This window comes from Salmo salar, chromosome ssa23 (genome assembly GCF_905237065.1).
Source record: "Salmo salar chromosome ssa23, Ssal_v3.1, whole genome shotgun sequence".
Classification (NCBI taxonomy): domain Eukaryota; kingdom Metazoa; phylum Chordata; class Actinopteri; order Salmoniformes; family Salmonidae; genus Salmo; species Salmo salar.
The window spans coordinates 6,832,587-6,967,328 of NC_059464.1; the positions used below are offsets into that span (position 1 = coordinate 6,832,587).

At 43.5% G+C, this 134,742-nt stretch overlaps 1 protein-coding gene and 1 non-coding gene across 9 annotated transcripts; both read left to right on the forward strand.

The window, feature by feature from the left end:
* Positions 1-656: 656 nt before the first annotated feature.
* Positions 657-117,105, forward strand: LOC106584009 (myomegalin). 8 transcript variants are annotated; one of them, XM_014168750.2, is made up of 39 exons: positions 657-947; positions 8,509-8,561; positions 12,874-12,947; positions 42,876-42,986; positions 50,429-50,505; positions 55,090-55,213; positions 55,427-55,599; positions 56,816-56,930; positions 82,495-82,632; positions 82,870-82,989; positions 83,179-83,271; positions 83,645-83,854; positions 83,991-84,149; positions 84,240-84,344; positions 84,545-84,682; positions 84,774-84,953; positions 86,741-86,935; positions 87,165-87,432; positions 90,055-90,161; positions 90,350-90,519; positions 91,434-91,803; positions 91,940-92,129; positions 92,266-92,382; positions 92,578-93,088; positions 93,363-93,610; positions 94,366-94,420; positions 100,470-100,723; positions 100,859-100,984; positions 101,210-101,440; positions 102,109-102,360; positions 102,928-103,059; positions 103,184-103,303; positions 112,392-112,581; positions 112,664-112,908; positions 113,154-113,431; positions 113,681-113,821; positions 114,135-114,273; positions 114,765-114,811; positions 116,646-117,105. In XM_014168750.2, exons 1-39 carry the CDS (start codon positions 904-906, stop codon positions 116,700-116,702), a joined length of 6,357 nt encoding a protein of 2,118 aa, XP_014024225.2. In that variant the 5' UTR covers positions 657-903; the 3' UTR covers positions 116,703-117,105. The 8 variants fall into 8 exon arrangements, with proteins under 8 accessions (XP_014024225.2, XP_014024228.2, XP_014024227.2 ...); XM_014168753.2 differs by having other exon boundaries at positions 55,090-55,195; XM_014168752.2 differs by lacking the exon at positions 657-947 and adding an exon at positions 6,251-6,766.
* Positions 50,546-50,622, forward strand: trnas-uga (transfer RNA serine (anticodon UGA)). Its single transcript has one exon. It is a non-coding gene; the product is annotated as a tRNA-Ser (tRNA).
* Positions 117,106-134,742: the final 17,637 nt, after the last annotated feature.

A 134,742-nucleotide genomic window follows, 5' to 3' on the forward strand; every position in this document is an offset into this window, starting at 1 on the left:
CCGGACTATCTGCAATGACCCTTTTTGCACAAACTAATTTTACTCATCACATACGCTGCTGCTACTGTTTTATTGTCTATCCTGTTGCCTAGTCACTTTAATCCTACCTACATGTACATATCTACCTCAATTACCTCATAGGCCTACCCCTGCACATCGACTCGGTATTGGTGCCCCATGTATATAACCAAGTTATTATTAATCATTGTGTATTTATTCCATTCCTCATGTTCTTATTTTTCTATTATTTCTCTTTTTTTCCTCTGCATTGTTGGGAAGGACCAGCCAGTAAGCATTTCATTGTTAGTCTACACCTGTTGTTTACGAAGCATGATAAAAAATACGATTTGATTTGAGTCTGTGAATGCAAAGGTAGGCATAGGAACACTGAGCAGAGCAGTAAAAGCTTATAGACTAACATTAATTTAGGAACATAGCCATACATTAGGCCTAGTACGAAATCCATGTTTGTCAAATGTAAAGGTAGATCTGTTATTATAACATTTAATTCATAGAACTAGTAAAAAGTAATATCATTTGAAAACATGTGATCCTTTTTTGCACTCTCATGGATGAGTCTTTGTCATGCGCGCAATGGTCCTCGCCCGCGCGCGAATGGACTGGGTCCTGGGTCCGGCTTCCTTTGATCTCGGTGCACGTGCACAGACGAAGTGCATAGTATGACTCATGCGAAATCAGCCAGCATTTATTGGACCGTGGGGGCCACTGGCAGCTACGGATCAATTATAACGAACTGAAAGCATCAGCCGCTTTTGTACAACATTTCGCGGATTCCGTGAGATATTCGGTACCTTGCTTGGAGAGATTCAGTTGGGATGATACAGTATTAATGGTTATTAACAGGAAGATTCCAACGTGAGGATTCCCCCGTGAAAAATCAGTATGGATTGGACAGTGTCAGAAAGCACTTTGAGAGGAATTGAAAGGTAATGTAGGCTATGCCATCTAATCAGTCATTGCAATGCTGTAAATATATGATTGATGATTCAACTGAGCAGATATTCATTGCATTACAAAGTCATCTGTGAGTGCATTGCAATTCGTTTTTTTTCATGCAAAGATGCTCTTTTCAAAATGATACATGTTGGACTCTGAAATGCAGAACAATAATGTTCTCCTAATTTATCAACATTAATATTACATAGAGGATTGTGCCCAATGTGGTTGTGCAAGTTTGGAAGCTACATGAAGAGTGTTTCCTGTTGTAATTATTGACGTTTTGAAGCTGCTAACGATCTCTTGCATTTTTGTCATTACTTTCCTTGTTCAAATCTAAAAGGGTAGCATACACTATATTCCAAATAATGTTGCATTATTATACAGATGCATTGTTGTATAAAAGGAACATTAATATCATTTTGATAGTGGCTTCCCTAAGCCATATATAATTTACTGGCACACTGGGCTAAAACACTCAGGTCATGCTGTTCCGATGGTGAATGTGTATTCACTCTGGTGTTGTCAGTACTAGAGGGGAGGTTTAGGGTCTGTTTGTCTAACCCGTGGCCATTAGATCTCCGATGTACTTTGACCTGGTCTGGCCCCTCTACCAGCTAATCTTGGAACCTAGAACCTGTGTCCTGGCTGGCCCGCACTACTAGCCTATCCACTGCTTGTTCCCCTTGTCTAGGGCCTATATCAGTCAAGAAATCAATTAGTTGATTGGTTGTAGGGTCTATAGGTGATAGCTGTCATCAGACTTCAAAGGAGTATATGTTTCCATTAATGACAAAACTCCCCTCCCCCCACCCATTTTAATTAAACCTGGTTTGAAAACAGATCAGTGGTACTTATTGAACTGCCAAGTTTGCATTTTGACAGTTGGCTAACATTGATGCAAACCTTGTTGTTGTGCACTTGTCATCGTAGCTAGCTCTCACCCATTACAGCTGTATGGAGCGCCACACATTGGAAGTGTTAAAAGCTCTCATTAACAGCTTGTTAAAATGTGACACAAGGAATTAGACAGTAGGCTACATCTCCCCCTCTATCAACACAGGGAAGGTAGCAGTAACAGACCTAGCTGGTTCTAATCAGTAGGCGCTACGCGAGCCATCCCATCGTCTGTTTGTCTGGGCTTCATTCGGTACAGATGGCCAGACACACAGCTGAGCTCAACTCAGAGAAGGATATTATCTACTGTACTCAGATCAGGTGTGTGTGTGTGGGCTTGTAGTAAAACATGTGCTGTGTGTGGGCTTGTAGTAAAAAGTTTGTGTGCTGCTAACGATGCTTGATGGCAACATATTGGTACTGCACTGTCTGACTCCAGCACATATAAATAACATAACCTCATTCTGTTTATATGGTCCAGACCAGAGCCATATATGCAATAGTATTATGGGATTGGTCCAGACTGTCATTTCTCATGGCAGTGTCACTCTGAATCCACACTTATTAGCTTCTTGAATAGGAAGTTGTTCTTTTTCTGGAAACTTTTGGTGACTCAAGGTTTTCTGTCTGTCAGTGGGCTGCTGTCATAGCAGCTGGTTCAGAGCAGCTGTTTAAACACAGTAGGAGAGGTGTTGGGGAAGAGGGAGGGGGAAGGAAATAATGGGGGAGGAAGAGAGGGAGGGGAGGGGGTTAAGTGGTCAGGGTAATTACAGTGTCCTTGTTGTCGTAGAGCCAGACCAATACATTGCTCCCTCTCTCTCTTTCTCTCTCCTTAGATTTCTTTATTTCTCTCTCGATCTCTCTCTCGCTCTCTCTTTCTCTTACGACAGATCATAGGTTGACTTGCACTATTCGAACTTTCTCAGTGCAATGACTGATCAGTCATTTTGGTCAGTCATTCTGATCAGTCATTTTGAACCGATGTTGGTTCAATAAATCATGATATCATGTCTCTGAGAATTAACCAAAGGTCAGTAGTGGTTTTTCACACCTTACCTCTTGTCCTGAATTGACCTGACCTGGTATTGGATACTCTTCTCAGAGCTATGTGTGAGATTCCCCATGGCCAGCAGAAACACTGCAGGCAGGGAGTGTAACCATGATTGGGATGAAATCAATAGTGATGGTGATGATGATGATGACAATGTCTGCAACGCAACGGCGATCTAACATCACGAAAGGAGAGAAAGAGTTGAAGGAAGGGGGAAAAACCACAAGACACATGAAATCATATACACAGTGAGTTGTTTTGATGGTTACATAACATGATAACAGCCCAGCACAAAAACAGTGCAAATAAATCACAATGTTCTCCTCCTCCTCCCCTGTACAGACATGCAGTGCAGCAGGGGCATAGCTATCTGGAGCCTGCCCAAGCTGCATGTGGGAGCCTCCTCTCTTCTCTCCCTGTTCCACACTGGTTAGACTTGTGGAATGTCAGACAGGTATGTGAGTTAGAGAGGGCAGATGCGTCAGAGGGGAGGGGGGGAGAGAGACAGACATACAAAGAGAGATAGATAAGGAGAGGATAGAGGGTGGATGAGGGGGGTGAGTGAGAGAGAGAGAGAGAATATTCATAATATGCATAATCTAATTGACTGCTCCCCGCATATAGCTATTCCACTGACCACACCCTGATGTTTTTATAAAATTTCAATGGAATGGCATAAACCCAGTGTAATGAACCCCTTTGTCTTCTCAACGGTTTTATCAGTATAGCGTGCTTAGGTGACAGTCATAGCTTCTCTTAGCCCGATGACAAAAGACATGATAAAAGGTCAAGAATAAATTGCTGGTTTTTCCACCTGTATTACGTAAGGTATTTTTAGTGAAAGGTTTCTTTAGAGCGACACCAAAGATATGAAACCTTGTCTGTGCCTAACTTGCAGTGAACCATCCAGCGCTCACTGTTTTCAGTTGGAGAGGAGATCATTTGCTGATCCCCTGTTTTACCTGCGGCCTCTCTGAACCTGTCTTGTTTCATACACACACACATACATACATACAGTGGCTTGCGAAAGTATTCACCCCCTTGGCATTTTTCCTATTTTGTTGCCTTACAACCTGTATTTAAAATGACATTTTGGGGGGTTTGTATCATTTGATTTACACAACATGCCTACCACTTTGAAGATGCAAAAATGTTTTTTTTATTGTGAAACAAACAAGAAATAAGATTTTTTTTTTAAAACTTCAGTGTGCATAACTATTCACCCCCCCCCCCCAAAGGCAATACTTTGTAGAGCCACTTTTTGCAGCAATTACAGATGCAAGTCTCTTGGGGTATGTCTCTATAAGTTTGGCACATCTAGCCACTGGGATTTTTGCCCATTCTTCAAAGCAAAACTGCTCCAGCTCCTACAAGTTGGATGGGTTCTGCTGGTGTCCAGCAATCTTTAAGTCATACCACAGATTCTCAATTGGATTTGACTAGGCCATTCCAAAACATTTCGATGTTTACCCTTAAACCACTCGAGTGTTACTTTAGCAGTATGCTCATGGTCATTGTCCTGCTGGAAGGTGAACCTCTGTCCCAGTCTTAAATCTCTGGAAGAGGGAAACAGGTTTCGCTCAAGAATTTCCCTGTATTTAGTGCCATCCATCATTCCTTAAATTCTGACCAGTTTCCCAGTCCCTGCCGATGAAAAACATCCCCACAGCATGATGCTGCCACCACCATGCTTCACTGTGGGGATGGTGTTCTTGGGGTGATGAGAGGTATTGGGTTTGCGCCAGACATAGCATTTTCCTTGATGGCCAAAAAGCTCAATTTTAGTCTCATCTGACCAGAGTACCTTCTTCCATATGTTTGGGGAGTCTCCCACTTGCCTTTTGGCAAACACCAAACGTGTTTGCTTATTATTTTTCTTTAAGCAATGGCTTTTTTTCTGGCCACTCTTCCGTAAAACCTAGCTCTGTGGAGTGTACGGCTTAAAGTGGTCCTATGGACAGGTACTCGAATCTCCGCTGTGGAGCTTTGCAGCTCCTTCAGGGTTATCTTTGGTCTCTTTGTTGTCTCTCTGATTAATGCCCTCCTTGCCTGGTCCATGAGTTTTGGTGGGCGGCCCTCTCTTGGTAGGTTTGTTGTGGTGCCATATTCTTTCCATTTTTTAATAATAGATTTAGTGGTGCTCTGTAGGATGTTCAAAGTTTTGGATATTGTTTTATAACCCAACCCTGATCTGTACTTCTCCACAACCTTGTCCCTGACCTGTTTGGAGAGCTCCTTGGTCTTCATGGTGCCACTTGCTTAGTGGTGTTGCAGACTCTGGGGCCTTTTAGAACAGGTGAATATATATACTCAGATCATGTGACACTTAAATTACAAACAGGTGGACTTTATTTAACTAATTATGTACCTTCTGAAGGTAATTGGTTGAACCAGATCTTATTTAGGGGCTTCATAGCAAAGGGGGTGAATACATATGCATGCACTTATTTTCTGTTATTTTTTACATTTCACTTCACCAATTTGGACTATTTTGTGTATGTCCATTACATGAAACCCAAATAAAAATCAATTTAAATTGCAGGTTGTAATGCACCAAAATATATACATACACACACATACACACTTAGGTGTTTTCTTACTGCTCTGTGCTCTGCTATGGGGTGAATAGGATTGATGGTTTAACTGCATGTTGCTCAAGCAAGAGCTGGAAGGCCCTGGATGTGTGTATGCACAGTACTACACACACACACACACACACACACACACACACACACACACACACACACACACACACACACACGTTATGTTCTTCTGTTCTCATCAGGACCTAAAATGAATTTACATTCAAGATCTTATTTCCCCTGACCCTAACCTAAACCTAACACCTAAAAAAAATGTACAAACAAATTAGCATTTGTATGTACATGGAAGGTAAAAAAATTCAATACCAAGATACATAAAGAACAAACTCTCAGCTTTAGGCACATACGGCAGATTTAAACGGTGTCAGCATTGACAACTCAGTACTGAACTAACGCCTCTCCCTTTGGGTCAACGTCAACAGCTGAAGGTGGAACAGAGGACAGCAAATGAGAGAATCATATTCCTCACCTTTACCCTAACCATAATTGTAACCCTAACCTAACCCCTAAGTTTAAAATAGCCCTTGTTCTCATGGGGACATGGGAAATTTTCCCACGAGGGAGATTTTAGGTCCCCACAATGATAGAAGAACCATCCCGCGCGCACACACACACACACACACACACACACACACACACACACACACACACACACACACACACACACACACAGACAGTGCCTCATACTGAAGTGCCTGTTTGGTGGGGAGTGTGCTGGAACAGATATGTCTTTCATGCTGAGCCAGAAGCACACACACACTTTACCTCTTCCTCCCTCTCTCCTCCCTCTCTCTTCCTCACTCTATGAGTGTTTGTGTACCTTTGCTCTGGTGCTGTTTACCACTACTCCTCCGTGTGTGTGTGTGTGTGTGTGTGTGTGTGTGTGTGGAGAGGACCTGTGTGTTTCACTGGAATCCTGTCTTTCTCTGGCTGGCCTGCCACGTCAAATGACAGTCTGGAGCCCCGTGTCCTCAGGGAGCTGTGTGGCCGAACAGCCTGGCTGTGGTCTCTATTCTGGAGGTATGGACAGGAACAGGACTGGCTCTTACTGAGGTCTGAGGAGGACAACACTGATCTCAACTGAACTGGAGTAGCCATTGAGGAGATACTACTGCTCTGGAGGAATATTACGGGAAACCCTGCCTCTTGAATCCTGTGGAATCCTCCCAGTGCTTTTTTTAAGTCTGTTTTATTTTGATTTACTGTGAACCGTTGGTTGGTTTGGCCTGGATATGAATGGATTTCTGTACAGGGGCAGGTAAGGTGTTCAATCTGCTGCCGACGATATACACTCCCCTACATATTTATTTGGAGAGTGAAGCTAAAACTTTTAATTTGGCTCATAGAATATTTTTCTGAATACTTCTACATTAATGTGGATGCTACCATGATTACGGATAATCATGATTGAATCGGGAATAATGACGAATGAGAAAGTTACAGAGAATATCCCCCCCCCCCCCCCCCAAATGCTAACCTCTCACCATTACCATTAACAGGGGAGGTTAAATATTTTGAGGTGGTATGATCTTTATGCTTCTAACTTTTTCACTCATCATTATTCACTCATCATTCATGATTATCCGTAATCATGGTAGCATCCACATTAATGTAGAAGTTTTCAATAACATATTCTATTCTTATTTACAATAAGTGACTCGATAATGACACAATTAATTCTTTACCAACAATTTATATTGGGCACAACATAATCCGTAACACAACCAAAAGAAACTGCAAAGGTATCCAACAAGTTTGAAGAGTCACAATCAAATGGGGGGCACTACATACATAAAGTGCGTACATTTTTTTTACGGAAAAACAGATATGTATGAAAATACCCTCAAATAAAAGGTGACATTCTGTACTGTCGCCTCATATAAAACATTTAATCTCAAATCCAAAATGCTGGAGTATAGAGCCAAATAAAAATGTTTAGCTTCACTGTTCAATAGATACGCAGGGGAGTGTACATGTGGACTAGACTGAATAGTCTTACAGTTTGTCTTTGAGCGGTTTGGTGTGCTTCTGTTTGTTTTGAAGGCTTTGTTGCGTTGTGTGTTGATCTAAGGCTATCAATATACTGTATTATGTAATCAAAGTAATCATTCTCATGGGAGAACAGACAACCCCATGTCATCAGGTTTTTTTGGTTAGTCATTAGTCACAACACTGATTGGATGATTCGTTTTATCTACTGGGAAAGTTTGTTCCTATAGGAAGGACTACATTTAATGACAAATAGAAATCCTAGTGGCAGCAATACACATAGGAAAATACCAAATTATATTGATGTAATAATAATGAAATGAAGTATACTCATTATTTTGTTCACCATGTTGATTACTCAGACTTCCCTGTTGGTCCCCATGGCAGGTGCTGATGAGTAAGGGCTTTTTCAATTCAGCTTTGTGGGAAGACCTGCTGTTGTTGTTGTAGTGGCCTGGTGGTCTGTCTGTCTGAATAGTCATTAGGCTTCTTCCACGGTTAGAACTAACACACACACACACACACACACACACTCAGATGCTGCCTATACAGGCCAGCTGTTCCCCCAGGCGCAAGGTTAGGAGAGGGTTTGGCCGGGGGCAGGCCGTCATTGTAAATCAGAATTTGTTCTTAACTGACTTGCCTAGTTAAATAAATAAATAAAAATAGAAGTGTGTGTGTGGTTTGAAAATCAGAAAGTGTAATGTTCAGTATGTGCTTGCTACATGTGTGTGAACACATTCAGCTCAACCCAGTCTCTACTCTCACAGCTCACTGTGTTCCACCTAGTTTAATTGCTAGTGTTATTTCATTAGTAGGGAGTAGGCACAATAGTTTTCCCTGATCACGTGACCCGACTGGGAAATACTTTCTGGCCCTACTCTCAGCTCAAACAGTTTTAGCACTTTTGTAAGCTTTGGATGTGAGTAAAACTATATTCCAATCTATCCGAGGTAATAAAAACCGGATGTTCGATGTTATGTGCGTTTGACAAAAAAAACTCTGTTTCAGGCACTATGCTGGTGATCGGCAGGCCCGTACCAAGAGTATAGGACACATGGCTGGTAAGTGGAGATTCACACTGGCGTTTATCACACGCACACAATATTACATGCACACAATATTACATTCACGTTCTGTGACTGTCTCTCTCTCTCTCTTTCTCTTTCTCTCTCTCTTTCTTGCACTAAAGGGACTTTTCACCCTCTCTTTCTATCCATACAAGGACATGTTTAGACCATACAGCTGTTATTAAAGACACTTAACAAATATTGCCTCTGTGAATTACTCTTGAGTACAAAAAAGTGTTAGAATGTGTTTGGATGTGCCCCCCTTCCAAGTTCCTGTGTGTACACGTTTGGCACAGTGCAGTCGTCAATCAAATGGGTATTGTGTAATTTCTCGTAGCCTGGCCTGGCCTGTGTACCAGCAGTTAAACTTTAGGCCCGGGTCCAGGACATCTTCTGTAGCCTAGCCTACACTCTACACAACGCAAAGCTCTTTAATAACCTGTAATGAGCTCCTACTGCGATTTTAAAGAACTGTCAGAAATTTCAGCTCTGCCAATGGTTCTGTGATTAAGCCCCTCAGGACCTAAACCCGCATCTCCCCACTCATTCTATACCCCCCTCCAAAATCCGCCAAACACCCATTCTCAAGGAACAAATCACACATTATTGTATCCCTGCGTGGTTTTCCTGGGAATGTTCCTGGTATTTAGTCGTTTTAAAGAGAAGTTTGGCATTAGGTCATTTGGAGCAGTTTCAGCTGTAACGGACTGTACCGTGTTGGCTAAGTACTTAACAGGGCCCTGGGGTGATACAGTGCATTCAGAAAGTATTCAGACCCCTTGACTTTTTCCATATTTTGTTACGTTACAGACTTATTCTAAAATGTATTCAATTAAACATGTTCCTCATCAATCAACACACAATACCCTATAATGACAAAGCGAAAACAGGTTGAGACATTTTTGTACATTTATAAAAAATATAACAGAAAAAACGTATTTACATAAGTATTCAGACTCTTTGCTATGAGACTCGAAATTGAGCTCAGGTGCATCTTGTTTCCATTGATCATCCATGAGATGTTTCTACAGTTGATTGGACATGGTTTGGAAAGGCACACTCTTGTCTATATAAGGTCCCACAGTTGACAGTGCATGTCAGAGCAAAAACCAAGCTATGAGGTCCAAGGAATTGTCCATAGACCTCTGAGACAGGATTGTGTCGAGGCATAGATCTGGGGAAGGGTACCAAAATATTTCTAGCAGCATTGAAGGTCCCCAAGAACACAGTGGAAGAAGTTTGGAACCACCATGACTCTTCCTAGAGCTGGCCGCCCGGCCAAACTTAGCAATCGGGGGAGAAGGGCCTTGGTCAGGGAGGTGACTAAGAACCCGATGGTCACTCTGACGGAGCTCCAGAGTACCTCTGTGGAGATGGAAGAACCTTCCAGAAAGACAACCATCTCTGCAGCACTCCACCAATCAGGCCTTTATGGTAGAGGGGCCAGACGAAGACTGTTCCTCAGTAAAAGGCACATGACAGCTAGGGCTGTTACGGTGACCGTACTTCCGCCGCATGATAATAGTCCATTCTAAATCAAAACTAATTTCACACATATATATTATTTAGTATATGTAAAGACAAGATTAAATCAAGAATAGTCTGATGGGTGTCTATATTAGCCTATCACTTGTGAATGATATATTATCACTTGTGAATGATGCCCAGCATAAGGCAAGAAACAGTGCCTTCTTTTATGCAACTTTTTCAAATTATAATTGCACGCCTGATGTAGCCTAGCCCATAGGCCTAAATGTTTTGATGAGATTTGTATCACAGCTAAAGGGGCCACAACTTCTTAAAATGAAGCATAATGATCCGCTTTTCAAAATGGGGGAAGATCATTTTCACCATAAAAATGCACCTTTTTAATAAAAGCATTACATGCATAATCGCATTTGCGTTCACTTTTGAGAATAGTGTTTTCGCATATAGCCTACTGCCGTGTGCGCATTGCGGCGCTTATAATTTGAAAAAATAGCCTAATAGTTCAGCAACATTTTAAGCTAAACATTCTGATCTGTTGCGTCAGGCTCATTGCTTAAAACAGTGTTTCTTTATGCTAGTGGTTGTATTAATTTGGGTCTATCGCATCCCACAACTGTCCTAGACTATGTTTGGAATATTTATTTCTTGCACAGAGAGAAAGAATATAGTAGATTGACATAGGCTAGTGCTTTTGCTGTTCGTTATGCTTACTCATCTTGTTGGCTGACAAAAAGTAAATGTGTCCAATATTTTCAATATGTGCCTCGGAATTGGATAAGGATGCTCGCAGTTGCGTCCTTGATGTGTCTGTTTTCACTTGTAGCCTTCAAGAAAGACCCGATCACGTGACGGAGAGCCATGTGAGTGAGAGGTGCTTCAGCACGTAGCCGGGAGAAGGGAATTATAATGATTATATTCAGCCCAAGTGCACAACGGCCACTAGCTGCAAAAGGTATGGATTTTTTTGGAGGGCTTTACAGCCACACAAAGGGGATGCAGCCAGGAAATTCGAGGCATTATCAAGTGCTTGTCAAATTGTGACTGATGTAGTGTGTACAGCCTGAGTTTAAAAAAACAAAGCAGAGCTCGTGTCTTTCATGCGACTTTTTTCAAATCATCATTAGAGTTGCATCATGCAGCCATAGAATGTATTAAAATCAAAACATATTTGATTGATTTTACATTTGTATCACAACTAAAGTTACGTAAATAAGTATAAAGCAGTACCTGTTTCTTTGTTAACCGCTCAACACCAAGTAGTAGCACGTGCGCACTCCCTAAAATCGTTTGTAGAAAATATCCTTTCTATTTTATTCAGCTATGTTCAATTGTATTCTTCAAACTATAAAATAATATAAAATAATGCCATGGAATTCTAAGCAAATCTTGTCTGCTAAATGAACTAGTGTAGCCCACAGCCATATGGCATAGCCAGATCAGGGCCTAACATGCTATTCTGTTCTTCTAAAATAGACTACATTTTCTTGATGTTTCTTTAGACCTGTCTAAAAAAAATAATGGATTTATTGTGATGGTGTAGGCTATATTACATGGATTTATTCAACTTTTTAAAATGTACATGTCCTTAATGTGGGGAAGCCAGGAGATGCTAAGTGTGTTTATGTTAATTAACAGTCAATTACCGTTATTTGCATCGGCTGACAAAATGTCATGACCGCTACAGCCCTAATGACAGCCCGCTTGGAGTTTACCAAAAGGTACCTAAAGGACTCTCAGACCATGAGAAACAAGATTCTCTGGTCTGATGAAACCAAGATTGAACTCTTTGGCCTGAATGCCAAGCATCACGTCTGGAGGAAACTGGGCACCATCCCGCCGGTGATGCGTTGTGATGTTAGCATCATGCTGTGGGGATGTTTTTCAGCGGCAGGTACTGGGAGACTAGTCAGGATCGAGGCAAGGATGAATGGAGGAAAGTATAGAGAGATCCTTGATGAAAACCTACTCCAGAGCGCTCAGGACCTCAGACTGGGGTAAAGGTTAACCTTCCAACAGGACAATGACCCTAAGCACACAGCCAAGACAACGCAGGAGTGGCTTTGGGACAAGTCTCTGAATGTCCTTGAGAGGCCCAGCCAGAGCCCGGACTTGAACCCGATCGAACATCTCTGGAGAGACCTGAAAATAGCTGTGCAGCGACGCTCCCCATCCAACCTGACAGAGCTTGAGAGGATCTGCAGAGAAGAATGGGAGAAACTCCCCAAATACAGGTGTGACAAGCGTCATACCCAAGAAGACTCGAGGCTCTAATCGCTGCCAAATGTGCCTCAACAACTGCCTAAAGCATCTGAATACTTATGTAAATGTGATATTTCCATTAATTATTTTTTTATCAGCAAAAGTTTCTAATAAACTAGTCTTTGCTTTGTCATTATGGGGTATCGTGTGTAGATTGATGAGAAAAAAATTGTATTTAATCAATTTCAGAATAAGGCTGTAATGTAACAAAATGTGGAAAAAGTCAAGGGGTCTGAATACTTTCTGAATGCACTATATCTCAAACACTAATTAGGGTTTAATGAGACAACGTAAGTTCCACACCGTTACTAAGGCCGGGATTCAATTAATTGCAGATTGTGACTTTTCAGGATAGCAGCACACGCATGCTGTTGTTTTGCAAATCAATCACACTTCTGCAAAGTGCAAATCAATTCACTTGATCCTGACAACCCTGTTAAGAGTTCTGACTGAGTGATGGCCTGGTGAGAATCCAGAGGTGTTTTTCTTAAAACTAAATATGATTTTTTTTACCTGACAATTATTGCAGCTTTCAAGTGTTTCATTTTCTATTTTCTAGATTTCTTGTGTAATGAGACAGAGAACGGCCCTCCTCCTCCTCTCCAGACCCACAGCCTCAGAGAGTTTGAACAGGTAAGGGCTTGTCTTCCTCTCTCCTGTTCTTATGGTCTGGTACAGTGTTGTAGTCATTGGAAAGAGGTGTTCAGGCCTGTCAGAATTGTCTGATAATGTGTTTCTAGGTGTGTTTGTGATGATTATGTGGTAACTGAACCTCTGACTATGAGTCAAGAAGACTATGGGTAAAAAAGATTCCAGTCTCCTGTAATTTCCCCCAATCCCTATCATTGCTCTCCTCACCTTATCCTTCCTGCATAATGGCCACGTAGAACTGGACTGTAAATAGCCCATACACTCAAGCACACAAGTAGAGAAATCGAAATAAATGATATTGTGTTTGTGACGCAGTGCAGCTCTGGTATACTACTATACAGTTAGTGGTGTTTATGGTTGTGGATGGAGGAGGTTGGTTTTCCTCTCCTCTAGTGCTCAGACATTGTAATAGGTTCTGGGCTGAGCGCCAGGCTATTATGGTTCTGATATAACTCTAGAAGTGCTTGCTTCAATTACCATAGTCTTGGTGAAGGACAGGACTTCAGGGAAGGGAGGAATGGGGAATCTGTGATTTGATATGGGGGTTAGGGGGAAAGGGTGGTAGTGGGGGCTGGATGGCTGAAGTAATGTCAATAGGGAGGGATAACATTGTAAGGGTGATTTTTCTGGAGCTTACAGTGTAGTGGTTTGTTTGGGGGTTAATCATTTTGGAAACCAGGAAGCCATTGGCGTAGTCTAGTCACTCGGGGTAATCCAAGGCTTGCTTTTCCCAACGAAGTCGACCGCGTAGCAGAGTCCCCAAACCAATCTAGCACAACGCATTGAATCCTGGGAAGTGATGTGGGGGCTGACTGATCCAGTGTGTTGTCTCTGGAGGCGACTCCGGCTGCCTTTGAAGTCTGTCTGCAGCCTGCAACTGGCTGCTTCATAGAGGGGATAGGATTAATCACGCTATGCAGATGCTTGAAAACCAGACCCTTGGCAACAGAGACTCTTAAGCTAGAGCATTTGAAAATTGTGGGAGCAATGTGGATATGTAGAGAGACTACTATACAGATACAGACCCAGTTACTGGGAGAACTATGCTAACTCGGTCTCAGGCTAGACACACCGTGGTACTGCATTTGAACTGGAGAAGATAAAAGTAGAGACAGAGAGAAGTGGGGACAAATTTCAGTTCAGGGAATGTCATTTCCTGAGATAACCTAGATAGCAAATCTTGTACCATATGCTCTGGGTGGTAACAATGGATTTTGTATGCCGGGGTTTGGGTTGTCAAGACGGTCGCCTCCACCGTTGGGGTTTTGTTTGCATGTCATTTCATATGCAAAATATTGACAACGGAAACCACTGATTTCAAAAAAGCGGCTTCACTATGTCAGTCATAGTAACAGCAGGTTCAATCTGTTAAATACACCTCTTTATCTAAATATATTTTTTATAGAACTTTCTGTGTCACTGGAAGTGCTATAGCAGTGATGGGGATTTAATATAACACAGTATCTGTTGAACTGAATGTGTGTTTTTATCACTAAGCTCACAGTAGAGCAACAGAGACTAGTGCTGTTGTCTTAGCGTAGGGATCTGAGTAAATATATTCCAGGTTACAGAACGGCCTGTGTGTGTGTGTGTGTGTGCATGTGTGTCCATGCGTGCGTAAGTTTGTCCTCTTTCCAAATTTGTGTCAGTTTAAAGAGTCAATCTTTCCCCCCTAGCTCAAAGAAACATGAACCTGCCAGACTAGCATTTGTAACTGTCAAACATCTCTGGACTACAATCCTGAGGTTTCAAGGGAAAAAAGTCAGAAAGTCAAAATACCCTTTCTCAAATAGCATTTATTAGTCCATTTGAGAAATTGAAGGCATATGCCTGCCTATAAATGTGAATTCAAACCGACCACAGAAACACTTAAATTGATATAAGAGTTGGGTATAATTTAGACCATTAAAACCTCACGACAAATTACAATTGCTAATCTGTTATGTTGCCCTTAGTCTGAATGTGCCGTACTCCAAAACCACATTATATGAAAGGTCTTTTAAAGTAGAATTACTGTAGAGTGGAGTGGCAGTCGTATACAGTCTGTCTGCCATACACCCAAACAATCCCACCCAGACCCACAGCCCATAGAGTTCAAGACGGCAGAATTCGGTGCCTATTTTTCATTCTTAATCTCCATAGCTTGTTCTCTTTCTCTATCACTCTCTCTATGTGTGTCTCTCTCTCTCTGTCTCTTGCTGTAGTTTTTGTTCGCCTTGTGAAAATAGGTCAGTGTTCTCTGTGACTAGCTAGCTAGCGCACGGCTCATATCAGCCCCCAAGATGTCGGATGGGAAGCCATCGCTTCGTGAGCCCGTTTCTCTAGCTGCTCATTATAATGCTGTAGAATACAGAGAGAGTAAAACACTGCTTGAAAGGTTATTGTTTAGTAGACAATGTAAATCATGAGTGACCTTCATATTTACAGTACACTCTTACAAAAAAAGGTGTAGGAGAACCCTTTGAATAACCATTTTTGGTTCCAGGTAGAAGAACCCTTTTGGGTTCAATGTAGAGCCCTTCTACATGGAACCAAAAAGGGTTATTCTATGGCGACAGCCGAAGAACCCTTTTTTTCCTAAGAGTGTATACAGCTGATTATGACAAATGTTTTTATTCTGCTCTTGAATAACACTGGGGGAAAAAAATATTCTCAAGGTTAGTAGTGTATTCATGTCAGTCTGTCTGTGTCCTGACTGAGCTGACCTGTCTCAAGTCGACGGAACAGTTCGGAAGAGTTCGTGCATATATTATGACAACATTTTGGGACGTTTTTGTTAGCTTTGGACTTTGGTAAGGTTTTTTTGGGCTGTTTGGGCACACGTCATTTTTTTCTCGAGGTAAGCCGAAGTCTGTAGCCGAAGTCTACGCCCCTTTGTTGGTGATTGGTCAAAAGAATGTTTTAAAAAATTTTTTATTAAGACTTTGTTTTCATTCAATGAGTGACGACTCGTTTTCATGCACATTTTTTCAATGACAAATACTCCACCAAACATATTAGTTAGATGTAAAATTGCGCGACTAAGATCTCCTCTGCAAAAACGTGAGAATTAATGACCGATTTCTTGGGTTATCTTAGATTAATTTCAGTCTATTTTGAGGAAATGTATAGCTATGGCATCTCCATGGACAAACAGTAATATTGCTGCTTTTTTCTTGTTTTTCAAGCAAAGGTCTTTTAAGGGAGTTTGCGAGCACACTCATTTGGTTTCGCCTAGCCGAGTTCGACTAGCTGAACTGAAGCATGCTCACTCCTATAGTCTTCCCTCCACTGATTAGACTAGTAGGCTGGAGTTGTGTTCCCTTGCGCAGGCGAGACGACGCAACAACCAATGGGTAATTTCAAATGTGCATCCAGGTATACTTAGGTGAGTGAGTCAACTTATTTGAATGACATACTGTAAATAATATGATTTCGTACATGATATTAACAAAGTGTGCTCTATTTGAAGTAGAAATGGACAATATACTTTATTACGTGAAACAAAACATTTAATATTTTTGAGACTGGTTGACTGCTATTTTAAACAACTGCTGTCATGGCTGCTTTGGTTGTCAATAGCCTTCTGGCAATTGTAGTCTTTTGGCCGTAGAAAAACAGGAACCTACCAGGTGAGGCAGGCATGCGAGGGAGGAGCAACTGCGACTGCGCAATGAACAGTCTGAGGAGGAGAATGCACACTATGTCTTCATTCACACATCGATATGGATGGTAATTGGTGTGCTTACGACAGATGGCTCAGGTTTCTGTGGAGCAGCAGTAGCACTCTGGCTGTGTGGCACAAGATCGATACATAGAGCCTAAACATCAGCTCAGCTCACCTTTCTAGCTCACCGTGCTACATTCTCTCTCTAATATGTATGGTTAGCTCTTCTTCCCTTTACTCTCTCTCTCTCTCTCTCTTTCTCTCCCTCTCTCTCTCTCTCTCTCTCTCATATAAGAGAGAAAGAAAGAGAGAGAAGCCTACAGTACAGTAGAGTGTTTAATAGTTCTCAGGGCAGAGCTGTAAATCTGTGAAATACTTATTTCCCTCATTAAAATGCAAATAAATGTATAACATTTTTGACATGCGTTTTTCTGGATTTTTTTGTTTTCTGTCTCTCACTGTTCAAATAAACCTACCATTATAATTATAGACTGATCATTTCTTTGTCAGTGGGCAAACGTACAAAATCAGCAGGGGATCAAATACTTTTTCCCCTCACTGTACTTAGTGGACCGTTTATTAGGTACACCCATCGAGTACAGGGTTGGACCCTCCTTTGACTCCAGAACAGCCTGAATTCTTTGGAGAATAGATTCTACAAGGTGTGGCATTCAAACGTTGCTCAATTGGTATCAAGGGACCTAATGTGTGCCAGGAAAACATTCTCCACATAATCACACCACCGCCACCAGCCTGTACTGTTGACACCAGGCAGGATTGGGCCATGGATTCATGCTGCTTAAGCTAAATTCTGACTCTGCCATGAGCATGACGCAACAGGAACCGGGATTGGTCGGACCAGGCAATGTTTTTCCACTCCTCAATTGTTGTACTGCGTCGTTATTTGCCTGTTTATGGCTTTCACGATTCTTGGCATTCTCCTTCGACCTCTCATCAACGAGCTGTTTTCGCCCACAGGACTGCCACTGACTGACAGGATGTTTTTGGCTTGTCGCGCCATTCTCGGTAAACCCTAGACAACGTCATGCCTGAAAAGCCCAGGAGGCCGGTCGTTTCTGAGATACTGGCACCGACAATCATACCACGCTCAAAGTTGCTTAGGTCACTAATTTTGCCAATTGTAACATTCAATCGAACAGTAACTGAATGCCTTGATGCCTGTCTACCTGCTTTATATACAGTGCATTCGGAAAGTATTCAGACCCCTTTACTTTTTGCACATTTTGTTACGTTATAGCCTTATTCTAACATTTATTTAAATTGTTTTTTTCCGTCATCAATCTACACACCATACCCCAAAATTACAAAGCAAAAACAGGTTTGTAGAAATGTTTGCAAATGTATAATTTTTTTAAAAACAGATATCACATTTACATAAGTATTCAGACCCTTTACTCAGTACTTTGTTGAAGCACCTTTGGCATTGATTACACCCTCGAGTCTTCTTGGGTATGACGCTACAAGCTTGGCACACCTATATTTGGGGAGTTTCTCAAATTCTTATCTGCAGATCTCTCAAGCTCTGTCAGGTTGGATGGGGAGCGTCGCTGCACAGCTATTTTCAGGTCTCCAGAGATGTTCGATCGGGTTCAAGTCCGGGCTCATGCTGGGCCACTCAAGGACATTCAGAGACTTGTCCTGAAGCCACTCCTGCATTGTCTTGGCTGTGTGCTTAGGGTCATTGTCCTGTTAGAAGGTGAACCTTCGACCCAGTCTGAGGTGCTGAGCGCTCTGCAGCAGGTTTCATCAATAATCTCTCTGTACTTTGCTCCATTCATCTTTCCCTCGATCCTGACTTGTCTCCCAGTCCCTGCCGCTGAAAAACATCCCCACAGCAAGATACTTCTACCACCGTTGGGATGGTGCCAGGATTCCTACAGACGTGACACTTGGCATTCAGGCCAAAGAGTTCAATCTTGGTTTCATCAGACCAGAGAATCTTGTTTCTCATGGTCTGAGAGTCCTTTAGGTGCATTTTGGCAAACTCCATGCGGGCTATCATGTGTCTTTAACTGAGGAGAGGCTTCTGTCTAGCCACTACCATAAAAGCCTGATTGGAGGAGTGCTTCAGAGATGGTTACCCTTATGGAAGGTTCTCCCATCTCCACAGAGGAAGTCTGGAGCTATGTTAGAGTGACTATTGGGTTCTTGGTCACCTCCCTGACCAAGGCCCTTCTCACCAGTCTTGGTGGTTCGAAATGTATTCCAATTAATAATGATGGAGGCCACTGTGTTCTTAGGGACCTTCAATGCTGCACACATTTTTTGGTACCCTTCCCCAGATCTGTGTCTCAACACAATCCTGTCTTGGAGCTATAAGGGCAATTCCTTCGAACTCATGGCTTGGTTTTTGCTCGGAAGAACCCTAAAGAAGGCACAGTGATGCCGAAACGTTGGTGATTTCCCCAATAAATTACTGGGAATTTATATATAGTGTGTGACTGTGTGGCTTTTGGTTTTTGCTCTGACATGCACTGTCAACTGCGGGACCTTATATAGACAGGTTTGTGCCTTTCCAAATCATGTCCAATCAATTGAATTTACCATAGGTGGACTCCAATCAAGTTGTAGAAACATCTCAAGGATGATCAATGGAAACAGGATGCACCTGAGCTCCTGAGCTCAATTTCGAGTCTCATAGCAAAGGGTCTGTATACTTATGTAAATAAGGTATATATGTTTTTATTTATAATACATTTTCAAAAAACCTGTTTTCACTTTGTCATTATGGGGTACTGTGTGTAGATTGATGAGGATTTATTTTTTATTTAATCAATTTTAGAATAAGGCTGTAACGTAACAAAATGTGGAAAAAGTCAAGGGGGGGGTCTGAATACTTTCCGAATGTACTGTAACAAGCCACTGCCACGTGACTCACTGTCTGTAGGAGCGAACCATAATAAGACGGTCATCGCAACAGCCATAGCTTATGTGTGTGTTTCTGTGTGTGTGTTTTCACACTCCGAGAGAGGACATTTATGTTGTGCATTTCAACATTTATTCATATTATTACAAATTATTACAAACAAAAATGTAAAGAAAAAAAGTATTTTATAAATCGCTCTGGCACTTAGTGGCTGGCTGGGGCCTGCAGTTACTCTACAATAAATTCAACCTTCTTTACCAGGGTCTGAGAGACAGAAAACCAAATAGACTATACATTCAATCAATCTGACCTATCAAAACAGTACACTAAGTAAATCTGACCAATCACTGATGAAAAACTAGAGTAAGAGTCACATCTGCCGATTTAACGAGACACGGGCTATTGAGTGACCTGTTGATGATGACACCCATGTAACAGATGCAATTATGGTAGTTTGTTAGTTAGAGGAGAAAAACGTCAAGCTTTTGAAAATCTGAAACACAGTGCGTATGACTAATTGAATCTTGTGTGTTTGGTATGCCAGCCGTAATATATCACAGACCTCTGAATCAGAGTGTAAATATATCACAGAGCTGCGAGGGCTGACTGCTGGCCTGGCCAACCAAGCACTGACTGTTACACTGTGACCTGGATACATTTTGTTTGGACATCTAGATATCAGAAGGCTCTCTATCTAGATTTTATTGGTTAAAGGAGAAGGAAATATCCAATGCAAGATAATACATGATATCCTGTAGCTATAAGCTCTCTGATGTTCTAGAGACAAATATGTGCTTTTATGTTATTTCAGGGAGGCACACACCCCATGGTTGTGTCGCTAGCAATGTTCCCTGAACGTTGTGATAATTCTGTAGAACTTCCAGCCCGCGTTTGCTGTGAACACTGAGGCTGTACCCGCTTTAAGTTACAGTTTTAACAGTGGCCATGTAGGCTACTGTGGCTATTTGATCATAATGTAGGCCTACCAGAGTGACCTACCATAAAAAAAACAAAGGAGAAAATGCATCCCATAACATTTTAACATGGAAATAGCTGTTCTATCATTCAAGCTACAGTAGCAGCCAATGTGCTGTGTTCAATGTAGGCCTAAGTTCCTTGAGTCTTTTGAAAAAAAAACTTGCAGGGCTTGACATTAACCTGTTTATCCACTTGTCCTTCAGACAATAAGGTGACTGAAAATGTTGTTGTGTTGTTTGATGCAAGAAACCACTTTACAAAATAAATGCATTATTATTCCCACAATTATTACAGAAAATCAGACAAATTATGCTACCCTCTGCCGACTGGTTATTTAGCTTATTCAAGCCTGTCTCAAAATACAACGCTGCCCCTTTCAGACAAAAGATGCTCTTTACCTGACTCTCTTTTCAAAGATGTCTAGAAAGGTATGCATTTTGTGCTCTTGTAGGAAGCAATCACTACGCAATTGCTGACTACAAATGATCTATAGCTGGGCTAATAACTCACTAACTAGCAAAGGATATTAACAAAATGTGCACACGTGGCTACATGCAGCTCTCGTTTTTATCTCAAAACAAGCGCATCTACTCACGACCACTCATTCTGTAAACACAATCCAGATCAAAGTAAATGGCACAGATCCATGTATGGCAATAGTCTATTTGCATATAGGCCTACTGCGTCTCTGATTGTTTATGCCGCACTGGTCTGTGTAGAGTTCAGGCTGAATAGCGCGTGTCAATGCAATAGAATCCTACTCCATTCTGCCTACAACAAAATCGCTTGCATAGTTCGTTTTGTTTCGGTATGTTGCATTGAGAGTTGCTAATATTGCGTGAATTAAAAAATGTAAGCCTATGCAACATTAACCAATTAAAACTGTACTGTAGCAATGAGGTTTGTGTAGTCCCTGTGGCTCAGTTGGTAGAGCATGGTGTGTGCAACGCCAGGGTTGTGGGTTGGATTCCCATGGGGGGCCAGTACAAAAATGCATGAAATGTATGCATTCACTACTGTAAGTCGCTCTGGATAAGAGCGTCTGCTAAAATGTAAATGGAGTAAGCTGTAGGCCCAATACAATATCACCGCATATTGGCTTTGCTTGAATTGCCTTGCCAATGCATTGTTGTTCGGGCCATTTAAAAAAAAAAAAAAGTATTTCAAAATTTGAGATAGTCCATATGATCACATCTGTAATAGATCTGTTGTTGTATTACTTGTGAAAGCACAGCTGAGTGAGCAAATATTTAAATCATTTACTTTTTATTTCTATTTTACTGGGTTTATGGTGCCTGCATCTGATGGTCAGTCTCAGCGGAAGGAGGGAGAGAGCAGGGTCTGCCTCAACATCCCTCCTCTCTCCCTTTCCGCCACTCACACTGACCAAAAAGTGACACCGTCTTTCAGATGGCGAAACTCGAGTTGCATCGCATTATTTCTACCTCATGCACAAATTCACGTTGTCACTACTATGAACAGAGAAAGTGAAATATTCCTTGATATTAAAAAAGATCCAAGCCGCTAATAATAACAACAACACAAGCCTATAGATACACTTCCCTGCTTATTCATTACTGCTGCAGTGCTTGTTGTAGGAAGAATGTGCTTTTTATAGCATACAAAAGTGTTGAATACAAAGGTTTGACAGTGCTAAGTAAGAGCTAAAAGATGAACACACTCATAGAAACAGCATATCTTTGCTATATTCGTTGACGGTCTCTCTCTAGTCATGGTTTTAAACTTTTAGAAATCTCACAGCATCAACTTTGCTTCCGTAGCTTTCTTTTATGCCTGCTACGTTATTCCAGACACGGTCATCTGAGCCATTTGATTGGCCAGAGGTAGGCCTATAGTGCACTTGATTTGCTCTCTGGGCCTGTGTTTGTACCTTCAGACACATGAAATGGTTCAGAATGGCAACAGTTTGCCTACCCGGCACGCAGGGCAGCAGAATCGGGTGCATCTACCGACAACAGCCCGAGACAAAATAAATAAAATATTAACACAATGCTTTATCGTTGTGTTTTTTTGCGGAAATGTTTGGCGATTGACTAGGAATGCCTTGAAGATCGGCCAGCCGATCGCGATGACTGGTTGGTGACCACTGCTCTAGAAAGTTGAGTGAAGTTCAATCTGGTGCTTCTCTCTGTGGGCTGATATTTCTGCGTGGCAGTCCCGGGGCTACTGCGTGCGCGCTCGCAGCTTAGAGGGAACATTGGTCTCTAGTTGGGTTTTAGATCAATATGCCGCTTGTACTAACTCATTACTGATGGACTGTTTGATGCTCTCCATTTGTTATTCCTTTCTATAGCTAGTCTCTCGCTGGGCTGGTAATGACCAGATCTGTCTGTAATCAAAGACAGATCTGGGATCAGATATATGCTCTGAGTGTTGGGTTACACATGTGCACAACAGGCCCCTGATAGACAGAGAGAGATAAAGAGAGACAGAGGGAGAGAGCTAGCATCAGTGAGAGAAAGACTTAGAGAGAGACCGAGAGAGGGAGAGAGACAGAGAGTGCACTCTCACGCCTTCTCCAGTCCTCCTCACATACCAGAGAAAAACCACACGCTAGCCAGAAAATAAGGACAGCGAGAGAGAAAAAGAGAGAAATTGAGAGAGTAAGACAAAGAGAGAGAGAAAGGAATTAGAGAGTCAAAGTAAAAACTTGGAACATTGTGCACACCACTTATTCCCAGTGAGAGGTTCCTGAAAGATTAGAATGCTGTGGTGTTGAAATAGTGGGGTTGTGCTGGTTTGACAGACAGCCCACTGGGCACAGACATCAGTTCCACAAGTTATCAACTAACGTGAATTCAACATGAAGTCAACAAAACATTTCAGCATGTTATTGGTTTTAGGTACCAAAAAAAAAGACACAATTCCCATATGTTGACTTTTTGCAAATCCAGTCAGTTTTCTACATTAATTCATCATATAGATTTTATGTTGCTGAAATGATGTTGAAACAACGTTAATAAAAGATATGTTTTAATTGAAAAAAACTTGATTCAACCAGTTTTTGCCCAGTGGGAGGTGCATCTAGATAAAGTAAGCATCTATGACTGATCTGTTAGGATCCTGCAGTGTATATTGTGTGATTGGTTGTAGAGAGAAAGATGAAGACCGGGAGCAGAGCAACACCTGACTCTCATCAACATCCGACTTCTATCTATCTATCCATCCATCCATCTCACTCACTCAGACCCGTACTGCAGTGCTGACTGAGTGAGGTCATAGGTAATGGCCCTACATTTAACTCACAGGACTTTTTAAATCCTGCATGGGGATACTTAAGTGGCATGAGCTCATGTTTTTCTGCAATCCTTCTCCCCGACCGGGTCTTGTGAGTGAAATCACTGGCCTGTGAGTCTCAGAAATGGCAGTAATCCCATTTTAAAACATATTTCGAAGTTGAACTTTTTCTTTAACAACTTTGCTCAAGTAGCCTCCACCCCTGTGAAAATATTTTCACTGCCTATGAAACATTAGAATTGAACCAGCAAACTCCTTGTTAAAGAGGATGCTGAGCCCCTGCTGTGGATGTTTTGCAGGGCAGGGGTGGACTGAATTTCTTATGGGTAGGTACAGTATATAACATATCTGACCCAGTCCAGCTCAGTTCAGCTCAGGGTCGTGTTCAAAAGGCACAAAACGTAAGAAAGCGGTTCGGAAATGGAATGAATCGGGGACTTTCCATTTGAAGTCATCCAATAAGAAAAGTTAATTGTTGTTTTTGCTACGTGTGCCCTAATGAACACAACCCAGCTCAGCCCAGGCCATGCAGTCAGAATTGGGTAATGCTGTTTGTAAATACCAGCCCGATTATCCCTAACGAGGGCCTAATAGGAACCAGATGAATGCTTATTTAATTTGTCAGAAAAAAGTTAGGGAAAGAGAAAAGGAAGGCCAGCTTTCCCCAGAGCTCTGCTCCCGGCAGGATGAAGCATCGCAAGAGGAATAAAACACAGGCCCCTCTGGGCACAGAGGGCACAGAACATATGTTCTGTCTAGTTTTGATTTACATTTGGTTGAGTTGTCAATGATTGTGAATTCAACGTGAAATCAACAAAAATATCACCATGTCATTGGCTTTTAGGTTTAAAGGTTTGGTGAAAAAAAGACAAAATTCCCTCATGTTTATGACTTTTTTGAAATTCAATAAGTTTTCCACATTGATTCAACATTATCACATAGAATGTTCTGGATGAAATTACGTGGAAACAACCTTGATTCACCAGTTATTGCCCAGTGGAGCGTGCCAATTTGTTGCGTAACGTTTAGCCTTTTTATACCATGTATACAATATAGACAGACATTTCACAAAGTAGGGGATGTACAGACCGAATATGTCTTAAATGTTTGAAATTTTAATATTCTACAGTAGGCTATTTCTGGAAACATTTTGTCAGTGTCCCTCAGTACAAATAATGTGCTACCCAAATGTTTTTCAAACCATAAAATCTCGAACATTCAGAACATTCAAAGCCACTAACTGTTCATTGGATGCAGTGTCCTAAAGTGGCCTTACTCCCAGATTGTACTGTTCTTAACTTAATCATATGGTGGCCAGGCAGAAACACACAGAGAGAGTGACTAACTGTTGTTTTGACAGCACAGCAGTGGACCAGAGGTTATGAGAACTGGTTTAAAGAGATTCTCCCGTACTTTTGCCAGTAGTTATAAAAGTAGCACTTGAGCAAAAAGTGGTCCCCGAAAATTGTGTACTATGGCACATACACTAGCAGTCAAAAGTTTGGGCACACCTAATCATTCAATGGTTTTCTTTATTTTTACTATTTTCTACATTGTAGAATAATAGTGAAGACATCAAAACTATGAAATAACATATGGAATCATGTAGTAACCAAAAAAGTGTTAAACAAATCAAAATATGCTTTTGCCTTTGCCTTGATGACAGCTTTGCACACTCTTGGTATTCTTTCAATCAGCTTCACCTGTAATGCTTTTCCAACAGTCTTGAAGGAGTTCCCACATATGCTGAGCACTTGTTGGCTGCTTTTCCTTCACTCTGCGGTCCAACTCATCCCAAACCATTTCAATTGGGTTGAGGTCGGGTGATTGTGGAGGCCAGGTCATTTGATGCAGCACTCCATCACTCTCCTTCTTGGTCAAATAGCCCTTACACAGCCTGAAGATGTGTTGGGTCATTGTCCTGTTGAAAAATAAATGATAGTCCCACAAAGCACAAACCAGATGGGATGGCGTATCGCTGCAGAATGCTGTGGTAGCCATGCTGGTTAAGGGTGCCTTGAATTCTAAATAAATCACAGACAGTGTTACCAGCAAAGCACCCACATACCATCACACCTCCTCCTCCTCCATGCTTCAAAGTGGGATCCACACGTGCAGAGATCATCCATTCACCTACTCTGCGTCTCACAACGATCATTGCTCGTCCATTGCTCATGTTTCTTGGCCCAAGCAAGCCTTTTCTTCTCATTGGTGTCCTTTAGTCGTGGTTTCTTTGCAGCAATTTGACCATGATGCATTTATTTGGGCTGAAATCTGAGCTGCAGCTAACTCTAATGAACTTATCGTCTGCAACAGAGGTAACTCTGGGTCTTCCTTTCCTGTGGCGGTCCTCATGGGAGCCAGTTTCATCATAGTGCTTGATGGTTTTTGTGACTGCATTTGAAGAAACTTTAAAAGTTCTTGACATTTTCCGTACTGACTGACCTTCATGTCTTAAAGTAATGATGGACTGTCATTTCTCTTTGCTTATTTGAGCTGTTCTTGCCATAATATGGACTTGGTCTTTTACCAAATATGGCTATCTTCTGTATACCACCCCTACCTTGTCACAACACAACTGATTGGCTCAAATGCATTAAGAAGGAAATAAATTCCACACATTAACTTTTAAGAAGGCCCACCTGTTAATTGAAATGCATTCCAGGTGACTACCTCATGGAGCTGGTTGAGAGAATGCCAAGAGTGTGCAAAGCTGTCATCAAGGCAAAGGGTGGCTACTTTGAAGAATCTAAAAACACTTTTTTGGTTACTACATGACTCCATATGTGTTACTTCATAGTTTTGATGTCTTCATTATTATTCTACAATGTAGAAAATAGTAAACATAAAGAAAAACCTTTGGATGAGTAGGTGTGTCCAAACTTTTGACTGGTCATTTCACTCACTCACTCACTCACTCACTCACATACACTACTACACTACATACATCACTCACGCACTACAACATACACACATACATACTACATACACACACTACTACATACTCACATACATACATACATACATACATACATACATACATACATACATACATACATAGCATTTACATAGCATTTACATAGCAGGGTAGGATAACTAATGTGGCAGGTTAGGATAATTAACATGGCAGATTAGGTGAATTAGTCTGGCAGGTTAGGAGGATAAGGGTTAGGCTTAGCTACAATGCTACAGTTGCCAACAACAGTTGTCCTCGACGCGAAAGAAATGGCCAATGACCAATGGCGAGCATCAATGGGTGTATATACAGTATATTACATATACATCACATGCGACTCGTAATAATACTAAGCAGTTATCCTATAAAAAAGTATATGACGCCATAAGATAAATAGCAATATGAAAGCGACTATGTGAACCATGTTCAATCAGTTATTATGCATTTAGCTGACTAAGATTAAAGAATGGTCATGAGAATGGAGTTCTAAATACAAGTATTATTTAATAACTTTGTAAAATGAATCGATTCACATACAGTACAAGGCATGAAGGTTAAGTTACAAAGCATTATCTCCAATCAGATATCAGAGCTACAGGATGTAACCGCTGCTTCTCAACATCAACACAGAGAATGCTGAATTCCGAAGACAACACAGAGGAAATTCTTGGATACAGTTGATAAGAGTCACTTCGGGGGCTGGGCCGCAATACATACCGTAATTTCCGGACTATTGAGTGCACCTGAATATAAGCCGCACCCACTGAATTAAAAAAATATAAATATTTTGAACATAAATAAGCCGCACATGTCTATAAGCCGCAGGTGCCTACCGGTACATTGAAACAAATGAACTTTACACAGGCTTTAACAAAACACGGCTTGTAACAAAAATAAATAGGCTTTAACTAAACACGGCTTGTCACAAAAAATAAAAAATTTGCAGTAAGCTTTAGTTGTCTTTTTGCACTGAGTCAATTCCTCACGCTGCTGTTTCCAACGTCTTATCATCGACTCATTAAGACCAAGCTCCCGTGCAGCAGCTCTATTTCCTTTTCCAACAGCCAGATCAATCGCCTTCAACTTGAAAGCTGCATCATATGCATTTTTCCGTGTCTTTGCCATGATGAGGGTGACAAAATGACTAACGTAATCAGAATGATGGGAAGTTTGAGAGTGCTCGATTTAATCTAAACAGTAAAAAAAAAGTTGTTTGACCTTAACCCGTTCGGCAATTTCATTGGTCTAATGAAAGCTTCATGCCGCCAAAAAACTGAGCACGTTTTTTGGAGAATTTTTTTTTGAAAGCAGGAAAAATCCATATATTAGCCGTGTCATTGTTTAAGCCGTGAGGTTCAAAGCGTGGGGAAAAAGTTGCGGCTTATAGTCCGGAAATTACGGTAACTTGACATCAAGAAACGGCAATATTAGAAAACACCTCTAATTGCAGTCTGCAATTACACCCTAATCAAAATGTAGGGAAAATGCTGTGGCACAGCTTCAAGAAAACGGTCGCTTTCAAACTAGAGGTTTCGTGCCTAATTGAAGGTAGCTAAGACAGTAGTTCTGCTCATAGATTATGTATGTATGTACTACACATTGACATATCCATCCCACCAAAAATAAAAAATAAAAATACTTTCTTAGACGCCAAAGTACCGGAGCATGCCATTAATGTTAGTGAACCGCAGCTCCCAGAAAGACAGACCGAGAGAGGCTTGATGTTAGTGAACACAGCTCAGCGAAAGACACACAGAGGAAGAGATTCCCTTAACATTTATAGGGATCGGCAAAGCTTTGATCCTTCCTAACAATAAACTTGAGTCTTTTATTGTTTGAATGCTGTGGTTAGGTGTGTGCGTGTGCGTAGTTCAGTCATTGAGTTCTACAGATGTGCCCTTTATGGAAAATAATGGGAGCAGAGACCGTGCCTCTAACCCCCCCCCCCCCCTACTATTCCACCCTCTCCCTCCACTCACCCCAGGCCCCTTTACACAGTAACGTTACAGTCCCATCCTGCCAACTGATGGTTCAGTGCAGTCAATGGGGCCCTCGGGCACAGCTCTGTGTCCCTTTGATTTATTTGCATAGACAATAAAGGAGGGCATGGTTCCAGCACACACACACACACACACACACACACACACACACACACACACACACACACACACACACACACACACACACACACACACATATATATAGTATACATCAGATAGATACTGGACACGTGTCCACGCATGCATTACTGTAGAGTACTGTAGAATACAATAGAGTAAAATATTATGTGACTTCACTTACTGTCCATCCGAAGATGGAAATTAGCCTTTGGCATCACTTCAAAAAGAACACATGTTTACATCACAGCACACGTCATATATCCATTCATCCATCCGTCCATTGATCCATGATGAATCTGACATCAGTGCTATACTAGTAGACCTTTTCATACTGTACATTACATGGCATACTCTGCACAGTATCTTAAACATATGCATACATACAGTCCATCCATTTCAGACACCGAGGTCAAGTTCAGCCAGGCTCTTCATGGGTTTACATATTTTACATTACAACCCTCCTGTCTCGTCACACACAACACAAGCCACACATGTTGTCGTGCTAACACGCATGTTGATCAGAGAAGGTGTTTACAGCGTAAATGTGTTTGTTCACCACGCTAATTACAAGGGTAACACTGTCGTACCCACCATATGCCACCATACAGTACCACCTGTTGCCATCTCTCTCCTGTTGCCATCTCTTGGACCTATTGGGCATTGCACTCTTCAATGAGAAGCACAGTTTCTACTTGGTTTGTGAGTTCAACCGTAGTCTGACACACACACGTCCACTCACACGCACGCGTGCACACACTTTTTTTACGCTGCTGCTTCTATCTGTTTATTATCTATGTCAGTTTATGTACATATTACCTCAATGACCTCAACTAACCTGTACCCCTGCACATTGACTTGGTACCGGTATCCACTGTATATATAGCCTCGTTAATGTTATTTTATTGTGTTACTTTTTATTTATTTTTTACTTTAGTTTATTTAGTAAATATTTTCTTAACTCTTGTTTTTCTTAAAACTGCATTGTTGGTTAAGGGCTTGTAAGTAAGCATTTCACTGTACTACACCTGTTGTATTCGGCGCATGTGACAAATTTTATTTGATTTGACACACAGTCACACACACACCTATATACACAGACAGGTAAATGTTTATGGCCCTGGTACCCTATCCCTATCTGTTCTGTTTGTCAGCTGGGCTTCATTCACAAAACTGTTCCGCCGGCGGCGTTTCCTCCCTCCGATTTCTATTTGGGGCGAAAACACATCATTTTGTTCAATCAGTTTATGTTTGTTTTTTCAAAACTGTTCTCCCTGTTCGGCCGAAATGAATTCAAGCGAAGAGAGAGAAACTCTGGGAAAGATTTGGTTACACGTCTGCGAGAGACAAAAGCGGCCGGTGGGAGGGTTCATGACAGTTGGCAGTGGTTTGGAGAGAACTCGATACCATAATTTAGACCCTCCATAAACACACTGAATCAGAGACAGATTTACTCTGTGAAATATGGCTCTGGGAACAGCGGCACTTTTCCACAAAGCAGACCTTTCCCTGTAACATGAAATGCATGCTTTTATGATTACGTGCAATGTGTTTATGGTTGCTTACACAAACCTATGGAAAGTATTTAGTTGAACGTAACAGCACGGACTGTGTAGATGAACTGTCATAAATTAGAAGAGCAGCTATTGACTGTCTAGTCTGAAAGATTGTGATGTAATCAACTCTATTTAAAAATAACATGTTAGAGTTAGTAGGGTAAGGGGTGTGTGTGTGTGTGTGTGTGTGTGTGTGTGTGTGTGTGTGTGTGTTCACCTTGTACTTATATATCCTGTTTCGACCCTCAGACTTAGCAAAAGATGACCTAGCGAAAGAGTAGCTTAGTGGGATTATTTCCTGACGCTCCAGCAGAAATCAAGCCTTTTCCAATCAGACAGCTAATAGTCAGCAGACAGCACAGCACAGCACAGCAGCAGCATGTAACTACAAATGGTTAGCTCATCTTCTCTCTCTCTCTCTCTCTCTCTCTCTCTCTCTCTCTCTCTCTCTCTCTCTCTTTTCTTTTTCTCTCACTCACCATATTACCTCATCTTCTCCCTATGTATTTGTCTCTGTCTCTGTCTCTCCCTCCCACCCTCCTCTCTCTGATCCTGCCTCCCGGTGGAGAGTAAGGGGAGCTGGGGTGAGGTGTGTGTGGAGGCGGAGGCTCAGAAAGGTTCATTTGTCGACTGAGATTGACACAGGAAGATATTGATTGGAGCAGCAGGAGAGACAGGGGCGGGGGTGTTTCACCTCCTCTGATTCATATATGATAGATTACTATGTGTTGGTGTGATGGAGGTTGTCAGAATGGTTGGACGTGGGGGGGGGATATGTCTGTCTCTTTATTCACCCCTGTATTGATATGATCTGTGATCTGTCAGGAAAAGAGAAGGTGAAAAGAAAGGCTACTGCTACCGTCTAAAGGGACGACTGAAAATCGCTCTGGATAAGAGCGTCTGCTAAATGACTAAAATGTAAAATGTAAATGTAAAATATCGCCTGGATAATTGACCTGAAATGGCTTCCTAATCACTCTCAGTCGCATTGTGTCTACAGCTAAAATGACTCTTGAGGGAATTCCTCAACTAGGCCATCAGAGAGCCATCGAAGCTCTATTTGTTTTCTTACTTGATTCGTTGATGGAGTCACTCTCTCTCCTCTGGAAGTGCCTATTGTCCTCCCTACTCGCCATTACTACAGACAGAAGATGCATGACTATATATGGAGGGTGATGATTGAGTGGAGGAGATGCAGAGATGGAGGAGCTCAATCAGATGTTTATAGGATTTGAAGATGTGGTCTTTAACTTCTTAAGTACACTAGTCATCCTTTTGTTCTGCAAGTGAGTTTGTGATGAAGGTAACATATCCCCCCTCGTCTTCCCAACTCCCCCCCCCCATACTCCTCTCTGTTTGGCTCCCAGGCCTCATCTGGTGCAACAAATCTTAATGGAATGGAGTGGTACTTAGCTCTTTTTTTCTCTCTCTCTCTCTCTCTCTCTCTCTCTCTCTCTCTCTCTCTCTCTCTCTCTCTCTCTCTCTCTCTCTCTCTCTCTCTCTTTCTCCCTCTAACTCTAACCTCCCAATCCCCAAATTTTCTGCTTTAATCTTAGCATTGATGTTGAGTGCCCCCGCTTTCCCTCCCTCCTAGACTTAGGTAATTTCCTGTCTGGCTGACTCACAGCAGTCACACCTCTGAATGGAGGGGGCGTTATGAAAGAGTGGATGGAATGAGCGGTAAAAAAGGGTGTGGTATGTCAGATCTGTGTCCATACTAGTCCACGTTGGCCTCAGCCTCTTTCTATCTCCCTCCCTCTCTCTCTCTTTTATACACACACACATACACCGCCCTTCCACAGACACACACGCAGACAAGTATCTCTCTCATCCGCTCGTTGTCCCTTTCGTCTGTCTAATCGTGTGACAATCTTGAAATTCCCAGATGCTTGACAATCTTGAAATTCCCAGAACTGAGCTGGCAGCGTTCCTTTCCTGTCTAGTCCCTACCCAGTAGCCGTAGTGTTAGCTACATCAGCTGCCTGAGTCAGGGCACTGCTGCCCTCTCTGGGAGTATCACTCTGCGCTATTGACCAGAGCTCCAGGCTAGGGGCCATCCGTCACAGTCTGCCCAGGGAAAGGTTCACGTCCGGGGGTCGGGTATCACAGACAGCCTGGGTCAGGAAGACCGGCGCTGGAACTACTGATCCCAGGCCAAAGAACGCTCCATGAGTCCGGATTCGGTTCCAGTTTATTAAGTCACCCGTTCAGTAAATAGTACGGTCTGGTACATCTGAGTTCCACATGGTGAGAATACGCCATCCAGTACCTAGCAGGGGGTTGATATAAAGCATGAGGTTAATGTGGCGTCGACAGAGAGGTGGACTTCTCCATTCATTGATTACACCCAGTAGGTTAGTATCCAGCTACAGAAGATGTTGTGAGACCATGCTGCCCTGCATTAGTTACACTATTGATTACTCTCTTCCCCCTACAAAATACATGACATCAGCTGTGTGTGTTCTACTCAGAGAGAAGCAGTAATTCTAACAAGTAAGAGCAGCCAATAGCCTCTTTAACCTAGCATCAGTCTCTGGTCGTATGAACTACAGCATCCAGATACCAAGTGTTTGTGTTTTCTGGGTTTGTATAAATCCTGTTTTATTCGTACCTCTTTCCCACTTGGCATAATTAAGCCCAAACAACAAATGTAGAAGTACTGTAAATACCCATGGAAACGCAGCGATGCCTGTAACCAAACACTGCCTGCGGCGGCGATGGCTCCCTAAGCCCTAGCGTGTGACCCGCTATTTTCCACCACTGCTGTGTTCTGCCCCCATCTAGGCTCAGTGTGTGTGGGTGTGTGGGAGTGTTTATGTGTGAGAGCTATAGATGTTGTGTTGCAGGGGTTGTGGGCAGCAGCATATGGGTTAGTGTTTGATTGGGTCTGTTTTTCTGGTCGTCATTGCGAGCAAGGAAGGTGATGTGCCATAGGGGCTCTTTTTGGAGCGCAGTGGGGTTGTCAGGCAGGCTGGAAAGTGTACGTACCCCTGATGGGAGGCTGGCACAGGGAGAGAGCCCCCCTCCTACCGCCTTTCCCCCCACCCACCAACGTTACACTACTTCATCCTCCACTCACATACCACTGGCACCCTGCTCTGCCTCCTCATCTGGGATGGATTTAACAGAGAAAAGGATGGCGAGAGGGATAGATGGAGAGAGGGAGGAATAGGGAAGAGATAGGGAGGGGGCATGATGCTTGATGAGAGAGGGGGAGAAGTAGAAATTGAAAGACGATATCCACCCCTCACCCTCTCGGTGACGTCCTCGTGTTACCATGGCAACCGAAGTCGACTGACAGATTGAGGCAGTGAAGAAATGGTTGATCTAGCTGGTATTGGATCAATGATGGATTATATGTACGTATAGCCCGTAAGGATCTGCACATATTGCATTGCATTGGGGTTACTGATTCAGAGTGCTGTCACAGGTTCCGTTTTTTTTTTTCTTCCCTTGGGTTACTGCTGGAGGACAACCTTGTCTTGTGCTCTAGTTTCCAGGTTACCCTAATTATTACTTATTGGTTTCACCTGGTTTTGATGACCTTCTCTGTTCACCTGGTTGCCTTGCTATTTAGGTTCCTCTGTTGCTTGTATCTGTGCTCAGGTCTTATCTTTTGTTTAGTGCACTCTTGTGCTGTTGCCTTGTTTTTGTCAAGACTAAGTAAAGAGCTGAATTTACGTTTACCTCTGCTTGCTGTGTTTCTCAGCGACTGGGTTCGAGTTCGTACAAGCATCATTGTAACAGGAGATCTAAGCCAACAATGGACCCAGCAGAGATTTCTCCGTCGTCCGAGGAACATGCTGAACTCCACCCTTTACGGTCGGCTGTCACCCACCATGGAACTGTGATTGGCCGCCATGAGGCGTGGCTGCAGGCATTGTCGGATGATTTAAGAACTCTTGTGCCCACTCTTCATTCAGCCTTTCTGAACGGACTCAGCGAGGTTCTCAAGGATGAACTGGCTTCCCGGGACAACCCTGACACTCTAGATGAGCTCATCGTTCTGGCCATCCGGATTGACAACCGGCTCCGGGAACGTCGTCGTGAGAGGACGGAGGGATTCCAAGTGGTCTCCAGTGTTTCGGGTCCCGCTGAGGGAGTAGATTCTTTGGGTGTCCCACAGCCCTATGCTGCGCCTGCTTGTTCTGTACCACGTCAGAGTTCTCAATTCGGCTCTGGTTCCCCTTCATATCCTTCAGAGGAGCCGACGCAATTGGGATGCACCAGGTTTCCGCTCTGGAGAGAAGGCGCAGGATTAACGGGCAACTCACCACTCCAGGGAGCTACGTTTTTTTTTAAATTGGACTTCTGCGAGTCAGACAGGGAGACGAGTGGAAAACAGCGTTCAACCCTCCTAATGGATATTATGAGTACCATGTCATGCCGTTTGGACTTACTAATGCTCCAGCTGTTTTCCAGGCCCTGGTTAATGACGTGCTGCGCGACTTCCTTCACCAGTTCGTCTTTGTATACCTGGATGACATTCTCATCTTCTGTCGGTTTTCTTCTGCACCCATTCTAGTTCATTCTAGTTCCTTCTCTTCGTGGTAGGGGTGGATGCCTCTGACGTTGGCATGGGTGCGGTTCTGTCTCAATGCTTGGCTAAAGACCAAACTCTTCACCCTCGTGCCTTCTCCAGACGTCTCACTCCAGCGGAGAGGAACTATGATGTCGGCAATTGGGAGATGCTTGTGGTCAAACTGGCTTTGGAGGAGTGGCGGTACTGGTTGGCGGGTTCGGAACATGCTTTTACGGTTTGGACGGTCCACAAGATCCTGGCCTACATCCAGGAGGCTAAACACCTCAATCCCAACAGGCTCGTTGGGCTCTTTTTTTCACTCGGTTCAGATTCACGGTATCTTACCACCAGGGGTCTAAGAATGTGAAGCTGGATGCCATGTCTCGCCAGTTCCCTAGCTCCAGTGAGGATTGGCCACTTGGATCCATCATCCCCAAGTCGCTCATCCTCGCGCCGGTGTCCTGTGGTATAGAGACTGTAGTGAGGGAGGCGCAAGGTAGGGAGGCAGTTCCTGACAAGCTGAGGGACTATTGTGTACAATGTTATATAGTATTTGTTAATGCTACACTTTAAGTTAATTAGCTCAATTCAAATATTTTCTGTCTGTACTGCACCCATTCAAGCATACATACTCATGTGACCGACGGGCTGGATTCGGTCTTGTGTAGCAAAATTTGAAATTGTATTTTTTTTTTACATTGGATGAAAGTAGAGACTCACCTAGAAAATGGTATATCATACACTACAGTTGAGGAACAATGGGAAAGTAATTCTGCTTTGAAAGTTGATAAACTTGATATACTTTTGAGAAAATGACCCTTGAACGTTTTGGTGAACCTACTAGGAGAGCTCTTCTTTGTCTACACCCATTCAGCATCGTTCACACCCTCTTAAGCCTTAGCTCCACCCATCTCTTTAAGGATTCACATGTGACGCCATATACTAAACAACCAAAGATTTCAAGACTTAAGGCTGGTTTATATTACATCTATCGACAGTTGTCGCAGTGACATCATGAACATTCTGTTGTCGTCCGACATAAAACTTCTTGTCATTATGAAAAAGTATAAATACAAAAACTACGGGCTGCATGACATCAGCAGCCTGGTGGTCCGAAACAGCATAACTAGTGTATTTGTCACGACTTCCCCCGAAGTTGGTTCCTCTCCTTGTTCGGGTGGCGTTCGGCGGTCGGCGTCGCCGGTCTTCTAGCCATCATCGATCCACTTTTCATTTTCCATTAGTTTTGTCTTGTCTTCCCACACACCTGGTTTCAATTCCATCATTACATGTTGTGTATTTAACCCTCTGTTCAACCCCCCCCCCGGAATTGTTTATTGTAAGTGCTTGTGCACGTTTATCTGGTGTGCAACTGGGTTTTGTACCCATTTGATTGTTTGTTCTGATTCCGGTGGTTTTTATTATTAAACTGCTCCGTTGTAAACACAGTTTTTGCACTCCTGCGCCTGACTTCTCTGCTCCCCTTACAGTATTTCAACACCGATAAACCGACCCATTTAAAAATGAATTTAGTATATGCCAATCTAACATACCAGGCAACTAAAAGAAAATGTTTTGGTTAGTTTCTAGCTTGTTAGCTGGCTAGCCAGTTCAAATAATGACCATATCATATAGCTGACAACGTCTTCACTTTATCTCATTTGTCTTAATTACATGAAAATAAACTCACAACAAGATCATTATTTACAAGTTAATGGTGAGCCAATTACAGAAAATAGCTTGCGGCTGTGAGTGTGACGAAATAAAAGCAGGGTATTCTGACAGGAGAATTTTAGAACTTGGACACAGGCCAACGAGATAAACGTTATATCCTAATTTGACTTTGGTGCAGGTCATGTTCTTCACATTACCGTCTCTGGTAAACACATACTATATCCAATAAAATAAATAAAAAATTGTCACATGCACAGGATACAGAAGGTGTAGAGAAATGGTTACTTGTATAGTGGAGTCTTTTGTTTAGACATGTAGATAGCTTGCTAAACAATTAACCATAATCTCAACTCATAACGTTACTACCCTGCATGAATCTGCAGGTACCTAACCAACCAGGTTAAATGTTAGCTAGTTAGCTAACATTAGGCTATAACTAGCAATGCAAATGGCTTTGAGATAGTAATAATATTACTACACAGATCAGTAACTCTGATCACTCTTAGCTATGATGTGGGTGTGCCCCAAGGGTCAATACTGGGGCCCCTCCTGTTCAGCCTGTACATTAATGATCTGTCTTCTGTCTGTACTGGGTCTGAAGTTCAAATGTATGCAGATGATATAGTGATATATGTGCATGCAAAGAGCAAACAACAAGCTGCACAAGAACTCACTACTGTAATGGTCCCGGTTACAAAGTGGCTCAGTGACTGGTGTTTGCATCTCAATGTGAAAAAAACTGTCTGCATGTTCTTCACAAAGAGGGCAACATATGCTACTGAGCCAGATGTCTATGTGTCAGGGGAGAAGCTCCAGGTGGAATCTGATTTTAAGTACCTTGGCATCATACTTGATTCCAACCTCTCTTTTAAAAAGCATGTGAAAAAGGTCATTCAAATAACCAAATTTAATCTAGCTAATTTCCGATTTATATGAAATTGACTACAGAGGTAGCAAAACTGGACTTCAAATCTATGATACTCCCCCACTTAACATACTGCTTGACTAGTTGGGCCCAAGCTTGCTGTACAACATTAAAACCTATTCAGTCTGTCTACAAACAGGCTCTCAAAGTGCTTGATAGGAAGCCCAATAGCCATCATCACTGTTACATCCTCAGAAAGCATGAGTTCCTGAGTTGGGAAAATGTTGTGCATGTCTTGTATTCAAGATCCTAAATGGCCTGGCTCCCCCTCCACTCAGTATTTTTGTTAAACAGAAAACCCAAACATATGGCAGCAGATCCACAAGGTCTGCCATGAGAGGTGACTGTATAGTTCCCTTAAGGAAAAGCACCTTTAGTAAATCCGCTTTCTCTGTGAGAGCTTCCCATGTCTGGAATACACTGCCATCAGACACACACAACTGCACCACCTATCACACTTTCACAAAAAGCATGAAGACATGGCTAAAGGTCAATCAGATCTGTGAACATTATCCCTAGCTGTGTATTGCCGCTTTCCATGTTGTCTGTTGTCTGTAGCTTGTGAGGTGTGGAAACACTTTGTTGCTTTTATGGATTTTGTCTTGTTGCTTTTTGTTCTATGTTGCTCTGTCTGTATGCTACGTCTTGCTTGTCCTATGTTGCTCTGCGTGTGCTCACTGCTCAATGATTGTCTATATTGTAATTGTTTTTAATAACCTGCCCAGGCTCTGCGGTTGAAAATTAGCCGGCTGGCTAAAACCGGCACTTTTACTGAAACATTGATTAATGTGCACTGTCCATGTAAAAGTAAAATCAACTCAAACTAACCAGGAAGCTAACATTAGCTAGCTAGCTCACAGTACGCTTTAATTTGAAATTAAAATAACTTTCTGACAAAATTAAAAAAATGTAATATCTGAAAATGTAGCTAGCTATACTATCTTACCCGTGTACATGGATATACGCTTCTCCCTCTCTGTCACATATACTGTATGACATGACATTTACATTACATCACAGTAAATAGAGAGCAGATCACCACCGTGCCTCTGAAGTCAGTACGGTTGCCTTGGCATTTGTTTCCCTGGATACAGTGAAATTGAACATTTTCTGCTTGATTTATATCCCTTGTAGATAATCTACAAACAGAACAGTGGCATTTATGCTTGTCAGACCAATTTTTATACGCATAATTATGAGCCTTGCGGTGTAAGATTGGACAAATTGAAATAAACAGAATTTTCTTTGATTACTTTCTTTGAGTATTTTACATGGTTGTTAAACATTGCTTGATATTATTAACTGGTGTTTTTGTTAACAGTGTGAGAACAGTAGCACACATTGCCTTTTGCATATTATTGCAGATATATTGGCAGGTTGGAAAATTCCACATCAGACTATAACTCATTTAATGATGAGGATTTGGAGTGAAAAGTGTTTGTTACCTCAGGATCCTCTCTTCCGGTGCTGTGTGGTCTGACTTTATTTGGTTCATATTCAGGTGGTTGTGTCATTCTACTTTTAGTGTTGGCCCTCCAGAATTACATCTTAGAACTAATTTAGTAGGATGGACAAACTCAACTAGCTAGTTTTAAATGGCTCAGTTGGTTGAGCATGATGCTTGCAACACCAACGTTTGTGGGTTTGATTCCTGCTGCGGCCACCCATATGTAAGTCGACGTAAGTCGATTTGGATAAAAGTGTCTGTTAAATAGCATATATATATATATGTATTATTTATTAGTGTTTCCATTCACTTAGGTGAACAGAAAAGGAGAGTGAAGCTATAGCAAAGTAGAGTTACAGCCATAGCCCCTCACATCACGACTTTACTTCCTCGAAGATCCTTTTCCCTTCCCTCTACTTCTCCTTCCTCCCAAGCTCTTCTGTGGTTAGTTCTTGGTCTCTTGTTGCACATTCAGTTTGAAAACAACATCCTAATTAAAGCACCATGGAAATGCGCAGCATGCAGCTTGGCTCTGCTTGGCGAGGGACGTCACCGTTGGAAAATGTTTATGAGCTGTGGCTGGTGTGACGTAGGAACCTTTCACTACCCAGATATTTATCTGCACGTCTTTAATCCAGTCTGATTGTAATAATGGATGTTTAGATACACCCCAATAATATAAATCAGTGGGGTACAATTTAGAAGTTGGTACGGGAGTCTGGAAAATGTCTGGATGTGCTTTTTTCCCGATGTGCTAGAGCCACTAGACTATGAGCAGACGTCAGAAAGGGAAAGTACAGTGAGAGAATAGGGACGATTTCATTTCACATGCAGCTCGTTTGGTAATAAATTCAATGATTTCTTCTGAATGAGACCTAATTGGGTTGTAATCGGTTATGGGTGTACTGTTGTTCTCTCCAGCTCTGCCGTAGCCTATCCAGTATGCTGGAATACTTAGTTTTTTATATTTTATTTAACCTTTATTTAACTAGACACGTGAGTTAAGGACAAATTCTTATTTAAAATGGTGGCGTAGGAACAGTGGGTTAACTGCCTTGTTCAGGGACAGAATGACTGATTTTTACCTTGTCAACTCGGGGATTGTATCTAGCAACCTTTCGGTTACGGGCCCAACGCTCTAACCACTAGGCTACCTGCTACCTGCTGGCTACCTGGACTGGACTGGGGTTCTCTCCTGGGGTTCTCTACCTATTCAGTGTTTCCCAACTCCAGTCCTCTAGTACCCACAACAGTAAACATTTTTACTGTAGCCCTGACAAACATACCTCGATCTACTTGTCAGCTAATCACCAAGGCCTCGATGAGTTGAATGAGGTGTGTTTGTCCAGGGGTAAAACACAAATGTGTACTATTGGGGGTACTCCAGGACTGGAGTTGGGAAACACTGACCTATATGATGGAATACAGTGTTACCACTGGCGATGATCATTCTCTGACCTGTTTGTGTCTCAGCTACTCAGTCACTGGCCTGGCCTAGCCATTGCAGTCTTGTTTGGTTAAGGTTTGAGTCTGCTAAATGGCATATATATACAGTGCCAGTCAAAAGTTTGGACACACCTACTCATTCAAGGGTTTCTCTTTATTTTTACTATTTTCTACATTGTAGAAAAATAGGGAAGACATCAAAACTATGAAATAAGACATATGGAATCATGTAGTAACCAAAAAAGTATTAAACAAATGAAAATATAGTTTTGATTTTAAATTCATCAAAGTAGCCACACTTTGCCTTTATGTCAGCTTTGCACACTCTTGGCATTCTCTCAACCAGCTTCATGAGGAATGCTTTTCCAACAGTCTTGAAGGAGTTCCCCCAATTGCTGAGCACTTGTTGGCTGCTTTTCCTTCACTCTGCGGTCTAACTCATCCCAAACCATCTCAATTGGGTTGAGGTCGGGTGATTGTGGAGGCCAGGTCATCTGATGCAGCATTCCATCACTCTCCTTCTTGGTTAAATAACCCTTACACAGCCTGGAGATGTGTTTTGGGTCATTGTCCTGTTTAAAAACCAGATGGGATGGCATATCACTGCAGAATGCTGTGGTAGCCATGCTGGTTAAGTGTGCCTTTAATTCTAAATAAATCACTGATAGTGTCACCAGCAAAGCACCCCCACATCATCACACCTCCTCCTCCTCCATGCTTCACAGTGGGAACCACACATGCGGAGATCATCCATTCACCTACTCTGCGTCTCACAAAGACACGGCGGTTGGAACCAAAAATTCTCAAATTTGGACTCATCAGACCAAAGGACATATTTCCACCGGTCTAATGTCCATTGCTTGTGTTTCTTGGCCCAAGCAAGTCTATTCTTCTTATTGGTGTCGTTTAGTAGTGGTTTCTTTGCAGCAATTCAACCATGAAGGTGTGATTCACATAGTCTCCTCTGAACAGTTGATGTTAAGATGTGTCTGTTACTTGAACTCTGTGAAGCATTTATTTGATCTGCATCCGAGGTGCAGTTCATTGCCGATTTCTGAGGCTGGTAACTATAATGAAGTTATCCTCTGCAGCAGAGGTAACTCTGGGTCTTCCTTTCCTGTGGCGGTCCTCATGAGTGCTAGTTTCATCATAACGCTTGATGGTTTTTTTCTGACTGCACCTGAAGAAACTTTAGACATTTTCGATATTGTCTTCATGTCTTAAAGTAATGATGGACTGTCATTTCTCTTTGCTTGTCACAATACAACTGATTGGCTCAAACGCATTAAAGAAGGGAAAAAAAATCCACAAATTAACTTTTAACAAGGCACACCTGTTAATTGAAATGTATTCCAGGTGACTACCTCATGGAGCTGGTTGAAAGAATGCCAAGAGTGTGCAAAGCTGTCATCAAGGCAAATATAAAATGTATTTTGATTTGTGTAACACTTGTTTGGTTACTACATGATTCCATATGTGTTATTTCATAATTTTGATGTCTTCACTATTATTCTACAACGTAAAAAATAATAAAAAATAAAGAAAAACCCTTGAATGGGTAGGTGTGTCCAAACTCTTGACTGGTACTCTATATATCAGTGTTTCCACTCACTCAGGTGAACAGAGCAGGAGAGTGGAGCTATAGCACCCCCTTATGGTCACAAAGCATGTAGTCACTCCGTAGTTGTCAAGTGTTGATATTCATATCTCATATGCTTCATTGGAGATATACATGCACGCATAGAGTTGTTTCAGTATTTATGGTTCCAGTTCAACTTGTTTAGGTGCTTTGCCTTTTCTGCCTGTATGTCTACTGATATGAGGTGGAGTGTTGGGGTTCTTGGAAGCAGCTGTTGTGCCTAGCTCAGTGAGGGCTAACTTTTGGGTGATACAGAGTGGTGGGAGGATAGCAGGGCACTAACCATCAACTTGTCTCCTAGATCAACACAGTATGTGATCTCAAACTAGTTAGCAACCTATTTCTTTCCATTACAGTTCCAGATCAAATTGAAGGCTGCTGCCCAAGTGTAGTTGCATACAGTATGTTTTCCCTATCAGCTACAGTAGCAGCACACCACTTGTGTCTGTGGTCTGTCTGTGCCACTCTCCAGCCCATGTCAGATCCTGGGACAACTTCACAGTGTTAAAAAAAGAAACTCTGACACAACTCTTTATCAACACACTCCCTCCCCCCCACTGCTCATGCCACCCCCCCACAACCCCTCCTCAATGTTGAAAAACGAGGAGGCAGCTCTACTCCGGTTGTGATTGTCATTCACTTCATTCTTGATTGTGTGTTGGACATCAGTGTTGTTGTTCTACAGTTAGACAGCAACTACTATTCTACTGATAGATTTTGAATTATTGTTGTTTATGTTATTACGTTTTTATTCAGTGCTGCTTTATGATGCAGGACTGAATGGGGGGGCTCTGTTGCCCCCTGTGAAAAACCTGGCACCATGTCTAACAGTTTCCGCGGTTACCGCACTATTTCTCAGCACCTGAAAGACCTGAAGAAGGAGAACTTCAGCCTGAAGCTGCGGATCTACTTCCTTGAGGAGAGGATCCAGCAGAAATACGAGGACAGCAGTAACGATGTCCACAAGAGGGTGAGTCTCACTGGGGCACCGAGGGACATATGAGAGGGGGTAGGAGCAGTGGCGATTTCCACAAGAGGTTGAGTCTCACTGGGGCACCGAGGGACAGGGGAGAAGGGGAAAGAGCAGCGAAAATGTTCACAAGAGGTTGAGCCTCACTGGGGCACAGAGGGACAGGGGAGAGGGGGTAGGAGCAGCGATGATGTCCACAAGAGGGTCCTACTGCGACATGGAGGGGTGGAGGAGAGGGGTGCAGGAGGGGACAGGGGAAAGGAATTGGGAAGGTGGCCATTTGTCGCAGTTTCATGTGCTGCTTCTGTTGTGTGTGTGTGTGACAGAGAAAGAGGGTGAGAGAGTTTTGGTCTTTGGTCTTTGCTGCATGCTCTAGGTTCATCATACAGTTGTAGTCAGAAGTTTACATACACTTAAGTTGGAGTCATTAAAACTCGTTTTTCAACCACTCCACAAATTTCTTGTTAACAAACTATATTTTTGGCAAGTCGGTTAGGACATCTACTTTGTGCATGACACAAGTAATTTTTCCAACAACTGTTTAGAGACAGATGATTTCACTTATAATTCACTGTATCACAATTCCAGTGGGTCAGAAGTTTACATACACTAAGTTGACTGTGCCTTTAAACAGCTTGGAAATTTCCAGAAAATGATGTCATGGCTTTAGAAGCTTCTGATAGGCTAATTGACATCATTTGAGTCAATTGGAGGTGTACCTGTGGATGTATTTCAAGGCCTACCTTCAAACGTAGTGTCTCTTTGTTTGACATCATGGGAAAATCAAAAGAAAGCAGCCAAGACCTCAGAAAAAAATGTAGACCTCCACAAGTCTGGTTCATCCTTGGGAGCAATGTCCAAATGACTGAAGGCACCACGTTCATCTTTACAAACAATAGTATGCAAGTATAAACACCATGGGACCACGTAGCCGTCATACTGCTCAGGAAGGAGATGCGTTCTGCCTCCTAGAGATGAACGTACTTTGGTGCGAAAAGTGCAAATCAATCCCAGAACAACAGCAAAGGACCTTGTGAAGATGCTGGAGGAAACAGGTACAAAAGTATCTATATCCATAGTAAAACTAGTCCTATATCGACATAACTTGAAAGGCCGCTCAGCAAGGAAGAAGCTACTGCTCCATAACCGGCATAAAAAAACCAGACTACGGTTTGCAACTGCACATGGGGACGAAGATTGTACTTTTTGGAGAAATGTCCTCTGGTCTGATGAAACAAAAATAGAACTGTTTGGCCATAATGACCATTGTTATGTTTGGAGGAAAAAGAGGGAGGCTTGTAAGCCAAAGAACACTATCCAACCGTGAAGCATGGCGGTGGCAGCATCATGTTGTGGTGGTGCTTTGCTGCAGGAGGGACTGGTGCACTTCACAAAATAGATGGCATCATGAGGGAGGAAAACTTTGTGGATATATTGAAGCAACATCTCAAGTCATCCTTCAGGAAGTTAAAGCTTGGTCGCAAATGGGTCTTCCAAATGGACAATGACCCCAAGCATACTTCCAAAGTTGTGGCAAAATGCCTTAAGGACAACAAAGGTATTGGAGTGGCCATCGCAAAGCCCTGACCTCAATCCTATAGAACATTTGTGGGCAGAACTGAAAAAGCGTGTGCTAGCAAGGAGGCCTACAAACCTGACTCAGTTGCACCAGCTCTGTCAGGAGGAATGGGCCAAAATTCACCCAACTTATTGTGGGAAGCTTGTGGAAGGCTCCCCAAAACGTTTGATCCAAGTTAAACAATTTAAAAATACTAATTGAGTGTATGTAAACTAATGACCCACTGGGAATGTGATGAAAGAAATAAAGCTGAAATAAATCATTCTCTCTACTATTATTCTGACATTTCACATTCTTAAAATAAAGTGGTGATCCTAACTGACCTAAGACAGGGAATATTTGCTAGGATTAAACGTCAGTAATTGTGAAAAACTGAGTTTAAATGTATTTGGCTAAGGTGTATGTAAACTTCCGACTTCAACTGTACATGAAAATGCATAGGCTTTTTAACTCCAGATGATGGGGTCATGCTAGTCACATCGTTGAATGAATGAATGAATACTGTAATCATGGTTAACAGTAAAATCCCAGGCCCAAGTATCTCCTATGGCAGTTTGCTGTACACACTGTAGTTTGTAGCTCTCTTCCTGTTGATTGTTTATGCTGCAGTTCCCAGCATATAATGATAACTACATCTGACCGCAGGTCTCAGACCAGTCTCTGAATGTTAACAGAACCTGTCAGTCACACAGCCCTGTCTGTATGTATATATAAACCTAAAATGCTGCTTTTCATTGCTGACCTGCAGATTTCACTAATGTGCATTGAGCTAAAAGCTCTGAGTAAATAACCGTTTTTTGGCACAATTTGGTGAAAGCCCCAAAGGCTTCAGAAAGCCTCGGTTTCCCATCACTACCTAACGCGCAAGTCAGTCTTCTTCTATGGTATCATGCCGGTCCGCAAACAAACGTTAGAGGAAGGGGGAAAATAACATTAATCCACAAAAACCGAAAAAAATATATAATACCAATTATCAACTAAAATCTTCCCACCTCTTCAGTCATTTGATAATTCAAACTTCCCTAATCAGGCTCTGGGGCCTGAGAGGCTGGGACCGCTCTAGACAGTACTCCAAGGACCTCTTCAGATGTGAAATCTTTTAATCCCAGATATCGTTTAGCTGCAGAAACAATGTCGATTTTTCTTATTTTCAACTTGAGCAGTACCATGTACTACCATTGCTATAAAAGAGACAAAAACCACCTTCTTTACATCAAGCATTTCTGGATCCTGTTAGCAGTACTCATGCTGAAGTGTAGGCCTACAGGTATTCACTACCATTGGACATTCAGAGATACTCAATCTTTCTACCCTTTTGACAGCTTCCACACATAGGAGACTCTCTGAACTGCTCTGATTTTGGCAATCTCAATCTCTTTCACCCTAATCGGGCATTCCAAGGACTTCACTTCATGGTCTCCACTACAGTTACAGCACTTTGCTCCTTCGCCATTTTCTTCTGCTACACATTCACCTTCATAGTGGTTTTCCCCACATATCCCACACCTTGGCTTCTCACTTTGGCAGATAATACATTGTAAAGGCCTGTATATAAACACCGATAGGGTAGTATACTTATCCCAGCTGCACACTGATAGTGAGAAACTCCACATCAAAAAACACAAGAACAGACAAACTCTTCTCCTTCATGCCTTTTACCACATGATTCATCCTTTGTGCATCGACCACTCCAGCTGTATTCTTTAATAGAGCAATGGCGACTTCTTTCGAAACTCCTTAAATGTCACCCTTTACCGGTGCCCTTCTCCGTAGATCAGGCCCGCGGATCAATTTCCCCACTATGAACTCTTACTGTTGAGAGTTAGAATAGTAGAATACACAAGGTGCAATTTCGAAATTTGGTTGTGCATCAGCAATTTTTATCTTGTTACAGTGAGGGAAAAAAGTATTTGATCCCCATTAAAATTAGCTGTAAGCACTAATCGCTCAGCACTACCAATTTCACTTTACCTAAAGATTTCTTCAACAAATTTCGGACGGATTCACCAAGTCAGGCATATATCTGTTTTCTATAAATCGTACTCCTACCAGATACGATAGTCCATTCGTCCTTGTTTCCACCACCATCAGATTTTTGTTCACCATCCGCTTCCGCTATTGTTCGCGTCCATCCACTTCCCATAATCCTCCACTCCGTAAACCGTCATGAGTCCAGAAGTCTGTCTTCTTCTTCTTCTTTGAGATTGGGTTGGTGGATCGCACCCAACTTTTAAGGTGCATACACTTCCACCTATTGTACTAAATTGTGAGGCCAGTCACGGCCTACCTACATGTTCCTCTGAAGAAAGTGAAATAGAGCCCTAGACACCACTTCCCTTCCCTTTCCTCCCCACTACACCACCCCAACCCTGTCCAGCCTCTCTAACCCTTTCACACAATCTCTCCCTATCTACGTCATACAGTTAACAAAATATCAGCACATGCTCCACCGTTTCCTCTACTAAACACTCATCACACAGACCTGTTTCATGTCTCCCTATCATCCACAATGTGGCATTCAAATTCATATCTACCAGCTCTCTCCTCACTGTACTCTTAGCCACCACATCAGCATTCTCATTACCTTCCACACCCACACGGGCGGGAACCCAGCAAAAGCTTACCACCACTCTCATCCTCTCCAATTCCATTAATGCCAAGAGTGTGCAAAGCTGTCATCAACGCAAAGGGTGTGTCACGACTTCCACCGAGGGTGGTTCCTCTCCCTGTTCGGGCGGTGTTCGGCGGTCGGCGTCGCCGGCCTACTAGCCGTCACCGATCCATTTGTCTTTTTCTGTTTGTTTTGTCTTTGGTGTTTTCACACCTGGTTTCATTTGCTTTAATTTCTGTGTGTATTTTTTACCCCTGTTGCCTGCTTAGGTTTGTGTGGGGTTATTTGTCTCAGGTTGCTCGTTGAGGTTGTGCCTCATTTTATTTCACGTATATACGTATATATTGGGGGTAAAGCCCTGCGATAGACTAGCGTCCTGTCCAGGAGGTGTACTTATACATCAAGCTGCTTCACGCTATAGAAACAGAAGATAGGGACCTGCCTTTTGAGATGTTCCGGCTCGTGCAAGGCTACTACTATCTATCCCCATCCACAACAACCTAGCAAGCCACGAGTCTACTACGTGCTCACCAATTATATACTATATATACACCAGATGACTGACAGGGGGCACTGTCAGTCATTTTGAGAATCCAGCTGAGAATACCACAGCGAGATTAATTCACAATAGCTGGACTCTCTGGAGGCTAGACTGTCACAGTTTTATTTGTCGTCTCTCAAGCTGGGCTCACTCGCTCAGAGGAAGATGTAATCGATTATTTGTCTGGATAGGCCAGAAAATGTGACACATCACTCCCTATGCAAATGTGGAATCTGAAACCTTACACTTCTAGTCAGCTCCAGTTAGAGAGTGGAAAGGAGAGCAGACAGATGGGGCTTTTTGGCATTATAAGGCATGGGACCCTACGGCGTTCACAGAGCACTTTGTACACCAAAACACTCCAAGCTAGAATCCTTAGTTGCTACATCCATTTTTGGACTCATAAATGAATTGCATACTGTATACCCATTGATTCTCGAAGCATACAACTTATTAAGGTCTTTTGAAATACTGTAGAATTCCATTCATTCTTATGGAGGACTGCTCCTTCTGAGGAGTATCAGTAAGGCTGACCGGTGGCTTCAAAGCTTTTTATTGGCCAATACATAGCATCAGAAAGCTAGTTTATATACATATAATGTATAAACATATACATTAGTGCTCACATTGCCCCTAGCGGACGGTATTGAAGCCATCTCCCGACATCCTGGGGACCTGGACAAACGTTAAATACTGAAGTCTATCTGATGTGATCTTGCTGAATAATTATAGGCCCACTTCCTACTGACCTAAATACTAATGTTGGCTGGAAGGAACTCCAGCTTCAGGCCCCTTAATATGATCACAACCAACATCCAGGATAGCAGGATAGGGAGAGACATTGCATGTGTGTGTGTGTGTGTGTGTGTGTGTGAGAGAGCGAGAGCTTGTAAATGTGTGCATGGCTTTGTGTGTACGTGTATGTGTAGGTATGCGTATACACTTTACAGAGTAACAGCTTGGCATTTCAACATGTCTTGGTTACAGTGCATCCAAACACACTCTAATAAGCCAACATGAGTACGCCCATATTCATCCATTAACTGACTGTTGCTGCCCTTGTCCAGTGCCTAGAGTTATAACTGTCTCTGTTGCTCAGGGCTGGCGCAGTGGAAGGGGGAGAGGGGGTTAGATAGGGGGCCCTGCAGTTAAAATGTATTGGTCACACATATTTAGCAATGTTATTGCGGGTGTAGTGAAATGCATGTGTTCCTAGCTCCAACATTGCAGTAGTATCTAACAATTCATAACAATACACACAAATCTAAAAGTAAAAGAATGGAATTAAGAAATATATAAATATTTAGTTTGAGCAATGTCGGAGTGGCATTGACTAAAATACAGTAGAATAGAATACAGTATATACATATGAGATGAGTAAAGCAGTATGTAAACATTATTTAAACATGATTAAAGGGACTAGTGTTCCATTGTTAAAGTGACCTGTGATTCCATATCTATGTATATAGGGCAGCAGCCTCTAAGGTGCAGGGTTGCGTAACCGGGTGGTAGCCGGCTAGTGATGGCTATTTAACAGTCTGATGGCCTTGAGATAGGTGTTTTTCAGTCTCTCGGCCCCAGCTTTGATGCACCTGTACTGCCCTCGCCTTCTGGATGATAGCGGGGTGAACAGGCAGTGGCTCTGGTGATTAATGTCCTTGATGATCTTTTTGGCCTTCCTGTGACATTGGGGGCTGTAGGTGTCCTGGTGGGCAGGTAGTTTGCCCACGGGGATGCATTGGGCAGACTGCACCACCCTCTGGAGAGCCCTGATACAGCCCGACATGATGCTCTCAATTGTGCATCTGTAAAAGTTTGTGAGGGTTTTAGGGCCCAAGCCAAATTTCTTCAGCCTCCTGAGATTGAAGAGGCACTGTTGCGCCTTCTTCACCACACTATCTGTGTGGGTGGACCATTTCAGATCGTCAGTGATGTGTACGCCGAGGAACTTGAAGCTTTCCACCTTCTTCACTGTAGTCCTGTCGATGTGGATGGGGGTGTGCTCCCTCTTCTGTTTCCTGAAGTCCACGATCAGCTCTTTTGCTTTGTTGACATTGAGTGAGAGGTTATTTTCCTGGCACCATACTCCCAGGGCTCTCACCTCCTCCCTGTAGGCTGTCTCGTCATTGTTGGTAATCAGGCTTACTACTGTTGTGTCATCTGCAAACTTGAGGATTGAGTTGGAGGCGTGCGTGGCCACACAGTCATGGGTTAGCAGGGAGTACAGGAGGTATTGTTTCCTACCTTCATCACCTGGGGGCGGCCTGTCAGGAAGTCCAGGACCCAGTTGCACAGGGCGGGATTCAGATCCAGGGTCGCGAGCTTAATGGTGAGCTTGTAGGGTACTATGGTGAACATCATTCTTACATAGGTATTCCTCTTGTCCAGATGGGATAGGGGAGTGTGCAGTGGGATGGCGATTGCTGAAGGGGGTGGATTGGGGGTTAGGGAGAACTAGTGCTCATATCCCACTCTTCTATTTAGAAACCTGCTTCACTCTCAAATCTCACAGATATGGGTCGGCACGTGCACTTGGGGAGACACTCATTTTGTATACTGTATTATGAAGCTTATCTGAGTCAATTCATGCCTCATACACATCATTTACCGTTACATTATTATTATATTGAACATGCATCTAATGAACATGCAGAGTAAAATGTTTCTATGTTAGATATTATTGATTGGTGTGACCTTCTGTTTTTATGCAGAACATTGAATTGAAGGTAGAGGTGGAGAGCTTGAAGCAGGAGCTCCAGGAGAACCAGGAGATTCTGGACAAGGCCCCGTGAGTACACTACCATGTCTTGTATTGTCACAGTGTCCTTGCCTTCCCTGTGGCTCAGTTGGTAGAGCATAGTGTTTGAAACGCCAGGGTTGTGGGTTCGATTCCCACGGGGGGGCCAGTATGAAATGAATATGAAATGTATGTATTCACTACTGCAAGTTGCTCTGGATAAGAGTGTCTGCTAAATGACTAAAATGCACAGACAAATACTAGAATACAGCCTACTCACTTCACAGTTGATCTCTATATTATATTCAGACTAAGTTCTCATATCCCCCTGTACTGCCCAGTCTGGTCCTAAGATAGATTCCTGCAGTTCAGACTACAGCTGGCCTCAGGGCATGTGGGTCCTTGTCCCTAACCCTCTCTTTGCTGTGTAAACTCACCTAACACAACAGTTCTAAAGCCCTGTGGAATGCGTGGTGGGCTCTTAAGTGCTTTTGAAGAGTATGAAGTGGCTCTGTGGGTAGTACAAACTTAGAAAATAGGCTTCCAAAAATGTTCTAAGGCTGTCCCCATAGGAACCCTTTTTGTTTCCAGGTAGAACCATTTTGGGATCCATGTAGGACCCTATGTGGAAAGGGTTCAACATAGAACCCACAAGGGTTCTTTCTGGACCAAAAGGGTTCTACCTGGAACCAAAAAGGGTTCTTTAACGGGTTCTCCTATGGAGACAGCCGATGAACCCTTGTAGGTTCTAGATATCACCTTTTTTCTAAAGGTGTAGGGACTAAAGATAAAAGAGAGAGATGGAGTAAGAGGGTAATAGGCAGAGAAGGGGGGAAGCCTCTGGATTGTTTTGCTGAGCCAGGGACGATTTGAGCCACAGAACCTGCCAATAGATAGAGCAGCTGTCTCAGTGTCTCTCAGTGTTAGAGATATGCTGATCTCCTCAGATACAACATGCACCCCCTTTACAGACCTTCTGTACTGTATACCAGGGCTCGGCAACAGGCCACAAGGGATTTAAAAAAAAAAGTTTGTGGTAAAAAAGACTAGAATCATCAGGAATTCAGCTAAAAATGTAATTTAGGAAATCTGTTTCCAAGTATTCTCACGAATAAAAAATAAATGTGATTGTGTCTCAATGTAATCAAGTTACAGATGTAGGATCTTAATTTGATCACTATTTTGTTGCTGAGTATGAAATGCAAACTTGTAGTGTATTCAAGGTTTAAAATGCTTCTAATTTCCACTTTAAAATGTCAGACTTGAAAAAAATTCCATTAATTATAATCCACATAATATTTAACAGTGCATTCAGAAAGTATTCAGACCCCTTGACTTTTTTCACATTTTTTTACGTTACAGCCTTATTCTAAAATGGATTCAATAAAAAAATGTCCTCATCAATCTACACACAATGCCCCCTAATGATAAAGAGAAAAAAGTTTTTTGGTTTTTTTTACTTTTTTGCACATAAAAATATATATATTTTTAAATTATTTAAATACAGTACCAGTAAAGAGTGTGCTGTCATCAAGGCAAAGGGTGGCAAATTTGAAGAATATAAAATATATTTTGTTAATTGAAATGCATTCCAGGTGACTACCTCATGAAGCTGGTTGAAAGAATGCCAAGAGTGTGCAAAGCTGTCATCAAGGCAAATATAAAATGTATTTAAATTTGTTTAACAATTTTTTTGCTTACTACATTATTCCATATATGTTCTTTCATAGTTTTGATGTATTCACTATTATTGTAAATAGTAAAAATAAAGAAAAACCCTTGAATGAGTAGGTGTGTCTAAACTTTTGACTGGTACTGTAAGTATTCAGACCCTTTGCTATGAGACTCGAAATGGAGCTCAGGTGGATCCTGTTTCCATTGATCATTCTTGAGATGTTTCTACAACTTTATTGGAGTCCATCTGTGGTAAATCCAAATGATTGGAAAATATTTGGAAAGGCACACAACTGTCTATATAAGGTCCCACAGTTGACTGCATGTCGGAGCAAAAACCAAACCATGAGGTCGAAGGAATTGTCCGTAGAGCTCCGAGACAGAATTGTGTCGAGGCACAGATCTGGGGAAGGGAGGTGACCAAGAACCCGATGGACACTCTGACAGAGCTCCAGAGATCCTCTGTGGAGATAGGAGAACCTTCCAGAAGGACAACCATCTCTGCAGCAGTCTACCAATCAGGCCTTTATGGTGGAGTGGCCAGATGGAAGACACTTTTCAGTAAAAGACACATGACAGCCCTCTTGGAGTTTGTCAAAAGGCACCTAAAGCACTCTCAGACCATGGGAAAAAGATTCTCTGGTCTTATCAAACCAAGATTGAACTCTTTGGCCTGAATTCCAAGCCTCATATCTGGAGGAAACCTGGCACCATCCCTAAGGGGAAGTATGGTGCTGACAGCATCATGTTGTGGGGATGTTTTTCAGCGGCAGGGACTGGGAGCCAAGTCAGGATCGAGGGAAAGATGAAGGGAGCAAAGTACAGAGAGATCCTTGATGAAAACCTGCTCCAGGACCTCAGTCTGGGGCGAAGGTTCACCTTCCAACAGGACAACGGCCCTAAGCACACAGCCAAGACAATGCAGGACTGGCTTCGGGACAAGTCTCTGAATGTCCTTGAGTGGCCCAGCCAGAGCCCGGACTTGAACCCGATTGAACATCTCTGGAGAGACCTGAAAATAGCTGTGCAGAGACGCTCCCTATCCAACCTGACAGAGCTTGAGAGGATCTGCAGAGAATAATGGGAGAAACTCCCCAAATACAGGTGTGCCAAGCTTGTAGCATCATACCCAAGACTCTAGGCTCTAATCACTACCAAAGGTGCTTCAACAAAGTACTGAGTAAAGGGTCTGAATACTTTTGTAAATGTGATATTTCAGTTTTTGATTTTTAATACATTTGCAAACATTTCTAAAAACCTGTTTTTGCTTTGTTAGTGTAGGGTATTGTGTGTTGATTGATGAGAAAAACAACAGCATTTAATACATTTTTGAATAAGGCTGTAACGTAACAAAATGTGGGAAAAAATCAAGGGGTCTGAATACTTTCCGAATGCACTGTACATTTCCTGTTGCTGCAGGACTATTTTCCTGCTGTAGCAAACTGGCTTAAATTGAGGTTCAGTTGTGGTCAATATGCAGTGTAAAATTATTATAATTATGTTGGGCCCGACCATCTGCTCCGACAAAAATCTGCCCTAGTTGCCTACCCCTGCTGTATACCCTCTCCAATCAACCCCTCTCCTACATCACACACTCACCTTAAAGTAGAACTTCCCCACTTTCATCACATTTCTAGACTTACTCATTGTAAAACAGTCATTGCTTCATTAGTACAGCTTAATGGATGTATTCTTTTACTTGTACTAAACCCCATGGTGCCCCCCTACTAGCACTGACTTTGCTGATAACCAAGTAAGTAAGTAAGTACATTTTCCCCCAATAAAGTAGTTATCTCACCTAGCTTTCTTAAGATGAACTGTAAGTCACTCTGGAAAAGAGCAACTGCTAAATGAGTAAAATTTAAAATGTCTAGCCCTTCTGTTTATTGTCCTCAAGAATAATAATGTAACATGACTTGACACAAGAACAATAATGTAACACAATTATCCACAGATGTAGGACCTTAATTTGAGCCAGTTTGCTACAGCATAATCCTACAGCATCAGGAAATGGGAATTATAATTACTGGACATTTTTGTAGGGGTTGATACATTTTTCGTAAGGGAACATCAAGTCAGAAATTTCAAAGTGGAAATTACAAACTTCGGAAGCATTTTAAACCTCAAATACACTACAAGTTTTACATTTCCTGTATTGCAGGAAGGTTCTCCTGCAACATGCGGATCAAATTAAGATCCTACATCTGTACCAATCAGCACCTGATTTGATACATGAATCAGCCTGTGAACAAATAATTATGTTAATTAATCAGCAATGTATACAGAGAAGTAATTACTTAATAAATCAGTTAAGTGCTTCGTCAAGACACTTTTGCCCTGAAGGAGTATGGGTAGTGGGTCAGTCCCTCTAGACCTCCTTAAGTCTAGTTGACCCGTTGGGGTTCAACAAGGGTGCCAGGGCCAAGTGGTGCTCTCCCTGATTCATAAATAAACAGTTAGCTCTGTGATTGTCATTAGAGTTCTAAAAAGACTATGACATATAGAGGGCCACAGTGGACAAGCAGTTAGAGCAACACTCTCTTGAGAGAAGCAGCCCTGGGCTAACTCTAATGGTACTGTTAGGTGGTGAGTGACGAGCAGTAATGGGCGCTCGCTGTAATAGTGAGAACTGTCAGAGGACCACAATAAATGAAAGAGAAATTATGATCTTTTACCTAGTTAGATGTAGAGAGCAGGGACCGAGCCTCAGTCCATGGCTTACTGTTTATCATACATTATCACTCTCCAGGGAGAAAGCTTGTTAGCTTTTAAACTTTGGAATAGTGGATACATAGACTACAGCAAACGACTAACCCTGCAGTACAACAGTTAAAACATCTACAGAAACATGTATCATGTTTTATTTACATATGTTTTGTAAATAGAGTTACAGGATGTGATATTCTCATTCTGCACTGTATCATACTAAAGCCTTGTCGACGTGTTCATGTGCTCTGATAGGACGACGGCGGAGAGCCTGACCAATCAGAATGAGGAGGAGCTGAAGCGTCACTGTGAGGAGCGGCAGCAGGAGATCAGCCACATTCAGGAGATCCTCGAGACCAAGGTCGAGCTGCTGCAGGAGGTCACGCGCGTGCACACACACACACACACACACACACACACACACACACACACACACACACACACACTAATGCAGGAGGTCACACAGTTTTGACAGAAACTAGTATTATTCCAATGTTGATGATTCCAATACACTTTGTTTCTGTGCTCAGTTTCAAATGCTGTGGTTACATTTGGAACATACACTGACATTCCTGATGCATTGTGTTGTCAGGAGGCCCAGTTAGCGCGGGGCGAGGCTGAGAAGATGGCCTCTCTGGCAGAGGCTGAGTCCCAGTGCTGCCTGGCCGTGGAGAGAGAGATGATGATGAAGATGGAGGAGGAAAAGTGTGAGGGAGGGTCACTGGGATCCAGGCTGCAGCAGGGGGCCCTGGCAGAGAAGGACAGGTTAGCAGGAGGACAGGTGCCGATCGAGGTGTGACTGGCATGTCAGTGTGTTGTTTCTCTCAGAGAATGTGTGAATTTAATGCCAGATCAGAGTTTAATGCCAGGTCAGGGTTCCATCGCCGCAGGCAGAACAGCAGATACTGGGTCTGCAGCACGACCAGGTGGACTCGGGACGGGGACAGCCAGGGGTCGTCAGGCCAGGTAGTCCTGAGACATGGTCCTAGGGCTCAGGTCCTCTGGGAGGGGAGAGAGACAGAGAGATGGGAGAATTAGAGGGAGCATATCTAAGATCACACAGGACACCAGATAAGACCGGAGAACCAGATATAACAGACTGACCTTAGACTATTGCAGCATAGATACAGGAGACAGACAGGGGGGATCGTGGGACACTGCGGCCCCGTCCAAAGTTACAGGGACAAAAAGGCAGGATATAACCCCACCCAATTTGGCAAAACACAGCCCCCACACCACTAAACGGATATCAACAGGCCACTAATTTACTACCCTGAGACAAGGCCGAGTATAGCCCACGAAGATCTTCCCACCGCAGGAGCCCGAGGACAGGAAGGAGGGAAGAGAACGAGCAAGCCAGTGACTCAGCCCCCGTAATAGGGTCAGAGGCAGAGAATCACACTGATAAAATTGACAGAGGAACAGTGCCAGAGTCGTGCCATACGTACATACTGTCCTCTACTGAAAGAGTGGTATGGGGTCACAGATATCAGTCCAACAGTTGCAGAGCTTGTTTCATTTGGAACTTCTGCCCAACAGTCATAAAACGTACAAGCCTTGTATATCACAGTTTTAGTGGTTCAATTCAGTCAATCCTATACTTTCCTCACTCTCCCTCTCGCTCTCTCAATTCAATTCAAACGGCTTTATTGGCATGGGAAACATGTTTACGTTGCCAAATGCAAGTGAAATAGATAAAGAAAAGTGAAATAAAGAATCAGAAAGGAACAGTAAACATGACACTCACAAAAGTTTTAAAAGAATAGAGACATTTCAAATGTTATATTATGGCTATGTACAGCGTAGTAACAATGTGCAAATAGTTGAAATACAAAAGGAAACAATATATAATATAAATATGGCTTGTATTTACGTTGTTTGTGCTTCACTGTTTGCCCTTTTGTGGCAACAGGTCACAAATCTTGCCGCTGTCTTTCTCTCTGCCTCTCTCACTTTCTTGCTCTCCCTCTCTCTCTCTTAGAGTAATAGAGGACCTGACTGAGGAGAGGAGGTCGCTGAGCCACCGGGTCAGAGAGCTGGAGGTCAGAGTTCACGACCTCATGACTTCCCTCCAGAAGAAAGACAGTGATGCAGAGGTAAATGAAAGTCCAGTTTTATTTACATAGCTTATTACAGTGTAAAACAACGGTATCGTATATACAACCCCTCAGCTTCTCTTTCTCTCACAGTTCACTTAACCTTTTCATATGTGAGTTCGGTCGCCCCAGCATGAGTTTTTTATGCACATGTCAGAATGCACTCACTGTTTCAAAATGTGATTGTTACGCAACAGGACAGTTAACACGCGCTGCCTGTTAATTATCTACAGGCTGTTTCAACCGGTCAATTAAAAAATTATTTTCTAACAAGTTGTATTTTCTAACAATTTGAATTGAGGTGTGTTCCTCATCCTCATTAACCTAGGGCCGGCGGGACGAAATCGTCCCACCTACATAACAGCCAGTGGAATCCTGTGGCGCGTTATTCAAATACCTTAGAAATGCTATTACTTCAATTTCTCAAACATATGACTATTTTACAGCATTTTAAAGACAAGACTCTCGTTAATCTAACCACACTGTCCGATTTCAAAAAGGCTTTACAACGAAAGCAAAACATTAGATTATGTCAGCAGAGTACCCAGCCAGAAATAATCAGACACCCATTTTTCAAGCTAGCATATAATGTCACAAAAACCCAGAAGACAGCTAAATGCAGCACTAACCTTTGATGATCTTCATCAGATGACACACCTAGGACATTATGTTATACAATACATGCATGTTTTGTTCAATCAAGTTCATATTTATATCAAAAACCAGCTTTTTACATTAGCATGTGACGTTCAGAACTAGCATACCCCCCGCAAACTTCCGGGGAATTTGCTAACAATTTACTAAATTACTCACGATAAACGTTCACAAAAAGCATAACAATTATTTTAAGAATTATAGATACAGAACTCCTCTATGCACTCGATATGTCCGATTTTAAAATACCTTTTCGGTGAAAGCACATTTTGCAATATTCTCAGTAGATAGCCCGGCATCACAGGGCTAGCTATTTAGACACCCAGCAAGTTTAGCACTCACCAAAGTCAGATTTACTATAAGAAAAATGTTATTACCTTTGGTGTTCTTCATCAGAATGCACTCCCAGGACTTCTACTTCAATAACAAATGTTGGTTTGGTCCCAAATAATACATTGTTATATCCAAACAGCGGCGTTTTGTTCGTGCGTTCAAGACACTATCCGAAAGGTTAAAGAAGGGTGACGAGCATGGCGCATTTCGTGACAAAAAATGTCTAAATATTCCATTACCGTACTTCGAAGCATGTCAACCGCTGTTTAAAATCAATTTTTATGCAATTTTTCTCATAAAAAAGCGATAATATTCCGACTGGGAATCTGCGTTTAGGTAAAAAGAGGAAAGAAAATAAAGCACGGGGTCGACTCGTGCACGTGCCTAAGCCCATTGTCCTCTGATCGGCCACTTGCCAAAAGCGTAAATGTGTTTCAGCCTGGGGCTGCCTCGATATCATTCAGCTTTTTCCCGGGCTCTGAGAGCCTATGGGAGCCGTAGGAAGTGTCACGTTACAGCAAAGATCCTCAGTCTTCAATAAAAAGAGCCAAGATGAACAACAACTTGTCAGACAGGCCACTTCCTGTTCAGAATCTTCTCAGGTTTTTGCCTGCCATATGAGTTCTGTTATACTCACAGACACCATTCAAACAGTTTTAGAAACTTTGGGGTGTTTTCTATCCAAAGCCAATAATTATATGCATATTCTAGTTACTGGGCAGGAGTAGTAACCAGATTAAATCGGGTACGTTTTTTATCCGGCCGTGTCAATACTGCCCCCTACCCCCAACAGGTTAAGTCGCATAGAAGTAGCCCATTTCAGCGTTGCGGACAATTTGTTTGAGGATTTACTGAGCCGGACAAACTTCTCTCTTCGAGGAGAGCCCACGCACTTCACCAATGTTTCCGCAGATCAAGTATGCAGACGTGTGCAGTTTTGCACGAATTGTCACATTTTCATGCTGGCGCTTGCTTTGCCTTCCTTGTTGCCTTCCTTACAAATAATAACTTTTGGACATATGTGCGTTCCTATCAAAGTAAGTGCCTTATTTTCTGTATACCGTGTTGCGTTTCTACTGTAGCATACAGTATGTATTGTAGCAGGCTCAAGGGGGTGGGGTTTCCATGTCACCAAGTTCAATAACCAAACATGCACTCGAAGCACAACTAGAATACAAATGGGGAATTTCTTAGGGAGATTTGCACACTGTGGGAAATTAAATTTCAAATCAAATTTTATTAGTCACATGCCCCCGAATAAAACAGGTATAGACCTTACAGTGAAATGCTTACTTACGAGCCCCTAACCAAAAATATGGAAAAGAATAAGAGATAAAAGTAACAAGTAATTAAAGAGCAGCAGTAAAACAAATAACAGTATATACAGGGGGGTTCTGGTACAGAGTCAATGTGCGGGGGCACTGGTTAGTGGAGGTAGTATGTACATATAGAGTTATTAAAGTGACTATGCATAGATGACAACAGAGTGGCAGTGGTGTGGAGAGGGGGGGGCAATGCAAATAATTTGGGTAGCCTTTTGACTAGATGTTCAGGAGTCTTATGGCTTGGGGCTAGAAGCTGTTTAGAAGCCTCTTGGACCTAGACTTGGCGCTCCGGTACCGCTTGCCGTGCGGTAGCAGAGAGAAAAGGGGGAATTCAGCGACCAGTTCACAGTCCACAATCCGTTCTCACTGTCTGTTCCATTCTCCAGGGGTAATCCTAAAACTCGGATCCTCAGCCAAACCGGTTCGGTACACAGTGGGGGTAATCAGACAGTCCAGGTCACAACGGGTAATCACACAGAATTATCTCTCTTCTCACACGTTTTCCTCTGTCCTCTTCCCGTTTGTGCAGCCCGCTTCCTCTTTTATCCCCAAGCACTCCATGGCTTAATGATCCACAGGCTTGCCTCGTTGGGGCAGGAAGTCCATATAAGGCTCGGGGGTGGAGCCAGCGGGCTGCAAGATATCTCCATTCAATCACCACTCCCCTCACCTCTCCCTGCCTTCTGCCACACACCCTCCACCCTCAGCTCCGACCGGGAGGGAGGGGTGGTCCAGCTCCCTAGAGCTTCCCTCCTGGACAGGGCATCGGCATTTCCATGGGCTGCACCTGATCTGTGGACAACAGAGAAAGCAAAGGGCTGTAAGGATAGGAACCAGCGGGTGACCGGGGGTTACTGTCCTCATTCCGTGACATCCAAACCAGTGGTGCATGGTCCGTTACGAGGGTGAAGTGCCGTCCCAATAAGTAATATTTCAGTATCTCCAGCGTCCACTTGATCGCTAGACATTCTTTCTCCACAGTGGAATATCTTTGTTCCTGCGGCAACAGCTTCCGACTAATGTACACGACTGGGTGTTCCTCACCTTCTTGTAGCTGTAATAGGACGGCACCCAGCCGTTTCAGACGCATCGGTCTGTACCACCAGTGGTTTGGAAAAGTCCGGGGTCACCAGCATTAGTCCAGAACAGTGCTCCCTTTAGGTCCTGCAAGGCTTTCTCTGTCTCCTCTGTCCACGTCACCTGGGCGGGCAGACGGCTCCTGGTCAGCTCTGTCAAGGGACTGGTTAGGGAGGCAAAGCGGGGAATAAATCTCTGGTAGTAACTCGTCAACCCCACAAACATGCGTACCTGCTTCTTGGTGAGGGGGCAGGGCCAGTCCCGAATTGCCTCCATTTTCTTCACTTGGCATTTGACACATCCCCTTCCGATCGTGTACCCCAGGTACTCAGCCTCCCACAGGCAGAACCGACATTTCCTTGGGTTAGCTGTTAGCCCCAACCCCTGTAAGGCCTGCAATACCGCGGCCAACTAGTTTAGATGTGTCTCCCACTCGCTCCCATGGATCACAGCATCACTGAAGTAGGCCGCCGTGTACTCACGATGGGGATGGAGAATCCAGTCCATCAACCTCTGGAAGGTGGCCAGGGCCGCATGCATCCCAAAGCACAGCTTCTTGTAGTGGAACAGCCGTCAGGGATGGCGAAAGCAGCTTTCTCCCATGCCTCGGGAGCTAAGGGCACCTACCAATAACCTGTCAAGTCGAGCATGCTGATAAATCGTGTGGTTCCTAGCCGATCGATTAGTTCATCAATTCGGGGCATGGGGTAGGCGTCGAACTGACACGCCTGACAGGAAGGGTGCTAGCAGGCTGGCCCATTGCTCATGGGGCCATTTCTCCCTAGCCGCCGTCGTCTCGAAGGCTTGGAGGTAAGCCTTGATGTCAGTATAAACCCACCGGGTTTGGGATAAGAGACTGCTGCGCCTGCAGCCACGCCGGCCTGGGCGGCTGTCAGCTGGCTGAGTTCAGCTCGCAGAAGAGCAGTCTGCTAACGCTGTTCCTCCAGCAACTCCCGATGCATAGCCTGCTGCACTGTTCACCTCCACCAGTCTGTTTAGTTATTGAGCTTGGTTTGCTTTGCCCGCATTTTCTATGGGATTGAGGTCAGGGCTTTGTGATTGCCACTCCAATACCTTGACTTTGTTGTACTTAAGGCATTTTGTCACAACTTTGGAAGTATGCTTGGGGTCATTGTCCATTTGGAAGACCCATTTGTGACCAAGTTATAACTTCCTGACTGATGTCTTGAGATGTTGCTTCATTATAACCACATCATTTTCCTACCTCATGATGCCATCTATTTTGTGAAGTGCACCAGTCCCTCCTGTAGCAAAGCACCCCCACAACATGATGCTGCCACCCCTGTGCTTCACGGTTGGGATGGTGTTCTTTGGCTTGCAAGCCTCCCCCATTTTCTTCCAAACATAACGATGGTCATTATGGCCAAACAGTTCTATTTTTGTTTCATCAGACCAGAGGACATTTCTCCAAAAAGTACGATCTTTGTCCCCATGTGCAGTTGCAAACCGTAGTCTGGCTTTTTTATGGCAGTTTTGGAGCAGTGTCTTCTTCCTTGCTGAGCGGCCTTTCAGGTTATGTCGATATAGGACTCGTTTTACTGTGGATATAGATACTTTTGTACCTGTTTCCTCCAGCATCTTCACAATATCCTTTGCTGTTGTTCTGGGATTGATTTGCACTTTTTGCACCAAAGTATGTTAATCTCTAGGAGACAGAACGCGTCTCCTTCCTGAGCGGTATGATGGCTGCGTGGTCCCATGGTGTTTATACTTGCATACTATTGTTTGATGAACGTGGTACTTTCAGGCGTTTGGCAATTGCTCCCAATGATGAACCAGACTTGTGGAGGTCTACAGCTTTTTTCTGATGTCTTGGCTGATTTCTTTTGATTTCCCCATGATGTCAAGCAAAGAGGCACTGAGTTTGAAGGTAGGCCTTGAAATATATCCACAGGTACACCTCCAATTGACTCAAATGATGTCAATTAGCCTATCAGAAGCTTCTAAAGCCATGACATAATATGTTGGACTTTTCCAAGCTGTTTAAGGCACAGTCAACTTAGTGTAAAAACTACTTGTCAAGCACAAAGTAGATGTCCTAACCGACTTGAAAAACCTGTTTTAATGACTCCAACCTAAGTGTATGTAAACTTCCGACTTCAACTGTATGTATGTATGTATGTATGTATGTATGTATGTATGTATGTATGTATGTATGTATGTATGTATGTATGTATGTATGTATGTATGTATGTATGTATGTATGTATGTAGGGAGCATAATGTATTTACAGTTTTTCAAGTTCTGGTGACAAATAAATCATTCCGATTATTGCATAGATTGTAATGGACACCTATGATGTGTGTAAAATACTTTTTTGAAGGTTGTACTGATTATAATGAGCTAATGCTAATGTGTGGCACCATGTTTGTTGACATAATACAATGCATTCTGTGTGTCACTAAACGTCTGTCAGACCAAAGATGTTATAATGAGGTGAAGGAATGGTTCACTCATCTTTCGGGTAAACTTCTGGAAGTGAATGAAGGGAAGTGAATGATCGTAGACGACACACCCCCTTCAACCATGCATACTGCAAACAGACCAAACCCATCTTGTCTCCTCTTATTATCTTTGGTCGACGCTAAAAACAAACATGGCGGTGCGCACAAACTACCATTATCGGATTACTTTCGATTTCTAGAAAGTGTTTTACTCAATTATTTCAATCAATGTTGAGCTGACCCGTGATGTGATGAATTATAAATAGTAATTGCTATTAGCTAATTCATATTGTGGTTTCTATCAACCGAGAGATATCTAAATATGACCGCTTGTGTTACTTCAATATTTCCTCAGTTAGCGTTAGGACAAATGTAGTTTACATTTTCTGGTTTGGATGATTGTGTATGCTGTAGCTACTTCTGTGAATGTCTGAACATTGCATCCAAAAATAAACATGTCACATTCAGGACATAACTTTGTAAGGACTGTGTTTGTGCAAAATGTTTTTGTGAAAAAACAGTGTTGTCAGCTCAAATGCTGACTGTTGAGTCAATCGAAACTGGACGTTCTAAATAAGCCTTCTAATCAAACCGGTTTGATCGTACGCTCCAGGGACCACTGTAGAATGATCTCACCCGTTCGTTGGTACGCGTGAAAAGATTAAAGTACTCCTGAATGGCGCAGTGTTCTAAGGCACTGCATCGCAGTTGCTAGCTGTACCACTAGAGATCCTGGTTTGAGTCCAGGCTCTGTCGCAGCCTGCCGCGATCGGGAGACCCAAGGGGCGGCGCACAATTGGTCCAGCGTCATCCGGTTTGGGGGGGGGGTTTGACCGGCAGGGATGTCCTTGTCCCATCGCGCTCTAGCGACTCCTGTGGTGGGTCGGGTGCATGCACGCTGACACGGTCGCCAGGTGTACGGTGTTTCCTCCGACACATTGGTGTAGCTGGCTTCCGGGTTAAGCGGTCATTGCGTCAAGAAGCAGTGCATCTTGGTTGGTTCGTGTTTTGGAGGACGCATGGCTCTCGACTTTCACCTCTCCCGAGTCTGTACGGGAGTTGCAGCGATGAGACTAGTGAATTTAGGAGGCTGCAGAATGCACAGAACAAAGCAGCAAGGATTGTTTTAAGGTGGAGATATGGTTATTCTGTTGCAGTCATGCGCAATGTTCTTGGTTGGTCATCAATCGACAAGATAATTGAAAAAAACATGCTTATTAGAGGCAGCTGGTCATCGTTGTCTCTAATTGGAGATCATACTTAAGTAGTTGTTTTTTTATTTTGAGTTAGTGTATGTTGCACCGTTCTGTCACGGCTGTTGTAGGAAGGAGCGGACCAAAACGCAGCGTGTGTATCGTTCCACATTTTATTTAAACTGTGAAACTATGCAAGACATACAAATAAACTAAAATAAACAAAACAACAAACCGTGACGGCCACTCATGGCCACTCAAGGTATTGGAGTGGCCATCACAAAGCCCTGACCTCAATCCTATAGAAAATTTGTGGGCAGAACTGAAAAAGTGTGTGCGAGCAAGGAGGCCTACAAACCTGACTCAGTTACACCAGCTCTGTCAGGAGGAATGGGCCAGAATTCACCCAACTTATTGTGGGAAGCTTGTGGAAGGCTACCCAAAATGTTTGACCCAAGTTAAACAATTTAAAGGCAATGCTACCAAATACTAATTGAGTGTATGTAAACTTCTGACCCACTGGGAATGTGATGAAAGAAATAACATCTGAAATAAATCATTCTCTCTACTATTATTCTGACATTTCACATTCTTAAAATAAAGTGGTGATCCTAACTGACCTAAGACAGGGAATTTTTACTAGGATTAAACGTCAGGAATTGTGAAAAACTGAGTTTAAATGTATTTGGCTAAGGTGTACGTAAACTTCAACTGTGTATATACTGTATTCTATCCTATTCTACTGTATATTAGTCTATGCCGCTCTGACATTGCTCGTCCAAATATTTATATATTCTTAATTCCATTCCTTTACTTTAGATTGTGTGTATTGTTAGATATTACTTGTTAGATATTACTGCACTGTTGGAGCTAGAAACACAAGCATTTTGCTAAACTTGCAATAACATCTGCTAAATATGTGTGTATGTGACAAATAAAATGTGATTTGATTAATCCACTCTTGCTTAATTGCCATGGCATTGTGGAAAAATTATGCAATGTCTGTTTTGGCTGTAATGGAACTTGCATCTCGTATTGCGGGTGGTAACTGTAAAAAGTCTATACTTTACTCCAGGATACCCTTAACTGGCGGTAATTAGCTTTATTGACATCAGGGGAATTTAGTGAAAAGTTTCTGCCTATTTGCAACGCACGTCCTTGTTATTGGATTTCCATTTCCGTTTTCGTGTGTTCCACTTGAATTCAGCAGTGTCTATGAATCACATGATTATGAAGGCATAAATATATGAAAGTGTGTTTTCATATTTTACATTTATGTAGTTCTGTCTTTGTGATGTACTTGTCTAGGCTAGGCGGGACGAATTCGTCCCACCTACGTAACAGCCACTGCTATCCTGTGGCGCGATTTTCAAAACCTTAAAAATCCTATTACTTCAATTTCTCAAACATATGACTATTTTACAGCCATTTAAAGATAAGACTCTCGTTAATCTAACCACACTGTCCGATTTCAAAAAGGCTTTACAACGAAAGCAAAACATTAGATTATGTCAGCAGAGTACCAAGCCAGAAATAATCAGACACCCATTTTTCAAGCCAGCATATAATGTCACCAAAACCCAGAAGACAGCTAAATGCAGCACTCACCTTTGATGATCTTCATCAAATGACAACCCTAGGACATTATGTTATACAATACATGCATGTTTTGTTCAATCAAGTTCATATTTATATCAAAAACCAGCTTTTTACATTAGCATGTGACGTTCAGAACTAGCATACCCCCGCAAACTTCTGGGGAATTCGCTAACATTTTACTAAATTACTCACGATAAACGTTCACAAAAAGCATAACAATTATTTTAAGAATTATAGATACAGACCTCCTCTATGCACTCGATATGTCCGATTTTAAAATAGCTTTTTGGTGAAAGCACATTTTGCAATATTCTAAGTACATAGCCCAGGCATCACGGGCTCGCTATTTAGACACCCGGCAAGTTTAGCACTCACCATAATCATATTTACTATTATAAAAATTTCATTACCTTTTGTTGTCTTCGTCAGAATACACACCCAGGACAGCTACTTCAATAACAAATGTTGGTTTGGTCCAAAATAATCCATCGTTATATCCGAATAGCGGCGTTTTGTTCGTGCGTTCCAGACACTATCCGAAATAGTAAAGAAGTGTCACGCGCTTGGCGCAATTCGTGACAATAAAATTCTAAGTATTCCATTACCGTACTTTCGAAGCATGTCAACCGCTGTTTAAAATCAATTTTTACGACATTTTTCTCGTAGAAAAGCGATAATATTCCGACAGGGAATCTCCTTTTCGGCAAACAGAGGAAAAAAATCCCAAAGGCGGGGGCGGTCGGGGTCACGCGCATAAGCTAGTGTCTCTTGATCGGCCACTTGAGAAAGGCGATAATGTGTTTCAGCCTGGGGCTGGAATGACGACATTCTGTTTTTTCCCGGGCTCTGAGCGCCTATGGACGACGTGGGAAGTGTCACGTTAGAGCAGAGATCCTTAGTAAATGATAGAGATGGAAAAGAAGTTCAACAAATGGTCAGACAGGCCACTTCCTGTAAAGGAATCTCTCAGGTTTTGACCTGCCATTTGAGTTCTGTTATACTCACAGACACCATTCAAACAGTTTTAGAAAATTTAGGGTGTTTTCTATCCATATGTAATAAGTATATGCATATTCTAGTTACTGAGTAGGAGTGGTAACCAGATTAAATCGGGTATGTTTTTTATCCAGCCGTGTCAATGCTGCCCCCTAGCCCTAACAGGTTAATGTTATGTATGATGTCATGTTTTATGTTTTACATTTACATTTTAGTCATTTAGCAGACACTCTTATCCAGAGCGACTTACAGTAGTGAATGCATACATTTCATACAATTTCATGCATTTTTTTTGTACTGGCCCCCCTGGGAATCGAACCCACAACCCTGGCGTTGCACACACCATGCTGGCGTTGCAAACACCATGCTCTACCAACTGAGCCACAGGGAAGGCCATGTGGAATTTCTTTCATTCTTAAATGTGTTTGAGCCGATCAGTTGTGTTGTGACAAGGTAGGGTCGGTATACAGAAGATAGCCCTATTTAGATTAAGTCCATAGCATGGCAAGAACAGCTCAAATAAGCAAAACGAAAAGACAGTCCATCATTACTTTACGACATGAGGCAATTAACTGCACCTCAGATTGCAGCCCAAATAAACGCTTCACAGAGTTCAAGTAACAGACACATCTCAACATCAACTGTTCAGAGGAGACTGTGTCAATCAGGCCTTCATGGTCGAATTCATGCAAAGAAACCACTACTAAAGGGCACCAATAAGAAGAGACTTGCTTGGGCCAAGAAACATGAGCAATGGACATTAGACCGGTGGAAATCTGTCCTTTGGTCTGATGAGTCCAAATTGGAGATTTTTGGTTCCAACCGCTGTGTCTTTGTGAGACGCAGAGTAGGTGAATGGATGATCTCTGCATGTGTGGTTCCCACCGTAAAGCATGGAGGAGGTGGTGTGATGGCGCTTTGCTGGTGACACTGTCAGTGATTTATTTAGAATTCAAGGCACGCTTAACCAGCATGGCTACCACAGCATTCTGCAGCGATACGCCATCCCATCTGGTTTGCGCTTAGTGGGACTATAATTTGTTTTTCAACAGGAAAATGACCCAAAACACACCTCCAGGCTGTGTAAGGGCTATTTGACCAAGAAGGAGAGTGATGGAGTGCTGCATCGGATGACCTGGCCTCCACAATCACCCGACGTCAACCCAACTGTGATGGTTTGGGATGAGTTGGACTGCAGAGTGAAGTAAAAGCAGCCAACAAGTGCTCAGCATGTGGGAACTCCTTCAAGACTTTTCAGAAAAGCATTCCAGGTGAAACTGATTGAGAGAATGCCAAGTGTGCAAAGCTGTCATCAAGGCAAAGGGTGACTACTTTGAAGAATTTCAAATGTAAAATATATTTTGATTTGTTAACACTTTTTTGGTCACAACATGATTCCATATGTGCCGCCCCATAGCCCTGATGTCTTCACTATTATTATACAATGTATAAAATAGTAAAAATAAAGAAAAACCCTTGAATGAGTAGGTGTGTCCAAACGTTTGACCGGTACTGTACGCACATTATGTTTTGAGTGGACCCCAGGAAGAGTAGCTTCTGCTTTAGCAGTAGCTCATGGGGATCCTAATAAAATACTAAATATTGAGATTTAGTCTTTTATTCTATTCTTCTATTTATGTTTGCTTGCATAATGTTTTACAGAGCAAATCAAAGAGAAGAGGTCATGTTTATGTTCATGTGTGACACAACACACACACATTGTTATTCCAAAGGTTAAACTGGGTCTCCTGACTGACTGACGACTGCTATAATTACAATCAAATCACAGTCTGCCACTTTGGTCTTTTTTTAGCCTTTCTTTACTCTCTTTATGCCACTTTTCTTATTTTTCTGTCATTTCCAGATAAATAAACAGTGAAATAATCAGTAAAAAGACTTCTGTAATTTCCACTGATTAGGATTAATACAGTTTTGATTGTGTTGATCATTAGGGTTGATTGCTGTCATGGCATCTCGTCTCCAGGGTTCAGTTATTAGATATTTTTGGGTGAGAAATGTACATTGGAGGTTTGTCCACTGAGTTCCAAAGGTCTACACCCCCTGGAGAAAACAAATCACATATCATCATGTTATATCAACATAAACAGCACTCATAATGAAAGATAGGGTGGGGAAGATTCATGTTTCCACTGCATGGGAAAGGCTTGGAGCTTGAGAGGCAGGATTTGGGTTAAACTCTCATCCCTGCACACAGCATCATGTGACTGGAAGGGAGCAGGGACCCTCCTCCCCTTATCCCCCTTGTTTTTGGCTGAAATGAGGGCCTATGTGTGTGAAGGCCAAAAGCCTGAGTGATGCTGGGAAATTCCTGCCACGGGGAAGAGATGAACTCATTCTTACATAGTAGCCTATGACTTCAGCACAGTAGACAGAAGAACGTTTCAAGCAAATGAACATGATATTTACATTTACATTTACATTTAAGTCATTTAGCAGACGCTCTTATCCAGAGCGACTTACAAATTGGTGCATTCACCTTATGATATCCAGTGGAACAACCACTTTACAATAGTGCATCTAAATATTTTAAGGGGGGAGGGGGTTAGAAGGATTACTTTATCCTATCCTAGGTATTCCTTAAAGAGGCGGGGTTTCAGGTGTCTCCGGAAGGTGGTGATTGACTCCGCTGTCCTGACGTCGTGAGGGAGCTTGTTCCACCATTGGGGTGCCAGAACAGCGAACAGTTTTGACTGGGCTGAGCGGGAACTGTGCTTCCTCAGAGGTAGGGGGGCCAGCAGGCCAGAGGTGGATGAACGCAGTGCCCTTGTTTGGGTGTAGGGCCTGATCAGAGCCTGAAGGTATGGAGGTGCCGTTCCCTTCACAGCTCCGTAGGCAATCACCATGGTCTTGTAGCGGATGCGAGCTTCAACTGGAAGCCAGTGGAGAGAGCGGAGGAGCGGGGTGACGTGAGAGAACTTGGGAAGGTTGAACACCAGACGGGCTGCGGCGTTCTGGATGAGTTGTAGGGGTTTAATGGCACAGGCAGGGAGCCCAGCCAACAGCGAGTTGCAGTAATCCAGACGGGAGATGCCAAGTGCCTGGATTAGGACCTGCGCCGCTTCCTGTGTGAGGCAGGGTCGTACTCTGCGAATGTTGTAGAGCATGAACCTACAGGATCGGGTCACCGCCTTGATGTTAGTGGAGAACGACAGGGTGTTGTCCAGGATCACGCCAAGGTTCTTAGCACTCTGGGAGGAGGACACAAGGGAGTTGTCAACCGTGATGGCGAGATCATGGAACGGGCAGTCCTTCCCCGGGAGGAAGAGCAGCTCCGTCTTGCCGAGGTTCAGCTTGAGGTGGTGATCCATCATCCACACTGATATGTCTGACAGACATGCAGAGATGCGATTCGCCGCCTGGTTATCAGAAGGGGGAAAGGAGAAGATTAATTGTGTGTCGTCTGCATAGCAATGATAGGAGAGACCATGTGAGGATATGACAGAGCCAAGTGACTTGGTGTATAGCGAGAATAGGAGAGGGCCTAGAACAGAGCCCTGGGGGACACCAGTGGTGAGAGCGCATGGTGCGGAGACAGATTCTCGCCACGCCACCTGGTAGGAGCGACCTGTCAGGTAGGACGCAATCCAAGCGTGGGCCGCGCCGGAGATGCCCAACTCGGAGAGGGTGGAGAGGAGGATCTGATGGTTCACAGTATCAAAGGCAGCAGATAGGTCTAGAAGGATGAGAGCAGAGGAGAGAGAGTTAGCTTTAGCAGTGCGGAGAGCCTCCGTGACACAGAGAAGAGCAGTCTCAGTTGAATGCCCAGTCTTGAAACCTGACTGATTAGGATCAAGAAGGTCATTCTGAGAGAGATAGCAGGAGAGCTGGCCAAGGACGGCACATTCAAGAGTTTTGGAGAGAAAAGAAAGAAGGGATACTGGTCTGTAGTTGTTGACATCGGAGGGATCGAGTGTAGGTTTTTTCAGAAGGGGTGCAACTCTCGCTCTCTTGAAGATGGAAGGGACGTAGCCAGCGGTCAAGGATGAGTTGATGAGCAAGGTGAGGAAGGGGAGAAGGTCTCCGGAAATGGTCTGGAGAAGAGAGGAGGGGATAGGGTCAAGTGGGCAGGTTGTTGGGCGGCCGGCCGTCACAAGACGCGAGATTTCATCTGGAGAGAGAGGAGAGAAAGAGGTCAAAGCACAGGGTAGGGCAGTGTGAGCAGGACCAGCGGTGTCGTTTGACTTAGCAAACGAGGATCGGATATCGTCAACCTTCTTTTCAAAATGGTTGACGAAGTCATCCGCAGAGAGGGAGGATTCAGGAGGGAGGAGAAGGTAGCAAAGAGCTTCCTAGGGTTAGAGGCAGATGCTTGGAATTTAGAGTGGTAGAAAGTGGCTTTAGCAGCAGAGACAGAAGAGGAGAATGTAGAGAGGAGGGAGTGAAAGGATGCCAGGTCCGCAGGGAGGCGAGTTTTCCTCCATTTCCGCTCGGCTGCCCGGAGCCCTGTTCTGTGAGCTCGTAGTGAGTCGTCGAGCCACGGAGCAGGAGGGGAGGACCGAGCCGGCCTGGAGGATAGGGGACAGAGAAAATCAAAGGATGCAGAAAGGGAGGAGAGGAGGGTTGAGGAGGCAGAATCAGGAGATAGGTTTGAGCAGAGGGAAGAGATGATAGGATGGAAGAGGAGAGAGTAGCGGGAGAGAGAGAGCGAAGGTTGGGACGGCGCAATATCATCCGAGTAGGGGCAGAGTGAGAAGTGTTGGATGAGAGCAAGAGGGAAAAGGATACAAGGTAGTGGTCGGAGATTTGGAGGGGAGTTGCAATGAGATTAGTGGAAGAACAGCATCTAGTAAAGATGAGGTCAAGCGTATTGCCTGCCTTGTGAGTAGGGGGGGAAGGTGAGAGGGTGAGGTCAAAAGAGGAGAGGAGTGGAAAGAAGGAGGCAGCGAGGAATGAGTCAAAGGTAGACGTGGGGAGGTTAAAGTCACCCAGAACTATGAGAGGTGAGCCATCCTCAGGAAAGGAACTTATCAAGGCGTCAAGCTCATTGATGAACTCTCCAAGGGAACCTGGAGGGCGATAAATGATAAGGATGTTAAGCTTGAAAGGGCTGGTAACTGTAACAGCATGGAATTCAAATGAGGAGATAGACAGATGGGTCAGAGGAGAAAGAGAGAATGTCCACTTGGGAGAGATGAGGATTCCAGTGCCACCACCCCGCTGGCTCGATGCTCTAGGGGTATGCGAGAACACGTGGGCAGACGAAGAGAGAGCAGTAGGAGTAGCAGTGTTATCTGTGGTAATCCATGTTTCCGTCAGCGCCAGGAAGTCTAGGGACTGGAGGGTAGCATAGGCTGAGATGAACTCAGCCTTGTTGGCTGCAGACCGGCAGTTCCAGAGGCTGCCGGAGACCTGGAACTCCACGTGGGTCGTGCGCGCTGGGACCACCAGGTTAGAGTGGCAGCGGCCACGCGGTGTGAAGCGTTTGTATGGCCTGTGCAGAGAGGAGAGAACAGGGATAGACAGACACATAGTTGACAAGCTACAGAAGTGTTGTTTCTTGTATTATTGTCTCTTGTGTCTTTAGAGAACTGTTTCACTTTGATATCCTTTTTCTTCTGTCCTGATTTTCTCTTTCTTTTCTTCTGTTAACTAGATATTCTTTGTTGTTCTTCGTTAGCTAGCTAGCTTCTTCCAAAAGAGTCCCTAGCAACTGCTTAGCAACTGGTAAACAATTCAGCTAGCTAAGATAACTACAATTTTATGAAAAATAGTTATTTTTCAAAAGCCTATCTTCTTTGTTTGTTGCTTGTTTTTTCTCATATTCAGTCTTGCAGTTTTCTTTTGCTTTTTTCCGATGTACTTCACTCTAAAAACCATGTAAATTTCAATATTTGTAGGAGCTCATTTTTCAGCTGCTGCTGCTCAAATTGGAGTTCTGGAACGTCATTATGATATGATGGCCTAATTCTAAGTTTCAAGTACAAACACACAGTGCCCAGTTGATCAGTTCAGAAGTAAACGTTTAATGTTATTTTCTATTAGGCTATGCGTTTATATTTCTATTATGGATTATAATAACATGACATGCCGATAATGACAGCACCATACTTTTTAGACCTATACATTTCTACCTGCATGACTATCTATAAAATGGGACCGTATAAACTGAAGGGATAATAATATAAATGTATTTGGGAGGAAAGTATAAAGTGAACTCTATATGTTGATGTAATGTGATGTTTTTTAGACAGGCAGGCATTATGCTCAGGAGAGGAAGAATATATCACCCCTGTTTCGGGGAAATGGTACATTCCAGTGTGTCAAAGTCAGGGTTGCCATGTGAGTTGTTTTCTGGAAAATTGGTCTACTTTGAAAATGATGTTGCAGGGGGAAATGTATTGGTCGGGTTGCAGGTTTTTGGGTTACTTCTAAGTTGCACCACGGCCACCATTGGCATCTCTCATAAAGTAGATATAAATTGAAAAAATATATAAACGCAACATGTGAAGTGTTGGTCCCATGTTTCATGAGCTGAAATAAAAGATCACAGAAATGTTACATATGCACCAAAAGCTTATTGCTCTCAAATGATGTGCACAAATTTGTTTACATCCCTGTTAGTGAGCATTTCTCCTTTGCCAAGATAATCCATCCACCTAACAGGTGTGGCATATCAAGAAGCTGATTAAACAGCATGATCATTACACAGGTGCAACTTGTACTGGGGACAATAAAAGGCCACTCTAAAATGTGCAGTTTTGTCACCCAACACAATGACACCGATGTCTCAAGTTCTGAGAGAGCGTGCAATTGGCATACTGACTGGAGGAATGTCCACCAGAGCTGTTGCCAGAGGATTGAATGTTAATGTTGTTTATTTACTATAAGCCTCCTCCAACGTCGTTTTAGAGAATTTGGCAGTATGTCCAACTGGCCTCACAACCGCAGACCACGTGTAACCAAGCCAGCCCAGGACCTCCACATCCGGCTTCTTCACCTGCAGGATCGTTTGAGACCAGCCACCCGGACAGCTGATGAAACTGAGGAGTATTTCTGTCTGTAATAAAGCCCTTTTGTGGGGATAAACTCATTCTGATTGGCTGGGGCTGGCTCCCAATTGGGTGGGCCTATGCCCTCCCAGGCCCACCCATGGCTGTCCCTGCCCAGTCATGTAAAATCCTTAAATTAGGGCCTAATGAATGTATTTCAATTGACTGATTTCCTTCTATGAACTGTAACTCAGTAAAGTCTTTGAAATAGTTGCATATTGCATTCATATTTCATATATTCATATGTTTTGTTCGGAAGTTTACATACACTTAGGTTGGAGTCATTAAAACTCATTTTTTCAACCACTCCACAAATTTCTTGTTAACAAACTAGAGTTTTGGCAAGTCAGTTAGGACATCTACTTTGTGCATGACACAAGTAATTTTTCCAACCATTGTTTACAGACAGATTATTTCACTTATAATTCACTTATCACAATTCCAGTGGGTCAGAAGTTTACATACACTAAGTTGACTGTGCCTTTAAACAGCTTGGAAAATTCCAGAAAATTATGCCATGGCTTTAGAAGCTTCTGATAGGCTAATTTACAGAATTTGTATCAATTGGAGGTGTACATGTGGATGTATTTCAAGGCCTACCTTCAAACTCAGTGCCTTTTTGCTTGACATCATGGGAAAATCAAAAGAAATCAGCCAAGACCTCAGAAAAAAATTGTAGACCTCCACAAGTCTGGTTCATCCTTGGGAGCAATTTCCAAACGCCTGAAGGTACCACATTCATCCGTACAAACGATTGTATGCAAATATAAACACCATGGTACCACGCAGCCGTCATACTGCTCAGGAAGGAGATGCGTTCTGTCTCCTAGAGATGAACGTCCTTTGGTGCGAAAGTGCAAATCAATCCCAGAACAACAGCAAAGGACCTTGTGGAGATGCTGGAAGAAACTGGTACAAAAGTATCTATATCCACAGCAAAACGAGTCCTATGTCGACATAACCTGAAAGGCCATTCAGCAAGGAAGAATCCACTGCTCCAAAACCGCCATAAAAAAGCCAGACTACGGTTTGCAACTGCACATGGGGACAAAGATCGTACTTTTTGGAGAAATGTCCTCTGGTCTGATGAAACGAAAATAGAACTGTTTGGCCTTAATGACCATCGTTATGTTTGGAGGAAAAAGGGGGAGGCTTGCAAGCCGAAGAACACCATCCCAACCGTGAGGCACAGGGATGGCAGCATCATGTTGTGGGGGTGCTTTGCTGCAGGAGGGACTGGTGCACTTAACAAAATAGATGTCATCATGAAGATGGAAAATTATGTGGATATATTAAAGCAACATCTCATGACATCAGTCAGGAAGTTAAAGCTTGGTCGCAAATGGGTCTTCCAAATGGACAATGACCCCAAGCATACTTCCAAAGTTGTGGCAAAATGGCTTAAGGACAACAAAGTCAAGATATTGGAGTGGCCATCACAAAGCCCTGACCTCAATCCTATAGAAATTTGTGGGCAGAACTGAAAAAGTGTGTGCGAGCAAGGAGGCCTACAAACCTGACTCAGTTACACCAGCTATGTCAGGAGGAATGGGCCAAAATTCAGCCAATTTATTGTGGGAAGTTTGTGGAAGGCTACCCAAAACGTTTGACCCAAGTTAAACAATTTAAAGGTAATGCTACCAAATATTAATTGAGTGTATGTAAACTTCTGAGCCACTGGGAATGTGATTAAACAAATAAAAGCTCAAATAAATCACTCTCTACTATTATTCTGACATTTCACATTCTTAAAATAAAGTGGTGATCCTAACTGACCTAAGACAGGGAATTTTACTAGTATTAAATATCAGGAATGGTGAAAAACTGAGTTTAAATGTATTTGGCTAAGGTGTATGTAAACTTCTGACTTCAACTGTATATATACATGTGAAATGTCAGAATAATAGTAGAGAGAATGATTTATTTCAGCATTTATTTCTTTCATCACATTCCCAGTGGGTCAGAAGTGTCTATGTCCTGGAAAGTTGGCTGTTGTATACAACGTCCTTCTATTCACATTAGTGCACGTTAGAAACAACTGTCCCGGTTTAGGGACACTGATCCCGTAGAACACGGTAGAACTGATGCGCATCAAGAATTAAAGGTAACAAAGCACGGGAAAAGGTCATTGGGCGCACTAGAGCGAATTAGATAATTCTCTCCTCGATGTTATTCTAACAAATAATCCTGATAGGTATCAGTCTGGTGTTTTCTGTAATGACCTTAGTGATCACTGTTTTACAGCTTGTGTTTGTAATTGCTGCTCAGTAAAACGACCTGTCCTGATTTGTCATTGACACTTGCTAAAAAACTTTAATGAGCAAGCCTTCTGTAACGGCTGTCGTGGTGAATGGATGACCAAAACGCAGACGGGATGTGAATGCTCATCTTTCTATTTAATTAGAATAAAATGAACACAAAAACAAGAAACAATAGACCGACAGGAACAGTTAGCAGGCTAACATAAAGCAGTGCTAAAACAACAACCCACAAACCCCAGGTGAAAAACACCCTCCTAATATAGGACTCCCAATCAGGCACAACGATATCCAGCTGTTCCTGATCAGGAGTCACAAGACTAACACAGAAACAGACATACTAGAAAACACATACAGACTTCTGCCACGTCCTGACCAAAATACTACACAACTACTCCCTCTGCTGGTCAGGACGTGACACCTTCCTTCCTGAGCTGGCCTCTGTTAAATGGTAGTGAATCAGCTTCATCCCCTATGTCAAAGACACTTGGGCCTTATTTTTTTTTCAGTGGTATTGTTAACAAACATGCCCCCATAAAGAAAATGAGAATTAAAAATAGATTAAGCTCCTGGTTCGAACGTGATCTTACAGAGTTACTCCACCTCAAGAATTGCATTTGGCGAAAGGCTCAGCACACGCATTCTCAGGCTGACTGGCTCTCGTTCAGGCAAATTAAAAATAAGTGCACTCAGGCTATCCGGAAGGCCAAAGTTAGTTACTTCAAGGAGCAGTTTTCTCTCTGTGGATCTAACACCAAGAAGTTCTGGAAAACGGTTAAAGACCTGGAGAATAAACACTTCTCCTCACAGCTGCCCATGTCCCTTAATGTTGATGATGTGGTTGTTACTGACAAGAAGCACATGGCTGAGCCCTTTAATCACCACTTCATTAAGTCAGGATTCCTATTTGACTCAGCCATGCCTCCTTGCCTGTCCAACATTTCATCTCCCACCCCTTCTAATGCTACTATCCCCGATGCTTCTCCCTTTTTTCCCCCTGCCCCGCTACAAAATTTCTCCCTGCAGGCAGTCACTGAGTCCGAGGTGCTAAAGGAGCTCCTGAAACTTGACCCCCAAAAAACATCTGGGTCAGATGGTTTAGACCCTTTTTTCTTTAAGGTTGCTGCCCCTATCATCGCCAAACCTATCTCCAACCTTTTTAACCTCTCTCTCCTTTCTGGGGAGGTTCCCATTGCTTGGAAGGCAGCCACGGTTCGTCATTTATTTAAAAGGGGAGCTCAAGCTGATCCTAACTGTTATAGGCCTATTTCTATTTTGCCCTGTTTATCAAAAGTGTTGGAAAAACGTGTCAATAATCAACTGACTGGCTTTCTTGATGTCTATAGTATTCTTTCTGGTATGCAATCTGGTTCCCACTCAGGTTATGGATGTGTCACTGCAACCTTAAAGGTCCTCAATGATTTCACCATTGCCCTTGATTCTAAGCAATGTTGTGCTGCTATTTTTATTGACTTGGCCAAAGCTTTTGATACGGTAGACCATTCCATTCTTGTGGGCCGGCTAAGGAGTATTGGTGTCTCTGAGTGGTCTTTGGCATGGTTTGCTAACTACCTCTCTCAAAGAGTGCAGTTTATAAAATCAGAACATCTGCTGTCTCAGCCACTGCCTGTCACCAGGGGAGTACCCCAAGGCTCGATCCTAGGCCCCACACTCTTCTTAATTTTGTAAGTCGCTCTGGATAAGAGCGTCTGCTAAATGACGTAAATGTAACAACATAGCTCAGGCAGTAGCTCACTGCACTCTATAGCTCACTGCACTCTATACTCCTCTGTAAACTGGTCATCTCTGTATACCCGTCTCAAGACCCACTGGTTGATGCTTATTTATAAAACCCTCTTAGGCCTCAATCCCCCCTATCTGAGATATCTACTGCAGCCCTCATCCTCCACTTACAACACCCGTTCTGCCAGTCACATTCTGTTAAAGGTCCCCAAAGCACACACATCCCTAGGTTGCTCCTTTTCAGTTCGCTGCAGCTAGTGACTGGAACGAGCTGCAACAAACACTCAAACTGGACAGTTTTATCTCAATCTCTTCAATCAAAGACTCAATCATGGACACTCTTACTGACAGTTGTGGCTGCTTTGCGTGATGTATTGTTGTCTCTACCTTCTTGCCCTTTGTGCTGTTGTGTGTGCCCAATAATGTTTGTACCATATTTTGTGCTGCTACCATGTTGTGTTGCTACCATGTTGTTGTCATGTTGTGTTGCTACCATGCTGTGTTGTCATGTGTTGCTGCCTTGCTATGTTTTTTTTTAGGTCTCTCTTTATGTAGTGTTCTGTTGTCTCTCTTGTCGTGATGTGTGTTTTGTCCAATATTTATATTTTATTTATTTTTAATCCCAGCCCCCGTCTCCGTAGGAGGCCTTTTGCCTTTTGGTAGGCCGTCATTGTAAATAAAAATGTGCTCTTAACTGACTTTCCTAGTTAAATAAAGGTTAAATAAAATATAATTATTAATAGCAAATTCAGTGATTGAAATTATGACCCCATCCTCAATAGCCTATTCCAGCAGGCTACTGGGAAACACAAGTGCTTCTTACCTCGAAATTGCAAATGAATTAGTCTGTTCATTTGATCTAAACCAGCTGCTAAATCGTTCAGTTTACATCTTGACCACATCTTGCCTAGGCTACTGTAGACTATCTGAAATAAAATGTAGGCCTATCAGGGACTATAGGCTACCTTCGCCTATCAAAGCAAACCATGGCAAAGTTGAATTCCAATCATAAACCCGGATTTTAGTCTGTAGCCTATGCCTATTGAAATGACATGTCAATCTCGCAAATGGGCCATTTGTACCTGTTTGTCGTCTTAACATCTGGCACATATTAACTGCACAATTGCCAGAACATAGCCTAACATTTATTTTTTTCTTCTTCCAAGTGTTTCCTGCTCAGAGATTGAGATTCTCTGTTCAACTTTCATCATTCAAACTCATCTTTCGGATTTAGCTTTAGTTATGCACATGCGCAAAAGGGATTTATTTACAATTATAAACCGGGTTTGAGGCCTGATGCTGATTAGCTGAGAGCCATGGTATATCAGACCTTATACCATGGGTATGACCAAGCATTTTTTTTACTGTTCTAATTACGTTGGTAAACAGTTTATAATAGCTATAAGGCACCATGGGGTTTGTGGTATATGGCCAATATACCATGGCTAACGGCTGTATCCAGGCACTCCTTGTTGTGTCTTGCGTGTTGTGTCTTGCATGGTATATTGGCCATGTACTGTACCATAACCCCTCATGCCTTTTTGCTTAATGAAAGCAGTCAGTCATCAAGCAGTCAGTTAAATCGACATCCATTGTTGGAAAATTATCTGGGGAGTTTAATAAGGGCAAATTCTATTTTATCTTGCAACATATTCAAATGTATTTATTACCTCATGTCATAGTTTGCAATAATTATTATTTTGATAATCCGAATTTAGCTTCTAACGTCGTTACAAGTTACGTCGATATTCCTTATTTATTGTATAAATGTGGCAACTCTTTTGCTGTAAAAAAATAGTTATTTTTCAGGCCTTTTGTGCGGGTTTTGTTTAGTCATTGGGTTGTGTATTTGGTGGGCCTGGCAACCCTGAATAACGTTTCCATCGCGCCCTGTTCTGATACACATGAAAACCCCGTGGAAACCATCGGTTCCATCTTCTCCCTTCCTCGTCACACGGTCCGGTAAACTGCTATCAGGGAGCCGAAAAATAACGGGACACCCACACCTTTTTTATAAGGACGTCACCACTACAGTATTTTTCTTTCGGGTGGTGAATTCCGTGTTCGTGTTGAATTAGCTGAGATGAGACAGCGCAACTGTAATTTGTTGTCTTGGATGAGCCGTGTCAGAAAATGCAGTATGAGATGACATCGGCAGTGAAAAGAATAGCGTGATATATTTTGTTTAGATCTGAAATGAGCACTATTGATAATGTATGATCTGTTTGATGACATTTTGTGAAGAACTGAAAGCGTTTCGACCGATTAGACGCAGTGTCGGGAGACACTTACAACGACACTGGATTTGGGCGCTTATCACAAATGACAGACGTCTCTTTCTTATTACGCTATATTCCATATATTGACCATGTTTAATTAGACTACAGTCTATATTTTTAGATGATCTTGAATAGATATAATCGCGATTGAATAGAAATCATTGCGCCCCTTCAAAGCACTGCAAAGAGCATAGGCTACCCCGTTTTTGATGCAACGAAGAGCTTTCATAACGGCAAATCGGCACAATGTACTAGTAACTACTAGTCTATTAGCCTACTATTTATTTTGAACACATAATACATAGAAGAAAAGTAAATGATCATTGCACAGCTAAATCATTTAAATAAAACCATGGATTATTGATCTCCAAACTGCTGGCACAATACATTTTATTTTATTGCCTGAACAATCTGAACAGACACAATTCCCCTCCAGTAAAACTGAGAGCAGAATTTCTCTGTAATGTTGGACATTAAAATGAAGGAGGCGTGTCGGATCTGCGCCCGCGAGCTCTGCGGTAATCAGCGGCGATGGATCTTCCACCCGGCCTCCAAACTCAACCTGCAGGTGCTGCTGTCCCACGCCCTGGGCAGAGAGTTGACCCGTGATGGCCGGGGGGAGTTTGCCTGTTCCAAGTGTGCCTTCATGCTGGACCGCATGTACCGCTTCGACACAGTGATCGCCCGCGTGGAGGCTCTGTCCCTGGAGCGCCTGCACAAGCTGCTGCTGGAGAAGGACCGGCTGAGACAATGTATAGGAGGCTTGTACTGGAAGAACAACACCGAGGACCAGACCCAGGATCAGACTGGGATGGGAATGGGGATAGGGCTAGGGGGTACTGGGGCTGGAGGGACAGAGAGTGGTGGGCGGTCTGAGGGTGACTCCCCTGTGATGGACCTCTCAGCCCTGCAGGAGGCCAGGTACAGCTCCCTGCTTCAGGGCGACCTGGCCTATTCTGTGTACGAGTCCTGGGCCGACCACGAGGACCAGCAGAGTCCGGTCCCGGATCACCAGCACCACACCCAGCATCATCACCCTCAATGCTCAGGATCAGAGACTCTGTCTGGGCATCGCTCCAGGCGGTGCAGAGGGTGTGCGGCTCTCCGTGTGGCCGACTCTGACTACGAGGCCGTGTGTAAGGTACCTCGGCGGTTAGGCAGGAGGAGCACGTCGTGTGAACCCTCCACCCGCTACTCAGGCAGTGCCATGGGGGGTGAGGAGACCTCCACAGGGTCAGAGTCCACGCCTGTCCCCTCCAAGTCCTCTCCCATGGGGCCAGAGAGCGACAGGACTCTGTGCGATGGGGATACAGAGAGGATAACCCTCAGCCCGGGCTCATCGATAGAATCTCAGGACACAGCCGTGGACGTGGCTCAGCCCTGCACCGCTCACCAAGTTGAGGAAGAGCAGAGAGAGGGAGGAGAGAAGGACCCAGGGAGGGATCAGAGGAGAGACCCTCGTCTCCAGGGGGATGATGCCCCCAGGGAGGGATCAGTCTCTGGGTTGACCATGGAGCTGGCTCTAAGTCTAGTGAGGATCTGGGAGTACAGACCTCTAAAGTCCCCTCAAGGCAGCAAGCTCCCTATCCTGGTCAAACCCAAACTGGAGACGGGCCTCCCTGGGCTCCCCCTGTCTCTCAGAACCCCAGACTATGACCTCTACTCCCACCCTGGTATCCCAGAGCTGGTGACCCCCAGCAGTCAGCAGGAGCTGCAGACAGAGCTGTCAGAGATGGAAGAGCAGTGGCTTGATGACTATGTGCAGTGTGGTCCCTTCTGCTTCCAGCAGGTACCTAGCAAGACCACCACCAGCCCCTGGCTCATAGAACAGACACACTGGAACTAACAAGACCAGATAGAGAGGCTTGAATTGGGGAAGGAGATGGGATGGTATCTACTGGCCTGGAAGGGTCGTGATTCTACAGACAATCAAACCACTTTTCCCCATCGTGATCCTAGCAACACGTCTGTAGCCACGACAACGGTTGCTATATGAACAACGATGCCCCGTGTTAGGCATGCTCTCCTCTGTTTAATCCACCTCCATAGCTTCCTTTGTCATGTTAATCATTAGCTAGCCTTGATACATGGCTAGGAATGAGCGTACTGATATTCTGAAATAATGGCCACTTGATAAGTATGACTCCGGGAGTTTAGTGGGTTGGTTTTTCCACTAAAGGTTGATTCACTGAACTGATGGAACAGCGTGTAATCATTAGAGCCCAGCTTGAGTCTTGTGTGTGTATTAGTGTGTGTGTGTTCTACCTGTAATGAGTTTACAGCACATTATGTTGGAGCAGGATTGGTTGATCTTTGAAATGAAACGACAAGGATATTTGAGTTATTTCACTATCCCTGACTACTAGAGACTTTACAGACCAAAACAGCCCCTCTTAATCATAAAGATAGCTCTATAGAGCTGAAAAACAAAAAACAGGAAATAAATGCCACTCTGCCGTGGAAACAGGGACTACTTTCTCAGGAAGTTATGGTGCAGTGAACTGACCTCATCACTTTCCACTCTCACACAGGGGCATGGGAAGTGTGTGTGTGCTTGTGTGTGTAAATATACGTGCATTTTGTCATTTTATAAACCTGAACCTATTTGTGTGTGTTGTGTTGTGTGTTTCAGAGGCTGCTAGATGAACAGCAAGGCCAGCTTCGTCAGTATGAGACTGCTGAAAGTCAGTGTGTTACTGAGCTCCAGAAGGCCCAGCTCCAGGTCCACTCTCTACAGGCCAAGATCAGAGAGAGCGAGGCCAGGAACCAGGTACCACTTCCCCCTCAGACTTTCACCATTCCTCCTTCTGAAGCAGTTCCTATTTTTACTCTACTTGACCATAGCATACTGTAGACATGCATCAAGGGCGGATTATTTGTTCAATCTTAAGAAAATAAACACTAAATTGAACTATTATTTCAAAGGCCTGCTTGTAAACTAGTTAATAAAAAAACGAACTACAGTATTAGGTTTTTAGCACTTCTCTGATGTGAATGTGATGTGTAGAAGCTGCAGGTGCGACTCGGGGACATGGAGTGTGAGCTGCGCTTGGTCAAAGAGAAGGCCCAGAGACAGGAACGAAACGTCCTCGACCTCACTGACACTGTCAACAGCAAGGAGACTGAGGTACAGAGGGAGAGAGGGGAAGAGGGAGGGAGAGGGAATGAAGGAGAGGCAAAAAGAGTGAGAGGGAGAGACGGACAAACAGGAAGCGAGATAATGATGCCACTTTACACTGTATTTTGTTCAACAAATGATGAACAATAGGTTACTTCACTCATGTGTTTTTATGTGTTTCGTGGGTCTCCCTCTCAGGCAGCAGAGTTGTACCGGGTCATAGAGGAGCAGAATAAGGTGCTGTGTTCTTTGAAAGAGCTGGCCAACAGAACCCAGCTCCAAACACTACAGGTCAGCCCTCCTCCGAACCGTACACACACCTCACACACACACTTTGTACTAAAGTCCTAGAACACTAAAATGCTCTTAAATCTACAGCTGACGTGACGACACCGTCATTTACGGTTTGTGTAGTGTGTTACAATTTTATCAACATGATAATTGAGAGTAATAAGAGCTTGGCTTTCTCCATCTCTAATAGACCTTGTATTAATACACAAGCTTGATAGGATCCTTTGTAATGTCCCACAGTGCTAGTATAGAGAAAGCACAGCTGACCCCAGCACACAGCACATAGAGCTATCTGTAAACCGCCTTCACTCTCTGGCTCTCTTCCACCCACACCCTCCTCATGTCCTCTCTCTCTAACCCGTCTCGGGTGCAGGTGTCTGGGGTAGAGTTATTGCGAGGGCAGGGGGAGGTGCTGGCCCTCCAGGGCTCTCTGTTCCAGGCCCAGCTGGAGCTGCAGGGAAGCCAGAGAGCCCAGCGTCAGGCCACCAGGAGGGAGGAAGACCTCACCAGAGCCCTGCACCGCCTGGAGACAGACCTACAGGGAGTCATGGAGCACAGACACAGTACTGAGAGACACAACCAGGTGTGGGGGGACGGTGTGTGTCTGTGTGTGTGGCTTAGCCTTGCAATGGGGTTATATTTTCATTTTGTGAGTACGTGCATGCGTTTGCTTGTGTGTAAACATTGTATGAGACTTTGATGCTACCTGTCTGCTCTAGGACTTGCATCTGGTGCTTGAGAAAGCTCGATCAGAGCTGCGGCGGAAGGAGGAACAGCTGAAAGAGAAGAAGGGAGAGAGACGGAGAGAGGAGGAGGAGAGAGAGAAGAGCATCCGAGAGCTGAGGACCTCACTACAGACCAAAGAGCAGCTGGTGCAGGTCAGAAACAGACACACACTCACACACCCCATTCACACACCACCTCCCTCATCCGCAGCCTTCCTAACACACTCTGTGCCTGTCTCTCAGGAGTACTCCGAGTTGTTGGACCAACAGCAGGAGCCCAGGGAGAAGAGAGACACTCTCCTCACCAAGCTGAAAGATCGCATCAAGGACAGGGACAGAGCACTGGAGGTGAGAGTCCTAGTCAACGAGAGTTGAACCTCAAAGAAAACATATTACAGATATAAGAGGCGGGCAATTTTCCATCAAACTCATGATACAGGACTGCATGGGTTGCATGGACAGCAGTGTCCTGTATGGTGGTGATTGACAGCTATGTTCCATTAGAGATGCATTACGTTGTTCTATTTCGTTGTGTTCCCTCCCATCAGCGAGCGGTGGATGAGAAGTTCCGCTGTGTGGAGAAGAAGGAGGGAGAGATGCGGAGGCTACAGCGTCTTCTCAGAGAGAAAGAGAGAGACCTGGAGAGACAACACTGTGTACTGTCCAACAACGAAGAGACCATCACGGTACTGATGGACACACACACACACACACACACGCACACGCGCACACACTGGTTACTGAGTTCCTTCTATCTTGTGTGTGTGTGTGTTAAAGAGTCTGGAAGTGCTGGTGCGTGGGAAGGGTTTGGAGCTGGAGCAGGTGTGTGAGGCATGGAGGAGTGTACAGCGCCACCATGAGGACAGGGAGGAGAGACACAGCCGCAGCCTGAGAGAGAGAGACACGCTCATCAGCCAGCTACAGAACGCCCTGCACACACGTACCAATGAGGCTGAGGTGACATGCCCTAATTATACACTTGCCACAGTATACACAGGGGCGAAAATCTGATATCAACTTTGGAGGGGACAATTACATGAAATTTTCTCAAGAGCAATTCCTGAGGGGGACACCAAAAGTAGTGCTGTAACACATAGCCTACATTGTAATATGGTAAATGTATATTGAGGAACCAAAGAAATAAGGTGTTTGCCGTACTCCTAACTACCGGTACCCAAAACTACACAACTAATCACAACAGCAATACCATTGCCTTTAACAAATCTTAGTTCAGTCACCAGCTTAAGTTGAGAGTGGGGGTATCCATGGCATTTTCCAATTATGTTCCTATTTTACAAGTTAAAAAAATGGAGAACCTTTCATAATGTTGCCAAACAAAGACTCAACAAACTTACCTGAGACTCCCTGTCTCTGCCAGTCTGTCCCTGCATATCTGTCCCCAACTCTGCTGTCTGTGTGCCATCTGTTGCCTGCTCGGCCTAATGACATCATTGTGAAACATTTCCATTAGAATTTCATTTCTTTCTAATGAACATTTTATCAACTAGTCTTTGAGATATTAGGCTACTAGGGTTCTTACTTTGCGTTTTGGTGTACTGAAAAATACTCTGATGTCCGTCTTTTATTTTTCTGCCATTTTTCTACCTGGCTGGCTGGCTACACACACAGTGTGTAGGTTATTTACAGTAGGAGATGGGCTTCTATCATCTTATCTTTTATCATTCTATTTGGGCTTCGATCTAAAAAGTAGCTAGCAAATGTGAAACGGATTAAAATGACAAGAGTTGACAGCTGTATGAGTTCACCATTTACACAACATATGCTGCAACCTTTTGTAATTTTAATAGTTTGTTTCATATTGGCTGGCTTCCAACAATAGCTGAATTTGCAAAGCTAGCGAGCACCAATTCCGTTTCAGTGGTGTTTGCTATAATCTTTGCTACCCGGGTTAAATAAAGGTGAAATAAAATAAATAAATAAAAGTTCCCTTGCGACAATTTATCTTTTGTACCGAGACCATTAAATATATTTAAGACAATGGTAGAAGAGAGTGTAGTTCTGTTCAGACTTCAGTTTATCGCTAACCTTATCACAGGGACTTTGAAGCACTAATTTACATCATCTGCATGCTGATCTTGGAATAAATTGACGATTGCAAAGATTCCATCTTTGACGAGGCCACATAAATGGAATAGGTACTAGCTTGCTTAATAGTTAATATTTGTGCCCTAGCTCTGCATATTCAGCTAGTGTGTGTGCGCGATTGACTGGATTAACCTCACGTCAGTTAACGTTCATTGAGTGCCTTTCAGACAGTAGACATGACCCCTCTGTTACCTTGCCAACTAAGGAACTGGCAGTGGATCAAACCATTGTGAGGCAAAGGGTGGGGGGGTCGCAATCTTTTGAAACTTAAAAACGCGCTATTAAGTGTCTATAATCAGCACAATTGCTTTCATTGCGTATTATTAATATTATTTAAATTACATAGTTATGTTTCAATGATATATTGGGGGGGACAAATCATATTTTTCCCGGGATGGGGGGGTCGTGTCCCCCCCGGGATTTCCGCCCCTGAGTATACATATACTGTACACCAGCACAAATAGATTTCCGCTGATCAGTGGCAAAATATTTTTAAACTCTTGCTTCTTGATTCTTCACACTATTTGCAATTTCTCGTCTTCTCTCTCTCTCTTTCTCACTCTCCCTCTGTCTCGTTCTCTCCGTCTGTCTCTGTCTCTCTCTCGCTCTCACATTATCTCTTGCTCTCTGCATCTCAGGATCTGACTGGAGCCCTGCTTGGTAAGGTGAAGGCAGATCCCAGTGAGGTGGTGGAGGAGCTGAAGGCTCGCCTCTCTCTGAAGGAGAAACTGTTCCAGGAACTGCTGTCCGACCGCAGCCGCCAGGCTCAGGAGCATCACTCACAGGTCCAGGACCTGCTCAACACCATCGGCACCAGGGACCAGTACATCCAGGTAATAAAACCACACTGGCCTGAGAGCTGTGGTTTGGTATAGCCTGAGGGACTGATTGGGTAGCGAGAATGAGAAGAGAAAGAAAGAGTGAGAGAATGAGAGAGAGAAAGAGACTTCTGCCACAAAGAAGCTGTATTGAGTCAGATCTTTTAATCCCCAAAAACCTCCATCCTTTCCCTCCCTCTCCCTCTCCCTATCCTCCCCTCTCCTCACTGTTCTCCCCCTCCAGGAATCGGCAGGTCGTCTGGGTGAGGTGATGAGTGAGCAGACCGTACGTCTCCAGGAGCTCCGCAGACAGCTGACCTCTTGCTCCCTGGCCTACGGATCTCAGCTAGGCCTCCAGGGTCCAGACTTCCAGGGGACCAGCCAGGACCTCCGGGCCTTGCAGGAGGAACTACGTCTGGCTCTGAGGAGGGAGAGGGAGGCCCAGGCTGAGCTCACAGCCCTCAGGACCCAGGGCACTGCCAGGCCAGCTGACAGGCAGGCAGAGTTTGAAGGTGGGCATCAGAGGAGCATGGGGCTCTGTCTGTAGTGGCACCATCTGTCTGTAGTGGTACCTTTTTTTGGGGGGTGATGATGCTAACCATAGTTAAGACTTCACAATGTTATTTATATATCAGCTAATAGATTTTTTTTTATATGATTTGAGCTTTTTTTGTAAAGCTTTGTGCAATTCTACATTTGTATGTTTTAATTGTGTTATGCATTGGATTATGTTTACAGCAGCTTAGGCATCAAATGCTTCTTTGAACGTATAACCAGTAGGCACAGAAACAGAGGGAAGATATGACTTATGTTTACATACAATACAAGGGATTTTGAACTTTGTATGATAGTGTCGATAGCATCATATGTTTTATGTTATGACTTCAACTATTTATACTAATAACGTGTGTGTGCCTTCGCGTGCTCAACTGCATGATTCATGGTGGTTATATAGCATGTAATGGTATTGCGTGTTGATATACCAGTCTCTGCAATTTGTATAGAATATCTAATAACGACTGCTGCCTGAAGTGTGTGCTTCAAGTTGATTGGAAGTGATGTTTTGCTTTTGCCAGAGTACGGTACATTTCAACAACCATTAATTATTATTATTCGTTTTAGCTCATTGTGTGGGTAAAATCTATAAACTGTTGTCTGAGTGCCACGCTATAAAGACCACGGTATGTAATAATAAAACATTGTTTTCTGACCTTGGGAATCCTCTCTTCGACTAGAGGTTTGTCAAATAGGAATCCTTTCTCCCAGAGACATTACCCGGCACGCGTCTGAATGAGAAACCATTTGATCTGGTAACATGGCAGAAGCTGCTTTTGCTACGGTCTCGACCGTCTGAGTCGCAGGTACTGTGACATCATCATCAATGGAGCACAGACCTTGTGTTGAGCTGAATAAACAAACCTTGTGTTACGCTGTCGGGGTTTATATGGTGTTCATGGTGGGCTCGGCTCCACTGTCCCTCCCGCCTCACCTCCCTCCCTTACTTCCTGCATGAACATAGTCTACATGAGTTGTACACTGGTCATAAACGTATCTATATCCAGTTACGTTAAGATCAATCTCTGTTAATACGCCTGATTCTCTCCACTTTCCAACCTGTCACAGTTGGTTCTACTCAGAGTAATAGGTAGTATCAGTTGAGGTCATTTGTGGATATAAAAGGTAAGAAACCCACCTAGATATACAATGTGGATGCATGACTGCATGAGCGTGTGTGAGTATATAACCGTATACACAAAATACCCCCCCCTATTCGATTGTTTGAAGGGCCATGCACATTACCGGTACATAGAAACAAGGGTAGACTTTCCTAGTTGCATGTTTGCTTACATGTCAATCAGATTTCCCTAATCACATTTAAAGGGAAGACCTTAATCCCCAGAGCCCTGTTAGACCCAATGAGCAGAGACATACCTCATGCTGGCCACACCTCTTCTTAAAGTCTGTGTCACTGGTCTCTTGTTGCACAAGCTGTGTCTCCAAAGTACAGCGTCTGTGAAAAGAGAATATTGTATCGCTTAAGTCTCTATCACTCACTCGGCTGTCTGACTGCACAAGATTACAGCCAGCTAGTGCTTAGACATGCATTTGAATGCGTTTCTATTTGAATAGAGTATATTCCTGAAGTCCAACACTAAACAGATTACATAGAGGTCTAGACAAAATGATGGACTATTATATTAGCCCAAGGAGGCCTTATCCTTTTTAGAATGTGCATTCTGCACTCTTTGATGCATTTTAATACACTGCCCTGGCCAATTGCACTTCATATCACATCATCTTCTATTACCTAGTTATACGTCATAAACCTGTAGATTTGATCAATGAAACATTTTGATGATATTAGTTTTAAAAGCATTGTGTTATGCGACCTCCTTACAGTACATTTAAGCTATCTTCTCGTCCCAGGCTATTATTGTGTCATTTTATTTTACTGTAAAATGACTAATATATATGTAAAACTACTCCAATAGCCTTACAGTAAACATTTAAAATGACTCTCCTCCTGGCCCTCTAGTCTGAGATACCTTAGCATGTTACTCCACAGAGCTGTGTCTGTAGGTTTGTATTTACTGTAAACAGTTAAAAGTATCTGCTTACTGTATACTTACAGTATATCTTACAGTTTACCTTACTGCATATCTGCCCGTACAGTAGTATATCCCAGTACAGTGAGATTTCCTCAGAGGAAAATAATGCGTTTCATGTTTGAAGCTTCTCTTCCTGTCATTACTGAGAGGGGGAGAGGTTTATAGGGTGACCACCACCATTACTGAATGCAGGAAGCATCTTTTGTCGATGCGTTCACATCAGTTTGCTTTTTTGGTGGGAAGATTTTGACATACAGAAAGGCCAGGATTGGGGTAGGCTATGTGTGGTATGAAAATGTACAGTATTAAAATGGTTGTTGAATTGTACTCTGGCAGAAGTAAGAAGTGTCAAGGATTTGTATGTTTTAATCAATCTGTTGCCACAAATGCACTCTAGTACTCCATGTCAGTGGGACGTTTTCTTTTCAGGCTTTTCTTTTCAGAACTTGGGTGTATGTATGTGTCCATGTTTTTGCTTATGTTTCAACTAAGAACTGCGTTCTGTGGTCTCGGTTCTCTTTCTAGAATTCAGCTCAGAGGACAATGATAATGTTGAGGTCAACAGTAACTATGCAGACAGCATGGAGGAAGAGGACTTCAAACTGACAGCTCGAACCCTAGTCACCATGCAGGTAGGCCATGTACTGTACCTATAAAATTGAAATAGTGGTAGATTATTTTGTCTGAATTATGTCACATTGAATCCTTCCTATCCGCCACTCATATTTTAGTTGTCAACCTGGGTGATCCAAACACACTGTGGCGATTTTGCACACTCAGCGCTCTCTCGCTCTCGTTTTCTCCACTCTCCTCCAATCAGAACACTGGAGGACCTGGGAAGGGGAAGCTATCCCAAGAGGCAGTGGGAGAGGCCCAGGGGCTGGTGGAGGTGAAGCAGCTGGTGCAACAGAAGAGGGTGGTGGAGAGAGAGCTGCAGGAGCTCAAGGCTCAGCTGGAGAAGGCTGGCTTCTCCTCCCTGTACAGGATGAGGTAACGCACGCTGACTGCATATATGTTATTATGAAACATGATATAAATACAGTATACACTGAGTGTACAAAACATTAAGGACACCTTCCTAATATTGAGTTGAACCCCCGTTTGTCCTCAGAACAGCCTTATTTCATTGGGGCATAGATACTACGAGGTGTCGAAAGCGTTCCACAGGGATGCTGGCCCATGTTGACTCCATTGCTTCCTACAGTTGTGTCAAGTTGGCTCGATGTCATTTGGGTGGTGGACCATTTTTGATACACACAGGCAACTGTTGAGCGTGAAAAACTCAGCAGCGTTGCAGTTCTTGACACAAACCGGTGTGCCTGGCACCTACTAGCATACCTCGTTCAAAGGCACTTAAATCTTTTGTCTTGCCCATTCACCCTCTGAATGGCACACATACAAAATCCGTGTCTCAGTTGTCTCAAGACTTAAAAATCCTTCTTTAACCTGTCTCCCCTTCTTTTACACTGATTGAAGTGGACATAATTATATATATTATTTTACCTTTTACCCCTTTTTCTCTGCAATTTCATGATTTCATGAATTTCAAATTGGTAGTTACAGTCTTGTCCCATCGCTGCAACTCCCGTACGGACTCGGGAGAGGCGAAGGTCAAGAGCCATGCGATTGAAATGGATTTAACAAGTGACATCAATAAGGGATCATAGCTTTCACCTGGATTCACCTGGTCAGTCTATGTCATGGAAAGAGCAGGTGTCCTTAATGTTTTGTTCACTCAGTGTATATATGAATGAAAGTGAATGAGAATAAATGAAAGTGAACAAGATTAAAATAATGAAAATATGTCCTTGTTCATACAACTAACGCCTGTGGTTTTCACCCTGGTTTGAGCAGTGGATATGAGAGGTGCTAGTTGAGATGTGTCTGTGTTCTCTCTCACACAGGAAAGCCCTCTTCAGCCTACGCATGGAGAACACGGAGTTGAAGTCTCACCAGACAGAGAGACAGTCAGAGACTGACCCCAGGGATGAACAGAGATTCCTGGAAGAAGGGGAGGATAAAGAAAAGCTGGATGTGGCGGGGGAGGTAGAGCAACTGTGTGGAGTTGATCTATCTGATGGCTGGGAGGATGAGCGTCTGTCCCAGGGGAAGCGCTGTGCCCCCAGGCCCACCTTGAGAGACCCTGGCCTGGGGAAGAGACACTGCACTAGGACTGTCTCTCTGGACCTGGGAGCCCTGCTGTCCCAATCCACACAGGAAGGGGAAGACATCACACCAAATGATACTCTAATAACGCATGCTACTGTATGTATGGTAGGTCAACTGTGAGAGGCCCATCGACTGATTACCTCAAGAAAGGAATATCATTCTAAATATTTAAACAAGCCTGAGATGAATCGCTACATCTCTATGGACACAACACTGACGTTACTCTGGTCCTGTGTTGCAGGATGATGATGAGGAGGAGGCAGGAGGAGGAGAAGCTGGAGACAGGAAGCGGAGCCCCACAGAAACAGTGATGGTTGAGAATGCTGTGCGGCTCCGGCTGGAGAGCAAGGAGCTGCAGGAGAGACTCGTGGTTTCTGAGGCCACTGTGGAGGCTCAGGCTGAACGGCTCAAAGGCTACAGAGATCTACTGAGTGAGTCAATGCACCATCACCACACATACGCACACATGCACATATGCACACATACTGTTTGTCTATCACACATACGGTAATATGCTACATGCATTAATTCTAATGTATCGTTCTCTCTTTCTCTCTCTCTCTCTAGTGGAGGCGTCTGTGAAGCGGGACAGTAAGCAGGTCCAGGTGGATCTACAGGACATGGGCTATGAGACGTGTGGTCGCAGTGAGAACGAGGCTGAGAGGGAGGAGACCAGCAGCCCAGGTACTTACTATTACTATTGACGCTACAAATACCAGCAGGTCATTTTTTTTTTACACTAAAGTATTGCTGTACTCTGCAATACTTGAGGGTTATTGGGAGATTTAAACAATCTACTATGGTTTAGTAAAGCCACAAGAGGGCAGTACTGTATTTCAGTTGTCTAACCCACGTCCCCTCCCTTCCTGTTCCCCGCAGAGTTTGACGATCTGGAGATGTGCACGTCTCTGGAATGCGGCGGCTCCCAGTGGTGGTCAGGCGTTGTGCATCCTGGGAAGGCCAGTCCTCCAACATCAACCTCCGAGGCTGATGACTTCACATCTCTCCAGCGATTGGTTGAGGACCTGCGCTCGCAACTCTCCCACTCCCAGACGGTGATCCGGAGCCTCCAGGGCCGCCTGCGCTCCCTCTCCACCTCCAGTGACCTCTTCGGCCCCTCCAACGGCCCCTCCACCCCCCGCAAGGTCAATTGGGCCTTCCAGTTCCAGTCCTCGCTCTCCCAGAGCGGCCTGGATGAGGACGAGGGCTGGGAGTCGTCTGGTGGGGGTCTAGGGCCCTCCCCACATCACCCCAAACCCGACAAGGATCTCCAGGAGCTGGTGTCTCGCGTGGGAGCCCTGGAGGACCAGCTGAGGAAGGTCAAAGGGACCCAAGCAGGGACTCCAGGGCTCCCTGCAGAGGGAAAGGCTGCCATCTGGCCTGGGCCTGGGTAGGTAGCACCACCACTAACCCTGGTCCACATGTTAGAATGTATGCCGTATACAGTTAGAGTATCACAGCAGATGAATTTACAGTAAACACAGTATATGTGACCCATGCTGGAATGGAAACCACAATCCTCTTGTTGCTAGAAAATCCACTGACTCATGGGAACCAGTTGGTTTCATATTGACGCTTCCTTCTTCATCTGTCTCATGTTAACTCTTCCTTCTCCCTATGTCTGTCTCCTAATGACTTTTCCTTCTACCTCTGTCTCCTTGCAGGAAGTTTGATACCCTAATACAGGCGCAGGCCCGTGAGCTGTCGCACCTGCGCCAGAGGATGCGAGAGGGGCGTGGCGTGTGCCACATCCTGACCCAGCACCTGGGCGACACCACCAAGGCCTTTGAGGAGCTGCTGCGTGCCAATGACATTGACTACTACATGGGCCAGAGCTTCAGAGAACAGCTGGCGCAGAGCAGCGCCCTGGCACAGAGAGTCAGCACCAAGATCAGCGGACGTGAGTGGAGAGGTGAACGCACATGTAGACACATAAGATATGCACCATTGCACACAAATAGCACTTACTGGACACGAAGACACACAAATCGTTCACAATTTACATATAGCGCTGGCAAAATTATCGTAACCTATAATTATGGACAATAACCTTGATTTGATTTGATTTGACCGGGAACCAAAAATGTGTTGCATCAAAATTGTCTTAATACATTTATTTTAGGAGAAGGGGGGTTTTAACTTCATCTGCAAGTCGATATAGTTTTCCCAATAGCAGTTTTACATTTTTACATGAAGTGGGTAAAGATTTGAATCATTTTATGAGCAGAATGGCACGGTCAGAAGGAGAAACTTAATTTCCAAAAGTTGCAAGCGGTCAAATCCATTTGTTTTTGAGACAGGGGTGTCACTAAAACTATATTTTATTCATTAGGTATGTCGTATTTAATTTTCAAAGATGCCTTATGATGCATTACAAGCTCAAAACATTTTTCAACAAAAATGACAATTATAACAATAACCGTGGCCATTTGCGTGATATTTAATCCTTACCCAAAATGACATAATCGTTACAGCCCTAATTACACGATACCCATGAGATAACGGGTAGCTAATATACTCAATCTTCAACATCTTTTAACTTTACAACAGACATTTGCAAACACAATTTCTCAGTCACGTCCAGTCATGTCCAACAAGTCATAGCATGAGTGTGTGTGACCTTGTGTGTGTATTATCCTTATATAAAGTGCTAATGTCTCTCTTCAGGGGATCATCCAGAGATTCATGATGACAAGACTGGCACAGAGCTGCTCGCCATACGGTATGCGTCTGCCAATTTGCTTTCTGTGTGCGTATGTGTGTGTTTGCAACAGTGTGACATGAATGCAACAGTATTTCATCAGTATCAGTGTCATCTCTATTGTATTGTTGGTAACTCCTCTGTATAGCAGTAGAGTTTGGCAGTTGGAAAATATTGATTGTTGAGGGCATGTGTGTCCTTCACTGGGATTCTCTCTCTCTGGTTTGTCACTTGATCAGTGATCCACACAGAAAATCAATTAGTCTGATTAACTCACTGGTAGACCAGCAGACTGGACAGTTGGCTGTGACGATCATCAGAGATTAAGATAATCAGTTGCTCATGTCGCCGACGACATCGGATCTCAATCCGATACACCACTGTGACTGTTATTGTTGGGGTGTAATCTCTTTGAAAACTACTGAGAGACAGATCTCTCCATTTCCCTCTTTTCCTTTCCTAAGTCTATCCACTATATTTCTCTGCCTGTCTTTTTTTCGCTCAATCATCTTTGCCCTCTCTCTTTCTCAGTCTCTCTAGTCCCTTCAACCTCATGCTGGTAGGGTGGCTGGTTTTATAGCGTTAGCAACATTAGCGTTAAGGCAAACATGTTGAGTCAGGGCCATGTGATGTCACCACTGCTAACCAGCCCCATGGCGACAGTCATTGGAGAGTTGCGTTGTGATTGGATGAACCCACTGCCCTCCCTCCGCCTCCCTCTGATCGTTGTGGCAGCAGCCTCAGACCGCCACGGGGGGATTTGGTTGCTGAGAAGGCATCCTTTTTTTCTTTCCATCGTGTCTGTCTGTCTGTCTGTCTGTCTGTCTGTCTGTCTGTCTGTCTGTCTGTCTGTCTGTCTGTCTGTGTGTGTGTGTGTGTGTCTGTGTGTGTGTCTGTGTCTGTGTGTGTGTGTGTGTGTGTGTGTGTGTGTGTGTGTGTGTGTGTGTGTGTGTGTGTGTGTGTGTGTGTGTGTGTGTGTGTGAGAGAGAGTGAGAATTAGCCCGTCAACCAGGCTACAGTGTTGTGGGCACGCAGACAAGACTCACACTGTCTTGTGTTTGGGTTCAGACTCGGAGATGGAGGAGTGTGTGTGTATGAGAGAGGGAGAGAGACAAAAACACAATGAACAGAACCTGACAAACATTGTATTCCTGTGTCAGCTTGTATGGTACTGTATCTTTTTTTATCTCTTCATCCCTGAGCTGTGCTCATCGCGTGACGTGGTCCTCATAGAGTCGACTGGTGCTGAATAACCTCTGAATAACTACAACGACTGTCCCGGTTTGTGGGGTCATACTGTGCAGCCAGGGGCCTGTTGGGTCAGCCTGTCTGCTGGATGGCCTTGGTATCTGGGTGCATCTGATTACAGAGTGTCCCAGCCAGTTAGAGGGGCAGGCAGTTACAGACAGGGGCAGGCGGACAGAGACTTACGGACCAGAGCAGAACATTAGAGCACAGTAAGGTGCTAGCCATCGCTGGTCCAGGCTAATACTGAAAAGGTAGTCGCTTTCTGTCTCTGGTCCAGGCTATTGCTAAAGAACAGTCTCTGTTTCCCTCTTCTGAAGTAGTGGCACAGGCTGCATATGAGAAGACACTATGTCCTATTCCCTATACTGCACTACTTTTGACTCACATGCACTACATACGCCACTCAATTAGTATTTGGTAGGATTGCCTTTAAATTGTTTAACTTGGGTCAAACGTTTCGGATAGCCTTCCACAAGCTTTCCACAATAAGTTGGGGGAATTTTGGCCCATTCCTCCTGACATAGCTGGTGTAACTGAGTCAGGTTTGTAGGGCTCCTTGTTCGAACACGCTTTTTCAGTTCTGCCCACGAAATTTCTATAGGTTTGAGTTTAGGGCTTTGTGATGGCCACTCCAATACCTTGACTTTGTTGTCCTTAAGCCATTTTGCCACAACTTTGGAAGTATGCTTGGGGTCATTGTCCACTTGGAAGATGCATTTGTGACCAAGCTTTAACTTCCTGACTGATGTCTTGAGATGTTGCTTCAATATATCCACATAATTTTCCTACCTCATGATGCCATCTATTTTGTGAAGTGCACCAGTCCCTCCTGCTGTAAAGCACCCCCACAACATGATGCTGCCACCCCCGTGCTTCACGGTTGGGATGGTGTTCTTCGGCTTGCAAGCCTCCCCCTTTTTCCTCCAAAGATAACGATGGTCATTATGGCCAAACAGTTCTATTTTTGTTTCATCAGCCCAGAGGACATTTCTCCAAAAAGTACAATATGTTTCCCCATGTGCAGTTGCAAACCGTAGTCTGGCTTTTTTTATGGTGGTTTTGGAGCAGTGGCTTCTTCCTTGCTGAGCGGCCTTTCAGGTTATGTCGATATAGGACTCGTTTTACTGTGGATATAGATACTTTTGTACCTGTTTCCTCCAGCATCTTCACAAGGTCCTTTGCTGTTGTTCTGGGATTGATTTGCACTTTTCGCACCAAAGTACGCTCATCTCTAGGAGACAGAACACGTCTCCGTCCCGAGCGGTATGACGGCTGCGTGGTCCCATGGTGTTTATACTTGCGTGCCATTGTTTGTACAGATGAACATGGTACCTTCAGGCATTTGGAAATTGCTCCGAAGGATGAACCAGACTTGTTGAGGTCTACAACTTTTTTTCTGAGGTCTTGGCTGTTTTGTTTTGATTTTCCCATGATGTCAAGCAAAGAGGCACTGAGTTTGAAGGTAGGCCTTGAAATACATCCACAGGTACATCTCCAAATGACTCATTTGATGTCCATTAGCCTATTAGAATCTTCTAAAGCCATGACATCTTTTTTAAGGCACAGTCAACTTAGTGTATGGTAACTTCTGACCCACTGGAATTGTGATACAGTGAATTAATCTCTCTGAAAACAATTGTTGGAAAAATGACTTGTGTCATGCACAAAGTAGATGTCCTAACTGACTTGCCAAAACTATAGTTTGTTAACAAGAAATTTGTGGAGTGGTTGAAAAACGAGTTTTAATGACTCCAACCTAAGTGTATGTAAACTTCCGAATTCAACTGTAAGTGCACTATAGGGAATAGGATGTAATTTCATGTCAGAAGCAGCCATGGCCGAATAGCTCCCAGGCACAGACAACATCTTCGGTGTCAGCATAGAATCCCACCTCTGTGCCATTCAAGGGTGTTGGGGAAGTATACAATAAACACAGAGTAGCAGTAACTGTGTCCCAGCTCTCCTCTGTTTCTGCCCCTTTGCTCGGCTAGAGTTCTTCTCTCATTTAAAGCATAAATGGAGAGATTCTGATTTGGAGGACTGCTTTCCCCTAGAGTTCATGTGTCGTTACAGGGTTGAGAGCAGGGTCAGCCATTGCATTTTGGGTAATTAGAGGTGCCTCTCGCTGTCTTATATAAGAGAGAGGATGGAGAGAGAGAAAGCGAGAGAGTAGGATGGAGAGAGAGAGAAGCTGAGCCAGGGGATATATCCCTGCAGTACTGCCACACAGATGGACAACCAGATGCGGAGGACTTAAATGTGTTTTATTGCCATTTGACTCATTTAGGACAAGCCCTTAATTGAGTGAGTGAAAAGAGGGGATTTGTATTGATTTGATTCCCTTGCATGTGCCTTCTCGCGAGAGTGAACTGAAATAGGTCAGGAGCATCTAAATCTACAGAGAGAGGGAGACACAGAGTGAAACAGAGAGAGGGAGAGAGAGAGAGAGACGCAGAGTGAAACAGAGGGAGGGAGTGCGCGAGAGCATCACTTTGCCCCACAAATAGCAAGAGAAGAGCAAAGCCTAGTATAGAGCATGTTCCAGCACAGGCTCAGCTTGTCCATTTCTAAAACTACAGGAGCACTACGGAGAAGCAGGGCTATATTACATGTGCAATGGTGGATTCTCTGAATACTGCATTTGATTCATACTAAGCCCTGGGACTTTTTAAAAGGGGATGCATTGACTACAGTACCTGGAATTCTATTTTGGACCTTAACCTTGTGGATTTTAGACAAATGCTTTGTTCCTTTTTTGAAGTATACAACCTCTTCAAAAATCCAGTTTGAGGTAAAATGTAATAAACAAAAAATGTTGGGGTGAGGAACAGATGTTCCCCTCACACTGCAGAACCTGCAGACAGAAGGGCTTAGAAGAACAACATTTGACAAAGGGCCAGATGGGGACAGGTTTTTTGGGCCAGCGCTGCAGTGTGGGTTGTAAAACACACTGAAGAGACTGACTAGGGTTATCTGACTCTTTGCGTTTGACCATTCAGCCCCGGATACACCGGCCTAATATCACTCTCTGCTCTCTCCGTCTCTGGAAAAACACCACTCTCTCCGGTCGCTCTGTTTTGTGTTTGGCTGCTGGTGGGAAAAGAGGGAAGAAACAGCGGTTTCCTTGAATGCAGGATTGGATGCTCTCTCTTCTTCCCCGAGGGACACAGAGAGAAAGAGGGAGACAGAGCTACTGAGACAGAGCTACTGCTCTCCTCAATGTGAATTAACTGTCCTCCATGCTGTACCAAAACACCAGTGCTTCTTTAAAGCAAATATAACTGGCATCATTGTGCTCGCTTAGCATAAAAAGCTAGTTCTTATCACAACAACGGAGGAAACGCCACCTGATCTAAGTTACTGCACAGCAGATTTGGGATTTGTGGGACATTGTTGGGCTTGTCTGTACTGGACTGGCCTGGATAAGGTGCTGCTTACAAGACTGCACTAGTTATAGTCACAGCCCACACACACATTTGCGCATCCGTATCCTCATTCTGTGTGTGTGTGATGTGTGGCGGCGGTGGAGACAGCCAGCAGATCGGCCTACTCCCCTGGACGTCTCTGAAACCAGGCCTAATCTGAGGATTTACTCTGCTTTTCACCTGATTGCTTACGACCAGTCATCCCTCTATCCCTGTCTCCATCCCTTCCTCTGGCCCGTTCCCCCTTTCCTAACCTAACTAACACTCCGGGGATCATGTCCTTGGCAGTAAGCTAATGAGCACTCCTCGTTTACCGTGGGTACCCAGCTGAGAGGCGTTGCCCCGGCGACGACCCCTCACGACGAGGACAGCGACTGTCTCGCTGGTTTGGAAGAGGAGGAGCAGGAGGAGGAGGAGCAGAGAGGCCAGGATAGCGGCTCTCTGGCCCAGGGAGGAGGGCCTTTGGTGGGGCAGGCTGGCCAGGTGAGCATGGGGCCCGAGCCCATAGCTCCACTCTGGAAGGCCATGCTGTCTAAGAGAAGCCCTCTGTACAGAGACTCTCTGTTCTCCTTCTCTCTGTGGGAGAGCCGGGCCCAGGAGAGAGAACTGGCCCTGTACAGAAAACACACTGAAATAGAGAGAAGGGCCCTGCACAGGCAGCTGGAGAAGTAAGAATCTTACATTAATTGTTGTAGTAACGTGAGAGTGATAGTAATAGTAATCGTTAACTGTGTACTATACAGTAAGTCCTTCAGATGAGAAGCCAGTGCTGGACTGCAAATGGATACACAAGTCCGCTGCGTGTGTGTGTGTGGGGGGGGGGGATCAGCCTGGCGCTGGTTTAGATTGGTGAGATGAGGTGACCTTCACCCTGAAATGACTCTGCTATCAATTCATTAATTCAGATAAGGGGGAACAGCCTGTGTGTTTGTGTGCGTACATATGTGTCTTTCTTTTTTTATTTATTCTTCAATATTTAATGACTTTGTACCTCTTTAATATGTGTTCTATTTATTTTGTGTTCTTTTGTCTTGTCCTGTTCACTGTTGTAATGTGTATGCCTCTTGGCCAGGTCATTATTGTAAATGAGAATTGGTTCTCATTTGACTTATCTGGTTAAATAAAGGTGAAATCAAAATAAAAGAAGTAAGACCTTATGTGAGCTGATGTGCCAGTCTGTCTATCAGCCTGGTCATTGGTCACCTCTGTGTCTGTGTCTCTGTTGATCCCTGTTTATCTTTCTGTTGGCAGTAAGAAGCTTCAGCTTCGGGAAGGATAGGATCATCAAGCATCTTTCTTTGTCTGTACGGCAAGGACAGTAGGGTGTCTAGGCCAGGACAGAACAGCTAATGGTCATGGATCACTGAATGTATCCCTGTATGTTTGTGTGTGTACAGGCTGAGTAAGGAACTTCAACAGAAGGATAAGGTCATTGAGTCTCTCCAAGCCAAACTCAACCAGCGCCAGCCTCGTTCTGACACACCCTGCAGTAGCCATGCCCTCTCTGACACTACCGACCAATCAGACCGCATCTCATTTGTGTCTGATGATCAGGGCTCCACCAATGAGGACCTGGAGCTGTGCTCGGACATAGACGCAGCCAGCGAGTATGGCCTGGAGGACAGACGTGCCTCCCCTAGAGCTAGTACAGGTGCAGTAAATAATAGACATACACACACACACACACACACACACACAGACACACAAATGACTGCCCATCCATATTTCTAATGCATGCCCAGAAGTACACAAGTTAACGGTCTTCTTTTCATTCATCATCTCTCAGATTCTCACTGTAACAGTGTACCCATGTCACGCCACCCCTCCACCCCTCCATCCAACACTTCATCCCACAGACACCTGTCCTCCATCAGCTGTCTCAGCATGCAGCCGTCAGGGGACACACAGACAGGTAGGCAGACAGACAGGAATAGAGAGGAGGAGTGGAAGTGACTGCATTATTCAACACATTGTTATCATTGTCATTGTATCCACATACTGTACTTTATCATGTCCAGACATTGTGAAGTGTTTTCTTCCCTCATTCCTCATACCTCTCCTGGTCCCACCCCTCTTTCTGTATCCCTGTTGTCTTTTCGTCTCTGTTTTCACCTGTATTTCTCCTCCATACCTCCAGGCCTCTACAGTGGGCCAGTGTCCCATTCACTCCCCACCCCTCCCCAGCCCCATCCCCAACCCCAGCCTCTCTACCACCCAGACCTCTCCTCACAGAGAGCCCCTCTGCCCTTTGACCCCTACACGGGCACCCTGCGACCCCATTACCATGGCAGCGGGCCCGTGTGCTTCTCCCTGGCAGAGGTTCACCGGGAGCTGCAGATGTTACAGAGACAGCTTGGAGATACTGAGCGTGCGTCACTCTGCTTGCACCTTGTGTGTGTGTGTGTGTGTGCCTGTGTGTGTGTGCCTGTGTGTGTGTGTGTGTGTGTGTGTGTGTGTGTGTGTAGGATGGAGTGGCTACATTTGTCACGCTTTAAGCACATGTAATTACATGAGGTTATAAGCTTTAAAATGTACTTTTTAAGTTTTGTATTACAGTTATAGTGTAATTTGGCATGGGGATAATAGTATTAGTATCATTGATAAACTTGATGTACAGTAAGTGAGTTTCACATTCAAAGCTCTGAACTATGCCTCATGGTAGTAATGTCAGACAGGACTGCATGTGTATTGTCATGTTGAGATTCCAGACTAGCAAGATTAAACATGTGAGTGTGCGTGCTAACCCACCACCCATTAGGCTTTTCCTCTGAATTGGGTAGGACGTGTGACATTGGTCTCTCCAGGCCAAGTGTAATTGAGCAAGTTGATGTGCTGAATTGATGTGCTGTATGGCTTTGAGCTAATTGATCATACCCGCCTAACCCCACCCCTACAACCTAACTCTCCACCACCCTAACCTCCCAACACTGGAGGCTCTGATAGTGTTTGGACTCTCTCTGCGTTATCTATCTCACAACAAGCTGCCTGGCCAACCTGTTTATTTATGCTTGGGCTTTTCTCTCTTTCTTACTGCAGGTTTTTCAGTTCCTTCAGCCAAGCCGTTTGTTGGCTTCCAGATGTCGGCAGATCCCTCCAGTTACCTGCCCCAGCCTCTCTCCTACCACACCTTCTACCCGTCTCCTCACAGTGGCGCCATGAAGACGGGCACCAGCCTCCTGGAGAGCAGTGCAATGTGGGACATGGCTTACGGTGCTCAGCCAATTAGAATTGGCGGTGCGGATTTGTCATCAGGGTCGTCAGGATATCAGTCTGGCACCAGCCATACAGGTGTGTGTTTATCTGAGTTTTAATGTAAACGTGTGTGTGTGTGTGTGTGTGTGTGTGTGTGTGTGTGTGTGTGTGTGTGTGTGTGTGTGTGTGTGTGTGTGTGTGTGTGTGTGTGTACATTATCAGGACCCCAATGGTCAGACAATTCACCAGAATGTCCTGAAAGAGTCGGAAAACAATAACTTTTTTGAAATGTCAGGATGTTTTTTGGGTCCTGAATTAGTTCAAATGCTATTTTAAACTTAAGGTTTAGGATATTGGGGTTAAGGTTAGGGTTAGGTTTAGGGTTTTTGGGGTTAAGGCTGGGGTTAGGTTAAAGGGTTAGGGAAAATAGGATTTTTAATGGTCAGATTTCTACACTCCATAAAGTCCTGAAATTTCACAAAAACAAAGCTGTGTGTGTGTGTGTGTGTGTGTGTGTGTGTGTGTGTGTGTGTGTGTGTGTGTGTGTGTGTGTGTGTGTGTTTATGTTTTTTGGATGCCCTTTTAATAAATAAATAATTGTCTTATATATTCTATACACATTTATGTTGTGAAATTTAACCAGTATTTTGATGTTTGGTGCAGGTTCTGACCTATTGAAGGAGCAGCTGAGGGAGATCAGGAGTCTACGTCAACGCCTGGAGGATTCCATCCAGACCAATGACCGCCTCCGACAGCAGCTGGAGGAGAGACTGGTCAACCAAGCCAGAGACAAAGGTACTAGACCACCAACCCACCGTTACTCAGACCATGTCCATATATATTTTAGACATCCAACTTTGTAGTCACTAGTGAAATGTACTGTCTCTCCTCATCCAGTCCTCTTCTTCTTCCTCCTCAGGTGCCACCACCAACATCTACATCCAGGGCATGGACTCTGTCAGCCAGCTTTCCAGTGAGATCAGAGCTCTGAAAGAGGAGAACCTCAGCCTGCAGGCCCGACTCCAACAGGCCAGCAGAGGTAACTAACCGCCCGGCTCATAGTACTCTCATTACTCCCTAATATACTCCTAATACACAAAATACTCTCAATACTCTTACACAGTGAGGGAGTTCGATTAAGCTGACGTGAGCAGGAGAAAGAGGCGAGGGAGGAGCGCCCTTTTCAAATCGAACAGTAATCTGCGCCGCTCGGTCCTGTTGCCAACAAGGCAGCATGATGCATCGTTCAGAAACATACAACATAACTTTTCCATAAAATATACACTACCGTTCTAAAGTTTGGGGTCACTTAGAAATGTCCTCGTTTTTGAAAGAAAAGCACATTTATTTTGTCTATTAAAATAACATCAAATTGATCAGAAATACAGTATAGACATTGTTAATGTTGTAAATGACTATTGCAGCTGTAAACGGCTGATTTTTTATGTAATATCTACATAGGCGTACAGAGGCCCATTATCAGCAACCATCACTCCTGTGTTCCAATGGCATGTTGTGTTAGCTAATCCAAGTTTAGTTTAAAAGGCTAATTGTTCATTAGAAAACCCTTTTGCAATTATCTTAGCACAGCTGAAAACTGTTGTTCTGATTAAAGAAACAATAAAACTAGCCTTCTTTAGACTAGTTGAGTATCTGGAGCATCAGCATTTGTGGGTTCGATTACAGGCTCAAAATGGCCAGAAAAAAAGTACTTTCTTCTGAAACTCGTCAGTCTATTCTTGTTCTGAGAAATGAAGGCTATTCCATGCGAGAAATTGCTAAGAAACTGAAGATCTCGTACAACACTGTGTACTACTCCCTACACCGAACAGCGCAAACTGTCTCTAACCAGAATAGAAAGAGGAGTGGGAGGCCCCGGTGCACTAGTTTGAGAAACAGACGCCTCACAAGTCCTCAACTGGAAGCTTCAATAAACTATTTAATGAATAGTTTTTATTAATAATACTATTAATAGACCACCTTTACTCCACAAACAGAGACGCATACAAAGCTCTCCCTCGCCCTCCATTTGCATCTGACCATAATTCTATCCTCCTGATTCCTGCTTACAAGCAAAAACTAAAGCAGGAAATACCAGTGACTTGCTCAATATGGAAGTGGTCAGATGACGCAGATGCTACGCTACAGGACTGTTTTGCTAGCACAAAATGGAATATGTTCCGGGATTCATCCAATGGCATTGAGGAGTATACCATCTCAGTCACCGGCTTCATCAACAAGTGCATCGACGACTTCATCCCCACAGTGACCGTACGTACATATCCCAACTAGAAGCCATGGATTACAGGCAACATCCGCACCGAGCTAAAGGCTGGAGTTTTTAAGAAATCCCGCTATGGCCTCAGACGAACCATTAAACGGGCAACGCGTCAATACAGGACTAATATTGAATCCTACAACACCGGCTCTGACGCTTGTCGGTTGTGGTAGGGCTTGTACACCATTATAGACTACAAAGGGAAACCCAGCTGCGAACTGCCCAGTGACGCGAGCCTACCAGATGAGCTAAATGCCTTTCATGCTCGCTTCGAGGCAAGCAACACTGAAGCATACATGAGAGCACCAGCTGTTCCGGACGAATGTGTGATCACGCTCACCATAGCCGATGTGAGGAAGACCTTTAAACAGGTGAACATTCACAAGGCCGCGGGGCAAGACGGATTACCAGGACGTGTACTCAGAGCATGCGAGGGCCAACTAGCAAGTGTCTTCACTGCCATTTTCAACCTCTCGCTGACCAAGCCTGTAATACATGTTTCAAGCAGACCACCATAGTCCCTGTTCCCAAGAAAGTGAAAGTAAGCTGCCTAAATGACTACTGGCCAGTAACACTGACGTCGACTGCCGTGACGTGCTTTGAAAGGCTGGTCATGGCTCACATCAACACCATCATCCCGGAAACCGTAGACCCACTCCAATTCGCATACACTGAGGGAAAAAAGTATTTGATCCCCTGCTGATTTGTACGTTTGCCCACTGACAAAGAAATGATCAGTCTATAATTTTAATGGTAGGTTTATTTGAACAGTGAGAGACAGAATAACAACTAAAAAATCCAGAAAAACGCATGTCAAAAATGTTATAAATTGATTTGCACGTTAATGAGGGAAATAAGTATTTGACCCCCTCTCAATCAGAAAGATTTCTGGCTCCCAGGTGTCTTTTATACAGGTAACGAGCTGAGATTAGGAGCACACTCTTAAATCATTCGCCTTGGAGATTCCTGCAAAAATATTATTTGAAGAAGCAGAAGCAATCAATCAATCAGATTCCAAACTCTCCACCATGGCAAAGATCAAAGAGCTCTCCAAGGATGTCAGGGACAAGATTGTAGACCTACACAAGGCTGGAATGGGCTACAAGACCATCGCCAAGCAGCTTGGTAAGAAGGTGACAACAGTTGGTGCGATTATTCGCAAATGGAAGAAACACAAAAGAACTGTCATTCTCCCTCGGCATGGGGCTCCATGCAAGATCTCACCTCGTGGAGTTGCAAGGATCATGAGAACGGTGAGGAATCAGCCTAGAACTACACGGGAGGATCTTGTCAATGATCTCAAGGTAGCTGGGACCATAGTCACCAAGAAAACAATTGGTAACACACTACGCCGTGAAGGACTGAAATCCTGCAGCGCCCGCAAGTTCCCCCTGCTCAAGAAAGCACATATACATGCCCGTGTGAAGTTTGCCAATGAACATCTGAATGATTCAGAGGACAACTGGGTGAAAGTGTTGTGGTCAGATGAGACCAAAATGGAGCTCTTTGGCATCAACTCAACTCGCCGTCTTTGGAGGAGGAGGAATGCTGCCTATGACCCCAAGAACACCATCCCCACCGTCAAACATGGAGGTGGAAACATTATGCTTTGGGGGTGTTTATATGCTAAGGGGACAGGACAACTTCACCACTTCAAAGGGACGATGGACGGGGCCATGTACCGTCAAATCTTGGGTGAGAACCTCCTTCCCTCAGCCATGGCATTGAAAATGGGTCGTGGATGGGTATTCCAGCATGACAATGACCCAAAACACACGGCCAAGGCAACAAAGGAGTGGCTCAAGAAGAAGCACATTAAGGTCCTGGAGTGGCCTAGCCAGTCTCCAGACCTTAATCCCATAGAAAATCTGTGGAGGGAGCTGAAGATTCGAGTTGCCAAACGTCAGCCTCGAAACCTTAATGACTTGGAGAAGATCTGCAAAGAGGAGTGGGACAAAATCCCTCCTGAGATGTGTGCAAACCTGTTGGCCAACTACAAGAAACGTCTGACCTCTGTGATTGCCAACAAGGGTTTTGCCACCAAGTACTAAGTCATGTTTTGCAGAGGGGTCAAATACTTATTTCCCTCATTAAAATGCAAATCAATTTATAACATTTTTGACATGCGTTTTTCTGGATTGTTTTGTTGTTATTCTGTCTCTCACTGTTCAAATAAACCTACCATTAAAATTATGGACTGGTCATTTCTTTGTCAGTGGGCAAACGTACAAAATCAGCAGGGGATCAAATACTTTTTTCCCTCACTGTACCGCCCCAACAGATCCAAAACATGACGCAATCTCAATCGCACTCCACACTGCCCTTTCCCACCTGGACAAAAGAAACACCTACAGTTGAAGTCGGAAGTTTACATACACCTTAGCCAAATACATTTTGAACTCAGTTTTTCACAATTCCTGACATTTAATCCGAGTAAACATTCCATGTCTTAGGTCAGTTAGGATCACCACTTTATTTTAAGAATGTGAAATGTCAGAATAGTAGTAGAGAGAATGATTTTTTTCAGCTTTTATTTCTTTCATCACATTCCCAGTGGGTCAGAAGTTTACATATACTCAATTAGTATTTGGTAGCATTGCCTTTAAATTGTTTAACTTGGATCAAACGTTTTGGGTAGCCTTCCACACGCTTCCCACTATAAATTGGGTGAATTTTGGCCCATTCCTCCTGACAGAGCTGGTGTAACTGAGTCAGGTTTGTAGGCCTCCTTGCTCGCACAAGCTTTTTCAGTTCTGCCCACAAATGTTCTATAGGATTGAGGTCAGGGCTTTGTGATGGCCACTCCAATACATTGACTTTGTTGTCCTTAAGCCATTCTGCCACATCTTTGGAAGTATGCTTGGGGTCAATGTCCATTTGGAAGACCCATTTGCGACCAAGTGTTAACTTCCTGACTGATGTCTTGAGATGTTGCTTCAATATATCCACATCATTTTCCGTCCTCGTGATGCCATCTTTTTTGAAGTGCACCAGTCCCTCCTGCAGTAAAGCACTCCCACCTCGCACCAAAGTACGTTCATCTCTAGGAGACAGAAAGCGTCCCCTTCCTGAGCGGTATGACGGCTGCGTGGTCCCATGGTGTTTATTCTTGCCTACAATTGTTTGTACAGATGAACGTGGTACCTTCAGCAATTTGGAAATTGCTCCCAAGGATGAACCAGACTTGTTAAGGTCTACACATTTATTTTCTGAGGTCTTGGCTGATTTCTTTTGATTTTCCCATGATGTCAAGCAAAGAGGCACTGAGTTGGAAGGTAGGCCTTGAAATACATCCACAGGTACACCTCCAATTTACACAAATGATGTTAATTAGCCTATCAGAAGCTTTTAAAGCCATGACATCCTTTTCTGGAATTTTCCAAGCTGTTTAAAGGCACAGTCAACTTAGTGTATGTAAACTTCTGACCCACTGGAATTGTGATACAGTGAATTATAAATGAAATAATGTGTCTGTAAACAATTGTTGGAAAAATTACTTATGTCATGCACAAAGGTGATGTCCTAACTGACTTGCCAAAACTATAGTTTGTTAACAAGAAATCTGTGGAGTGGTTGAAACTGGGTGAAAGTTTTAATGACTCCAACCTAAGTGTATGTAAACTTCCGACTTCAACTGTTTAATACTAGGTGGTGTCAGAAGAAGACCCAAAAAGACTCCAGTCACTCAAGTCATAGACTGTTCTCTCTACTATCACATAGCAAGTGGTACCGGAATGCCAAGTCTTGGTCCAAAAGGCTCATTAACAGCTTCTGTCTCCATGCCATAAGACTGCTGAACAATTAAACAAATGGCCATCTGGATTATTTACATTGACACCCCCTCCCCTGTGTTCTTAAACTGCTGCTACTTGCTGTTTGTTATCTATGCGTAGTCACTTTACCCATACCTACATGTACAAATTACCTCGACTTACCTGTACCCCCGCACATTGACTCGGTACTGCTACCCCCTGTATATAGCCTCGTTCTTGTTATTTTATTGTATAACTTTTAAATGTTTTTTTACTTTAGTTTATTTAGTAAATGTTTTCTTAACTCTATTTCTTGAACTGCATTGTTTCATTTCACGGCTAGTGACAAATCAAATTTGATTTGATTTGAGTGTACCTTAGGTTACAAAATAGTACAATTAGAAATGTGTACATTTTGAAAAGTTACACATTTGCCTGTTTAGGGTACTTTTAGTCTTGTAGCCTTCACCAAGTGAGAGCCTAAGTTTTATCACTGAAAATAAAGTCTTTATGACAAATATATATATATATATATATGTATCATAAGGCCTTTGACAGCCTATGTTTATCCCAACACAGTGTGGTCTGGAACTCCTGGTTTGCAGGCCACATCGGCCAAGTCACATTATGATGGCTTGCCACATATGTAATTCCTATTGGAATCCAGCCAGTTAGAAGAATTAGAACTTTAAATCATCTGTAACCTGTATTTAGAATGACTGACAAGGTAGGGAGAAAACAAATTATAAACTCAGCAAAAAAAGGAACATCCTCTCACTGTCAACTGCGTTTATTTTCAGCAAATTTAACATGTGTAAATATTTGTATGACCATAAGATTCAACAACTGAGACATAAACTGAACAAGTTCCACAGACATGTTACTAACAGAAATTGAATAATATGTCCCTGAACAAAGGGGGGGTCAAAATCAAAAGTACAGTCACCAGCTGCATTAAGTACTGCAGTGCATCTCCTCCTCATGGACTGCACCAGATTTGCCAGTTCTTGCTGTGAGATGTTACCCCACTCTTCCACCAAGGCACCTGCTAGTTCTCGGACATTTCTGGGGGGAATGGCCCTAGCCCTCACCCTCCGATCCAACAGGTCCCAGACGTGCTCAATGGGATTCAGATCCGGGCTCAACACTGACATTCCTGTCTTGCAGGAAATCATGCACAGAACGAGCAGTATGGCTGGTGGCATTGTCATGCTGGAGGGTCATGTCAGGATGAGCCTGCAGGAAGGGTACCATATGAGGGAGGAGGATGTCTTCCCTGTAGCGCACAGCGTTGAGATTGCCTGCAATGACAACAAGCTCAGTCCGATGATGCTGTGACACACCGCCCCAGACCATGACGGATCCTCTACCTCCACATCGATCCAGCTCCAGAGTACAGGTCTCAAGTGTAACGCTCATTCCTTCGACGATAAACGCGAATCCGACCATCGCCCCCGGTGAGACAAAACCGTGCCTCTTCAGTGAAGAGCACTTTTTGCCAGTCCTGTCTGGTCCAGCGACGGTGGGTTTGTGCCCATAGGCGACGTTGTTGCCGGGGATGTCTGGTGAGGACCTGCCTTACAACAGGCCTACAAGCCCTCATTCCAGCCTCTCTCAGCCTATTGCGGACAGTCTGAGCACTGATGGAGGGATTGTGCATTCCTGGTGTAACTCGGGCAGTTGTTGCCATCCTGTACCTGTCCCGCAGTTGTGATGTTCGGATGTACCAATCCTGTGCAGGTGTTGTTACACGTGGTCTGCCACTGCGAGGACGATTAGCTGTTCATCCTGTCTCCCTGTAGCACTGTCTTAGGCGTCTCACAGTATGGACATTGCAATTTATTGCCCTGGCCACATCTGCAGTCCTCTTACCTCTTTGCAGCATGCAGGTGAGAAGGGACCCTGGGGATCTTTCTTTTGGTCTTTTTCAGAGTCAGTAGAAAGGCCTCTTTATTGTCCTCAGTTTTCATAACTGTGACTGTGATTTTGCCTACCGTCTGTAAGCTGTTAGTGTCTTAACGACCGTTCCACAGGTGCATGTTCATTAATTGTTTCTAGTTCATTGAACAAGAATGGGAAACAGTGTTTAAACCATTTACAATGAAGATCTGTGAAGTTATTTGGATTTTTACAAATTATCTTTGAAAGACAGGGTCCTGAAAAAGGGACTTTTTCTTTTCGCCGAGTTTAGATTAGACTAACTAAACGGGAACAACCATCTCAGTAACTGTCACGGGTGTCGTAGGGTTTAGACCAAGACGCAGCGGGAAAATGTATACTCATCTTTTATTAATGGACAAAGAAGGAAAAACAAAAACCATGACGACAAAGAACAGGCTGGTAAGGCACAAAGCTATACACAGCAACAATCTCCCACAAAATCCCATGACAAAAACACTCCTAAATATAGGACCTTCAATCAGAGGCAACGATAGACAGCTGCCTCCAATTGAAGGCCCCAATCCCCATACCAAAACATAGAAATACAAACACCTAGACAGAACATAGAAAAACTAACATAGAACAATAACCAAAACCCTGGACTAATAAATAAAATACCCCTCTACCTAAATACATAGCCCGAACCATATAAACCAAATACCCCCTCTACATGAACACATACACAAACACACCCTGAACCACATAAAACAAATACCCCCTGCCACGTCCTGACCAAACTACAAGAACAAATACCCCTTTACTGGTCAGGACGTGACAGTAACGGGTGCAATAAGTTCATCTACTTACACATTGGATTCGTTTAGAAATGTTTTGTCACGCCCTGACCTGAGAGAGACGTTTAATTTCTCTATTTTGTTACGTCAGGGTGTTATATTTCTATGTTGTTTTTTTCCTTTGATTGGCCTAGTATGGTTTCCAATCAGAGGCAGCTGTCTATCCTTGTCTCTGATTGGGAATCATACTTAGGCAGCCCTTTTTCCCTCCTTCAGAGTGGGATCTTGTTTTTTTACAGCTCAGTAAGCCTGCAGAACGTGACGTTCGTTTTTCGTTGTTTATTATTTTGATTTAGTGTTCTGAGTTACAATAAAGAAATATGAGCACTTACCATGCTGCACCTTGGTCTACTCCTTTCGACGATCGTCACATGTTTATTTATCTTAGTGTAGCAAAACATCAATCAATCAATATGCATGCAAAACACACAAACAAACTATTTTAAAAATCAACCTGCAATAGAGCATGCTGGGAAATAGGATAATGATGGGCATGGTTTTTCAGAGCGTGATGATTGTACCTTTATATTCAATATGTACCGTTATACTAGATTTCCAGTATCTGCACATGTACCCTAAAAGGTACCGAACAGTACCATGTGAGATTATACATTATGTCTACCTCTGAAGGTACATTATGTGTATTTTATTTCAATCTTTTTTTACCCCTGGGAACAATACTGTACCCTAACCGTATCCTTTTTTCTGAGAGTGTGATTCACGAATGCAGTCAATGCTAACCCGGTTCAACCGGGGCATTAATCGAGTCCCCAGGTTCCGGCGGCCACGGCCTGACAGCGCTGCGGCACCTAGGGCGATGCGCCTAGGGGAGGGATCTCCTCTGGGCCCTGACGGATGGGACGGTAATTTATTTGGAGGAGCAGGAGGAGGCGAGTTTGATAAGGACTCACCCCATTCCTGTACAAAGGACCGAAGACAGCCTTTTAACAAAGTGACTTTTTAACATGTTTTCATGTCTTAAAAATGTTTACCTTGTTAAATCATTTGTACACATTTTAAATGGCTTTTACAGAATTGGATGTTTTTACAAGAAAAAGTACTTTTATTCATGGTTGTTTCTATTGTTTTTAAATAAGCAACATGTACTTTTTAACAAATGTAAATGTAATATTCAAATGCTGTGTTTTATACTTTTATGCCATTTTTATGTGTATAAAATTACGTACAAAAAATGAGCTGTTTTTAAAGGAAATGCAACAATAAAACTTTTCAAATAAAAAATGTATCGAGTCCCCTCAATGAGAAAAGAATGATAACCATTGAGCGTTATGCCTCATTATACCATATTATTCCTTGTCATTTCTGTCTTAGTATCTGAGTTCCTCTGTACCCTCCCCCTAGACAGCAGTAAGGAGGCGGAACAGCTGCGGGAGGTGTTGCTGTTGGGGCGTGCCCGTGTGAAGGAGGCAGAGTTAGAGACCGAGCGGTGGGCGGAGCAGGGCAGGAAGCTGCAGAAGCAGACACAGGCTCAGACCCAGGAGATCACCCAGCTGAAACAGGACAGGCAGAACAACCAGGAGGCCATCAAAAGGTAGGAGGGGTGAGTGAGTGTGAGTGTGTGTGGGTGTGGGTGTTTGTGTGTGTTTATAACTGTGTTATGTGTGCGTCCCTAGGTTGCAGCACGAGGTGAATGTCTTTGAGCAGCAGGTGTGTGAGAGCCGTGGCCTTATCCACTCTCTACAGTATAAGCTCCAGATGTACCACAGAGTGTGTGGCGTCCCCAAGAATACACATACAGGTGAGGGGTCACACTCGGGGGAGTCTGCGCCCTTTGACCCCAGGGACCTGCATGTTCAGCTGGGGCAGGAGTTGACCTCTGCGACATGCCCTCCTGGAGCAAGGAGACAGCTCTTCCACGGTGAGAGCGAGGGAGTGCTACGCTGCATGCATTCTGGGACACGGTTACCATTGTTACCACATATTCTACCACATTTATTGGCACTTAACTAAGTGTCCGAAATTGCACCCTATTCCCACCTATATAGTGCACTACTTTTGCCCAGAGCCTAAGTAGTAGTGCACTTAATAAGGAATAGGGCACCATGCCATTTGAGATTTACCCCAACTAACACTGATTCTCCACTCTTCCTCTCCTCCTCACAGACCCTGCTCTCTCTCCCCCTGTCCGAGAGACTGGACTCTTGAGCCCTGCTTCCCATCTCTCCCCCACACTGGAACCCCAGGAGACTGACTCTTCTCTGGAGGGCCAAGCCCCATACGGCACTTTTACAAACCGTAATGGCCGCCACGCTGTGGGGCATGTTGATGACTTCAATGCCCTACAGCAGCAGATCCTGGAGGGACACATCCTCATCGGCAAGATGGAGAATGCTCTCCAGGCCACTGCCAACCATGCCCTGCTGGAGCTCAGCCTGGATAAGGTGAGAGGTCAGGGGTCATTTAGAGGTTAGAGGAGCAGCAGACATTTTACAGAGGAGTCAATGATCCCGAGAGTAACTTTTAAATCATTGGTTTAAATTCAATAAACTCATGCGTCATCTCAGTAGTACTGTATACAGTATAGCTAGTTGAACTGAAAATATGTCACACTTTTGTATTGTTATCCTGTGTTTTAGTTAGATTTGTTTAGTCAAACTGTCTCTGTGCATGTATCTTTCTCTGTGTGTCAGCCTGCGGACCCTGGCTTGGTGAGTAGACTGCTGACTAGCACTAAGACCCTGCGGCAGATCCTTGAGGAAGCCAACTCCTTGCTCAGAATGTTCTGGAGGGCAGCCCTGCCCAGTTGTGAGGGGTACCCTCAGAGCACCAAGGTCAGAAACACATACTCTTTATAAAGCATTCATAAAGCATTCATAATGCCTTCATATGCATGACATACAGAGACAATGTCCACTCTTTGTTTGTTTGCAAGGGTTACGTTAAGGGGATTTGCTTTCGCTGTTAGCGTGTTATGTGTGTGAAGTTACTGATCATTGATTAGAGTTTTATGCTTTAGTGGTGACTTTGTTAATACATTTGTCCCGTCACTCCAGATGGAATCAGTGTAACCTCACTGCTCTTTACAGGTGTGTGTAGATGTTTGAAGTGTGACGATGTGTTTTTTGACTATCTGTGTGTGTCTAGGAGCTGTCTCTAAAGGATGAGGTCCACACGCTCCGTCAGCGGATCTCACAGCAGGAGGAGGCTCTAAGGGATGCCATGGAGACACTGAAGAGCTCCAACCGCACCAAAGACAGCATGGAACACTTCATTGTCAGCCAACGTAAGTGACCCTCACTACTCTCGTCTCAGTTACTCGTGTTCTCTCTTCCCCCACTATTCACCACTTTACCTCTCCCCTACCCTTCTCTGTTTTCTTCTTTCTCTCCCCCTCTCCTGTCTTATCCTATTCCTTTCATATTGTCCGCCTCATATGCACAGTCATGTATCTTCCTGTTTGTTTATTCCTTTGTTCATCATTTCTCCCCCCTCATTCCTCTCTCTCGCTCTCTCTCACACACACTTTTTTCTCTTTCTTTCTCTTTCACTGCCTTCTCCCTCTGTCGTGAATCGACTCATCTCTCTCTAACTCTTTCTTTCGCTCTCTGTCTCTTCATAATTGAATGTCCTTCATCATCCTCTGCCCCTGAGCACAGACTCTGTAATGGCTCAGTGACATGACAGTGTGGTGTTTGTGTTTGCATGTGTATGTGCTGAAGTGATGGGTGACAGTCACAGATGAATCATAACTGTTTTATTTCTGGTTGTTTACAGTGTCGACAACAAAGGACGTCTTGAAGAAGGCACGGACAAATTTAGAGGTGAGCGCACTCTTTTTACAGGGTCTGGCTTATTTCTTTCTTCTCATACCCTCTATAAGGCTGTTATTTTACTTATTTCTATGTTATGCACTCTTTAGAAAAATCACTGTTAGAGAAAGAGGAGAGCAGATGGAATACCTATCTCACCCGCCCTCATCTCTCACCTCACCTGCACTCTGTCTACCTCTGTCTCGCTCCCTCTTGCTCTACATTGAGTTATTCCAGGAGAACAAGCAGAGAATGTCCTCCCTTGGCCTCACTTCTCCCCCCCTTCCTCCTCCTCTTTGTACTCTTCCTCCTGTCCCTGGGTTGGTAAAGATACTGCTTCCTGGCTTTCCGTGCCTGTCAGTGTGCCTGTATCAGCTTCCTGTAACCCACCCTGCCTTTAACCATCATCTAGAGGTCTTCATGGATCCACCTGTACCCGAATACCCGAGACCTGATCTGGCACCCGAGCGGGTCCAGATCCAGAATTCTAAATAATGTCACGGGTCGGATTTGTTATGATTGTCACGGGTATGGGTAATTTTAACTGACTTGTCCGGAATGAGCCATAGAGATCTGAACGCGACTGCTGCAGTAGAGAGAGAGAGAGAGAGCGAGAGAGAGAGAGAGAGAGAGAGATTTTTTTAATTTATGCTGCTGCTCCTGCTTTTCACAAGAGTGGAGCGTGGTACGTGGAGCTTGTTGTTGGCCAATCATGAGTCATCAAAGCGGCAATAGGCTACAGTCATAGAGCTCACTCCGTGTGTGGCAAAAGTTAGGAGATATAAAATCAATGGAAGATGGAATTACAATGACAGAATTAAAAGTTAAAGGAGAAGGATAGGCTACAACGACCAAGAGTCAACAGGTAGGGTCTACTTAATATTCTGAATGAAGTTGTTGTTATTTGTAACTGTACGATTAGAAAGTGTGTGCACTGCAGCCTGTTAGCCCAGCTAGCTAACTTAGCTAGTTTAACTAGCTTCTCGCGGTTTGGTGTAGTCAAAACAGGTACTACGTAATCATATTTTAAACAGGTACTACGTAATCATAAATAACCTACCTATGGCAATTATTAGTCTACTATAGTGTAAGTCGGCTTGGTTGGTTGCTGTCTCTCATCTCTCGCTCCCTCCTCCCCGTTTCAATCGTTCACAGGACAGCCCCTCCCTGCCTGCTAGCAGCGGCACCTCTCTCCCTCCTCTTGCGCTTTATCAGCTCTGGTTAGTAAAGTAGCTTAAAAAATACATTTTCTGCTGCTTCCCTCAATCAGGTCAGATCGAGTCTGGATCTGACCAGATCTATATACGAAACGGGTGTAGTTGTCCGCGGGTCCATTTGGAACGGGTCTCTATATTAAAAAAAAAAAAACATTTACGAGTCCAGGTGGGAAAGCCCCAGGTCCATTTCGGAACCCGCGAAGACCTCTACCACCATCCTCTAACAGTAGAGTAGAACGCCCCCTAATGGCATTAAACAGCAGTGCATGATCCCCTCTTTGACTCTTTCACTTAGTTAATGGTTTCTTTTGTAATACCATTGTACATATAACATCTTCTAACACCTCCTTATTGGGATCATACTTGTTGTAGGCCTACCATCAGCAGATTTAAGTGACCCTACTTTAATTTGCTAGTGTCTAAGTATGAGTGTATTAATATTACACTGGTTAGGAAATAAATAAGTATGTGAATTATTTTGGTAATTTTAGTTAAAAATATTTAAATGGAGGGTTTCCATTGTCTTACTTCAGATAGCGCAATGACTCAGGATAACATAAGTCATGACATAGTAACGTGAAATATAAGTATGCTGACCCTTCCTCCTTTTGCCTCTTCCTCCCACTCAGGTGAAATCCCAAGAGGCTTCTGCGAGCTCACCCATTCTGCTGGTTCGGGTGTTGTGAAGCAACAGATAAAGGCTCCATCACCCAGAACTCCTACCGTGGCCCAGTAATACCCAGGGTCTGACCCAGGGGGTTAAAGACTGCATCCCCTACAGCCAGCCTCTTTGTGATGCACCAGCTTCAGCGTCCTCCTAATACTGGGAGACAGGACAGGACTCTTCCTGTTTAAAAGAAAACAAAGTACATAACAGGTCTCTGGTTAAATAGGGGGGGACGCTACAGTTGAGGGGAGACTGTCTGATAGTCAGTAGAGCTTTAACCAAGTGCTCTCTGTGATGTTTATGAATGTCGACGACTGTCTATCTCAGGTGTTATGTATAGCTTTTGTAGGTGCTACGAAGGTTTCTCAACTGAAGTGTTTCCCCTATTTTGCCTGATATACAGTACCAGTCAAAAGTTTGGAGACACTGACTCCTTCAAGGGTTTTCTTTATTTTTACTATTTTCTACATTTGAGATAATAGTGAAGACATCAAATCTATGAAATAACACATATGGAATCATGTAGTAACCAAAAAAGTGTTAAACAAATCAAAATAGATTTTATATTTGAAATTATTCAAAGTTGCCACCTTGCCTTGATGACAGCTTTGCACACTCTTGGAATTCTCTCAACCAGCTTCACGAGGTAGTCACCTGGGATGCATTTCAATTAACAGGTGTGCCTTGTTAACCTCTCTAGGCTAGGCGGGACGAATGCGTCCCACCTACGTAACAGCCACTGCTATCCTGTGGCGCGATTTTCAAAACCTTAAAAATCCTATTACTTCAATTTCTCAAACATATGACTATTTTACAGCCATTTAAAGACAAGACTCTCGTTAATCTAACCACACTGTCCGATTTCAAAAAGGCTTTACAACGAAAGCAAAACATTAGATTATGTCAGCAGAGTACCAAGCCAGAAATAATCAGACACCCATTTTTCAAGCCAGCATATAATGTCACCAAAACCCAGAAGACAGCTAAATGCAGCACTCACCTTTGATGATCTTCATCAGATGACAACCCTAGGACATTATGTTATACAATACATGCATGTTTTGTTCAATCAAGTTCATATTTATATCAAAAACCAGCTTTTTACATTAGCATGTGACGTTCAGAACTAGCATACCCCCCGCAAACTTCCGGGGAATTCGCTAACATTTTACTAAATTACTCACGATAAACGTTCACAAAAAGCATAACAATTATTTTAAGAATTATAGATACAGACCTCCTCTATGCACTCGATATGTCCGATTTTAAAATAGCTTTTTGGTGAAAGCACATTTTGCAATATTCTAAGTACATAGCCCAGGCATCACGGGCTCGCTATTTAGACACCCGGCAAGTTTAGCACTCACCATAATCATATTTACTATTATAAAAGTTTCATTACCTTTTGTTGTCTTCGTCAGTATACACACCCAGGACTGCTACTTCAATAACAAATGTTGGTTTGGTCCAAAATAATCCATCGTTATATCCGAATAGCGGCGTTTTGTTCGTGCGTTCCAGACACTATCCGAAATAGTAAAGAAGTGTCACGCGCATGGCGCAATTCGTGACAATAAAATTCTAAGTATTCCATTACCGTACTTTCGAAGCATGTCAACCGCTGTTTAAAATCAATTTTTACGACATTTTTTCGTAGAAAAGCGATAATATTCCGACAGGGAATCTCCTTTTCGGCAAACAGAGGAAAAAATCCCAAAGGCGGGGCGGTCGGGGTCACGCGCATAAGCCAGTGTCTCTTGATCGGCCACTTGAGAAAGGCGATAATGTGTTTCAGCCTGGGGCTGGAATGACGACATTCTGTTTTTTCCCGGGCTCTGAGAGCCTATGGAAGACGTGGGAAGTGTCACGTTAGAGCAGAGATCCTTAGTAAATGATAGAGATGGAAAAGAAGTTCAACAAATGGTCAGACAGGCCACTTCCTGTAAAGGAATCTCTCAGGTTTTGACCTGCCATTTGAGTTCTGTTATACTCACAGACACCATTCAAACAGTTTTAGAAAATGTAGGGTGTTTTCTATCCATATGTAATAAGTATATGCATATTCTAGTTACTGGGTAGGAGTGGTAACCAGATTAAATCGGGTATGTTTTTTATCCAGCCGTGTCAATGCTGCCCCCTAGCCCTAACAGGTTAAAAGGTAATTTGTGGAATTTCTTTCCTTCTTAATGCGTTTGAGCCAATCAGTTGTGTTGTGACAAGTTAGGTGTGGTATACAGAAGATAGCCCTATTTGGTAAAAGACCAAGTCCATATTATGGCAAGAACAGCTCAAATAAGCAAAGAGAAATGACAATCCAGTCCATTTTTTTAATCAAAATACATTTTGGGGCAGAAATGCTTTCTCGAACATGTGAACTTTCATGTGCCTTAGTAACAAACTTGTATGCCATCTGTAAATACGAATAAAATTGTTAAATTAAGAGCCTTGTTGGTTAAGCCACAGAAAAAGTCAGCAACCTTCCCACTATCCATGATTGTCTGAGATAATGAGTGGGCTGGACATGCCGAGAGATGAGTTTGCATTGGTCTGCCATATAGAAAGCTTCTTTCTGTCTATATGAGCTCGTCAGTCTGTGTTGGTAATCCTGTCGAACACAGCTTTTTTTATGCATTGTGTAGTGGAGCTGCATAAGTGTTGCTCTCCACTTTCTGGAGGATCAAGTTTTGAAATCAGTGGAATTAGAGTATGATAGCTACATCTTCAAACTAAGGGTAACCGTGGTATGGCAATTCCTGACAGGGAGATGCGTCCATCATGCATGATGATGTATATAGGTAAGATAGTCAGCAGTAGCTAGCTAATGCTTGACTAACTCCATTCCGTACAAATTTGAGCAACTTCGGCAATCAAACTTAATGGGACTGTAGCGACTGTGTTGGCCTCAAAATCTGGGGTGTGAACTACATTTCTATTCAAGCGTTGAATGACATGGTAATGGCCCGATAATCATACTTTTCCCAGGGGGGACGGGAGGAACACGACCCCCCCCCCCACTGTAAACATAACTATGTAATTTCAATAATATTATAATAATAATAATGAAAGCACTTATGCTGATTCTAGACTCTTAATAGCGCGTTTTTACGTTTCAGAAGATTGCGACCCCCCGCCCTTTGCCTCACAATGGTTTGATCCAATTCCTCCCACCCCCACAGCCCTCAGCAGTGGCACATGATGCAGGTACTGTGCATGTGTGGGAATCTGACAGAGTCTGTCGTTGGTGGCTGACCTCCAGTAAGTAGTTCAAACAAAGGATATGTTAGACATTTCTTTACTTCTACCACTCAATACAAGAAAACACATTTATAACCATCACCAGTCTTCATTTTCGCTGCATTAAATTACAGGTCACTCTCTATGTTAGCTAGCGGTTAGCTGATGTTTGCTAGATAGCTACAGTAACATCAACCAGTGTTTGCAGCCATTTGAATTTGAGTCAATGAGAGAAGCTAGCAATGCAATGTAGTGTTCCTTAGCTGGCAACGTGACTGAGGGTTTGTGTCTACCGTCTGAAAGGCACTCAATGCACGTAACTAACGTGAGGTTAATCCAGTCAATCGCACCATAGCAATTTTGTTTTATGTTTGCAGGGTTCACACACACAATAGCTGAATTTGCAGAGCTAGCGAGCAAACTAAAGCAAACATTAGCTAGCAAGCTAGCTAGTACCTATCCCATGCATGTGGTGTCGTCAAAGATGGAATCTTTGCTATCGTCAGTTTATTCCAAGATCAGCATGCAGCTGTAGTGCTTTGAAGTCCCTGTGATAGGGTTAGCGATAAACTGAACTCCAAACTTAACAGAACTACACTCTCTTCTACCATTGTCTTAAATATCTTTAATGGTCTCGTTGCAAAAGCTAAATTGTCGGCTAGGGGACTTGTGTGCCGATCTTGGAGTAAACTGACGATAGCAAAGATTATAGCAAACACCACAGAAATGGAATTGGTGCTCGCTAGCTCTGCAAATTGTTCAGCTATTGTTGGAAGTCAGCCAATATAAAACATAAACTATATTAAAATTACAAAAGGTTGCAGCATACATCGTGTAAATGGTGAACTCATACAGTTGTCAACCTTTGTCACTGCAATCCGTTTCACATTTGCTAGCTGACTAGCTAGCTACCTTTTAGATCGAAGCCCATATAGAATGATAGAAGATAATAGATGATAGAAGCCCATCTCCTATTGTAAATAACCTGCACATTTGTGTGTGTGTGTGTGTGTGTGTGTGTGTGTGTGTGTGTGTGTGTGTTTGTGTGTAGCCAGCCAGCCAAGTAGAAAAATGGCAGAAAAAAGACGGACATCAGAGTATTTTTCAGTACGCCAAAACGCAAAGTAAGAACCCTAGTAGCCTAATATCTCAAAGACTAGTTGATAAAATGTTCATAAGAAAGAAGTGAAATGCTAATGGAAATGTTTCATAATGATGTCATTAGGCAGAGCAGGCAACAGATGGCACACAGACAGCATAGCTGGGGACAGACTGGCAGAGACAGGGAGTCTCAGGTAAATTTGTTGAGTTTTTGTTTGGCAACATTATGAAAGGTTCTCTCTTTTTAGACTTGTAAAATAGGGATATAATTGGAAAATGCCATGGATACCCCCACTCTCAACTTAAACTGGTGACTGAACTAAGATTTGTTTAAGGCAATAGTATTGCTGTTGTGAATAATTGTGTAGTTTTGGGTACCGGTAGCTAGGAGTATGGCAAACACTTTATTTATTTTCTAGGAGACAGACTGTGAGTCAGTGAGGGTGGTGAAAGGGAAAGAGCCAGGGAGAGAGACTTCAGAGGACAGTGTCACATCCACGGCAGGACCAGGTGTCAACCTTTTTGCCAGCAGCATCAGTATAGGGGACAGTAGCACAGCATTGTCCAGTTACCTCAGTGATGGCACAAAACCAAATCAGCCACACCCACAATTTATAGAACAGCAAACTCTTGCCAACAGAGGGTTGACGTTTCAAGAGAGATGGTTTCGCGATTTCCCCTGGCTACATTATAATCCATCAATAAAAGGAGTGTTGTGTTTTCACTGTAGCCAAGGGTTTTCAAGCCAGCCATCTTTTGGCCAAAGAGCGGATGCTGCCTTCATTAGTGCAGGATTTAGGAAGTAGAGAAAAGCCATTGAAAAATTCACAGCACATCGACTGCCAAACCCACCGCCACTTTGTAACTGTAACAGCACACCAGCTAAATCCAATCAGTGCCCAGTTATCCAGCGCGTGGGATAAACAGCAGGAGGCCGCAAGGCATTGCTTGATGAAAATTGTTAGTTCGGTGCGGCATGTATTAAGACAGGGACAAGCCTTTAGAGGCCACACGGATGACAGTGGGAATTTATACCAGTTTCTGAAACTTAGGGCAGAAGAGGATGATCCCATTTTACTGACGTGGTTAACAGAGCATACTACAATGTACACAGGCCCCAAAGCGCAGAATGAAATTCTGAACATCATGGCCATTAGTCATTCAAGGCATTGCAGCTGAGATTAGGTCTCTTTCCCGAATGTACAATTTTCAGTAATTGTTGGTGGTACTCAAGAAGTCTCTGGTGCTGAACAGGAGAGTGTCTGCCTGTGTTATGTTGACCACGACCTTGTCCCTCACGAGGAGTTTATTGGGCTATACAGGGTATCGAAGACAACAGGCGAGGGCATTGCGAAAGTGGCAACTGATGTGTTGTTGAGGCTCAATTTGCCCATGTCTGGCTTAAGTGGGCAGAGTTACGATGGTGCCGCAAACATGGCAGAAAAATACACAGGTGCATAGGCAATTGTGAGGAGGCAGCAGCCATTTGCCCTCTATGTGCATTGTGGAGCACACTGTGTAAATCTGATTACACAGGCTGGCTGCTCAGCCTCCTCACTGATCCGGGATTCCCTTTCTTGGGTCCATCAGTTAGGTGTCCTCTATGGCCAGTCAGGAAAGTTCAAGAGCATGTTTGAATCAATTGCCAAGTCCGGAGATCCACATCTGATCACCCTGAAACCACTATGTCCAACAAGGTGGGCTGTGCGGAATACTGCTTTCGACCTGTGCTAGGGTAGTATGAGCATGTACTAAGCAGCCTAGAGGAGATGTCAAAAACTGAATCCAAGACAGCTTCAACTGCCAGTGGCTTATTTGAGCACTTCAGCAAAGGCAAGCCTGTTTTGGGCCTCACACTTGCCTCTGCTGTTCTTGAAGAGCTTGAATGCCTAAACATTTCACTGCAGAAGAAAACTCAGACTGTCTCTGGTATGCAGGCCGCAGTCGAGTGTGTGCGGTCATCTCTTAGGGCCAAGAGAAATGATGAAAGCAACCTTGCACTGTATGAGAAAGCAACAACATTGATTGACTCCATTGAGACGCACTCAAGACAATTTGCTGGCAAAGCACTGGATCACTATAGGGCACCAAGTGTTGGATGGTGTGGAGGTTCAGTTTGGCGACCGTTTTGACCAGGACAGACGTCCAGCAAAAGTTGGAAAGAGCGCTTCTCACGGGGGAGTTGGATGAGTCTCTAGATCAGTACCCTGAGATGAACATAGATTCTCTTTCAGTGCAGTTGCCTCTCTTTCGCAACAAATACCCCTGTAGCAGCAGTGGAGAGGCAGCAGAGGTCCTCAGGAGGCTTCCAGTGGAGGTGCAGGGGTTGTTTGACCAAGTTGAGGTGCTGATCAGAATTTTGATTGTGGTGCCAGTGTCTTCATGTGAGGCTGAGAGGAGTTTCAGTGCACTCCGCAGGTTAAAGACTTGCTACGGGCTAGCATGGGCCAAGAGAGACTGAACGGCGCAGTTGTCTGTAATGTACATAAAGACAGGCTGGACAGTCTCAAGAGCGAAAATATCTGCCAGCAATATGTTGGATCCATTGAAACACACAAACATATGTTCGGTTCTTTTGTTCAGTAGTGTGTATAGCAGTGGTTCTCAACCTTTTTTGGGGTACTGGAACCCCTGCATATTTTGAGGCAAGGCGGGCAAGGTTTATATTATATGTAAAGTTACTGGAATCCTTGTGGTGCTGAATACATTCATTACAGTTTTTTATTTCACGGACCCCTTCCAATTACACCAGGGACCCCTAGTGGCCCACATACCCCTGTTTGAGAACCCCTGGTGTATAGTATGATATTTTTGTTCAAATATGTAATGACACATTATATAAACTCTTTATAATGTTTTATTTACATTTTAGAGGTGATAAGTTGGACAGATTGGGTGAAAAAAGCCAGCTTATCTCCCCCTTTCCCTATCACGCAGTAGGTTTCACTTCCCCACCCGTAATTTTTAAAAGACCCAACGGAGCTCATTGCCTTCTTCAATCATGGAGAGACAGGCAGCATGAAGGTCTCGTCATTGATTTTGCTGGAAAGGGGAGAAATTGTGCTTTTCAATGGTATTCATATTACAGTTGACCTGGAAGTATTATGTTTTTTGGGCGCTAAAATATGGTCAATTGTACGTTACAGCGCAATGTACAGAAGTGCGTTAGCTTACAGTACATTTTCAGATATTGACAGAAAGTGGTTTCATTTCAAGCTAAAGTGTACTGTTATCTAGCTAGTTAATGTTAGCTGGCTGGCTCCCTAGCTGATGTTATTATTCGTATCCCAGAGCCGTATTCATGCAGGGTAGTAACGACATGATTTGGCACTGTGTTCATTTTTTAACTAGCTAACGTTAGCTGGCTGGCTTGTTAGCTAACGTTACTTAACGTGTGTACAACACCCATTGAATATGGCCAGTGTCAGTAAACGTCTGCAAAAAAGCTAAATTAAATTGTTGCCAGCAGAGCTAGTTAGGCTATTTACATGTTATCAATAGGTAAACAAATCATCGGCCAAATTGTCAAGTGTGCGCTCAGAGAGCTTAAGAGGGTGTGAACGATGCTGAGTGGGTGTACACAAAGAAAAGCTCTTCACTTGATACCAAAACATTCAAAGGCCATTTTCTCAAAAGTGAGTTAACAAGTTGATCAACTTTCAAAGCAGAATTACTTTCCCATTGTTCCTCAAATGCAGTGTATGATATACCATTTGGTAGCTCTTAGTCTCTACTTTTATCCAATGTAAAAAACACAATTTCAAATTTTGCTACATAAGACCGAATCCAGGTGTCGGAAGTTTACATACACCTTAGCCAAATACATTTAAACTCAGTTTTTCACAATTCCTGACATTTAATCAGAGTAAAAATTCCCTGTCATAGGTCAGTTAGGATCACTACTTTATTTTAAGAATGTAAAATGTCAGAATAATAGTAGACAGAATTATTTATTTCAACTTTTATTTCTTTCATCACATTCCGAGTGTGTCAGAAGTTTACATTCACTCAATTAGTATTTGGTAGCACTGCCTTTAAATTGTTTAACTTGGGTCAAACGTTTTGGGGAGCCTTCCACAAGCTTCCCACAATAAGTTGGGTGAATTCTGGCCCATTCCTCCTGACAGAGCTGGTGTAACTGAGTCAGGTTTGTAGGCCTCCTTGCTCGCACACGCTTTTTCAGTTCTGCCCACAAATGTTCTATAGAATTGAGGTCAGGGCTTTGTGATGGCCACTCCAGTACCTTGACTTTGTTGTCTTTAAGCCATTTTGACACAACTTTGGAAGTATTGCTTTGGGTCAATGTCCATTTGGAAGACCCATTTGCGACCAAGCTTTAACTTCCTGACTGATGTCTTGAGATGTTTCTTCAATATATCCACATAATTTTCCGTCCTCATGATGCCATCTAGTTTGTGAAGTGCACCAGTCCCTCCTGCAGCCTAGCACCCCAACAACATGATGCTGCCACCCCTGTGCTTCACTGTTTGGATGGTATTCTTCAGCTTGCAAGCCTCCCCCTTTTTCCTCCAAACATAGCGATGGTCATTATGGCCAAACAGTTATATTTTTGTTTCATCAGCCCAGAGAACATTTCTCCAAAAAGTAGTCTTTTCCCCCATGTGCAGTTGCAAACTGTAGTCTGGCTTTTTTATGCCAGTTTTGGTGCAGTGGCTTCTTCCTTGCTGAGCGGCCTTTCAGGTTATGTCGATACAAGACTCATATTTACTGTGGCTATAGATACTTTTGTACCTGTTTCCTCCAGCATCTTCACAAGGTCCTTTGCTGTTGTTCTGGGATTGATTTGCACTTTTCGCACCAAAGTACGTTCATCTCTAGGAGACAGAACGCGTCTCCTTCCTGAGCGGTATGATGGCTGCGTGGTCCCATGGTGTTTATACTTGCGTACTATTGTTTGTATAGATGAACATGGTACATTCAGTCATTTGGAAATTGCTCCCAAGGATGAACCAGACTTGTGGAGGTCTACAATTTTTGTCTGAGGTCTTGGCTGATTTCTTTTGATTTTCCCATGATGTCAAGCAAAGAGGCACTAAGTTTGAAGGTAGGCCTTGAAATACATCCACATGTACACCTCCGATTGACTCAAATTATGTCAATTAGCCTATCAGAAGCTGCTAAAGCCATGACATTATTTTCTGGAATTTCCCAAGCTGTTTAAAGGCACAGTCAACTTAGTGAATGTAGTCTTCTGACCCACTGGAATTGTGATACAGTGAATTATAAGTGAAATAATCTGTCTGTAAACAATTGTTGGAAAAATGACTTGTGTCATGCACAAAGTAGATGTCCTAACCGACTTGCCAAAACTATAGTTTGTTAACAAGATATTTTTGGAGTGGTTGAAAAGTGAATTTTAATGACTCCAACCTAAGTGTATGTAAACTTCCAACTTCAAATGTATGCTGAGCACTTGTTTACTGCTTTTCCTTCACTCTGCGGTCCCACTCATCCCAAACATCTCAATTGGGGTGAGGTCGGGTGATTGTGGAGGCCAGGTCATCTGATGCAGCACTCCATCACTCTCCTTCTTGGTCAAATAGCCCTTACACAGCCTGGAGGTGTGTTGGGTCATTGTGCTGTTGAAAAACAAATGATAGTTCCACTATGTGCATACCAGATGGGATGGCGTATCGCTGCAGAAGGCTATGGTAGCCATGCTGGTTAAGTGTGCCGTAAATTCTAAATAAATCTGTGTCACCAGCAAAGCACCCCCACACCATCACACCTCCTCCTCCATGCATCACGGTGGGAACAACACATGCGGAGATCATCCGTTCACCTACTCTGCGTCTCACAAAGACACGGCGGTCAGACCAAAGGACAGATTTCCACCGGTCTAATGCCATTGCTCGTGTTTCTTGGCCCAAGCAAGTCTCTTCTTCTTTTTGGTGTCCTTTAGTAGTGGTTAATTTGCTGCAAATGCATTAAGAACGAAATAAATTCCACAGATTAACTTTTAAATTAAATTAAATGTTATTGGTCACATACACATGATTAGCAGATGTTATTGCTGGTGTAGCGAAATGCTTGTGCTTCTAGCTCTGACAGTGCAGTAATATCTAACAAGTAATAACTTACAAATTACACAACATATACCCAATACACACAAATCTAAGTAGAAATGAATTCGATTATATACATATATGGACGAGTGATGTCAGAGTGGAACGTACTAAGATACAGTAGAATAGTATAGAATACGGTATGTACATATGTGATGAGTTAATGCAAGATATGTAACAACGTACGGTGCGAGTCGGGAAGCAAGTTCAGGGAGTGAATACATTTAATAAATAAATGAACAAAACAAGAAACACTAACAGCGCACCGACATGAAACAGGAACAATGATGACTAGGGAAGAAACCAAAGGGAGTGACATATAAAGGGCAGGTAATCAAGGAGGTGATGGAGTCCAGGTGAGTGTCCTTATGCGCGTAACGTTGGTGACAGTTGTGCACCATAACGAGCAGCCTGGTGACCTAGAGGCCGGAGAGGGAGCACATGTGACAGTACCCCCTCACCGACGCTCGGCTCCAGCCGCAGGACGCCAACCAAGATGACTATCCCGGGGATCAGGAGCGGACCGGTCACTTCTGCTAAGGTGCGGGAACCTGTCAATCCGGCTGAGGCGCGGGAGCATGACGACCTAGAGCGCCAGAGAGAGAGCATACGTGACAGTACCCCCTCCCCGGCGCGTTCAGCTCCAGACGCAGGATGCCAACCAAAGGGACGATCCCGGGGATCCACTGAGGTGCAGAAACCTGACGAACCGGCTGAGGCGTGAGAGGCTGATGAGCCGCCTGAGACCTCCCCGGTTGCCTCGCTCGAGGCACGGGAACCTGTTCACCAGCTGAGGCATGGGAGCCTATTGAGTCCGCTGAGGCATGGCAGCCTGTCGAGCCCGCTGAGGCATGGCAGCCCGTCGAGCCAGCTGAGGCAGGGGAACCCGACAAACTGGTCACTTAGAAATGTCCTTGTTTTTGAAAGAAAATCTTTTTTTTTGGGCCGTTAAAATAACAAAATTAATCAGAAATACAGTGTAGACATTGTTAATGTTGTAAATGACTATTGTGGCTGGAAACTGCAGATTTTTGATGGAATATCTAGCGTACAGAGGCCCATTATCAGCAACCATCACTCCTGTGTTCCAATGGCACATTGTGTTAGCTAATCCAAGTCTATCATTTTTAAAGGCTAATTGATAATTAGAAAACCCTTTTGCAATTATGTTAGCACAGCTGGAAACTGTTGTTCTGATTAAAGAAACACTAAAACTGTCCTTCTTTAGACTAGTTGAGTATCTGGAGCATCAGCATTTGTGGGTTCGATTACAGGCTCAAAATGGCCAGAAACAAAGTACTTTCTTCTGAAACTCGTCAGTCTATTCTTGGTCTGTGAAATGAAGGCTATTTCATGCGAGAAATTGCCAAGAAACTGAAGATCTCGTACATCGCTGTGTACTATTCTCTTCACCGAACAGCGCAAACTGTCTCTAACCAGAATAGAAAGAGGAGTGGGAGGCCCCGGTGCACAACTGAGCAAGTGGACAAGTACATTAGAGTATCTAGTTTGAGAAACAGACGCCTCACAAGTCCTCAACTGCCAGCTTCGTTACCCGCAAAACACCAGTCTCAACATCAACAGTGAAGAGGCGACTCCGGGATGCTGGCCTTCTAGGCAGAGTTGCAAAGAAAAAGCCATATCTCAGACTGGTCAATAAAAATTAAAGATTAAGATGGGCAAAATAACACAGACACTGGACGGAGGAAGATTGGAAAAAAGTGTTATGGACAGACAAATCTAAGTTTGAGGTGTTCGGATCACAAAGAACATTCGTGAGATGCAGCAAAAATGAAAAGATGATGGAGGAGTGCTTGACGCCATCTGTCAAGCATGGTGGAGGCAATGTGATGATCTGGGGGTGCTTTGGTGGTGGTAAAGTGGGGATATGTACAAGGAAAAAGGGATCTTGAAGAAGGAAGGCTATTGCTCCATTTTCCAATGCATTTTGCAATGCCCTACCCTGTGGACAGCGCTTAATTGGAGCCAATTTCCTACTACAACAGGACAATGACCCAAAGCACAGCTCCAAACTATGTAAGAACTATTTAGGGAAGAAGCAGTAAGCTGGTATTCTGTCTATAATGGAGTGGCCAGCACAGTCACTGGATCTCAACCCTATTGATCTGTTGTGGGAGCAGCTTAACTGTATGGTATGTAAGAAGTGCCCATCAAGCCAATCCAATTTGTGGGAGGTGATTCAGGAAGCATGGGGTGAAATCTCTTCAGATTACCTCAACAAATTGACAACTAGAATTCCAAAGGTCTGCAAGGCTGTAATAGCTGCAAATGGAGGATTCTTTGATGAAGCAAAGTTTGAAGGACACAATTATTATTTAAATTTAAAATCATTATTTATAACCTTGTCAACGTCTTGACTATATTTCCTATTCATTTTGCAACTAATTTCATATATGTTTCCATGGAAAACAAGGACATTTCTAAGTGACTCCAAACTTTTGAACGGTAGTGTACATATGAGATGAGTAATGCCAGATATGTTAACATTATTAAAGTGACTAGTGTTCCATTCCTTAAAGTGGGCAGTGATTTCTAGTCTATGCCTATAGGCAGCAGCCTCTAATGTGCTAGTGATGGCTGTTTAACAGTCTGATGGCCTTGGATAGAAGCTGTTTTTCAGTCTCGGTCACAGCTTTGATGCACCTGTACTGATCTCGCCTTCTGGATGATAGCGGTTTGAACAGGCAGTGGCTCGGGTGGTTGATGTCCTTGATTATCTTTTTGGCCTTCCTGTGACATCGGGTGCTGTAGGTGTCCTGGAGGGCAGGTAGTTTGCCCCCGGATATGCATTGGGCAGACCGCACCACCGTCTGGAGAGCCTTGCGGTTGCGGACGGAGCAGTTGCCATACTAGGCAGTGATACAGCCCGACAGGATGCTTTCAATTGTGCATCTGTAAAAGTTTGTGAGGGTTTTAGGTGACAAGCCAAATTTCTTTAGCCTCCTGAAGTTGAAGAGGCTCTGTTGCGCCTTCTTCACCACACTGTCTGTGTGGGTGGTCCATTTCAGTTTGGCAGTGATGTGTACGCCAAGGAACTTGAAGCTTTCCACCTTCTCCGCTGCGGCCCCATCGATGTAGATAGGGGCCCCTGTTTCCTGATGTCCTTTTAACAAGGCACATCTGTTAATTGAAATGCATTCCAGGTGACTACCTCATGACGCTGGTTGAGAGAATGCCAAGAGTGTGCAAAGCAGTCATCAAGGCAAAGGGTGGCTACTTTGAAGAATCTCAAATATAACACTTTTTTGGTTAGTACATGATTCCATGTTATTTCATAGTTTTGATGTCTTCACTATTATTCTACTATGTAGAAAATAGTAAAAATAAAGAAAATTACTGGAATCAGTAGGTGTGTCCAAACTGTTGACTTTGTTATTTATTTTTTCCCCATTTTGTTATTGAATGTTTAAAACATACAATATACCTGCAATGAAGCCGCTCAACAACTACATCATATTGTTAGATGACTAGACTCCCATCCAGAGCGACACACAGAAGCAAGTAGGGTCAACTCCCTGATTAAGGGCACGACGACAGATCTCCCGCAAGGTCAAAAAACTGGGACCCAAACCAGGTATCGATCAGCCAACCGCCAGCCCTCCAAGATTCCCCCCACAGTTCCCCAAGAGCTGCCCCTCAACCATCCGAGACCCCCCCCACATCCCCCCAGAATTTTTTTATTTTTATTAATAGTACTTTTTTTTTTTTAAGAATTACATTCCCCACCACCAAGACCCCCGCCCCCCACCCAATGCACCAACAACCAATAAAATTAAGAAGAGAAAAAATAGAAAGACAAAGGAAAACAACAATGCAAAAAACAACAAATACATCAAGGACAACAAACATCATAACAGCAAGGTCAACTGAATATGTTTGAGTGCATGTATGGCACTATTTACCTGTGTGTGTGTCCGTCTATGTGCACATGTGTGCATTTGAATGAGACCCTCTGTGTATATGCATGTGTACAAACACCTGCACGGCATCAGCCTCAGGAAAACTGGCATTAGCTGTAAAAACACTACCCCTCAGTGTCATTCAAACGTACTTTTTGTCATGTTTTATTTTGACTTTTGAAAAATATTTGTTATACTTTTATCTTTTGACCGTCATTCTATCTCCTGCCCAGCAACTCCACACCAACTTATCTCCAATTCCACATCCCAACCATCAGCTTCCCTCAGCTTCCCTCAGCCCCTCCCACCTACAGTGCCTTGCAAAAGTATTCATCCCCCTTGGCGTTTTTCCTATTTTGTTGCATTACAACCTGTAATATAAATAGATTTTTATTTGGATGTCATGTAAATGGACATACACAAAATAGTCCAAATCGGTGAAGTGAAATGAAAAAAATAACTTGTTTAAAAATAAAAAATAAACGAAAAGTGGTGCGTGCATATGCGTTTACCCTCTTTGCCATGAAGCCCCTAAATAAGATCTGGTGTAACCAATTACCTTCAGAAGTCACATAATTACTTAGATTGCACACAGGTGGACTTTATTTAAGTGTCAAATGATCTGTCACATGATCTCAGTATATATACACTTGTTCTGAAAGGCCCCAGAGTCTGCAACACCACTAAGCAAGGGGCACCCCCAAGCAAGCGGCACCATGAAGACCAAGGAGTTCTCCAAACAGGTCAGGGACAAAGTTGTGGAGAAGTACAGATCACGGTTGGGTTCTAAAAAAAAATCTGAAACTTTGAACATCCCACGGAGCATCACTAAATCCATTATTAAAAATGGAAAGAATATGGCACCGCAACAAACCTGCCAAGAGAGGGCCGCCAACCAAATCTCATGGACCAGGCAAGGAGGGCATTAATCAGAGAGACAACAAAGACACCAAAGATAACCCTGAAGGAGCTGGAAAGCTCCACAGCAGAGATTGGGTAATCTGTCCGTAGAACCACTTTAAGCCATACATTCCACAGAGCTGGGCTTTATGGAAGAGTGGCCAGAAAAAAAGCCATTGCTTAAAGAAAGAAATAAGCAAACACGTTTGGTTTTCGCCACAAAGAATGTGGGATACTCCCAAACATTTGGAAGAAGGTACTCTGGTCAGATGAGACTAAAATTGAGCTTTTTGGCCATCAAGGAAAACGCTATGTCTGGCGTAAACCCAACACCTCTCATCACCCCGAGAATACCGTCCCCACAGTGAAGCATGGTGGTGGCAGCATCATGCTGTGGGGATGTTTTTCCATCGGCAGGGACTGGGAAACTGGTCAGAATTGAAGGAATGATGGATGGCGCTAAATACAAGGAAATGCTTGAGGGAAACCTGTTTCAGTCTTCCAGAGATGTGAGACTGGGACGGAGGTTCGCCTTCCAGCAGGACAATGACCTTAAGCATACTGCTAAAGCAACACTTGAGCGGTTTAAGGAGAATCATTTAAATGTCTTGGAATGGCCTAATCAAAGCCCAGACCTCAATCCAATTGAGCATCTGTGGTATGACTTAAAGATTGCTGTACACCAGCGAAACCCATCCAACTTGAAGGAGCTGGAGCAGTTTTGCCTTGAAGAATGGGCAAAAATCCCAGTGGCTAGATGTGCCAAGCTTATAGAGACATATCCCAAGAGACTTGCAGCTGTAATTGCTGCAAAAGGTGGCTCTACAAAGTTTTGACTTTGAGGGGGTGAATAGTTATGCACGCTCAAGTTCTGTTTTTTGTCTTATTTATTGTTTGTTTCACAATAAAACATATTTTGCATCTTCAAAGTGGTAGGCATGTTGTGTAAATCAAATGATACAAACCCCCCAAAAATGTATTTTAATTCCAGGTTGTAAGGCAACAAAATAGGAAAAATTGCAAGGGGGGTGAATACTTTCGCAAGCCACTGTATCTCTGCTGGCCACCCTCTTCAGATTTCTACGCACGTCTTTCAGCTATGCTGTGATCTAATCAAATAGAATCCACAGATTGCGAGTTGAAGATAATAACTTTTATTAAGAGTATTAGAAAATTGTTAATTGACTGACCTGGTCTCTCCAGATCTCCTATCAGTACTATTTCTAGGGTCAATTTTAGATCAATGTTTTGCATTTTCAGCCATTCTTGATCCTGAGACCAGAAACTGGCGACCTGAGGGCAATACCAAAATAAATGGTCTATTGATTCTGCATCCTCACATCAAAATCTGAACAGCTTCGATGATTGAATTCCCCCGATATTCAACATTTTGTTGGTGGCAAGAATTGTTGACTGGTACTGACATATGACGTTTTTTAAACCTCTTCATGGCTCGCAGGACAATCAACCTTGAGCTAGCCAGACAAGATTAAAGTGCCTCCTTTAAGCTTCTAACGAGGCTAGTTTGTAAGTGTAAAGTGGTTGCATGTTGCTTGAGGGGACGAAGCTATATTTATACAAGTTAGACACCTTGTTTGTTTCCTGTTTGTTATGGTACTTCATCTACCATTGAAATTGTCTGTTACTGATGATGTCACAAAATGTAAAGAATGTCCAGATTTTAAAGATCCTATGGATGTGTTGACTAGAACTGTCTTCCTGCTGAAATGTCAGAACCTGTTACCATACGAAAGATGTAAAGATTATTCCCAGCTTTATGGCAAACCAGTCTCTATATGAGCACAATGCCACAGTTTTAAGAAGTTTTCTAAGTCTCTGGATCTGAGGCCTAAAGCCAAGCATACTGATGCCAGTGGAACTTGCGGATTTAATTCCTAAGCTGTATTTAAGTGACAGTAGCATTTGGTGCTAGGTCCAAAATGAGTTATAACAGTTGTTATCCTTTTATTTTAAACAAATGCTTTAGACGCGAATGGACCACCACACTGTGTTTATTGCTTTCCAAACGGAATCATGGTTTAACATTTTAATTATGTTGGGATAGAGTTTCAACCCCTCCTTAAACAATTTTGCTACTGTATTATCTTCATTAGATTTTTGATATCTTACACTGGCGTATGCAAATCTCTGTCTGTATTAGATGTTTATTTTGCTTTGAATTTCTTTACAGTACATGACATTTTCTGCATGGTTTGTGGATGTATCTGTTTAGACAGACTCTATTGTAGTTTTAAATTAATGGGTTAATATTTTTTTATTAATCCTTTTCTGACCTATGCCTATAACTGGCATTTACAGTGACTTCGGAAAGTATTCAGACCCTTTATATTTTTCCACATTTTGTTACATTACAGCCTTATTATAAAATGGATTAATGAAAAAAAAATCCTCAGAAATCTACACATAATACTCCATAATGAGAACGTGAAAACAGGTTTTTCCAAAAACAGAAATACCTTATTTACATAAGTATTCAGACCATTTGCTATGATACTAGAAATTAAGCTCAGGTGCATCCTGTTAACATTGATCATCCTTGATGTTTCAACAACTTGATTGGAGTCCACCTGTGGTAAATTCAATTGATTGGACATGATTTGGAAAGGCACACACCTGTCTATATAAGTTCCCACAATTGACAGTGCATTGTCAGAGCAAAAACCAAGCCATGAGGTTGAAGGAATTGTCCGTAGAACTCCAAGACAGGATTGTGTCGAGGCACAGATCTGGGGAAGGGTACCAAAAGATTTCTGCAGCATTCAAGGTCCCCAAGAACACAGTGGCCTCCATCATTTCT

Bases quoted from the DNA above. Each gene is read 5' to 3' on its own strand.
- LOC106584009 (XM_014168746.2), top strand. From the start codon at position 80,326: ATGTTGGACATTAAAATGAAGGAGGCGTGTCGGATCTGCGCCCGCGAG. The intron at 100,985-101,209 runs GTAGGCAGACAG...CCATACCTCCAG, and splicing joins GTCAGGGGACACACAGACAG to GCCTCTACAGTGGGCCAGTG. The intron at 112,909-113,153 runs GTGAGAGCGAGG...TCCTCCTCACAG, and splicing joins AAGGAGACAGCTCTTCCACG to ACCCTGCTCTCTCTCCCCCT.